This window comes from Rousettus aegyptiacus, unplaced genomic scaffold, assembly GCF_014176215.1.
Source record: "Rousettus aegyptiacus isolate mRouAeg1 unplaced genomic scaffold, mRouAeg1.p scaffold_m13_p_8, whole genome shotgun sequence".
Taxonomy (NCBI): domain Eukaryota; kingdom Metazoa; phylum Chordata; class Mammalia; order Chiroptera; family Pteropodidae; genus Rousettus; species Rousettus aegyptiacus.
Genome location: NW_023416311.1, coordinates 103,078,144 through 103,222,322, shown reverse-complemented (window position 1 = coordinate 103,222,322; position 144,179 = coordinate 103,078,144). Strand labels below are relative to the sequence as shown.

At 42.4% G+C, this 144,179-nt stretch overlaps 3 protein-coding genes across 4 annotated transcripts; all 3 read left to right on the top strand.

Moving 5' to 3' along the window:
• Window positions 1–26,873: 26,873 nt before the first annotated feature.
• LOC118606833 lies at window positions 26,874–34,895 on the top strand. The gene is made up of 3 exons (XM_036226143.1): window positions 26,874–27,372; window positions 33,473–33,761; window positions 34,484–34,895. The coding sequence occupies exons 1-3, from the start codon at window positions 27,111–27,113 to the stop codon at window positions 34,542–34,544; spliced, it is 612 nt and encodes a 203-aa protein (XP_036082036.1). The 5' UTR covers window positions 26,874–27,110; the 3' UTR covers window positions 34,545–34,895.
• Window positions 34,896–64,546: 29,651 nt separating this feature from the next.
• Window positions 64,547–135,401, top strand: BASP1 (brain abundant membrane attached signal protein 1). 2 transcript variants are annotated; one of them, XM_036225636.1, is made up of 2 exons: window positions 64,547–64,825; window positions 133,763–135,401. In XM_036225636.1, the coding sequence occupies exon 2, from the start codon at window positions 133,772–133,774 to the stop codon at window positions 134,471–134,473; it is 702 nt and encodes a 233-aa protein (XP_036081529.1). In that variant the 5' UTR covers window positions 64,547–64,825; window positions 133,763–133,771; the 3' UTR covers window positions 134,474–135,401. The 2 variants fall into 2 exon arrangements, with proteins under 2 accessions (XP_036081529.1, XP_015979777.2); XM_016124291.2 differs by lacking the exon at window positions 64,547–64,825 and adding an exon at window positions 87,306–87,459.
• LOC107499792 (ubiquitin-like) lies at window positions 104,798–108,957 on the top strand. Its single transcript, XM_016124292.2, has 2 exons — window positions 104,798–105,664; window positions 105,713–108,957. Exon 2 carries the CDS (start codon window positions 108,484–108,486, stop codon window positions 108,913–108,915), a length of 432 nt encoding a protein of 143 aa, XP_015979778.2. The 5' UTR covers window positions 104,798–105,664; window positions 105,713–108,483; the 3' UTR covers window positions 108,916–108,957.
• Window positions 135,402–144,179: the final 8,778 nt, after the last annotated feature.

Below are 144,179 nucleotides of genomic sequence, written 5' to 3'. Positions count from 1 at the left end.
CGGAGCCAGTGTGCTTCACTAAAACAAGGAGCCCGATTTAATCATTACTTCCTCTGAGGCCCTCAAATACTTTGGCCTGACTCCTCCTTTTCTTTCTTTCTGCACCTTCCCCTTTCAGATACCGCCCCCCCCCAACACACACACACACACACACACACACACACACACACACACACACACACACACACTGGACCTCCTATTCAGAGGTCTGCTCTCTGGCAGTGGTGTCGGTAGGGGGTGGAGGGGATGGTGGCCCTGAGTCCCTGAGCGCTCAGGCCCCAAGCTTGGCTCACGAAGTTTTCTGCTTCTCCACGAATAACCTGGCCATGCCCTGGTATTCAAAAGATCAAAGCATCTAGGGACACCATGAGACCCAAGAGCAATTCCAACTCTGCCACCACCTGACGGGCCATTCTACGCACAGGTCTTCTGTGAAGTGTGAAGTCACACAAAGAGAATTGTGTTTTCACTCAACTTCCTTTATCAAAAAAGGGAACAAAGTTTATTTATATGCTTATTGGGAAGAAATCTGGTTTGGAAGTTTATAGAGATGGTTGACAGAGAATAAAAATATGCCCGTAAGCCAAAGAGGTTCTATTTTCTCCTAGTGTTTGCTTAGACTATAAAAGAAATAGTAGTATTCATTGTCTAATGTGTAGTGACTAAGCGAGAATAGATGCTTGCATACACACGAATGCTTTTGAACTTCTTGAAAGGAAGTTATTCTTACATTTAAAATAGCAGAAATGTCAGTAGTTAGCAAACATTGACTTTGCAAATATATGATGTGACTGGAAAATCCAACAAAATTTAGAACAAATGCTATGCTAATAAAAGAAAGGAAACAAAAGAGTAAGAGCATTTATTTTGATGTGACTCGATGTTATTTAATGACGGCATTCTCTTTCATTGTACTGTAATATTTATAATGAACCTGTGGCTTGGTGAAATATTTTAGCTAAGTACACATTCGGCTTACAGAGGAGGTACTTACCTTTCAAAACACTGAGGTCGGTAGATTCTTTAAGCATACACATTTGTATCATTCCTCACAGTCCTTTATTTTCGCCTAGCAGATCAAACATTTAGAATCAATTAACAAAGGGTATCCACAAAATCCTTAGGCAATTTTATTCAGCAATAACTTTGGATGTACCCATAAGAGCAAGCAATGAAATGCTGTTAAATCCTCTAAACTCACGTTTCGTATTAGGGTCAAGATCACGAAGTCAATTAGATCCTCAGAAGCAATCGGAGGTATTCATTTAGCCAACTAGGTGGAGGGCTTCCTCAAATCGTTTTATTTACTCTCAGTAAATCCTTATGATTTAGGTAACGTTTAGGACCTGAGGGAAGCTGGAGGTAACAGCTGACAGCGAGAGGCAGTAAGTCTAGAGATTGGGAAAGAGACTTCCTTTTAGCCCACAGTTGAGTCGATCAAAGCAAAGAGCAGGTAAAAGAACTTTTCTCTTATTCCCCACAGGAAAATATCCAGAGGAAGACCAGCAGCTGAAAGACATAGTGAGTTGGATCAATGTGATTAGAGCCTTACCTTTTCCCCACTAGTCTGAGCAGAGTGCAAGACATCGTCTTTGCTTTTTGTTTTCTCTTTTTGTCTGGAGCTTAACATCTTATTGATCCACTCAGCTTGCGCTGACTTTGTGTCGGTCTTGGATGTTGTCTCTCGTTTGCCTGACTTTTTAAAAAGGATTTTGAAGAGGCTTTCTCAGGACTAAGTGGAGAAAGAAGTACCTTAAACCCTTTAAGCACCACAAGCCAGGGAGCTGTGAGCTAGGATGGAGCTAAGGCGCACATAGTCTTCAAACCTGCTGCACTTAAGAATTATAAGAACTTATTAAACATACGGATATGATGTTGAAGTGTTTAGGAGGAAGGATACCGACTTATCATTTATTTTGAAATATGGAAAAAATGAGCTAGGCATATGATGAAGCAAGTATAATAAAATGTTGATGGTAGAATCTGAGTTTGGGGTGTACATTTGTTCATCGTAAAATTCTTTTATTTTTTTCTGCATATTCGGAAATTTTGTAATAAAGTGTTAGGAAAAAGAAATATTTTCAATAAAAAATAGAGATAATGAAACACATAGTGGAATAAATGCTGTTGAAAAATGAATCAGCAAATTGTGAAATTAGATTCAGGGACTGTCTCCAAAAACCCAATCAACTAACCAACCAACAGGAAAGAAGAAATAATTAGAAAATGTAAAATTATGAAATATCTGAGATGGTAGTGTGAGGAATCCTAGAAGAATAGGTAAATAAAAACTGAGGAAATGATAGATTTGAAAAAATAAAGGAGATTAAAAATAGAATCATCAGGCACCTTGACCTTGAATGTCCCTGTCTCCAGAAGTGAGAAATAAATGTCTGAATTTCTGGGTGAGCCCCAGAACTGATATGTTTTTAAGTCTCCTTGTGATTTTAATGTGTGTCAGGGCTGAGAACTGCTGGCTGGGAGACTAACACTTTAAAACCAAACAGCTTTGGGAGTACAGAAACAAAACGAAGCAAGTGCCATGATTTTAACGACAGCCTGGGCTTTCTGTAGGTTCCAAAAAGTTAGATTTAATCTATTGTTAATATCTCAATTGCAATAAGGACAGAAATAATTAATTAGTACACTATTTTCTGACCAAATTCTTGTGCTATTGGAAGTCAGTGGGATTAAATTTCACATACTTATAGCCCAACTAATATTTTTTGGACTCAGGAAAAAACTTTCCTTTTTTTGGTCTTTGTGTTGTTTTTGATGGATTTCATTGAATGCAGTGGAGTGAACGTAACCTTTTTCTGTCATCTGTAAGTAAATGTTTAAAGAAGGCTTACAGTGACATATTTCCATTTCCATTTTTCAGATTAATAAACTCAAAGAAGAGCAAGAAATTTATTTAAGATCAAGAAATTTCTGATGAAATTGAGAGCTGGCATCTTAAGGTTCTTCGTTATGCCAGTAATTTAGTTTAGTTCTATTAAAAACATTTGTAGATACCTTTGTCAAGCACTGGGCTGGCTGTGGAACGTTTAGGTCTCTTCTCTCAAGGAAATTATCGTGGCCCCTTTATGGGGCAGAGAGCCATGGAAAAATAATTACAATCCAATGTGCTAAGTGCATCGCCGGAGATATGCATGGACAGATTCTCTGGAGTTTAGACTCCAGATTCTGGTGGAGTTCTCTCCACACTGATTACCAGTCATTGCATTCAAGGTTATATTTATTACTTCTAGCAGCTGATTTCACATAAGATAGACCTAGATTGCTGCCAGCAGATGAAGCCAACAATCCAGGGCCAATCTCAAATTTAGTTTTATTCCAGGGTGATCAAGCTTTTTGTAAAAAGTCAGATAATAAATAGTTTAAGACTTGCAAGGATACATTCACTTTTTGTCACATATTCTTCTTCTAATTTTTGATTTTTTTTTTAAATGGCCATTGAAAAATGTGAAAACCATTTGTAGATCTTGGGTCATACAGAAGTGAGTTGGCCAACGCTAACTTTATTCTAGAGTGCATCTTAAATCCACTCCACTCTCTGAAAATCTTGAGACTGGCCCTAAACCCATCGGATGAGCGCTCAGGGAGGAACGTCATTCAGAGTCAACCAAAGCTCGAGTGTGGTGCTATTGTTCTCACTGCTGTTCTTTGTGGGAGAATCGGACGTGCCCGTGCCTGCCATGTGGCTCACATCGCTGCACCCCGCGGGCGAATTCGCTTCACCACACGTTGATGCCAGGCTTGCCCACACGCCCTGCTTCTCTAAAGCATGAATGGGAATGTAGTGCTCCATTTCCCAGTAGAAACCGAAACCCGTCCTGTGGCTCATGGTTCTGCCGTGGTACCATCTACTGTTGATTTCTCCTTCTTTCTCGAGATTGACATGACTCAGATGCGTTCAATTCCAGAATGAAGAAGACACCCAGAGCAAAGTCACCGGTCAGCCAACTCTCAGTTGACCTGTAACGTAAGCAAAAACTAAATCTTTGTTCTTACAAGCCCATGGAATTTTTTTCTTTGGTTACAAGTACCTTATCTAAGAAAGCTGTCTGGTGCACAAAGACATTCATGTCCCCGCTGAAGCCATTTCAGTCCAGTCCACCTTTCTGAATTGAGCAGGCATAGATGAGAAGAATGATGTCTATTTTAATGAATGAATAAACTTTAAAATACGTAATTCTGACATTTCTTATTTTGTCGTCAAATTGAGTTCATTTTAGAGAAGGGGTAAAGCTTGTTACAAATTGTTTAGACTTCTAAGCAAGCAAATATAGAAATGCAGAATGAGCAAGGATGCCTACCAAGTTAATATTGTCAGAACAGCTGATTGTCCAGAAAACCCAGGGAATGGTGAACTCAACAAAATAACATGATTTGTATTTACAAATAATGCATGGCTGAAAGCGAAATACCAACACAGCAACTATTTCTAACTAATTTCTAAATTATAAGCATATTCTGAATTACTGGATCAAAGGACATAACCCACCTCTAGTTCCGAGCCCTGTCGAGTTTCAGAGCATTGGTTACTCACAAATTGCTACTATAATTTAGTAGGGATGATATGATCTGTGTCTTTGAATTCCACTGTCAACGCAGAACATGGTCCCTGCCAGTTAATGAATAGACAAGAAGAACTTTTAATGCTGGAAATCCTTTTGCAGATCTCTCTTATGTGGGCTAAACACATTTTTTTTAAAAATAACAATAGCTGGCATTTACTTCACAGTTTACACATTCTAGTTATCAGGCTAACCTTCAGATGGCTTCTTTGTCACCCTTGACCTTGGAACAACTCTCGAAGGAAGGTACTATTTATTATCCCAGGCTGAATAATGAGGTAGCTGAGGCTCAGAGATGTGCTGTAATTTATCCAAGGCCACGCAGCTAATAAATGGTACTCATGCTCTGGCCTGGGGGACACTGCCACCTGTGTCTCATGCTCCTTCTGCTGCTGACAGGCCACTGGACCTTGTAAAAGCCAAATGAGACCGTGTACGTGAGAGCCCTTTGAAAAACGTCTAGTGCTGTGCAGATGCAAGGTTGCAAGGTTAACATTTTCTATGACCCTAAATTGTCTAGGGGACATAACAAACAACCACGTCGGAGGGTTCCAGTGTGGGGGCTCTGTATGTGTGCCTTGTGGGATGTCTCTTTGGTATGACGAAGTGATAAGGACCCTCCATCAGAAGAGACATGGGAGCTGGTGATTAAATCCTGACTGAATTTCAGAAAGAATTTGTCTCTGCCCTCGCCTCTACTCCCACAGAGAATTTGTTAGCACAACAGCTCATATTTTCTAGGGTAAGGATAATATGTGACCTGAAAACCAGCCTCTTGAGATGAGTCGCTTGGACTCCCTACACTTGATTTATTAGATCAAATGTCTAGTGTTTCAAGCTGGTTTTAAAAATGGAAGTGAATCAGGAGGCAGAGGGTTCCTCTGGGATGCCAAACTGGTTTTTGCCCTCTTTTTACAGAAGGGCAAAGTTAGGAGATTTGTATTTAAATCACTTTGGTAGAAACACCATAAAAGGACAGAGGAGCGGTCAGCTGGACACCTCAGGCCATGAGTGTGGGTCGACATGTTTCCTGCTCTAGCATCTTCAAAAGTGGGCCCCGAATCCCTGAGCTGGCCTGGAACATGGCTGTGATCTTCCGCGGAGCTGGGTGTCTGTGACTTTCACAGGCCCTGGACTGTACCAGGGTGTTTAATTGTGAGAAGAACGTCAGAAGTGGGAAGAAGAGTGAGAGAAATGAACGAATGAAGCCGGGAAGGAAACAGGAAGCTTAGAACGATTTAGAAGAATGAGGAATGTGTTGTCCCAACCACCAGGAAGGAAAAAAATCAAAAACCCCAAACCAAAAAAGCAATCAGGGAACTCTAGTGTGAATCTTTTACCTAAGATCCTTGGTCCTTTAATTTTCACCTTCGAGGTATGAAAATAGAATCGTATAAATATAAGGCTGACTGTGCCTTTAGGGAAAATCATTAGACCTCAATCAGAAGAGACTGCGAAAATTTCCATAACCATTAATAATTTGAAACAGATGAACCCATGGGGTTCTTAATTTATCTTAAGAGTAACTGTCACTAAATACATGATACCTCCTCAGTTTGAATTAAACCTTTAAAAATTTTAGGTTCCAGTCTCTTAACTTTTGGGGAGTCCGTATTGTTACTCAATTTAGACATCAAAAAAATTGTAAAATTCTGGAGATTTAGCATGAATTCTAATTCTGATTTAACACAACCTTTAATACATTCCAATTCTTCGATTTTCATCATTAAAAAAGATTAACATTGTTGAGATACTATGTATTATGTGCCTTCTTTGAAAGCAGGGGCATTTTAGTTTGTTGTTTCTTCCTCATCGTTTTTCTAAGGAAAGCCAAGGTGCTTTCGACACTGTGATTTGTTTGAAATGCCCATCATCCACATAGCGGTAGTGGGATGCTGAACCAGCTCTTAACGAGTTTGCCAGGCTTGACAGAAGACACAAACGTCCTATTTTAGTTCATGCAAAATGCAGAACTAGACCCATTGACTGGACTTCATCAGCTTTACTCTGTCAGGCTTTTGGCCTCTGAATCTGTATCCAATGACAAGAGTTGGCTTCTCATATAAAAATTACAGTCGCTGCCATTGTAGAAATTCTTCATGTACTTACTTCTGTCACCCACGCTTTTGAAAACTGGCAGAATCATTCAATAGATGGAGGGAGGTTTGTCCTATCATGGCGGCAGGGAAAGGCTAAGAAAGTGTCAGTTTCATCAATCCAGCAAAAGGGCGAGTCCGCACTCTGAAAAACTCTTAAGAATTAAGAGAAACTGAACCTAGAGGCATATATTTTCATCCATATGTATATCATACTCAAATTTAGGGGGAGATAGTGGTGGGGACAGATCTGTTCTCATCCCTGGTGTTTTGAATTAACAAAATAAAACAAGTCTCCTGCAGCGTTTAGGCCGAGTCTAGAGAACTACATTTTGGGAACGAGGTAGGGGAATCCTGTATCCGATAGGGACTTAGACTAGATGATGCCACTTACCTCGAGATTATATTAATTCCATCCAGGGCCTTCCTTCTGCCCCAGGTCTCTACAGGACCATGTTTTGTATGCAGGAAGTACATTCTGATCTTCCTCACTCCCATCCATGTGCTTCTGTAAACCATAGTAAGTTCTCATAAACGCGGCTAATGAATCTGAGCCAATGTCGAAACCAGTGAGGTAGAATACAGGGTTTCCTCGCCTCCTCCAGGAGAATATTATTGCCTTTCTGAAAACTGCACCTGCCTTGGTGGTTTAGCCCCAAACAAGTAAGTGACTCTAACGAAGCATTTCTTGAGGAGGAGAGGACCCAAGCTAGAGGGACACCCCATATTTCTATTAACCCAGGTCTCCAGCCAGAAGCATCTTGCAGTGGGATGCTTTGTGCAATCTCAGTGGCCCTGGGCAGTGATGTTTGTGGGAAATCAGAGGACTTCAAAAAGCCGCATTTGAGAATGTGAAAACATCTGTTTGCCACCCACAGAAACAGTTCTCTGCCCCACCCGCCCATCGTTTTCTCTGTCTCTGTCTCTGTCTCTGAATGGACCTACACAAGGTTTATCTGTCGATGTGCGTGATGCACGGAAGATGCGGGTTGCAAGGGGCCATCTCAGCCTCTCCTTCTCCCCCATCAGCGGCGAGGACTTCCACTACCAAGACAGCGCTCACGCATGATTGGCAGGGCCAGGTCTTCCCACCTCCCTGTAGACTCTACCTCCTCCCCGACTCCCTCGGATGTGATGAGACTCCAGTCTGAGAGGAAGAAGCGAATGCGAGAGAGGACAAAATCTGGGTTGTGCGTCTCCTTGCATTTCAGCCTCAGGGAAGTGGTGCGGCTAAATGACAAACAAACAAACAAACAAACAAACAAACAAAAACCTTTAAACCTGGGTGTGCTTCTAGGTGGGTAGATGGGCAGGGACAGTGGAGGAGTTGTCTGGCAGTGATGACCTCTATTCTTCCGTCACTTGGAAACCGCATCTGAAACTTGAGCCGGGAGGCGCTTGTCATAATACCTGCTGCGGCTGGGAGTTACTGTTACAACCTAGAGGACCAAAAAAAAAAAAAAAAAAAAGTTGGAAAAAAAATCCCTCGATGTGAATGGCATGTAAATCATGGAGCAGGGGTCCTGAGTATCAAACTACAACTAACTGTGTCCCTTTTCTGAGACAGTCACGGTGCCTGACTCTGAAAGTCATTCAGATGACCCAGAAGACGGTCCAGGACACTGGAGAAAAGGCGGCGCTGTCCCGTGGAACTTTCTGCGCGGACGGGAATGTGCCCATGGGAGTGACCAGTCACGTGGCTACCGAGCACTCGAAATGTGATTAGTGAAAAGGCAGAACTAGAAACGTTAGTGTCGTTTGATTTTAATGAATTTAAATTTAGGTTTGGAAAGTAGCACGTGGCTGGCGGCCACCGCATCGGGCGGCCCAGTTCGAAGGCACCTGCGCATGGCGCAGCGCGCTCTGCTGCTCCAGGAAGGTTCGCTGTTTCCCTTCCGCGTGGGGATGCGCACGGCTCGTCTCTCGATTGGAGAAAAACGGCTGTCAAAGCACTTGCGTCTCCATCACCGTCCTCATCCTGCAGTCACCACCTTGCTCAGTGCGAGGTGGTTCGGGATACGCCTTTTCCCTGTGAATGGCCTCTCCGCGGACGCATGCGCCGAGCCAGTCTCCCGAGTGGCTGCACAGGGCGCTGGTCTCCGGTCCGCCGGTGGGGCTCATTTCTGAGAGCCCAGCTAAGCTCATTTTCCAAACTGAAGATTCTCCAGGTTTCCGCTTCCTCTTGTTGTTCATGGTAGCGCAGTTTTATCAGCCGTTTTACCCTTTCTTTCACCTTCAAGTCTATACATTTAATTGCAGTCCATTGAAGGGCCTCTCCATTTTGTTTTGTTTTGTTTTTAGTTGGATTCCTTCTGCGTCTATGCCATTAATTAATATCCCTACAAATACCACTTTGAAGGATAAACGGAATCATCCTGAAACTCCTTCCTGGTTGGCCTGTCCTGATCAGTGATGCCGTTAGAAATCACCGTTACAGAAAAGAAAGCAGAAGACTCTATACCTCACCTTCTAGACTTGTTGCTTCATTTTATTGCTGGGAAAAACCAAGACATAGGAGTCAAAATGACCTACCCAAGGTCACACAGGTGCACAGGTGTTAGCAGAACCAGAACTACCACCAGGTCTCTGGACCCCAGATCTAGAGCTTTTTCCTCCCATCGCATCGCACCGCCTCCCCAGAGGCGCCACTCTCCAGAAGAATAAGGTTTACATCAAGCATAAGAATAAGGTTTGCATGAAAAGTGCGATTTAATTCCAAGAGGTCAGATTTCTAAAGGCTTCCTCCTATTGTGTGTCGTTCGTTCAGCCAGGTTTGTAACTGCCACCAATTAGGCCAGGCTCATTCACATTGTATATTGTCTATGGCCGCTTGCCTACTACAATAGCAGATTATTTGGCCTCTTGGTCCGCCACAAAGTCTAAAATAGTTACTACCTGTAACCCTTTATGGAAAATGTTTCCAGACTCTTGATATAAATTACAATGTAATAATAAGGTGTTTTTGTTTTTTATTGTCGCTGTTTCAAATCACCACAAACTTAGTGGCTTAAAACAACACAATTTATTGTCTAAAAATGGGTCTCGCTGAGCTAAAATCAAAGTGTCAGTGGACCATGTTATTTCTGGCATCTCTAAAGGAGAGTGTGTTCCATTTCTTTTTCCAGCTTCTGGAGGCCACCAGAATTTCTGGCTTATGGCTCCTTCTTCCACCTTCAAAAATAGCAGCGGGACATCTTTAAATCTCTCTCTCTCTCTCTCTCTCTCTCTCTCTCTCTCTCTGCTCTTCTGTCATATTTTCTCCGACTTTGGTCCACCTGCCTCCCTCTTTCAATTACAAAAATATTTGTGATTACAGTGCATTCAGCCAGGTAATCCAAGATAATCTCATCTCAAAGTCAGTTTATTACCACCTTAATTTGATCTTCTTTATTTTGATTTCTCTTTGCCATGTACTATAACATATTTTCAGGTTCTACTGATTAGAATGTGGACATCTTTCACAAGATCAAAATTCCGCCCATCACACAAAGACCAGTGTGGTACTAGCCTTCCCAGAGAGACCTGGTGTTGTAATGAGTGCTACATTGATAGGAAGAATGTCAGTGCTAGATCTGTCATACATTTATGTCCTCGAACAGGTAAGTATCAGCTTAGAGTCCTCATTACTACAGTAAAGGTAGTAATAGCTAATTCATACAGTTGTTTGGTAAGTGAATAACTTTAGAACCATTCCTCGTATGTGCCTTGGCATGTAATACTACTCAATAAAAGTCACTTCCCCTTCTTTCATAGGCTCTGCGGTTGCTCCTGGGTGATGGGTCTTTTTGTAAAGATGTTTCTTGGAAGTACACAGTCATCTTTTCTCTTGCCAGAAGAAGGAGTTGAAGAAACGAGAATGAGGACTAGTGTGAGTTAGATCCAGAATTTTCTAGCAGGTTATGAATTAAAACCATAAAACCAAAATGAATGCTACTCTTTTCATTTCTTCCAGATTTCCCTGTTCTCTTTGTTATCATTCTTCCTGATAAGCTTCTTTTCATTATTATTTGAAAGTTGTGGTGAGGGCCGGTTTGTCTTTCTCAGCATTCTTTTCTTTAACAAAGGAGTCCGGTCAGCTTTATCATCCTGTTCCCTCCTTATCTTTTCTGTAGAAATTTAAATTCTGTTTTAGCTGAGGACTTTATGCTGTGTCAATGCTTTTAAGAAGGAACAGGAAAGCAAGATAGGACTCGAATCGAACATCCAACTTCTGGCTTTAAGTCAGTGGGATTTGCCGTGTGCGCACAGATAATGCGTCGTGCTAGAAGCACATTTTACCTCAGAGCACCCACAAAATGCTGAGGCAAAATTCGAAGAAGGGCCACCACCTATATGCATCAAGGTTATCAGAAGTGCAAACTAGCACCTCCATTGTTATGAATTGGTGGGGGTGGGGAGGGGTCTGGAGCCTTATGAGGAAGGACAGCCTGCTAAGTTTGACTGAAATGCATTTTTAAAGCTCAGTTCATGAATACATTTTGTTTTACAGAGGCATTTATGAAGTTAGATGATGGGTTTCCACAGTTTGTTGAAGTGTTCTGTATATTAATGCAAAAAAAAAAAAAAAAAGATTTGGGGAGTACAGAGTGACATAAAGTGTCCCAGAATATTGGTGAAAAAGAAACATGCAGTCATATGTAGGAAGCACAGGAAAAAAAAAATCCTTAAAAAAATACAAGAACATTAGCAATAATAACTAATAAAGATGATATTAGCAATGCGCACATTTGATGGGAAATATGCAGACTAGCGTGAGAGACCTAGTTGCTGCTGAATCCCTTAGGGAGTGGTTCTGTCGACATGCAATAACTATTGAGCTCCTACTAAGTGCTTTCAAGGGTCTAAGAGCTGGTGGTACAGGGGCAAAGGAAGGAGTGTCTTCTTATCTACTTTGGATTTTAGTGCAAAGCCCATATATATGTTAGGTGGCGATGATGCGTGCTAAGTAAAGAGATAAAGAAGGGTGAGAGGAAGAGTTCTATTTTATGTAAAATGATAGAAGTCCTGATAAGATGGCATTTGAGGTAAGATCAGAAGGAAGCCAGGAAATGAGCTGTGCAGATATTTGGAGCAAAGTACATTCCAGGCAGAGGGTCAGCAGGTGCGTGAGGCCCCAAGGTACAAACATACTTGAGAATGTTCAAGAACAAGCAAGGGAGAAAGGAGGAGAGTAATGAAGATGAGGTGGGGGTGAGTTGAGATTGCGTAGTGCCTCGTTACCCTCCTCAGGACTCTGAGATGAAGGCAGCGAGTGGTTTGGAACAGAAGTGGTATGGTCTGGCTTGGATTTCAGAAGGATCACTTTTGCTCTGTGTGGAGCCAGACTTTGGGGAGGAAAAGACTGCGTGGCTATGAAAACTCCCTTCCAGATCTGCAAAATGTCAGTGAGAGTAACCGTTTCAAACGTTTTTATGCAAGACTCTATCCAGATAAAAGAAACAAGAGGTTTGGCATGATCTTTAAATGACCCAAGGGGAGGGGGGAGCATTGGGCAAATATAAGCAACATTGCATTCAAGAGGTGAAGTTGAGACATGCTCTCAGTCTAGCTGTGCAATAGCCAAGTCATCACAGCACAGTCAAAGCCAGCTGGGACCACGGAAGATGACTCCATATCCTGTTGATGATCTGCTTGGCACAGTGTGGATGGAAGCCAGTGAGGACGGGAGGGATGGAGGCCCTGTGGCTGCTGCCAACCTTTGTTCAAAGCCAGTGGAAACTTCTGATTCAGCTCGACTCTTCTGCAGCTAGCAAGGGGGAAGGCCTTAAGGGGGAGATGCTGAGGCTGCCATGACAAATGTTATGTGGGCGCCCAATGAGCCACCCAAGCCAGTTCTGAGCACTTCCCAGTTTTTTAAAAACAGGTAGGTCTTCATGCCGATGATGCCGACTAGGTCTTACTTACCATTTACTCTGTGCCAGTAAATGAAACATCATATTCTTGATATTATTTATTTAAGTTTTCACTACAGTGTGGAAGGTGCTATTACTATCATTGATATTTTTTCTTTTTTTTTTTTAGCAGTGGAAACTGAAGTTTAGAGACTCGTAAGAACTTGAATTCAAAGCCAGAGGATCAGAATCCTGTCTGTATGTTGAAACGATCACACACTGTGTCTGATTGTTACTTGTCAACATGTTATGTGAGAAATTGCCTAAGTGGTGGCAAAGTTTATTTTTATTCTTAATTGGCTTCCCTTTAGTAAATATTGGCATACATTTTGCATCATTACGAGGTCTGCTCTTTCCAGGGCAGGAAAAAAATAGCAACAAGGTGTTAGACTGAGAGAAAATGCATATAACCGATTCGCAAGCCCTGCTTTTAGCAAACTTGGTAACATGAAATAACAGACTTAAAAAAGGCACTAGAAAGACATGCTTTTACAATAAATTTTTTCACTACTTTGTCAAAGGACTTGCCAGGATATATATTTTTTTAAATAATGGACTTCATAACACACCTTTACATACCTTATGATGCGCTCACACAAATCTGGTGATCATCTGTCACTGTGCAAACTTATCACAATATTATTGACTCTATTCCCCGTCGCCCGAGACCACCAATCTAAGTGCAGATGATGCAAGGGCCATGTGCAATCTGATGTGGTTTCTATTCGAGCACTGAACATAAATCTCCCGAAATCCAGCCCTGTTGGGTACCGAGAATCTGATGATATGATTGGCTAACTGATATTTATGATGAACTCTGTTTTCACGTTTCCTCTCCTGGTCCACTTCAACATGTCAATCACTTGCTCAGCGTCTTTCCTTAATGGGGCTGGAAGTGTTGAGACATTTTCTAGTGGGTTTTCCCCGTAGATAACTGTGAATTCTTTTTCTTCCCTTCTTTGTAGTTTTTATGTTCTAATTATTGATTTTTTTTTAACAATTCATATGCATTTCCTCATCTATTTTGAAGGATTATTTAAAATAAAACCAGTCCTTCCCTCTCTCCCACCTTGGAGTTAAAAAAGAATAAGAGGAACAACAACAACAAAAAATCACCACTTTCCTGTATTTAGTTTATACTTTGGGCAAACCTTTTTTTTCTTCTTCTTCTTTTTGTTCAGTTGAATTAGCAACAGTGACTTCAGGCATGAGGGGACTATGAGAATGACAGCTCCAAAGAATTTTAAACATCTTAGAAAGCTTCAGCAATTCAAATTAGTTCCCCTATATTTTTTATATTTGGAGTCAATACTTTAATGGTACAACTTAGTAGTTTTTGCTCATTAATTTTAGAAAAAAAACCCCTTCATTTTCATTATTTTTCTTTGGCATCAATAATACTCAGTGCTAAATAACCACGTACTCAGCTTTTAACAAAGACTTACCAATCTTATCAAAGAAAGCCATTTATGCCGATTGATGTAAGTGTGACAGAGCCTTTAGTCCTTCTGGGGAGTTTGTATTTTGGCTACAGAAATCTTTCCTTGGTCTCTAAACTGACAGAATGGTTGTAATTTTTTTTTTTTTTAACTAAAGAAGAAGAAAAATCAAAGCGAGCGAGCATTTCCCTAACAACTAGATCTCTCAGTGGAAGTGACTGTGGCCTCTGCGCCTTGCGTTCATTTTCTCTCCCGTCCTTCAAGGTGGCAAGTTGCTTCCAGATCAGGTTTTTACTGTGCGTTGTATTTCGGTTCCAGCTGCCTAAGCACCACTGATTAAGTTGGCCGAGCATGCGAATAGCAACTCTGCAGCAGAAATAGCCACGCGGTTTAGTAGCTACCGTGAATATGTCATACATCAGAGTTAATATGCCATGAAGGTACCCCCAATAGTTTGCGATCATTTACATATGCTCTTTCCTGAACAGAATTTGCATTATGATTACTCTAGTCATAAACCAAATGGTCCGTTTCAAAGAGATTATACAGAGGAAAAATTATTTCAAGCTTTGTTTGCCGGTGTTTTTACTTATATTAGTTTCCAAATCCCGTGAATAGGAGGAGTTATTTTTTAAAGAAACGGCTTAACCAATCAGTATATACCATGCATTTTGTGCAGAAGCGAGATGTTCCCTGAAAGAAATTTCCAGAAATTTATTCCTATTGAGGAACAAAAGCTTAAGTTATGAGATACTCTCAACAGCAGGTGTGTGCGTGTGTGTGTGTTTACCATAGAAAACAGTATTGTAGTGACGTTCAAATACACAATGGCACTGACTACAGATAGCCTCTCTCCAGAAGTGTTTTGTGACAATTGGGGTAAAATCGAAATGCACATGAGCTACATTGAACCAGCTTCCAGGAAGAGAGCTGCGTATCATTTAGGGGAAAAACAGGCATTTGCCTTGAGAATGTTAAACTAGTCTGAAAATCTAATGTACAGCGGGCCTGCCACACCATCCACCGCGTCCAGGGTTCCTTTCGTATCTTGTTAATAAAGAATTACTAACCTATCTTTCAGTTGTATCCCCAAACCCAGTCTGCAGAATCTAAAGAGAATTTTTTTTAATCATATTTCTCTTTTATAGCAAATCCATTCTAATCTATGTGTCCAAGGGAGGAAGATGAGTCAGCCGCAGCGATAACCGCTTGTTATAACATCAGTATCTGTAAAGGCCATTTGATCTATAAACATTTCAAGGTGAGGAGGGAGAATCACACCTTTCAGCCTTTTCTCATTGCAATGTTAAGATGCTTATCTTATTTGATATAAGTAAATGTATGATACAGTTCTGCCCCAGGAAAGGAGACAGGGCTCAGGGCTGGGTGCTGAGGAGGGAAGGGTGAAGGGAAGGGGCCGTGGCAGGAGGAAAGGAAGAAGCAGCAGCCTCTTCCTCTGGGAAACTCTGCTTTAATGTCTGCAAATTCTGGGAATGTTCTCAAGCTTCTGGGCTGCCCTAGGAAGTAATTTGACCTTTGTGTGGCCGCTCATTTTTGGAGGTGAGATTCCAGCCAAGCGACTCCCCATTTGCAAAGGCTCTGAATATTTCCTTCCTAGTTTTTGTTTCTGTATTCCCTCTGTTGAAAAAGTATCATCTGGGGACCTTCCTAAACAGACTTTTCAGCATTTTTTTAAAGTCTGTAAAATACAAGCAAATTAGAGCTGTGTAATGTCTTTATAACCATTACCATCATTTCCTTTTCTAGCAGCAAACATTTAATATTGTTCCTAATATGCTACGATGTCTTGAATGCTCACTATCTTAAAAATTAATTTGCCTTATAAATGATTTTCAAAAATTGTGTACATTCCAGCATGCTTGAATATATTACCAAATTTATCGGTATTTCCTGTTATTCTGTGTGTGTGTTTTTAAAATAATTTCTAAACAATTCATAGAGTATAGTAAAATCAAGCTTCTTATAGCATTAAAGGCTGAAGTTTTAGATTTATTACCTAAATAAATATCTTTATGTAACTGTAGTTTACAACATCCTTGAGTGTGGATGAACCATGACTCACTTGTATATCCCTAATTCTATTCATTTTTCCAGACTTAGACAGGCACTTAGCAAGTGTTCAATAAGTCATTGCTTAGGGAATTATTATAAGTCCCAAAGAAATTTAAAGGTACATGTTTGTTATAGGTTGAAGGGTTATGTCCCCCCAAAATTCATATGTTGAAATCTTGACTCCTGAAGTGACGGTAGTAGGAGGTGGGGCTTTGGGCCAGCGATCAGCTCATAAATGGGGTTGGTGCCCTTATGAAAGGCCCCAGACGGCTCCCATGGCCCTTCCACAATGGAGGACAAAGTGAGAAGTCAGCAGTCTATGAGCCATGAAGGGGCTTCTTGCTAGACACAAATCTGTGGATGCCCTGATCTTGGACTGCCCAGCTTCCAGAACTGTGAGAAATAAATTTCTGTTGTTTATAAGCCACCTCGTCTAAGGCATTTTGTTATAGTAACTCAAATAGACCAAGCTCTGTTTTAGTATATTCAGATGCTATTTGTCTTGGACTTAGTTTTAGTCTCTTTCTTGACTGCCTGACAATTTTTTCAATGGGATTAAGAAAACATTTGAACAACTTACAATTAATGTTACCAGTCTGTCAAATGTTACAATTATTAACAAATCTATAAGTACAAATACACTTAATTTGCATAGAGCTAGACAGAATGAAATCTATCTTATTTGTATGGTGCACCTTACTTAGAATTGGAATTCAGCCTCTTATTACCACCATCCATCCCAAGACTCTCAGCCTGTGTGGACAGCAGCTGGTTTGGGGATGTCAGGCAGAGATGAATAAGAGCGCATTGATTGGAAACCAGTCCCTCACTTGGCAGTATGTGGCCTCATGGAGATGATACGTATTTCTTTTAGAAGTTTGCTTTCATCAGTTATTGGATTTAAAGGACACTTAGCTCCAGCTCAAATGGTCTTGGAGAGTCTTGGGAAAAAAAATTCACATTCTTTACTCTCAACTTGACCAACAACTGTGTAATTCTAAATTCCCATGAGGCCTTGGGTTTGACTTTCTGGGACTCAGCCCACAGTCTGGAATTAGCTGGTCTCCTTATTTGATAAGTTCCCTGGCTAAAGTTTCAAGGAGACTGGCAATTATTCTCGAGGAAATGCTATCTCTTTATCTTAAGAAAAGCTTTTCGTACCAAATTTGCAGTGTTCTGGTTGATCCAAATATTAGAAGCAGAAGTTTTTGCTGTCAGAAAGTCTGGTCCCTTTATTGGTGGAGAAGAAAAACAACCTATTCAAATCATGAGTGGGATCATAGAGATTTTTCTATTCCCAAATCCCTTCATTTTTTTCAGATGAGGAGACAGAGGCCCAGAGAGGTTAACTGAACTAATACCAAGTACTTGCTCTGCATTTAAGGCAGGAATGGGATCCTTGGTTTGGGGAATGAAACACGATTCCTTAAACATCCTTATAAATTGCGCTTTAAGTCCCCGATTATGTGCAGGGTCTGTGAGCTTGGCTGAGTGTTACTGTTCACAAGTGTATCTTTTTACTTAAGGATTAGAAAGTGTGTGCTGACTTAGCACAGGTGAGCTTTGATCCTGCCCAAGGTCAACGTAGAAAACTGCGGCTTTTACAAAAGAGGAACAGGAAAATCCAGTATGAGATTTCACATACATATTTATTCTTCTGATAAGCTTCACATTTCCTAACGCTGTAGCTTTCACTTGCCCTGTTAATGATTTGATTGAGCGTACTTCTCTATCATGATTTGGGTTTCTCTGAAATGATTTAAGTAATGGTCTCAGTCTCATTCTGCCTTACACAGTCATGTGACTACGATCTGTCTGTATTATCTATTTGCTGTTTAACATATAATTCTTTGTTGGTTCCTTTTTTTCCTGAGTGAGTTTCATACCACCACTCAATATAAGCTACTTAAAGGCGACAGGCTTACTTATGTGTCTTTCACATCATTATTTCTAAATAACATTCCTGAAGGTTTTGAAAATCAAGATTTGTAAGGGGAGCTACTTAGAAGTAATTACAGCAAGGCGTTAAATTATTGCTTCGGCGAAGATGAATTTCCACATGTCAGAACTGTACAGAGAAAGGTATTCCTACGTTCATGCAAGTTCATCTTTCCCAGGGATTTCTATGTACGAATCCAAGCCCTATAAATATTTCGTCATCCCTTTCTTAGATCCTTTTCTCCAAAACCAATTGTTTGAATTATCAGTTGTTTGATCATCTTCAAGTGGGGGCTGTTTTGGAAACTGCTAGCTATTCCCCCGTTCTTCGTAATGGACATGTGTGTTTTAAAAGAAATGACCTTGAATTGGCCAGTGTTTCGAGGATGATGTCCTCTGAAACTTCTGTATATTTGCTTTCAAACGATGGACTGTAACTGGAGTGGGAAACACTGCCCTCGGCTTGGTTCCATCTTATCTATAGGATGATATTGCTTGGCCACTAATCCTACATCAAGAGAACGTTCCTCCTCTGTGGATGTGCCTTTAAGACAGAAAACTCGTAGGCTTTAAGCCACCAGGCAATTCTAAGAGGAGAGTAACCTTTTTGTGTGCTTCTGTTGACACCTCTGTTCTCAAAGTTAATTACACATTTGGTTAATTGGTTTAATTAGTTAATTGGTTTGCTGTGTCTGCCCCTTTGGTGAGAATTACAAGACCCATGACGGTGACGTGCCAATTCCTGCCTGGCCTTTTCTTCACTGGTGGCCTATAACCAAGGCACACACGCTACTTACTTTAAAGAGGATTTTCTTAGGAGGGGTGGTAATTTGCTTCTTGTTCTCTGAAACAAATTTCCTTTTTTTTTTTTCTTTTTAGTACACACGTCAAGCAGAAGACAGTTTACTGTAATTTCCAACAACAACAAAAAAATCTACTTCTCTTCAGCAAGGGAGGAGATGGGAATGGCAGAAGCAGGAGATGTATGGGGAGGCAGTTGTTGGCCAGGAGGCGGTGACTGTCATCTCAGAGGCGTCCTCCTTCCAGGGCGTGTGGTGTGTTCTCTCCCTTCAGCAGAGAAGACCGGGAAACAACAACCACCACCACGATAACAAAAAAGCAGAGCAAAACAAAACAAAACAGGATTCAGTGTGTCCATTCTCAGTGGTAACATTTCCTCAATAACCAATGAAAAGAAACTCTTTCTAGATTGCTAGCAGAATAAAAGGAAACAGAAACATCATTCTTAACCATAGATGGGTCTTAAGAGTTTGAAACTAACCCTCGAATCGTTTCTGGTTCTTTCTGTTTGTAGTTTGCCTAAAATCGTATTTTTCACAGAATGACTGCATGGATGTTGAATATATTGTAAGCATGTCTTGTTTGGCATCAAAGCTGGGATAAGGAAACATCCAGGCTCCTTTTTCCTTGAAGTTGCTGAGTTCGTGGGCTGAGGGCTCTGGTTTCACCACGAATATTCACTCACACGGTTCTGAGATTTCTGGAAAGAACGTGGCTAAAGATTTTAAAGCTGGCCGTAGATCCCTTTAACTAGAAGATGGAGCTCATCCGTTTTGGGAATGATGTTGTTTTGTCCTAAGCATCTCTAATTGTTGGGTTTCTTATTTCAATCTGAGGGTTAACAAGTTTGTAACTTCCTTTGTCAGACTCCTCTGAGGATCTTCTTTCTTTTCCTCATAATTAGAGAGCTTTTTTGGTAATCTTTAATCAACGTTCCTTTGAACAAGCTTAATTGCATCTCATTCCAGCGCTATCGACCGGTGTGGCTAATTGATTCCCCCCTACTCTGCCCCCAACCCATAATATTGTTTTATGTGCTTTAAAGGCAATTATATAGCTCTTTTCATTTTCGTTCTCTCAATTGCCAAATATTCTTTTTAAAAACTATAATTATTTTAAAAATCATAGAAGACAGACATATAATAGCAGTACTATTTGGCCTTTTTTTTTTCCTTCTGAATCAGCCTTTATATTGCCCCCTACAAATCATACTTCAAGTGACATTTTGCTTTGGACTTTGAGGCTTGAAAAACCAAACATGAGACCAACATCCTATAACCAGTGCGGAAGTTCGTGGCAGAGGTTCTCATGCTTTGTGCCATGTGTGGAACTCTTGTTCGTACATCCCAATGTCAGAGGCCACTTCCTCTTTTTTTTTTTTTTTAGGGAGACTTGGGGAAGAAAGGCGGGTGGCAACAGTGTCTCATTGATGACTCATGTTCCTGTGTCTGTGAGCATCTGGTGAATGGCAGAACTCTCCAGAACAGTGTTCTCAGAGTGAGCACAGCCTTCCTTCATGGGGTCTGATTCCTTCTGCTTTTTGTCCCTTTCTGCTGAATTCTGGTGAGGTGTTCAAACAGCATCATTACCGTAGTGAGGAAACAGGAAATGAGATCAGGACTCGAGCAGATAGACCAGATCGGTTTAAAAAATACGAAGAAGAAGAAAAAAGTGGAAAAGAGGGTGGTTAAAGGCAGAGAAAGAAATGAGATGCATTGAAACAAAATTGAGAAAAATGTGAAGCCTATGAAATCACCTTTAAAGAGTCACTCTTGTTCTGGTTATTTCTGCCTTTGCTGAGATGGAAAGGAGATGGTTTAGTGTCCAACTCTAAACTGCTCCAGCTGTGAATTTTTGGGCCCAGACATGTTCTGTGTGAAAGGTGTTTTAATTATCTCTGGCATCTTGGTAAAGGGTATGTTGGTAAGTTCTGTGCAGTAGGGTGGGCTGTGAGACAGGCAGGGGGGCGCCCCAGAGAAGGACGAGGTGGTTCTGCTGGGTGTGTCCCCTCCAGGGAAGCCGGTGGCCTGGTGAGTCAGCAAGGTCCAGCCCTGGGTGCGAGCCCATCAGATGTGGCATGGTCACAGGCGAGGATGAGGTGATGGATGCGTGCCCTGGGGCCACAGGAAAGATGCAGTTATGTGGCTCCATTTCCTGCTGGCTGCATTTTATGTAACAAAACAGCTAGGCCAGCAAGGATCTCATGCAGATTTGCCAACATTCCCATGCTGCATTTTTACCCCATGAAATTAGTAACTTCAGGTGTAGCTACGGTGATTCGTCGTAACCTAACCACCTCTTCTAATGAGAAGGTTTTTGTTTTCTCGCCCTCATCTAATTTTAGCATGAGCTGTTAGTGTCACCTGTAACCTGATAGATATTTGCCTTGGAGGCCAGTAAAGTCTGAGATAAGAAACAGGGCCATTCACACTCCTGGCTTCACCATCTGCGAAATTATCAGGAGAAATAATGAAGGTGATGTTAATCCAAACTGGTGACCACTTCTAGCACTGACAGTTTTTGCAGAGATACCAATACTATTGCTGGAACTATCGTGCCTGTTAGCAAGAGAAATGCTGATAGCCAGCCCTTACACGTGCCTGCTGTGTGCCAAAGCACCACCTGCCACACCCACGTTCGATCGCTTAATTCTCCAAACTATGAGGAATGTTGTGTTGTATTATTCACATTTCACAAAGAAGGAAACTGAGGCCGAGAGGTTGCAATTGACCAAGGTCACACATTATGAAGTATCAGGGCACGAAGCAAAGTTGGAGGTTTAATGGCTGAGGAGGTTGATTGACACCCCACCTTCAGAGAGCTGATAGTCTAATGAGAGAGATGGATCATTAAACACTCAACTGCAGTTAAGTGTGGTGGTTGGTCCCAGAGCAAGGAGACACAGAGGTAACCGACTAGGTATGAAGGTCAGGCAAGACTGCCCGGAAAGAGTGTCACATGACCTGCATCTGACAGGTGGGGAGGAGGAGGTGTCGGCAGAGCACAGGGTAGACCATCGCTGAGAAAGAACATTGCAAGTCCAAGTTGTGGAATACGGTTGAGATGGAAGAACGGGGTGGAGGTGGTTGAGGCAGGAGGCAGCGGCCAAGGTTGGGAAGGTGCCCTTAGTCACATTCGGGGGCAGAATATCTGCACAGAGAAGGGAGGGCACCACGGGGTGTTGGGCAGAGAGGTGAATTGCTCCTTGGCTGCCATGGATTTAGAATGCTGAGAATTAATGGGATTTAAAGTAGAGGCAGAGCACTCTGAGAAGGAAATTTTTAGTAACTGGGAAGAGAGAAAACGATTCCCAGGTCTAGGGCAATGGCCCTGAGGAGGGAGAGATGAAGGATTTGAAAGCTGATAAGAAGTGGAGCTGGTAGATTCGGTGATCGACCGGAAGTCAAGGATTCAGGCCTGGCGGTGCCGTGTGCTGAGGGAAGGAACAGGTCAGACCCTCTCATTTCCTTCCCCCTGCGACCCTCTCATGTCCTGCATTTGAATCTGAAAGGGTGGGCTTTAACCAGGGGAGATGGAAGATGTAAGCTGCCGTGATAAACAGAGGAGCCCTGGAAGACCTGTGCGAAGATAACGTGGGCGCCTTGCCCAGGCCGTCTTTGCATGCGGGCGCCACCCCCGACCTGCACAAATGTTTGAGTGGCCAGAGGTTTGCACTGTGTATCTCTTTTCAGAAAAATTCTTTTGGCTCACAGGAGCTGCCTGGCCTAGAGCTGCCTGGGAAGATACTTGAGATCCCTCCTCCAGCAGGCACACACTGGGAGCGGGCCAGCGAACCGACAGGTGCAGCGATGGGAACACCCAGCCTCCTTACCTCACGGGGAGGCCACTGTGTGTTTTGACTGATGATGCCACATCCGCCTCACCCCGTGGACCAGGCTGAAACGAGGCTTTCCTGGAGACCACATCCCGTCTCCCCATCTTCCTCTTTCTTGTCCTCCTTCTCTTACTCCCTGATATGGACTTGTGTCCCCTCTAAATTCACATGTCAAAGCTCTAATGCCCAGTACATCAGAATGGTACTGTGTTTGGAGACAGGGCTTTTAAAGAGGTGATTAAATTAAAATGAGCCCATTAGAATGGGCCCTATACTATTTGACTTTCATCCCTATGAGAAGAGACGATTCCAGGGGAACTCATGCCCAAAGGGACAACCATGTGAAGAGGTAAGCCAAGAAGAGAGGCCTCGGGAGAAGCCAACCCTGCCAGTACCTTGATCTCCAGACTTCCGGCCTCCAGAATTGTGAGAAAAGAAATTTCTTCTGTTCAAGCTACCTAGTCTGTGTTGTTTTGTTATAGCAGCCTGAGCTGACTAATACTCTCCCTTACATGTTTTCCTGGAGAGAACTTCCTCAGTAAACCACAAGCCTGAGGTTCTGGTCTCAGGCTCTGCTTCTAAGGAATGTGACCCAGGAGTCCAAAGTGATGAGGGAAAAATGTTTGGGTTGTGTTCCAAAAGTGTTAGTTCTTTGTTGGTTATTTTATTAACTTGTTAGTGGGGAATTAAGACCCAGGAAGCAGAAAGGCTGACCTGTGGCTCCCATGGTCCATCCATCCTGGACCTAGTCCAGGCTTTAGAGGAGGGCGGGGGTCCCTGAGTTTCATCTGGAACTAGAGCCTCTTTTTCTCACTTGCTTAGCCTCCTGCTTCCTTTTTAAAGTCCTGGGCTATTTTAAGTCTAACTTAAAATAAGTTCTAATGTACGCGTAAATTAATTTGTTTCTGGTTAACATCAGAAAGAAACAATTTGAACTAATTTCAGTCTATGGAGACATAACCATCATTTAAAATTTTTTGACGCCAAAGCTCTCCACTGGGCTGTACCCAGTGGCCATGTACATAGGAGAAAATGAAGGAACGATGTAGGCTAAAAAATGGTCCAGGGTCAAGTTCTGATTCAACCAGTGTGGGATTTTAGGCCCTTTGCTACACTGAGCTTCAGTTTTTGGTTTTTGTTTTTTCCTCCCAAACTAAACTAAACAAATAAAAAAGTCCCAAACCTCTCTAAGTCCTTTTTTCCGCTAACATTCTGATTATTCTGACAACTAAGCTGGGATAGTTCCGCCAAAGGTTCCAGATTCAGCGGGTCGTCCCAGTCAGAATGGGTTCACCTCCTCGTAGCCACATGTGGTCACAACCCACCCTCCGTTTCGGTTTCCACTCATGAACTTCAACTCCACTTACCTTTCTGTCCTCAATTCCCCTGCCTTGCTCTGCGTGTCAAATAAACCTCTCCAAACAGACTCGGAGTCTGGCTGGGCAGCGTTTATTGAAAACCCATTATGTCCTGTTTACTTACACTGCAATCGGAGCCTGTGCGTTTCTGATACGCATTAATGGGAAAGTTTTGGCCCAAGGGGAGCTGATTGTTTCTGCTCTGTCCTGTCCCATGATATCAAACATCCATCTGTGGAACACATCTGAAACCTTTTGTCCCCTAGTAGCCACAGTGGTTAGCCAAGAGAGAAAGAGAGAGAGAGAGAGAGAGAGAGAGAGAGAGAGAGAGAGAGAGAGAGAGTCTGCTGGGGGTGGAAGGGTGTTGACTTTATTAGCTTGGGACACTTTATGCTGCGTTTTCGAGGAACTGCCTGAATCCCAGAAGTAAGCCTTCTAGAGTGCAGTTTATTTTCTCAGGCCTCTGCTGTCAGTGAGCTGACCTAGAGAACTGTAGGTCCTGAAACATGGCAGGAAAGCAGTCTTTTTGTCTTTGTCTAGCAGAGTAGGTTCTTATACCTCTCTGTAAGCTGTCCAGGGACCTCCATTCAAAGCGGTTTGAAGTGTGACTCACGAAAATGTATCAAAACGTGGGTTAGATGCACTAACTTTTTTTTTCAATGCACAATGACAATAGAGAAAGCAATGCTCATTTTTATAAAAACCAAAGACTTGCTAGAGCTCAGTAACTCCTAAAAAGTAAACTCCTTAGGGGAGCACCCAGGCCTTGTTTAGTTTTGTACTGTCACAGTATTGAACTGCACTTGGTGCATGGTAGGCTATGAATAAAGTGATGAGTAATAAAATGTGGCTCTGAGACTCCAATTCTGGATCGTGTACCAGCCAACAGAGCAATATTAATCCCATATCTCGCAACTGGCAGTAGATTAATTGCGACCTGAAATTACCTACTAACCTAGCACTATGTGAAGGTGGCCACTCTCTCCCCCACGACCCAAGTTCATTTCTTCACAGCATCTTACAAATAGTCTCATATACCCCTACTGTAGGGCATTTCTTGTTCATCTCCCCAACTAGAACGCGGGTCCCAGAGGACACAGACCCTGTGCATTTTATTTGTAACCAATCTTGCTACCTAGACCGTTTCAGGCACATGTAGTTGGACCATAATAAATTGCTGTTGAATGAATGAGTGCACGAATGAATGAACACATGCAGAGGATGTGAAACTATCACCTAATTAAGTAAGAATTGAGAAAGTAATGTGTAATGTGTGTGCTATACTATTGGACCCTATCAAAGAACCAGATTCTGTTATTGAGGAATTTACAAACTTCTTGGAAAGAAGAAACGAATATTGACATCCCCCCACCCTCACCCCTAGCCCCGGCTTTCACTCTCCCGCTGAGTAGACCTGGCCCGCTGACTCCATGGTCAGTAGGAAAATCTGCTTCCTAAAGATGGATTCACACATACACTTCCACATATATCAAGTTCTGGAACAAGTAAATTAATCCATGGACTCAGAGATCAGAACAGTGGTTGCCTTCTTGGATAAGGAAGAGGTAGAATTGACTAGAAAGAGTCACAAGAGGACTTACTGGTGTGTTGAAAAGTGTTTTTGACTTGATTTGGGTGGTGGTTTGCATGAATGTGCGCAATCATCAATCCCCATTGGGCCATAAAGACATACACCTTTCAGGATCTTTAAATTATACCTCAATTTATTAGTGAGTGCACGGCGCTTGAGCTGAGCACGATGAAGCCCGTTTCATCCCCACACACGTGCTCCCCGTTAGAGCTTAATTTGTCCCTGACCAGATCCCACAGCCCCAATGGAGTCCATGCTCTGACATGGAGAGGAGACAAATTTTGGAAACTGCTGAAACATCTTAGGTTGGTTCATGTTGCCAAAGTGAGCAGAAAAAAAAAAATGTGATTTCTTCAAACAAAGTGATGGACTTGCACCTTGCCTGATGTTATTAAGGACCTTAATCTCTGAGAAAACTGTGGCCCAGAGGAAGGAAGCAAGTTTTCCTGAGGCCGTACAATCGCCCGGTAGCACACCTGGGTTGAAAACACCAGCTCCCTATACCTACGCCCAGTTTTCTTTCCATCGTAGTGTGCGGTGTAAGAAAGAGTGTTCCGTTGGATCAACCCAGGTTCCGATGCCTGATCTGTCACGTTATTACCTGTGCGAACTCAGAACAGTTTACTTGCTGTCTCCACGCCTCTGTTTTCGCATCTATTAAAATGAGATGCAGTGACTTACCCGTGGTTGGGACGAAATGAAATAAATGTCTGCCGACGCTGGGAGTCAGCTCCTCCTTCCGATCCTCACGCATTACTAATTCTCCATCCTCCCTCACCAGACTCAGGCCCTTGGTATGTTTATTCACAAGGTTATACTATAATGAATCAGCTATTTAAATAAATATTTTTCTTCATGAGAATTAAGAACCCTAACTGTTTAAGTAGAGTTTTTAAAATTCCCTAAGCCTCTTTTTCTCTGTCCCCAGCAAACTCTTGATCCAATAAGAAAATCAATCTCATAAACATGACAAACTACAGTGTATTGCGAGGAAACCAGATATCCTTTTTTTCATAGAAAATATGCGAAAAGGTAAAAACACTTGAATTTCTCGCAGACTTTCTGTCATCTTTGGCAAATCATTTCGCCTTCCTGTGCTTACTTAAGAACCCCTCAAGATAAAAAACGGCTGTTTCTCTTGCAAAGTTGAGAACTGTAGAAAGGAATTATTATTTTCTGTATCTAAATATTTTTTAGGAAAATCTCGAGGTCCTGTTTCAGGCTGCTGCGCGGTCCCTCGGATGACCTTGAGGATGTCCCAATGCCGAGAGTCCGTTATTCGAAGGGGCCAAAGGGGCCCCCTGCTGCCTGGATGGTGATGCGTTTCTCGTGCCGCTCGGTTCCGTAAGCAGCCTTCTCTTTCGTTATGTGCCGTTCTGTCCCTACTTTCCTCCCCACCGATTCCTACCCGGCAACATCCCCTTAGATGTTAACCAGCCCACCATAAGCATGTATAACCAAAAAAGAAAAAAAAAAAGTCTTAAAAAAAAAAAAGTAATACAGACTTGATGGAAGAAAAACAAGCAGCTCAGAACCGAATGATTCATGTACTCGCTTCCCGCCACCCAAGGCCTAAGCTTGGCCAAGAAGAGTTCTGTCATCAGACAAGGCTGAGGGGAGAAAAGGCACATCCACGAAGAAAGCCACAAGAGAGACATCCTCCCCGGCATCCTCACAGCGTTCCCTCAGCGATGGGCCCGGCCCGCAGCGATTTGGTTTCGTGCACGAAGATGTGGCTCGTCGAGTGCTCAGCACTCCCGCTGCAGGCAGGTAAGTGGCCCCTGCTTTTTATTTCCATATAGAGACAATGAGCTCTAAGAAAGTACACATCGCGCGCAGGAGCACGCAAGGCAAACACACTCGTCAACCCCCGCAGAAGTCAGGCCGAGCCGAGAAACAAACTCCCCACTTCCTCGTTCATACAGGACTGAACTTGAGGAAACTCGAACGTTCCCTCGGAAATTTCAAACACCAGACTTCAGTTCTTTCTGGGCCCATCTCTCAAACTATGTACCCCAGGGCTGAGGGGGCAGGGAGCGGAATGCTGGTGGGTTTAAGCTAGTCATATGCTTATGCTTTAAAAAAAAAAAAAATCACATCCTGTAGATTCTAACTGCAGTTCTCAGATTAGCCTTTAGCACAAACTATTCCTTTGATTACATGGGAATAGAATTCGGCTTGAGGGCACTGTTTCTCCAGGAATGCCCCAGTGATTGTTGGGCTGTGCATGTCACAAACCGAGACTTAGGTTAAAGTTTGTGCTGAGACAAGGTTTAGTAAATATCTAGCCGCAGTACTTTTATATATCTGCTTTATTTCACGCAGCAAGGAACTGGTATATGGCGAGGGGTCAGGTTGCAGAACCGTGCGACATGGCGGGCGAGGGCCTCGGACCTGGAGTTCAAGCTCCCTGTTGGGTATCCTTTGCAGAGGCCACAGATTTTGTTTTTAGCAACCGTGTATTTTAATCTGACCATGTTTCCCCAACCCAAACCTCGGTCATGTTTTCCAGAAGCCCATGCGAATGCCTTAGCTGAGAGCCCAGAAGGGCGGCAGTGCCATAATGAAGCCGTAACCCCCAGCTCACCTCCAGCCGGGCAGGCGGATGTAGGGGGACGGGGACCATTAATTCTAGGTCCCTTCTGATAAAGATATAGTGGAGGATGGTCGTTGATTTGCTTCTGAATTGTATTTTCTAGTTAAAAAAAAAGAAGAGAAGAATTCGATGGAAACATTTTTCAGTTTGGTTTACCAGAAAACTTTGGGACTAACACCTAGCAAAAAAAAAAAAAAAAAAAAAAAGGTACTCTTTGTTTCATTTGCACGTGCTTTGAAACACTTTAATAGAATGCTGAGTGTTCCACAAATTGATCAATAAGTCGATGAATAATGGCAATGTCTGGCTTAGTGGGGTATTGTATTTAAGCGCTACTATCTGTCATCAATAGTCTCATAATAGAGAAATGGAGCCTTAAGTTTAGGAGTGGTATATGTGGAGCAAGGGCAAGCCTACGCGGGATTGAGGACAAACCAGGAAAATCCTGAAAACAAGAATATGCTGCAAAGTCTATATGCCCGTTAACAGCTTCCTCTTCCAGCGTTCCAGGAATTCGGACTCTAAACTCACTGCTCTTAAAACTTGGGATTATACCTCAGAAGGAATAGGAGTCTTCCCAAACATTTGCTTTACAACCAAATGGACTGAAATGTAGTGGCATGGGAGTGGGGGTCTACTTGGGGAACTTCATTTTCTAGCACGACAGAATTATCTTAAATAATGAATAAGGAGCCACTGACTGTAGAGCTCTTATTGAACAACTGCAATACGCTGAGCTCTATATGTTACTAATAAAGCTAAGAAAAATAAAGACGGCACTTGGCCTTACTTCATTCGCCGACTGGGAAATGAAGTCATGAACATGCTTTATAAGTGGCTGGCCAGTTTCCATCAGGTAGAATGCCAAATTTAAAAATAGGAAACCGAGCTTTGAAGTATATATTACAGAGGTTCTTCAATGAATTCCACATTTTACAAAACCGTATGGTCAGTCAAAGCTTGCTATTTGGAGGGGATGCTCGGTTTTGGATTCTTTTTCCCTCCTAAGATGTTTGCAAATCCAAATTACTTACTAGTCCGCTGTTATTCACAACTGGGAACAAAAGGAGCCCTCTTGTGGTCAAAAAGTGCAAACTGCTTTACTCTTGCCAAGTTTCAGGGTTTCGTTTTAACATTTTGAACCCCAGCTCCTGTGTCTACCAACGTTTTACCATTAGAAAAAGCATACACAAATAAAAAGGCAGTGTGTTAACACATAGTCTGAAAGGATAGAATGCCTACAAAGAGACAGGTTAATTATAAGTTGCAGTTCTAAGGAAAGCAGACAAACAATCACGCTGTGTAGGTTTCGTAACCACCCCTCCCTGCCGTGACCGTATTGTGGGTTTTATAATTTAGGTGTTGCATCATCACGTGATGGGCAGCGTGCAACTTGACTTGTCGGCGCTGATTTCTGGATTAAAGAAATGGATGTTTGGCACACCTTTCCTTTGTCACTGGGCTTCCGAGAAACCACTTCTTGAGTTTTCTACAGGAGCTGCTACCTGTAGTGCCTGGCTTTGCCAAACATTTCTTGCTTTCCTAAAGATCTTTTCTTTTGCGTGCACTTAAACAAAGAGAGAACAATTGAGTTGTTGCTGGTGTTGAGCTATCACATTTAATAATAATAGTCAATATTTTGGAGGCACTTAACCATATGCCAAGAACTCTTCTAAGTGCTTTGCGAATCAGCTTCTTAATCTTTCATAATAATCCGTGAGGACGTACTATGATTATTCCTACTCCACAGGAGAGGACGCTAAGGTGAGGAAGGATTAAGTTACTATAGGAGGCAGAGCCTGGATCTGACCCGACACTTGCTCACTGTGCTGCTCCACCCAGCCACGCCTGCCGTCTTCTGACTTCTACACAGCTCCTAAGTCTGTTCACTCCTCTCCACCCCCATTGCCCTCGCTCGGTTCTCCATGTTCCCTTCTAGACCTTTGTCTTGCTCCTCTCCAACTTTTCGTCCACAGTGCAATCAGAAAATGTTTGTAAAATGCAACATATCTATGATTTCTTTAAAAACAATGAAATAATTCTGAATTCGTAGGACTTTTTTTTCAATTAGAAATGGACAGGGAGAACCCGTGCACTGTTCACCCTGTGTCCCACCATGGCTCCAAGTTACCTCACACAGGGCACTATCAAACCCACAAACTGACACCAGTACAATCTATAGAGCTTCATTCAGCTTTCACTAGCTTTACAAACATTCACGTGTGTGTGTGTGTGTGTGTGTGTGTGTGTTTTCTGTAAAGTTCTATACAATTTTATCTCACGTGTGTATTCAAGTAACCACAGCCATGGCCAGGATACAGAATTGTGCCATTACGGCAGGACTTTCTCATGTCACCCCCTTTGTACCCACACCCAACTTCTCCTCTACCAACCCCTGATGTATGGCCATCACTAATCTGTTCTCCATCTCTATACAATTCTGTTTTTTTTTTTTTTTTGAAAATAGTGTATAAATAGAATCATACAATATATAACCTTTTGGAGATTTCCGCTCAGATCACCTTGAGATCTCTCCAGATTGTCGCATGTCTCCAGAGTTCTTTTTCATTGCTGAGTCGTATTCCATGGTGTGGCTATACCACAAGTTTCTTTAACCATTCATCCACTGAAAAACATTTGGGTTATTTCTGGGTTTTCATGGTTATGGCTAAAGCTACTATGAACACTCTTGTATAGGTTTTTGCTAAATTACAAAATGCTATGGAAAGATATAAAAGCAAACCGAATAGCCCTTTTTTTAAAGGAGAATCAATTCAATTTCTTCAGCTGAAAGTCACATTTATTAATCTGATATTAACCCCATTAAGGGCTCCTTATGAGAGCTTGCTCTTGACAGAGTCCTGCTGGGCTCTGAGCTTAAATTCTTACTCTTTATTATATGACAAGATCAGACATCATTTACTGGCGTAATTTAAATCTTCACATATGGACCAATGGCTTGTTGCGTTCATTCTTGCCATCGTCCCCATCCCTGACAATTAGGTCCATGAGAAACGGTTCAACGGTGTGTTATTGTTTGGTCCAAAGAGAAGCAGGCTGAGGGAGGCTTAATGACAATCCGTGGATAAGTGAGAGGTTTTAGTGTGGAAAATGCACACCAGTTTTCATCAGTTTTGTGGAGGGCCAAATTAGTGGACATGGACTTAAATTAAAGAGGAAGCATTTCACATCCAGGACAAGTTCTCATAGGTCACAGTGACCAGCTGTTGCAGGGAGCTGCCAAGGGACAATGGGAGTTGGCATCAAGAGGTTGAAAGAAAAAACAGAAACAAAAGTATGCCATTAGGATGTTCTTTCTACAAATCTCTTCCAGGCCGATAGGTCTGTTTTTCTTTGGATCTCACTCTAGGCAAGGAATGTAAAAGCTAGGGTAAAAAGCCATGCAATTTTCATATTTTTAGCTCAAAGTTGGCATTTTCTCGCTGGTATCTAGAATGTTTATCAAATTTTTCTGTTCCCGGAGCCACTTTCCTTGCTCTCTTTTGTTCCTCTGGCTCCATTGTAAAGCTGGACTTCCTGTTAAAATCTGACCCTGGTGTTTATATCTAACAGACTTCTCCTTCCTTCTGATCTGCCCTGCTGGGACTCATCCTCACGTCTCCACTCCAAGTTGTTTGGCTCCTTCCTCCATTCTCTGAATCCTCTGAGTTACATGTGTTTGTTTCCTTTTTTATGATTTCTATTTCTAGGATTTAGAATCAAGTGATGCTTCGATAGCATCTGTGATCACCTACTGTCATGAATCCAGACACATTCACCCCTCAGAAGCATTTCTAAAGTATATTTTCTATCTATGGAAATGTACACGTTCAGCTCTTTCATAAAAATAAAACTAAAGTCCATTCTAACATTATAGGAGTTATAAGGATGGACTAGCATGGTGCGATGTGGTGTCTACAAGGGTTTGGTGAACCACTGCCCATGGGTCAAAACTGGTCCCCATCTTGTTTTTGTACCTACTGTGGGCCACGAATGGCTTTTACATTTCGCAAATGTTTGAAAAAACACTAACACTGATAGTTGGCGTCTTCGATTCTCTTGCTCCTTGAAGCCATGAAACAACATAGCAGAAGAGGGAGGAAAGCATATCGAGGGGTGCAGGGTGGAAAATTCTGCCTCATTTCTGACACGAAGTGGAAATTCGCATGCGGGAGCATTAAGCCAGGCCCACACGTGTTCGCAGGAGGTGCAGAGGTGCTCACAGCGTTCATGGAATTTAGTAAACCGCTTTCCCAGGACACACATGCACTCTCTCTCCCTCTTCTCTCTCTCTCTCTCTCTCTCTCTCTCTCTCTCTCTCTCTCTCTCTCTCTCTCTCTCGAGATATATATATATATATATATATATATATATATATATATATATATATATATATCATAATGTAGTATTCGTAAACATTCGATTATTTAAATAAGGCTTAGAGAACTGTACAGTGGACTAGGAGCCAAGGCACAAGGAGATGCTGCTATAATCTCTTCTCTCATCCTACACATTAGTGCATCACACAACAATCTGTTTCCAGGACTACAGTTCTTTTGAGTTCAACAAACATTTATTGAACACGCATTGGGTACCAGTTACCATGCTAGGTGCTGAGGGTGCAAAATAGAGTAAAACCAGGTCCCTGGCTTTAGGAGCCTGAAGTTGAGTAAACTCATGGAACATTGAACCCTTTAAAGCCTTGTTTTCTGCTCTCAAGACTCTAGGAATATGACCCAGCAAGTCCAGTCCCAGCCGTATATTCCAAAGGATTGAAAACAGATACTCAAACAAATACTTACACATGAATGTTTACAGCAGTATTATTTACAGTTGCCAAAAGGTGGAAAAACTTTGTCCATCGACAATGAATGGCAAAAAAATATGGCATATACATACAATGGACTATTATTTAACCATAGAAAGGAATAAAGTTCTGGTATAAACTACCATATATGACATGGATGAACCTCCAAAATATTATGCTAAGTGAAAGAAAGAAGACACAAGAGGTCACATACTCCGTGCAAAATCCGGAATAGGTAAATCCATAGAGACGGAAAGCAGATTGGTGGTCGCCAGGGGCTGAGGAGGCGAGAATGGAAGGTGACTGCTTAGTAGGTAAAGGGTTTTCTTTTGGGATGATGAAAGTACTTTGGAGCTAGGTACAGGTCACGGGTGTACAGCATTGCGAACATGCTGAATGCCACTGAATTGCACTCTTTGAAATGTTATGTTCTGCCTTCTCCCTGGCTTTCTTCCCTTGGCTTCTAGGACATCTACTCTCTCCAGTTTCCTTCCTATTCAGCCTTCGTTGCTGGTTTCATCTTTTCTCTCTGACCTGTTTGATTGGAGGCCCTCACAGCTGTACGCTTGAACCTTTTCTCTTCTCTACTTGTGTCATCCTCGTGGTGACCTCACCTGGCGTCATGACCTCAAGGACCATCTGTGAACTGACGGCTCTCACATTTAAACCATCAGCCCGGACTGCTCGCTTCAATTCCAGACTCACATATTCAAGTGCATCTCCATGTGAATGCCTAATGGATGCATCAAACTTAAGGTACGTAAACTGAATTTTTAGATTTCCCTAAAAGCTGCTTTACCCACGGTTCTTTCCATCTCAGCTGATGACAGTGCCGGGCTTCCACATGCTCAGGCTAAAAATCTTAGAGTCATCTCGATCTCCTCCTTCTCTCACTCTGCCACCAAATCTGTCAGGAAAACCTTTATGTCCTACCGGTTTCTGCACACAAAGGTCCTGCATGCTTAGTTGCACACAGCAGCATCCTTTAGAAGCCTGTCTGGGCAGAAGCCATGAATGAAAGCTAACAGCAGGACTGTTAGCTTCTACTTAGGAGGAGAAATTAAAGCAATCATGGGTCCCTCAACTTGCCTAAAGTCAAGTGCAATTTAATGGTTCTAACTATAGCTTCTAAACACGCTAAGTCCGGCTGCTTCTTTTTGGGTTCAAACAAGTCATTCGATACTGTGGTAGATTGTAAAATGGCCACTAATTCTGTCCCTCCTTGCATCCATGCCCTTGCAATGTGACAGTGAAGCTCTTCCCATCAAGAGATGGAGTCTATTTCTCCATCCTTTGAATCTGAGCCGAACTTATGACTTGCTCTGATTGACGGTATACGGCAGAATCTTTCTCTCTCCCCCGCTCCCCTCCCTTTCCCTCTCCCTCTCCCCATTCCTTTCTCTTCCCCTCCCCACCCCCCTTCCTCTCCATCTCATCCTCTTACTCCTCTCCCTCTTTTCTCCCTTTTTCTCTACCAGCCTGGGCTTTCAGACAACCAAGGTGGCCCAGTCAACAATCAATCGACTACTAGACATGTAAATGAGGCCCCCAGGGATGAGCCAGCCTCCAACCGACCTCAGAACCAGGAGCTAATCACAGATATATGAGTGATTATAGCTGAGAACACAGAAGAATCACCAGCAGAGCCCAGCCCAAATCACTGACTGACACAACTGTGAGCTAAATAAAGGACTGGGATTGGATGACGCGATGTTTTGAGATCATTTGCTATGCAGCAAAAACTTAAGTGATACCAGATAACCATTTTAAATTTATTTCTCTTTAATTAGCATGATTAGATTAAATGCAATAATGGGTATGTAAATTATCTCATTTTATAATGTGACCATCAAGTCTTTTACTTTGATAAATATTGTAATTCTCAACCCCACGGATAGGGTCAGTTATGTTTTTTAACTGCTCACTCTTACGAACCACATCTAGTTACAAAAAGGCTTAGATTTTTAAGAGCCCAAAGCAAAGGAATCACAAAGGCAAACTCGAAATTTTCAAATCCTTGAATTGACATTGTGACTGCTGGTTCCTTGGAATCCTTTAATCTATAGACTCCTAATGCAAAAAATAAACAAACGAACAAAAAAATCCTCAAAGTTACAAGGAAAAAGAACTACCTCTTAGCCCATAGGGCTCACCTACTACCTGTCCAAACATATTACCTTAGAAATCGTTAAGTAGTTTAAAAGTAAAGGTTATTCTCTCTCATTTAGCTAAAAAGAAATCATTCTAAACATTTTCAGTGCTCTGTAGGACAATAATAAAAAGGAGTAGTTAAAGATATTTGCTCTTTGTGTCTGGATATGAAGGTTACAGTTGTCAGTCTACCAGGTGGCAGTAATGATGGACATGAGTGAGTGCCTCATTTATTTTGTAAAATTTATAATAAATGACTAAATTGGGAAATCAGAAGTGCATTTTCCAAGTGGCATGGGCAAAAGCCATTATGCATGCCGGAAATTTTTTGGAGAATAAGATTCTTTTAGGAAAAAAAACAAACAAACAGAAAACAAAAAACAGCTGTTTTTAAGCATTTGACGTGCAGAAAAAAGAATTCCACCCTAACCATTGTTTCACAAAGTGCAAGAACTCCCAAAGGGTTCTTTGCATCGTAAATGCTTTTGTACCCATTATGAAATCACAGTATCTGCTTATAAAGTCTGCTTTTAATTTTCATCAAACCTGGAGGCAAAAATGAAAACTATGTCACCCTTTTCGTTTGAACTTTAAAACGATTTATGTTGGCCAGTGTGGAGAATATTTCCACATAGACGGCGTTAATCTCCTCATCGTAAAACAACATGAAATGTACTTTGAAATGCCAACCAAAAAACCAGTTTCACAAGAAACACATGAGATACTCATGCGAACTATTTCATGTTAATGTGGGGACAACAATAATGGAGTGTATGTGTGTGTGTGTATGTGTGTGTGTGTGTGTGTGCGCGCGCACGCACATGCACGTGTGTATGTCACCTTTTTAATAAATAGCCCAAAGCCTTCCATTGAAAAAACATGCTTTCATACTGCCATTTAACTAGCGGACTAAGCAAAATCTTGTAACGAATTAGGAATAGAGTCTATTAAACCATTAAACATAAACAGTTGGATTAGCAAACTAATTTATGAGGTGCTTGCTTTTTTAAATTTTTGTTCTTTAGGTAAACATTCTGCTAATCCTTATTTTGAGTTGTCATTCTTTCGAATGCGTGAGTTATAACTAACGACTTATTACTAAACCTGACACCCAGGGAATTCTATGGCTTTATAAGCACCTTGTGGGAGTAGGATTACTTTAACCAACAGTAATGGAAATCCTGTATATTACAGGAGTGGAAATAAAATGAGAACCATTCTCTGTCTATGTGTGCTTATGTCCTCTTGGCTAATAGCTGCTTGCCAAAAGCCTGTGATTAGGATCTGTAAAGTACTACTTATTCAAAGTAAGGAGCGTCCTTTGTTGCCTTAAATTTTAATTTCATATGGCTTAGAGGAGTTAAAATAAGCAGATGATGGAATGCCGCCAACAGGTTCTGAGTCGCGACCTAAAGATCATGGAGCACACTTCCTCCAGTGTTCGTTTTCCACCAAATTCATCACTTGAAATGCCTCTCTCTTCGGGAGAAAGCCACGTGAGCACGATGTCCAAGGCTTCCTTTGCCATCACCAGTGCGTGCTGCAAATCTGTGTAGGGATCTGCTATGGGCGATGGGATCGCCTATATGAAGGCTCTAAAAAGTGAAAAAGGGGACTTGAGGAGGTAGAGTGTTGAAAAAGTGAATTGCAGAGGGTCCGTGCTGCTGATAGAATTACTCATTTAGGTAGGTTTTTCACGAAGGGTTTCTCTGGCTCCTGGGACCCCTCAGCCACGGAAAGATTTTCTGTTTTAGTGTATAAATGGAGTGCAGCATCCCCGAAATTAACATTCCTGTTTGATCTGTCTGCACTTCTCCATTTTAGTCTATTCTTGGTAGCTAGCCACAGATCGTATAAACATCTATGGAGCCCATTACTGCAAGCTCAAGAACAAAGTCTGCAGTTACATTTCATTTCAGACAATGTTTGTTTATTGCATGCCTATGGCGTGAAAGGCTTTGTCTTGGGTCCTGAACGTAAAGCGTGGGCTTCGCCTTCTGTGTGTGGAGCCCAAGCCCCCCGAGTCGGTGCGTGCTTACACGTCCACACGGAGGCGGGCGCTGCTGGCCTGTGAGTCATGAAATCTGCACATCAAGTTAAAAAGTCCCTACTTGAGGATGCTAGTTACAATCTAGGGACATCTTGGCTGTGAATGTGTTCCAACGTGATATTCCAGACCTGACGACGTGAAAAGTTCACGAGTGTAGGGATGGCTGTGGATTCTCTCTCGGGGTTCAGCCTGCCAAGTTGTTCCAGCTCACGGTGAGATGCTTTCCAAAGCTAAGCTGGGGGACAGTGCTCACCTTGGAACAGATCGAGGCAGCGTTACTACCTACTTTGGTCTTTCGCTTTCATCTAGACATTTCGATCATCATAGTAGACACAAGTTACTTGGAAGATAAAGGATGCTTCTGATTTAACTTTGATTTCTGATCATAGCATTCTTCTTTTGGACTTTGGGTAGGTCACAGATTTCTTAAGGCTCGGTTTATCTGGAGGCAAAGCGTGGATATCCTCCTTTTGTTGACTCATCAGTGTTACACAGCAGGGCAACTACAAGTTCATCACAATCTTGTCTAACTTATGAATGCCGGGCTAAAGACTAGTCCATTCGTAGAACTTGGCAGTGGAGATGGCTCACCGGGAATGGGAGGAGAAGACCCCAGCCCTTCTCCCTCTTTAGGAGGGAAGCAACCTTTGTTTCTCAATTTTAAGCACCCCAAAGTTATTGACCTTGACCACCATCTTCCAGGCTGTGTGTGGGGCTTCTTTAGGCAGGGTGACCAAGCATCCTGATTTGTCCAGAACTGTCCTAATTTTAGTCTTGGAAGTTATACATCCCAGGTCTCCCCACTCCCTAGCTCTGAGAAAGCCAGGATGGTTAAAATCCACTTAGCTGGAAGGGAAATACAGAGCACAACATAGTTCTGTAGTCAAAGAATTTTAGGAACTTTTCCTGAGAAAATATCAGGTAAAGGTTCAATTCCAAGTTCATATGAGTTAGCACAGCTTCTCTCCCTTTCAAATAAATGGCATTATATTTTCTCTAAAACAGCGCTGCCCTGTCAGATCTGATTTCTTGAAATTTCATTTTTTCAGGAGCCACATTGTTTGTGGCTCCTGAGTGATAGAGATTAAATAAGGACGTTTATTAGGGAGTGTTTTTGAGACTGACACCGACAAAAAAGAGAAGATAGAGGGAAGATCGAGGGAAGTTGGGCCGTGGCACAGTCCTGACAAAGACTTCACTAGGGGCTCTGAAGCCAAGGTGGCCCTTCAGAATTGACTTATCCTAGGGCAAGGGGGCTTGGCCTTTATAGCCCCTGAAACCAGTCATCAGATGCATTAGCGAAAGGGGATGTGACCTTAAGTGGAGGAACTCCTTTTGGCGGTGGCTTTCCCCATAGGGGGTGGCACTCTGAGGGTTTGGGGCCTGCAGCACAGTCGGCAGCTGGGGGAGCCTTCGTGCCGGAGGGGACTCTGAGCCGCGCATCACAGGGCCCACTGCGTGACTTGGCCCAACTTTCCAGGAGTCTTGCTTCCTTCTGGGCTGGAGATTATTAGGTTCGCTGTTCTGCACTAACTTCGGTAATGCACCAAAGAACACAGGCTGAACTCAATTCAGAGGTTGCCAAATAGCAGATTCGATTTTGAAATGAACTCTGAACAAGTAATAATAAGTCTTTTAATGTCGGCCTTCTGGATGCTAATTCTGTTTCGAGAGAGACCGGTGGTAAAAAAAACAAACAAAAAAAAAACAAAAAAACAGAAGCCTATATTAAAAAAAAAAGAAAGAAAGAAAAAAAGAAAAGAAAACAGTGGCGCCAGAGGACAGACGTAGTTATTATTAATTGATTGTTTTATGGTTTTGTATATTTCCACACAATCATGTTTTGCACACCAGTTTTTTAAAAAAGTTATGTTGCATGAGACAAATACGAATTCCTGCCCCTGCTTTTGAGGGTGTCCGTGGAGCCCTGCACCACGGGGGCAGCACCGAGGGGTGCTAGGGCCAGGCTGCCTGGGTCAGTTTCCCCAATCCCGCCTCACACGGGCTGTGTGATCACAGGCCCCGAGTTCCTGGGATCCTGATTCGGAAGCTGTTTGGAGAATTTCACTGCAAAATGTACCACCTCTATCCCTTCCCCTGATACCCTTCTGAATTTCATCCTCATCGATTCATCCGCTCCGTGTAGACCTAAGTTTTTAATTGTGCCATCTGGAACTTTCCGTAAAGACTTTCTCTGTATCTCTGATGAGTTGGTTGTCCTCCTGCGGGGCCACCGTTCTTCTTGAATTTCACAGTCTGCAGAGGGCTGCTCCTTCTCCTGCAGTCCACACATCCTTATTCAGGGAGCCTGAGTCACCATGGTCCTCAATCCTTTTCCTGTGCCTCGACATTGCTCCACTTCCGCTGCTTAAAACCCCTCTTTGTTTTGGGTCACGCCGTCCACTTAATCCACCCCACACCCCTGTGGTCACTGTCACCTACTGGCCCTCTGATCTCTCTTTCACGTTCTGGATGACCTTGGCACTTGGTTCACAGCCTCCTCCAGGTCACCATCTAAGGCGTCTAGAGTCAGTTCGACATCCGTGTGGATAACCACGAACATGGAGCCTCTACCGCTTCTTGATTTCGAAACCCTTAGCTGTCACCTCCACTGCATTCGAGCTAACCTCTTTCGCTAGCGCATCCTGTACCCTTTCTATCCCCAAATGGCGTCACCTCTGAAAACTTGAACAGCCATAGCCTACTCTTTGGCTTCGAGTCTCACAAGAAGCAGATGCCACAGAGAGATCTCAGTATATGTAGTTTATGGGGAGCTACTCTCAGCAAGGGAGTGGGAGGGAGCTGAGACAAGGAAGGAGAAGAAAGCTGAGCATCCTTCAGCTCTCTCCCCGGGGGGAAGGCGAAGGACATGGACAGCTACCCACCCACTTCCATCAGTCATTGGCTGAGGGCTGCTTCTCGTGGACATTTACTGCTAGGTCTTTCTGGCCTGAAAAGACACTGAGACAAAAGTAAGTAGGAGTCTGGCCAGAGTAGAGGGCATAGAAATAAGGATGCCTGCAGAGATCTGGGGGGACTTGGTCAGCATCTGCTTCGCCTGCCATTTTTGCTTCCTCAACCCTGCGTTTCCCTACACATGTCTTTCGTCTTTACTGGGGTCCCTAATTCCTTGACTCATTCTTCTTCAGCTAAGTGGTCAGGCTCCTGGGAACCACAATTCCTTCCACATGAAGCCTGGGTCCTGTGGACAATTTGAACCTCCTTCTTGCAAGCCTCTCTACTTCATTGTCTCCTTCTCGTTGTTTTTTCTTTCTTTGTTCTTTTTCTTTTTTTAACCACAATTTGGTATTTCCCAACTAAATTCAGACTATGATAGCTAGAGAGAATTGCCCACCCAGGCAAACTGGTGCCACTACAAATTACTGGAAGTCTGTCTCCCCAGTTCATTACATGTTTCCACTTGTTCTAGGTCAGCTCTCTCTTTAATAACTCTCAGCTGCTTGTCTAAACTTTCCTCCTCTCTTCTCAGGGCAACTTCTCAGCTCTTATCCCGTTTATTCTGTCGGTGACTCAAGCTAATTCCTCAGTAAAACTGCCTGTATTCACTGTCTCCATTTTCTTCTCCCACTGATTCCTCAACCTGCGCCCGTGTGATTTTCGGCTTCATCGTACTGTGAAAACTGTTTTTGCTTAACCCTCGTGTCAACTCAACGGATGTTTCTGCTCGCGTCTTCCTTCTCGGTAACGTTTCTTCTGTCTGCAGCTTTCTCATCTCTCATTTTCTGTGCCATGGAATTATCCTAGTTTTCGTATTGTCTCTCTGGCTATTTCTTCTTTCTCTTCAGTCTCGTCATCGTCTGTCTACTCGGTGAATGTTCAAGTGCTTCGAGATTCTGTTTCGGGCCCTGTTCTTTTCTTTTCCTCTCTCTCTGTTTTTTTTATAGACGATCTTACTCTAGCAATGCCCACTCTTTATGCCTACTGTTTAGACTTCTCCTTTGAGATCCAGGCTTATATGTCCTGCAGTCTAATTGATGTTTACTCTTACTGTCACAAAGACGCATTAAAAGCAATATAGATTAGATAGATAGATAGATAGATAGATAGATAGATAGATAGATAGATAGATAGATAGATGTAAACTCATGATCTTTTCTGCAAACCCAGCCCACTTCGGTGAGCTTTGTTTTAGCAATCCACTCAAATGTGTGTGGACCAGAAATGTAGGAGTAAGCCTCAATACTCTTGTCACCTTAACTTATTGAATTTTATTTTATAAATACCTTTTGAAAGCATCCTCTCTCGGTTTTTACCACTGCTACCTTTCTGAGCTGTAGTCATTTCTTCCCAGGATTTCAGAAACGGCCTATCTGGTCCTCTCCTGACTCCCCTAATCTGGTCTCTGGATTGCAGATAAAATCAACTTTATGAAATATGAATGTAATCATGTGACCTCTGCCCCCAGCCCTTCTTAAAATTCTTCAATGGCTTCCCACTAATTTATGGATTAAGATGAGTCTTCCTGGCAGGTCCTGCGAGGTCCCATCTGGTCTAGTTCTACTTATGTCATCTTTTGCCACATCCACCCCGCTCTTTCTGCTTCAGCCAGACTGACTGTCTTTTCATCCCGGCTTGGGCAGGTGCACATGCTGAACCCTCTTCCTGTCTCTTCTCCAACTGATTCCAACTTGTAGATTGGAGTCACGTCTCTTCATCAAGTGACGTGTCCTCATGACTTGTGTGACCTCAGCGAGGAAGGCTTCAACGATTCTTCACTAGGCCAATTCCTCTGAGTGTAAACTCTTATTGTACCATGTAAATCTCCACAGCATGTGTCAGAGTTGCAATTTTACACTTATTTATATGATTTTTTTGATTGGTGCCTGCCTCCCCACCAGCTCTTCTGCCGCAAGAGAGCAAGAATACTGTCTATTGCCAGGATACTTGGTAGGCACTCAGAAAACAGTTATTGAAAGAACAACAATTAATGAACGACTGATTTCCTATTTCCTAGAGAATACAGTTTCTAGCCGCGGGCGCCCTCGTTTTCCAGCCTGCGCCTGAGCGCGCCCGGAGTCTCTTTTCCGGATGAACCCCTCAGCTGTGCTCTCAATGGCGTGCCTTCCCGACCTCGTTCCAGTAACTCCATCTGCCTCATATTTTAATCTCTCCCTCTCGCCTTATCCCTTTCTTGCACCCATGACTATTTTCAGGTTTCGTTAGAAAAAAATAGCCTCTTCGACCTCGCGTTTTGTCTATCGTCCTTTACAAAGTCCCCGAGTCAATAACCCACCCTGGCCGCCTCCACTTCTCGTGTTTATGTACAGTCATCTCTCATGACTGAAACGAACCTCGAAGGTTGCTCTCGAACTCCAGACCCAAATGACCAACTGGTGACTCAACAGATTTGTCTGCACGTCTCGAGGGCTCTTCTACTTCGACCTGTTTCAGCCTCAGCCCAGCTCCTCCCCCGTTGCTCTAGCACAGGTACGAGGACTACCCTTCACTCGCTTACCAAAGCTAGGCTTCCGGTAGTTATCCTAGTTTTCCTCAACATACTCTTGTCTAATGTGCTTCCTAAACGTTTCTGGGATCTCTGCACTGATCAGTGTTGATGCTCAGCTTTAGTTCTCAGACTATGGTGAGAGGCTCTGAGTGGCCTCCCAGGTCATCCTGGCCTCGCTTTAATCTGGTATTTACACAGCTTCAGTGGTCTTTCTACCGCACAAATCTGATCATGCGTAACCCATTTATTCAGGCCTAACTTCCCCGCCTCCGCCTCCCCCAACAGGCTCCCTATACTATCAAATACATCTGCACAGGATGCAAGTGCCCACATGACTGTCTTCAGCTTCACCTCCAGCTGTTCCTCCCATGATCCCCTCTGCTCCAGGTATTCCCGAGTCCTTGCTAATCTGGTAATGCCAGGATGTCGCACTATTTTATGCAACTGTGCCTTTTCACATACCGCCTCTTCTCCCCAGCCTTTGGAAGACCGGACAATCCCTACTCCTGCCTCAAGGTCCAGTCAATGGCACTCGTCTGGTACAACTTCCCGTGACCTTCCCAAGCAGAGCCGAGCACTCTGCCTGCTGTGGTCCCAGCGTGCTGTGTACACATCTGTTAGAGCGTGCGGTGGCAGAGCTGCGTGTGGACTGCGTGACTCTAGCGTCCCGAGATGGTGCATGGTTAGCACCATCATGCATCCTGGTCCTGCTTTTGAGTGGTTTTTCCATTCTTTCGTCTTCAGGGTCACAGGAAAGGAGAAGAAAGGATAAGAAGGAAGACTGAGAACGCAGCGTGCGGGATATGCCCGCACTAGATTGCTATGTTAACTCCAGAGGAACGAAGGACAGGACGTGGGTACATGCCGAGTCAGGGCGCTTATGCACGCAACGCTGGAGTGTAAGAGGTAAGTGGCAAATTGTGCAAGAGGCGTAACGAGAGGAGCTGCCTCGGGGTGGGCGAGGGGGGTGATGTGTGCGCACAGCACCAGAACAGGAAGAGTTGGAAGAACATAAACGGACCATTTAAAAATGACCACAACACAGTTGGCCACTGCGTTGATGGAATTGACGAGGGATGTTGACAGTGGAGATCGCTCAAAGGAACCTTCCAGGGCTGGTGCACCCTGGGGCTGTGCTTGGAGGGCTCATCTGTTGATACATTTACCCTTCCCCGGCCCACCCCTCTCAAATCGAGAGCTTCCTTTGGCCGGGCGTTGAATCTTTAGATTTTAAACCACCAGTATCTCAGGTCATGCCCGGTGCGTGACGGGCCCTCCCACACTGGCGTTAGCCGGAGGGGTGAAGGAAACGAGAGGTTTATGAACTCTGACAATTGCAGTAATAGTAATCAGCGCTAATACAGTGTTTGCTACGTGCCCGGCACTTTTCTGAGCACTTTCTATGTGGTAACTCATTTTATCCTTGGATCGATCATAAAAATTCTCATTTTACAGATGAGAACATCGAAGCTCAGAGACATCAAGTAACCCGGCCAAGGTCACACGGCTGACAGGTAGTGGTGGCTCCTCTGTACTACCTACTGCGGTGGCAGTTTTCATCCGAAGAGAGGTAGAGGATTTTAAATGCGGCTTCTGTGCAGTCTCATGCCTCGGAGCCCCCAAATCTCAGTGGTTTTGTATTATTTATTTGCTCTTTTGTCTTTCATCCTTGGAATCCCGTATTTGTGAGTAGGCAATCGGCTCTGGGCCTTCCTGCACATCCCCTCTCCAGATAGTCCTGGCAGGTGAGTCAGGGGGCAGAGGCTGAAACTTCTGTTCCAGGAAGCTGTGCTACTCCTGACCCCTGGGCCGCCTACTTAGCCCTGCAGGCCGCTTCCTTTAAATTCAGGAGAAATTTGGGAGGATTTTCCCCAAAGTTTTGTCCACTCATCTTCTTGGCTCTGGTACTGCTTCTGGGGATATGAGGCCGGGAGCTCCCTCCCTCTCTCTGCGTGACGTGTTTCAAGGATTTAAGATGGGGTTTTCCTCGTCATTTGTTTAAGGACAGTTGATGTAATTTATTTTTCTCTAGCTGTGCTTTTCCTCATTTTCTTCCTTGGCTTTTGAAACTTGAGCTTTTGTAAATTTTATAAGTCAAATCCACTTTTTCGTCTGACCCCAGAAGTCAAATAATTTGTATTCCTTCCAGAAATATTCATAATTTAATTTTTCATTTTTACTTAGCTGTATTTCTCTAACCTGTGGAAAGAATGAAACGCAGAGTTATGAGGTCTGTGAGTGTGAAGTTTTCTGGTGAAAGGCAAAAAAAAAAAAAAAAAAAAAAAAAGAAGAAGAAAAATTCACACCTGGCTTGCATCTGATGAGGATTCCACATGCTCCGTTATGTTCTTGGGATCCCCAGTGGACTTTTTAAACTTATATAAGTTAGCATTTTTGTGTGTGTAGTGCATATTAAAAAGTAAGAACTTTGCCTTTTTATTCTCATTCTAAGAGTGAAAACAGGCATTGTGTTTAATATGCACTCTATTAACAACTATAGCCAGATTTCAATTCTTTCCTTGATTCAGATGTTAAAGAATATTTTAGTTAAAAATAAACTAGCCCTACCGCGCCCCTTCTCCTGGATGTTTTCTAATTATGTAGTTGGTTGGCCTAAGGGCCTCCCAGTGCTGGCCTATGCTGTTCCTCTTATAGGATTTGTCTTCTTGAAGGCAGTCAGAGTTCTTAGATTTCCTCTCCCCTGAAAATAGAACAGTGTGTGCTTACAGTAATTTAGCCTACACTCACATGTAAAGGACAAAAAGTCTGTGGATGTCTGTCCTTAATTCTCTCTAAATTACATTTGGTTTGGTTTTTAAATGGCGTCGAAACGCGTGGTAGGGAAACTTCAGTTTCAGAATTGAGATTCGGTTCATTTCCAGGGGTGGCGATAGAACCTCTTTTAAGATTTTATAAAGAATTGAGTAAAAGTAGTTTTTTAGGATTAAGTCAAGTCCTATTTGGAGTTAAGACTATGGATGACTGGGTTTGAAGTGTAGGATAGTCCAGTCAATAATATAAATCACTTGCATTTGTCTGGTCACGTGTCTTAGTTTTTAGTTTGGAAAATATGGTCCCTCTATTTGTTTTCTAGGACTGCCAAAACAAAATACCACAGGCTTAAACAACAGAAATTGATTTTCTCACAGTTCTGAAATCCGGAAATCCAAAATCAAGGTGTCGGAAGATTTGGTTTCTTCTGAAGTCTCGCTCCGTAGCTTATAGACAGCCGCCCCCTCACCGTGTCTTCACGTGGTCTTTCTTCTGTGTGTGCACTTGTCTGTCTTAACTTCCTCTTTTTACAAGAACACCAGTCAGATTGGATTAGAGCCTAACCATACAACCTCATTTTACCTCAAGTACCTCTTCAAAGACTCAATCTCCAAAAGAGTCATATTCTGAAGTGCTTGGAGTATGAACCGGGCGAGGGGGCACAATTCAGCCCCCTCGTCCCTACAGGACTGGTCATCTTCTCGCCCCTCGTAGGTACTTGTGACCTGAACTTCTTTAGAATATTCATTACTACCCTGAAGAATGATGGTGACCTCAAGGGTTTGACCCACTGTTTGATACCACCAAAGAATACAGAATGTTTTAACCTTAGGAAAAAGTACAATAATATAAATATAATAATTTAGTATATTTATTATTACTATATAGTAAACAAAAACCCAGATGGCCTTTAGATAATAAATCATTTAGGCTAGCAGTCACAGAATCTTAGACCACCAATTGTGATAAATGACATCTCAGTACTTGCTAATTAGTTAAAACCTATAAAGTGATGTATTAATCTTTCATCACCTATTATTTAAGCAGCCGCTGTGCTCTGCTAAGAGAAAATGAGCACTCTATCTTATTCAAAGAGTTCCTACTTTAGGATCTCAAAGATTTCAGATACGACGGGTTAAATATTTGAGCAGACCAGATAGCAGCCGGGCTACCCCCACGCCTTTCTTAGATCTAGATCTGACCTACTCAAACTCCCTGTCCACCAGACACTGGGAAGTTCAATGCTGTTGCCAAAACTTCTGTACATTCCTGGTGTCATGCTCCCAGTCTCCTCTGCTTTTGGCGTCCAGCTTCTGCTGACTTTTTGTCCTCCACTCTATGTCTTACAGCTGTTCTTTTACCTTTTCCTTGGTGTCAACCCAAACATGGGACACAAGCTTTGATTATTTCTGCTGGCAATTCGATGACAAGAAGGTAACCTTGCAGGGCTGCAGAGTGATTACCTTAAAATTGAATACTAGAACCACCCTCTTCCCATTCTTTAAATGTTTCTTGGGCATTTCTACCAGCTCTCATTCCATTCCTCCACTCTTTCTGCCAAGTCTCTTCCTTCTCCTTTCCTTCTCTCCTCCCCTGCCTCTCTTCTCTGCTCCCCCCTACCTCACTCACTTCATCCATCTAACTCTCTTTCATTCAATAAGAAGAGCTGTTGAACTATATATCTGTACTTTGCTTCCAATTAGACCCTCAGGGCCTCACCTGCTACCCTAACGTGTATCAAGTATTTTTTTCTATACAAACACAGTTCCAACCCCAAAGTGAGCGGCTAGAGCTAAGTGGGAATGAGTTTTTTTTTAACTTGATACTTATGCAAACAGATTGAATTTTGTTCATATGCCTCTAGACAGTAGAGATTTGTAGGCATGCTGTGAAATTTAGGAAAAGATGTAACTGGCCAGTCTGCAAGTGTTTGGACCTTGTCACAGCTGGAGGTGACACTTTAAGGAGTTCTCGAGAGATGAAAGGGCAGGAAGGAGGGACTCCTCTTCTCCTCCTCCACCCCTCCCCCATTCTACTTGGAAGGAATGGCCTCAGGGATGAAGCGGATACTCTTTGGAGCTGAGCAAAAAAACCTGGAGGTAAAAGGCATATGCAAGGAAGAAAAAGGCTAGTCCTAAATTTCTGATAGCCTGTGGCAGGTTTGAAGGTCAAAGCTTGAATTAAGGCTTTTCTTCTTTTCACCCTTAACAAAGAATTTTTCTACAAAGGCTTCTACAGACCAGAGATCAAAAGCTAGAGACAGTTGGCTTCTTCAGAAGTTTCAATTCCTCCCTCCCGAACTGTAGCACCTCTACTCAGAGAACAGCAAGATGATGGGAAGGAAATTTCTTTTCGTTCTTTGCTTGTTTATCAAGAGGATAGACTTTCTCATAATATGACAAATCTCAGAATCTTTCCTGGGTTCTTTGTTTTAAAGGACAGGATTTTATTTTTTGAAAAAGCAAAATCATGACTCTCAAGAGAATGAGCACATGTCAAAGATATTCTTTAACATAGTAATTAAATGAGGGTACTAATAAGATGTTATAGCTAGTTCAAAGGAAAATTCAAACAACACACACCTATGCAGGCAGTCAGGAAAGATAAAATGAACTTAATAAATACATAACTAGTCAATGTCAACAGGGCAATATTATCAGTTCTATTGCACTGAACAGAATTCATTTGCAATTCTGTGGACAAGAATCACTCTTATTCCTTTTACTTTTCTGCAACTTTAGAGAGTTGTAAAATAGCTCAAAGATAATGAAAAGTGCACGCTCTTATAAAATCATATAATCTGGAAGGGTAGCTGGATAGGATACGCTTTTGGTTTATTTATGTCTATCCATTTAAAGTCTTTCATTGTTTTTCTTCATTTTGGTAAATAGACAGACCATATGGGTTTACCTTGGTGAAATGTAAAGAAGTGGGGTTGTCTGACTTGGCTCCATTTTGGGGTAGTTTGCTTAAAGTTTTCAACCACTAACTGATTGACATAGAATGACACCTTGCCTAAGAGAGGGTCTATCTCAGTCTCTCTTCCATAATCTCCTTCTGTGGAGTTTCTCCCCATGTGTATTTATGGTGCTCTGTCTCTTTTACTTTAATAGGAGATTTTTCCTTAGGATTATAGATATTTCCTCCCTGAGCTGTACCACTCCAGCCAGAGCCTTCTCTGTCTTTACTTTGGCAGGTTTAGAACAAATATATGCTCTAGAAGACTACTACAAATAACCTTTAATTTCGTAATAGTTAGAAAGATGATGATCCATATTCATTTTCAACATTTCCACAACACCGTGAAACTGAAGGTAGAGCCATTACAAAATGAATAGAAAAGGCCTCCAATGATTCCAGAATCTTTTTGCTCTTTCTTTTACAATAGCAACCCCGAATGTCAATCTAAAACATTTGAATTTAACGCTGAGATCCCCAGATTGAGTATGTGTCCTCAGAAGATGTAAAAGATAATTCGACTGGGAACGAGCAAATGTTTTAAAACTATTCTAGTTTTATCAATTTCATTCAAATTCAGTTTTTAATTTTAAATATACTAAGTTGAAGTAGACTCTTTATTGGGGTATGGTTCTCTGGATTTTAACATGGATATAGATTAGTGTAACTATTGCTATAATCAGGACACAGGACAGTTTCATCATCCCAAAACATGACACAAGGCGTTATGTTATACTTCTAAATGTGTTTTCATGTATGTATAATTTTGAAATATGCACTATATGTTAACACAGTAATACGTGTTCATAATTCTCAAAATTTTTTTCCCTAACAGAGGCAAATGAACAAATATGTTTGGAGACAATCTCTATAGATAGTAGTAATTTGGTAATAAGATATAATCTGATTTTTTTAAAGGTGTTAACTGGGCAGCTGAGCTGGCACTAGTGTGCAGAGAACCTGGAGGTTGGTGGACCAAATAGGAAACCATTGGAAATATTCAAGCCACACATGCTGGAGGCCCGGATTAATTAGAGGAGAAAGGCTGGCTGTAAGAGACTGCTCCCAGGCGGAGTGGGGGAGGTGTTGGCAAATGCACGTAGACAAGAAGGAGACAGGTAAACTGAGCCTAGACATTGGGTTTGCTGCATGGGAGGCAGAGCTGATACCATTGATGGAGAACTTGACTGCAGAAGGCAGAGCTGGTTTGTGGGGTTCGGGGATAATGATCCATGTTGGTTCTATTAAATTTAAAAGAAACTGATCGAAGTGACATGAACAATGTGAAACGGTGAAGGTTTGGGGTGCACACTGGGGTCACCCCTGGATGATTGTTATAGCCAGTTGGAGCCAGTTAGAACATACATGGGCCCATTTCCTATCTGTCATGTAGGAGGCCTCATCTCACACTCCAGGATTTTAAAATGCTTCAAAAGGAACCCTTCTTTTTTTTATTATTTATTATTTTTAATGTTTATTTTTTAAATTGAGATATAACCGACATACAACATTGTATTCGTTTTAGGTGTGCAACATAATGACATGATAAATGTATATAGTACGAATTACATTGTATTCGTTTTAGGTGTACAACATAATGACATGATAAATGTATATAGTACGAATTAATCACCATAAGAGTAGTTAACACTCACCACCACACATAATTACAAATTTTCTCCCTGTGATGAGAACTTGTAAGATCTCCCCTCTTAGCAACTTTCAAATTTACAATAGTCTTATTACAATACAGTATGAGTCACCACGCTTTAGATCATATCCCCAGAACTTAACTCATCTTACAACTAGAAGTTCGTATCTCTTGACCACCTTTACTAACAGGGGCCCTTCTTAACCCTCCAGAAAAGTTATAGTTCAGATTTCGGGCAATTAAACCTCAGGGGTATTCTCAGCTGGAAAACAGCTTGGCTGGCGGTGAAGAACCACCCGGAGCCAGCGGCCAGCGGCATCTTTCTGTCTTAACTCCTTCGCTACCGAAAGCGCAACAGGACTGGAGAGCAAAAGGCCGGAGAGGAAGGGTGTGAAGGCTAAGGCGAGGGTCGGGAAGAGCGGGTGTGTTTCTCTGAGCAGATACCCGTGTTCAGTTACAACCTGGGCCCAGATCTGAGGCTGTCGTGGGCAAAATTTAAAAAAAAAAAAAAAAGCCAAAATAAACCCAAGTAAAAGCTAAAGATCATCAGTTGCAGAACTTTAGATAGGTCTTCATTATGACCCGATAGCATTTCAGATAGTTTGCTCTCGTGGCTGTTTTGAGGGGTGGTCTCACAAGTTGCAGGGGAGACTTATCCCCCAAAAAGTATGCAAGAAAATATTAGAAGCAAATTGGAAGCAGATGTGCTCTTTAATCTGAAAGAAAAAAGAAAGACAGTAAACTTTGCTGATATTTAATATGTGATTTCAGAGAGTGGTACATGTGTGTAATTTATAAATAAATTTGGAAATGCCTGTTCAGAAATATTTTACTGACAGGGACACAATTATTGTCTTTTTCTTTAACTTTAAAATAAACGCAAGACCCTTCCGGATTTCCTTTTTTGTCCATGGAGTGGGGGGGGGGGTGCGGGGGCGGGGGTGGTGTGGGGAGGTGAGGCAGTTGGAAAGAAAGAGGAAGAGGCAGATGCCAGTGTCATTCAGGATTTGGTGACTGATGGTTCATGAGTGAATCTTTGATCAAACCTTTGCCCCTCAGTGGAGGACATAGTTCCTTTTCCAGTACTTTGGGGGAGCTAAAGTACTTTTACGGCATTAGAATCTAGTTGTTTATCAGTCTTTTTCCTCTCAGTCTTTTGGAGTTGTATTCCTAACAAGTTAGCAAATGCTAAATAAGTGTTGCTATGGGCACACTACATTAAATGTTTTAATAACTCAAAAATGGAAGAGGTACACATTTTGAACAAGAGAGAGTTCCAAATCGTGGTAGGCACTCTAACTCTTCGCTTCAAGAATGAAATAAGAATGCACCATGATATGCTGTGTGATTAAGGTGGTTAAAACTGACCTTGTGATTCTGCATTACAGGTTGGAAATTGCTGGGGTCAGTCGTTTGTTAATGCTTGCTATTTGAAATTTATATGGTGATTAAGGACACTATTAAATATTCACATTTTTCAAACTGCAAGTAAAAGAGTCCAGATGGATCATAAAAGTTATTTTTTCCCTACGAAATACAAGAGTCAAAATTAACCATAAAAGCTATTTTCAAAGCATTTCCTTTTGGATACCTAAGGAATGCTGACTATTCCACAAACAGTAGTTGCATAAAGAAGATTTTTGGTCCCATGATCTGGCTGAAACTTTGCACGAACAGCTGCTTATCTCATGAATGGAATTTCCTGTTAATATTCTTGCAGGCTAATTGTTCATCAAAAGTATAACAAATGTCAACAAATATCCCAAATGTGTTACATCTTATATTGAAGAGACAGCAGAAATAGTTCAAAAGTTTGACTTGATTGTGCTTAAAAGGCAACAACACAACCTTTAGCTTTTGTCACAAACTACCCTTGACAGGATTAAAGTTTTTTAGAGAAACCAGTTCGGTTAAATACCCTTTCTTTATAATTTACAGCAACATATGGCTTAAGATAAGACAAGCTAAGAGAAGAAACAAAATCGTAACTTCAAACATCGTTATTATAAAGGACCTTTTTTTTTTGGTGAATGGATTTCATATAGTTTTCATCCCAACGACATATGGCAATAAATTTTTTAAGAATAAAAACGCTTCACATGGATTCTTACATTTCTTGGCAGTAACCACAAAGACATGTACTTTTTCCTGTGAGGTGCTTAGGGTGGAGGACCCAGCGGTGGGAGGTCACCTCGCCCGGACACCAGTGTTCAGATTAGAGGCAGAAATTTCATGTCTCTAGAAACTTACTGGAACACAGGACAACAGATTTTTAAAAAGTGTTTCCAGTTTTTTTTTTTTTTTTTTTTTTCCCTTCTGGTAAAATAAGCCTTTTGCACTAAAATGCAAATCGAGAAGCTGTTTTAGGAAGCTTCTCAGGATGGAAATTTTAGCACAGCCTTCTGACCTCCTTCATACTACTAACTGTGCTTGATTTTTTTTTTTTTTTTTTGCCTTCGCCCTAACAAACTCAGAGTGCCTAAGAGCTAGACAAGAACTACGAGTCTTTCCCAGTCTCTTCCAGCTGGTATCAGTCTTTATTCCTCTTCAGACACAGATGAGAACGAAGTTGGGTTTCTAGAAACCAGAGCTCCTTTCTCATCCGTTGGCATTTTCTCTTGGGAGGAGGAGTGTACCTTTGCAGGCATGAGACCCACTTCTGGGTTATAAGGAAGGAAGTCTGATTACTCCCACCTCTGCTAGCTTGTATATTTCTGTACCTTCGAAGCCATTAAGTCTCTCTCCTGGACACTCGTGCTTAACTCCAAGAAGCTCCCCGTCCATGACTATCAGCACCCACACTCCCTTCTCACCCTTGGAAGAAGACTTGGTGAGTGAGTAAATACATAGGGTGTCATTACCCACAGGTTACTGTCTGTAACCAGTGCTCTCTGTTTATACACAGTGTTTTTTATAGTTCTGTATAGCTCAGTTTTTTGAATTAATAACAAATTCTTATAAGAATGCTATATAATAATATCATATATTCATGAATTTGACAAACATTTAGCGATCATCCCTTCCCATACACTCTACTATAAGGGGGTCACATAGGGGTAAGTAAGACTTTTCCTGCTCCAAGGTCCGAACTTGAAATAAGAAGCTGGCATAAGGAAAGTGTTGACAAACTATGCAAGAGCCAAATCTGTTTTTGTCGGTCCCGCTAGCTAAGAATATAAAGAATTATAAAAAAAAAAAAAAAAAGAATATGTGATAGAGATATAGGTGACTTGCAAAGCTTAAAATATTTACTATCTGATCCTTTACAGCGAAAGTTTGCTGACTCTTGACATAAAGGACTAGAATGCAGGCAGAACTCTACATGCTTTATTTTGCATGCAGGTCTTATCAGGAATGCTCAGAAGGCTATAGGAATCCAGAATTGGGGAATGCTACTCTCCACCGATGGAATCCAAAGGACTATAAATGGAAGAGGTGAACCTTAAAGAAAAGGTAGTATTTCAATGAAAGGAAATTGGAGAAAAGACATTTCAGGGGGAGGGACCAGGGAGAGAGCTAGCAAGCCAGTTAGTGCTTGTCAGCCTATAGCTTCACCCTGGACTCCCTTGGGAGCTTTCACACTATCCTGAGGCAAGACCATAAAATTGAAAACAAATGGGAACAATCACACCTAACTATATATCATGTTGGAACATAACCACACGGAAAAAGAAGGACTTCAACTGACTTTTGAACTCAGTACTCTCACTGGACATTCCGAATGGGAAACATAAAGATAAAAAAAAAAATTGCAAAGAAATCTTAAGCTCCTCTCAGTAGTTTTATTGTTCATAGTCACACTGGCATGGTGACTTTGATACTATCTTATTTGTATGATGAGATAAAGCAAATCGGTAAATACGTTCATTTTATTAAGAATCATGATTTCTGGCAAAAGGGAAAAAGGATACAAATTAGAAAATCAAAGAAGCTAAGAAGGTTAAATTTTAATTGGAAATATTGGTATGAGTTTATGATTTATATACATGTTTTGTCTTAGTTCTTGATTTAAAGGTGTGTGTGTGTGTGTGTGTGTGTGTGTGTGTGTGTGTGTCTGTGTTGCTACCTCAGTAGCCATGACTGAGTTTCTAAATACAATTTAATGGAATTTATCCTTTTGGAGAAATGGCTAATTCTAGGCCTGGTTCAGGAAAGTTCAAGGTGAGATGGGTCTCTTACTGTGCCAGAAAGGAAAAAATGGTAAAGGCTAATGAAGTCATGTCAAAAGTTCGTAGGACCAGTTTGACGGCATTCTCATTAGGCAAATTTGGAACATTCTGAGAATAAAAAAATGATAAATGTTATTGAATGTAAAATATGAGATTGATAAAAATTCTTAAGTCCATAGTTAGAGAAAAAAATAGCAAGAAACAGAGAAAGGAAAAAGACCACCTTGCTTGCCCACTGCTGGAAGTGGCTACTACAAAAACTCTTTACTCTGAAATTGGTACTTAATCAAAAAAAATTAGCAGTTACTCAGTTTTTATAATAGGAGCTATAGTCCATCTCAAGTTGATAAGAAAATGCTCCCCCCGCCCCATGAAAGATCGCCAGCTAAGAAATATAATGGACGACAGGATTTTAAAAACCTGGCAACGTATCCAAAAATACAGACACCATGGAGAAGAATTTAGCTGTTTTTTTTTTCTATATAAAGTAAATGAGTATTTACTAAACAACCTAGAAATCCTATTCCTAAGTATTTACCCAAGTGAAATGGAAACATGTTAACACGGAGACTTGGATGAGAAAGTTTTTATGGCTTTATTCACAATCGCCCCAAACTGTAAACCAAAATGTTCCTCAACTTGGGATCAACAAACTAACATACTCTTACGATAGACTTCTATCCAGTGACAGGAAGGAAAGAAACACTGTTATGTCTAAGGACACAGTTGGATTGCAAACACATTTTGCTAAGTGAAAGAAGCCAAACTCAAAAGGCTACACAATGCACGATTTCACGCATGTGACTTTCTGGAAAAGACAAATCTAAAGGGATAGAAAGCATATTTGTTGTTGCCAGGGTTGGGGTTGGGGGAGAAGTTGACAATAACAGGATTTGGAGGAATTTGGGGGGGGGGGGCGGGGGGTGGTAGAACTACTCTATAGCTTAATAGTTGTAGTGGCTGCATGAATGTATGTGTATATTCATCAAGACCCTCAAAACTGTATAGAAAACCTATATGTAAATTATGCCTTAACGTAAAAGTAAATTTAAAAAATGACCATTTTGCAACTTCCAACCAAATAATTCTTTCAGGCAAGGGTTATCAATGGATAGTTAAGCTAATAGATGGAATTTTATTGGTGCCAGAATACTGCCTCACAGATTCCCTGCTAATTGCAAATAGAAAAATGTGTTTTAATGGAGAGATATGACAATCACCCCCCTTAATCAAGAGGTTAAAGTCAGCATTGCTAATAGTATGACAACCTGACATCATATGCTACCTGGTGTGATGTAAAGTACACATCTGCTATAAATTGCACTTGCCCCAAATGCTTGATTTGAGTCTAGTTTCTTTCAACTTCAATTTTAGTTTAGGACTTACAAGGAATAGGCATATAAGTTAAGTGATATAAAGAATTGATGATTAGACCAGTATAGATTGTAGCCTACTCTACAAGACAGCTGGCCTGGTTGCTTTAAAAGTCAGTGTAATTTAATGAATGAATGAGTGAATGAATGAATGAATGAATAGGAACATGATAAACTAAAGAATGTTAACAAGCAAATTTTATGTGTAAAATTTGGATGCTTATGTTTAAAAAGAGTAAAAAAGATTTTTTGAGACAACAAAGGAGATGTAAATATGGGATGGATATTAGAAAATTGCTATTATTTTCTTAAGCATGATAATAGTATTGTGTTTACATAGGACAGTGCCCTTATGTTCAGATACTTCTATGTTTAAGTACTTAAATGTCAAATGTCATGTCTGCAAATTATTTTCCAATAGTTCAGAGTTCAGCTCTATCTACCTATCATCTGTCTGTCTGTCTGTCTATTATCTATCTATCATATCACAAAATATTCACAATTATAATGGGTCCACACATTTTCACATTTCCAAGTATTATTTATTCAACTCTTCTTGATGTTTAAAATTTTTGTAACAAAAAGTAGAGAGAAAATTAATACCAGATCCTACTCAAGACTAAATAAATCAGGATATCTTGGGGACAAGACTAAGCTATAGCATTTTTAAAAGCTCTCCAGATGATTTAAAAAAAAAACAAAACCATAAAACATAAAATGGCCATTTTATTGGGCTTCTGGATATTGTTGGCCAGAAATTCAGAGAGCAAAGAAAAGATGACTTATCTGTCTTCCCCCATGTCTGGGGCTTCAGCTGAGATATCTTGGCATCATTTGGACGCATCTTCACACACGGTGGTTGAGCCTGGCTGTTGGCTCGAATCTTAGCTGGGCAGTCAGCCAGCACACCTCCATGTGGTCTCTCTGTATGGCCTCCAGGTGATTTTAATGTGAAGTCAGCATTTACCCAAACTCGAACGATCATAAGAATTATCTGAAGCATTTATTGAAATCCGAATTCCCTGGCCTTGTTCCTGGGTCTGGGACGGGGACTATTAATATTTCCAGTTAAAAGCCACCCGAGTGAGTCGAATGGAGAAGCAGGTTTGGAAAGCATCTAGGACATCGGCCTTGTTGTTCTTTAACGGCCCCAGATCTGTCCAGACATCAAGTCCCAGATACCACGGATGAGAGGAAATGTCATATTCTACTGCCTTATTTTTTGAAACTTTGTTCCAGTTTCCTGCTTTGATTTCTAGATTGTCTTGCTGCCTCCAGTTTTTCCCTCCTCTTGGCTATGATTATGGTTCTCCCGTGGTTATGTGGTTTTTGTTGTTTTTGTTGAAACGTTTGTCTAATTTGACTAAATTCTTGGAACTTCTTTCACAACACGATTATGTGGGTATAGAAAATGGATGAATTTGAGATAAACTGAGAGAGAAGAAAATGAGGCTAGGTCGTACTGGGTCTTGGATGCCAAGCTGAGAAGTTTGGCCTTAAATCAATACGCAGTAGTAATCCAGAGAGTTTCTTAATCATGAGAACACAAGAATCAGAGCTGATTCGGAGCAGTGAGAACCTTGAGGCCTGGAGGATAGGTCAGGGCTGGGAGAAACATTAAGGGATATTTACCAAGATGGTGAAAATCTCAATGTTAAGGAAATAATGGGACATATTTTAAAATCCCTTGTAGAGCATTATCATATTCTCTGGCATTGCCATTGGCTTATAAATGGAACAAACATTTTATCCTTATGAAAGATGACGCTGCTGACTTATAAGCCACACTTTGGGTTGGTTCTAGGCTAGTCATATATGCATGTGAGGTGGTCAAAAGGGGTCATGCTCTCCTCTTGACCAGAGAACTAAAGCTGAGCTTGCTTTGGATCTGTGGGCCTTCATCGCAGTAGCATGATTTTTCCAGTTAAACTGAGCCCCCACTATGATAATCTAAAGCCATGGAAGACCTTCAATAACCAAATTAGAACCAGAGAAATGGATTATTTTCTGAGGAGGTTCCATTGGTATCTGTTAAGTTATTATTTAGATATAGTGGGGTTTTTTGTGTGTTTGTCTTTACTAAAATTTTGCCTAAATTTAATGAAGGTATAGTTCCTGCTCGTTATTTAGGAATAAGGAATAACATCTAGGCAGGTCGTCATCACAGTATAGCCCACAGATGAATAGCGCCCAGTACCTGTTTTTGCAAGCAAAGTTTTACTGGGACATAGCCATACTCATTATTTCATGTCCCCTACAATGGCAGAGCTGAGTAGCTGCAACAGAGACTGTAAGGCCCACAAACCCTAAAGCATTTACTTACTGTCTTGTCCCATATGGTAAAAGTTTACCGCCTCCTGACCCCCAATCCAGGAGAATGATTTCTCATCAGCTGGTTGTGAGGTCCTGCACATTCAGGATGTTGGAGGGAAGACAATGAGAGGAATGAAAACGTCTTTATCCATTTTCTTTTAAGTCAGGAAAGTGTAGCTGAGAGGAAAAAATTCAAATTTCCTTTTGCGTGTATGTTCTTTGAAGTTTTCTCTCTCTCTTTTTTTTCGAAGGAACTCTTACTAGATTTATATTTGGCAGAACTATATAGTCAGGTCTCACCTATGATTTGTGGTGCAGCAGTTAAACTCACGGGCTCTGGAGCCAGACTTGAACGTGGGACATTCACATCTCAGCAACACCACTTGGTTGTTGTTGAGAGGATCAAATGAATTAACGCATGGGACGACCAGGGCAGTAGCTGACTACAATCAGTAAACATGAGCTCTTATTATATTGATTTGCCATAGAGGCATCTGCAGCCAACATTCTCCGATGAGACCACCAGCATTCTTCTTGCCAGCGATGACTTATGGCCAGACAAGAAACTGTCGTCCATTTCAGGGCTCTCTGAAAATGTTTTCCAACACCATTTTTATTACCCCATTTTTATTACCCCATTTTACCTGGACCAGCAGAATCAGCATTGCCTGAGAACTGAATAGAAATGTAAATTCTTGGGCTCCAACCAAGATTCACTGAATCGGAGACTCTAGGGATGAGGACAAGTCATGATGTGCTGATCGAGATTTAACAAGTGGCTTCCCAGAGTCTGCTGATTCCCATGGTGTAAATTCGCCCGCTGCGACTGATTTCAAGCCCCCAGTGTGATGTTATTGAATGCGGAGTTGAGAAGAGATGCTCACCATCAGCTCCCCCGAGCTGATAGGCAGAAACTGCTGAGCACGTTGCTGGCCCAGAGATCTGGGTTTTAACGAGCTTTCTGGATGATTCTGACTCATGCTGAAATTTGAGAACTATTGCTCCAACTGATCCCCAAAGAGCTTACTCATCTAGAGGTCTGGAGAAGCGTGGCAGCGTGCCTGGGCTCTGGCAATAAAATATCTGGGCGCCAATCTCCTTCTGCCATGTCCTGACCTTAGGCAAATGCCTGGCATACAGTTCAGCATAAACACACATTAGTTGTTATTATTACTCCAGCTGCATTCCTGCTGCAGTCAACTGATACCTTCTCAAACACTTAGAGGAGCCCTGAGGACTTTTACTGCTCCCCAAGGCCCCCGGGTAAGCCAGTGGTGTTCCCAGTGCAGTTTTGCAGGTAGATTAGCAGGACTTAACCAGGGATCTGTTATATCATCTGTTATGCCTCATGGTTATTATGCAAAGTGGAAATTTTTTTTATTACCTTATTTTACGTGACAATCGTAAAAACAGCCAACATCAGCATGGCGATTTGCAGAGCCTTGTTATAACACTAGGGTATAGGCAGGCTGGAGGCTCATTTTTGTCCTTTAGTGACTGAAACTACTCAGACGGGGATCGAATCTTCCTGATGATTTTAATTTCCACTACTGTCCAATAGCTGAGCTCCTATGTATACGGGAGCCTAGGGGGCAGAGAGGCCAGCGCGGTAAACTAGAAGTCTAATGAGCCTTTCTTATTTCTCTTGAACACCATGTTCACACTCGGGGTTCTGACCCCACCCACAGCTCTGCGGGTTCCCCTCCTGCTCTTCCTTCGTCGTTGGTTCCCAACCCAACAGCCACCTCCACTTCTTCTCTGTGAACAGAGCCTTGATTCCATTTAGACTCCTGGAGGAAACGTGCTTAGGGAAGGTGGGTCCTTCAAGCATGAACTCTGATTTTGGCTCTGTCCAACAGAACTTCCTGTGAGGTTGGAAACGGTCTCTATCTGCCCTGTCCGTGATGGAGACCTCTAGCTCCATGTGGCTGTGGAGCACTTGAAAGGTGGCTTGTGTAACTGAGTAACTGCAAAAGGAAGGGGGTAGATGCACAAGAGAAATTCTTGTCATTCTCGTCCCCTGCCACGTACCTACCTGCACTTTCCCTTCTGCCCTGAATGTCGTCGTGTGCGGTGTGAAACTTGGCGCCTTGGGAATGCTCATGGCAATGAGAAGGTGATGTCGATACATAAAGATGATAAGAACTAACACTTATATAGTGCTTATTACTTGCCTGGCCCTGGCTCAGTAGTCTACATATACTAATTCAATGCTCGCAAGAGCCCTGGAAGGGAGGTGTATTGTCAGCTCCAATTTCGCAGAGGAGGAAAGCGAGGCTCAGAGAAGTTAAGGCGTGGCAGAAGTCCCACAACCAAGAAGCAGCCAGGCTGGGCTTTGAACCCAGGAGAACCGATGATGGAGGGTGTGCCCTTCGACCTCGCTTTGCACGGTCTTTCTAGAACCAAGAGAATTGCACAGCCTTGGAACCACCTATCTCCAGACTTCTCGCCATGTGAGATGACTACAGGCCCTTATATTTAAAGCCATTTTAGATTGGGTTTCCTGTACCTTGCAGCCTCAAACATCCTAACGGATGTCGTCTTTTGTGACTGAGTCTCTTTCATCTGGGGCACTAGCCTATGCGAGTCCATTGACTCACTTCATCAAGGGCTGATTCACAGGAGTCATGGATTAGGAAACCATCCCGAGATGAGAGGAAGAACAATCCGTCTAAGGCCTCGGATGAAAAACATAGATGGAGACACCCACGGGGGAGGGGGTAGGGGTGGGGGTGGGGCTTACGCCGAAGCCCAGCTTCTAGCATCTGCCTGTTCTCTCTGATTCTGACAAGTGAAGTTTGTCCAGGGGTATTATGGAAACGAGAAGCTCAAAGACATAAGGAGACCTGAAATATGCCTGTGAAAAAGCCTATGGTGCATATTCCTAAAGCTTCTTCATTGCGTTGTCATCATGGAGTCAGCGTCTGGGTTTCTCCAGTCTCCCGAGCTCTCTTTAGTAACTAAGAAATCAGGCTGACTTGAAGTTGTATTTCACTGATAAGCAGGGTGCTTGTCTTTCCAGGCTTATGAAATTTTGATGATACGCGAATGTTCAAGCCATTCGGTCAGAAGTAAACAGGGACTTAAGGGGATAACGCTGCAAATGCCTTGTCCGTGAGAGCACGCAACGCGTTGAGCCCGGTCGGCGCGGGCTCTGTGTGCAGCTGCTGCAGAAAACCCTCCGCCCTCCCCAAGCCCAGCCTTCTCCCTTCCTGGCTGCGGGGTGGCCCTTTCTCTCGGTCCCCGACCTTCTTCACTGCCCTCCTTCCCTGATGCCGGCATTTATTTTTTTACTACATCTTAAGATTAAGTAGAGCCAGAGCTGCAATGGCAGAAGGAATGGGGTGACCCAAGAGGAGGGCAGAACAAACCCAAGGGGCAGAGAGTGTCTGGGCCCCGCCCTCGGCACACCAGTCCCTTAACCCTTCACTCATTCAGCAAAGGATTGCGGAGCGCTGATGAGAAAGGGACTGGAGATGCAATGCGGCGCAAACTCTTCCTGGGAGGAGAAAGAAACTGCTGAGATCCCGCCAGGGTTTTCCTTCTTTATCTTACCTCAGGGTTTGGTGTATCCAGAAGACCCAACATTATTTTTTTTCTATCAAACCTATGAGATAAATAGGGCGGGTACCATCGTCCCATTTCACAGGGGAGAGCAGAGAGACTGAGGTCAGGTCATGAGATGCAGGGAAGTGGCAGACCCGAGACTCAAACTCGCATCTTCTGATTCATTTATTTCCTCCTAAGACAGCTCGCACGTGGTCTGGCCTGGGTAGGGTCAACCGCCGCAGGTGTCCGCAGAGCTCCCAAGCAGCTCTGCTTTCGCGGTCAGCCCCTCATCGTAGGGAGGGGAGGGGCAGCAGTCTGCGTGACCCTGATGGTTAGTCTTTGAAGTAAAAAAAAAAAAAAAAAAAAAAAAAAACACCTTGAGATCAAAGGAAATATTTTGTTGAACTCAGTTCAGTCATTTGTCCTTGATCTGCTAGAAAACCTTAATTTAATTAGCAATATAAACTCTGTAAAACTTCACTTTCCCAGCTTGATTTAACATATACCATTTCTCTTTTTTCTAAGTGGCTTGGAACAAATAAGGGAAAAAAAATTATGTAAACTATCTCACATAAGACAGGGACTATGTAATAAATACTCCTGTCTCACAAGTGTTTTCTAGTAGTACTGACCCAGATTTGTATAATTTTTGTGCTCCGATGAGTAATAAGTTAGAGTGGGAACTATTTTGGGCTATATTATCTATTTGTATTCCAGAAAGGCAAACTTCCCAGATTCCTTCATGTTTGAAATCACAGCATTTTAGGAAGGAGGATTCTATCATTATGACATTTTCTACAAATCAAGAACTTTATGCATATTTAAAGAATTCAGTCCTGAGAAGAACCTGTGACATAGGTATTTCTCTCTAGTTTACAGAAGAAATCAAATGATGGTCCCATGGTCACACAACTTAGACGCATGGAGCTAAGGTCTGACGCCTGCAGAATCCGAGTCTTGCTCTGGGTTCGTAGGTCACCATGGACTTAGAGCCACCTTTGCACTGCCATAAATCAGTTGGCCCGTGTCCTTGGCTAACATAGGAGCTGAAAAAAATGAGGCCATGAAACTTCCAGTGCTTGCCCATTCCTGATGGAATGCACACAAACCCAGGCGACTAACCCTCTGACGATGGATAGTCTTTTCCCTTGCACCTGTACGGATGGTCAAGAACAGAAAAAGTTGTCCCAGGTGGATGCAGGTTACCTGTGGGGTCCTTGAGCAAACTCTTCCATCACAGGTTGTTTGACTGATGATGAGAGGCCCGCCGGGACATGCAAGCCCCAAGACACTGGGTCTCCTCATTTCTATTTGCGTATGGTGTGTGCGTGCGTATGCGGGTGTGTGTGTGTGTGTGTGTGTGTGTGTGTGTGTGTGTGTGTGAAAGCTACGGAACCACCCTTCTCTCTGGGACTGCATTCATTTTGGAGACATATCTGCTTTGAGCATTTTATTCTAGGGAGGAAGTGGAGACGCCCCAGCCAAGATTTACGCCCTGGTCTACGTCATGCCAAACCTCCAGGTTGCTGTGATGTAGATGTGGCCGGTATTTGCAGGCAAGCCCTATGAGTTCACCAAACCCCGTGATGGGAGGTTTCAAATGTCTCTGGTTAACGAATACCATGACTACATCTTGAGCTAGAATTGGTACCTAATTCTCATATTTTTTTTCCTCTCACTTTTACCTAACAGAAAACAGAGGATCTTGGTGAGTACAATGGCTCTCATTGATGATATAAATTCTTTTTCTCAATAAGGCCATGCTCTTAAAAAAAGAAAGGAAGGAAGGAAGGAAGGAAGGAAGGAAGGAAGGAAGGAAGGAAGAAAGGAAGGAAGGAAGGAAACCACGAGCTATCTTTGAGAATTTCCCAGTACATGGGCCACTTCCTCCTTATTCAGGAATAGTAGACAATTCTTCACCTCCCTAGAACACCCTCCATTCACTGCCCGAAAGCCAGCTCCCGTGGATTCTTTTTCTTCATACAGTCTGGGTCGTAAACTCTCATGACTTGGCTGGAGTTTTCAAAAATCAAATGTCGCTTGTACCACCCCCTTTCCCTGCCCTGGCCCCACCCCGCATCCTCCCGCCCGCCACCAGTGTTTCTGTAGCCGAGAAAATTTAAGCTTCTTACTGGAATTTGCTGCACGTGGTTAAAATCCCCGACAAGTAAAATGTGAGCTTGGCATAAATAATCGGAGTTGTTTCAGGACCACATTCAGAATAGTAAGTTACAACGAGATAAATTCCTTTTAAAGGAGGCTCCTAATTCCTATAACTTAACGATTTCTCTGAAATCGAATTGAAATTCAGAATCCAGGAAGAGTTGGCAAAACAGATCGTGTGTAATTCGTGTTGAGAATGATTTCAGTCTGGGCTCTGCCGGGGGTGGAGAATGTGCTTCCAATTTTTGTGCAACATTTAAATGCATTTTCGTTTCTTTTTGTTCTTTTTTAACATACCGGCCAAAATGAGTTGCTAATTATTGAAGCTGGGTGTGCATGTTTGAAACGTTCCATGGAGGCCAAGAGAAACGATGGCGGCTGTGGCATTGGTCTGTTCTCAGCTTGCAGGAGCCGTTGACTAGAGTTCAACAGAGAAGGAATGACATTTGGTTTTAACTCGTTTTCCAGGGAGGTTTTTTTTTTTTTTTTTTTTTTTTTAAGTGTTTTCCTGGAACTTTAAAAACACACTAACAAAAATGTTTCAACATGATCCCGGCTGGCAGGGGTCAGAGATGGCAGGAAGACAAGACGTTTGTCGAGAAAGCCTCTGACATACAGCTAGTGGCTGGTGGAGATAGTTTCCAAATAGAAATAGGACCGGAAGAGGAGAAAGAAGAAACCAGTGAGTCTGAGATCAGTCGCGCGTCTGCCTCACATTTCACTTTGCACATATTTTACTTGGGGGCCGGGATAGGTGCTTCGGTTTTAGGTTCTGAATCGTGATAATGACTACGCACGCGTCTTGCTTTGTTGGTGGCTCCCTGTCCTTCTTCTTCCGGAGAAGCAGAAGGTACAGCCATGCTTACAGAAAGTTGTTCTCTGTTCCAGATTTTCTAGTGGGAAAAAAAGGAATGTATATTAGGCAGATTATTTACCTTCCCGCCTTCACGCTGGGGTAAGCTGCCTAGCGCAGCTAATTCTCCTCCCGCGAGGACTGGCCGCTTCCAGCCGTCAGCTGGGCGAAAAGCACAGCTCCCTCCTCCTCCACCGCACTTGTGGCCCCAGAGAGTCCCCTTCTGCCTGGGTGGCCACCAGCTGACCACAGGCCCTGGAGTTCTGACCGCTCGGAGGACAGGAAACAACCAGACACGAGCAGGGCTTCTGGAGGCTGGCACGCCCCGCCACCCGCGTTCTGGCCCCTCCGGTAATGTCTCCCCTTCTGGCCTCACGCACCTGCTGCCCTGAGGGTCTTTTCTGTGGACTCCCGGCTCCTCTCACGCTCGGCCTTTCCACTAGACCTCCCGGGCTCCTTGTTGGACGGGAGAGAATCCCTCTGTGTCCTCAGAGTCTTCCCAGGATCTAACCTAGGGAAATCTGGTTCTCTCCAGGTTACCCTGTTTTTTTTTTTTTTTTTAGCTTTCCACATTTCATCAACCGGGTTGGGGATTCAGCGTTAATCTCAATGTTCCGTGATCGCTTGGCATCTAGTACTCTTTTTCCTTTTAGAAACTATCATCTCTCCGTTGAGCCCTTGCTACATTGCGACTCCACTCCCCATCCCTTCCTCCTTGCTGTCCTCCGTAGGATGTCCTGGTGACTGCTCCCTCCTACCTCTTTAACTGAATTGAGTCGTGAGAGTATGTGTGTGAATGAGTTTGTGTGTGAGGGAGGGCGTGTGTATGCACACACAGTGTTGAGACCTGGCTGCAATATTCGATGACTTGGACTCTAATTTCAGTGTGGTACTCACTGGTCTGGATGACTTTGGCCAAGTTGCTGAACGTTTTCAGTGTTGCTAGCTCTCTCTCTCTCTTTTTTTAGCTCTTTTATGAAATGCGGATGACAGAGCCTCCTGGACTGTAGGGCTGCAGCGAGGATGTAATAAAGAGCTCCACATAGAGTGATTGGCAAGTTTCTGGCATGACTCAATAGTTGTCCATTATTATCATGTCTCGCCTGCTCGTTTTCCTTCCCAAATCTCACCATCGTTTGGGGAGACTTCGATGTTCTTTGCAACTTCACAAACTGGTCCCCTCCAGAGACCCCTGTCTTCTTTAGCTCGGGACGTGCGTCTTCACTGCGTGTTTACCCCACTTTCTAATGAAAACGTCCTGGTCTCCATGCCCACCCCCATCCTCCTCGCTTTTTTCTCATCCATCACATCCTCGTCTTTCCGGAGCACTAGCCCAGTATCTGTCAGCCTTGGTCAGATGGTTTTTACTTTCACTGCAGTGTACACAGGCCATAATGAGGGCGTCATTCTTCTTGCACAAATATCACATTTATTCTACGGTTACGTTTTCATTATTCTTCCATTCTAAGGATCGATATGGGGCTAAACCACTCCCTATTGCCCACCACAGGCCGTATCGCCTGTGAAGAACCGCATCATCGACCTCTCATCTGGAGATAGGGTCGTAGGCCAGTAACGGCCTTGATTTTGGGGGGCAAATGGTCTTGGACACTGGCTTGGCAGGGGGGTGAGATGAAAATTTTCATATGACAGTGGGGACACCAGGAGAGCACAGGTGGTCTTTATCATCTGGATTGAGTGTATGAGGAATGGGAGGAACCACCCCACTCCCACCCCGTGAGCTGTGGGACAAGCTAAGCCATGTTGCTGAGTTTCCATGACTTTCTTTGATTTCCTTTGAATTTTTTTTTTGATACTTTTAGAAATTCCAGTATGTCTCAACTCTGCTGAGTCACAGCAAAGATAAGGGAATTTGTCCTTACGTGGGCCAGACCTTTAAGACAGCACTTTCTCTTCAGGGGACAGAATGGCCATGCAGGAGGAACCAGGCTGAAAACTCACTGAGGCCTTCTGGATGACCTTGGGGCACAGAGGCAGCGACCTTGTGACATTCCCGTCACAGGGACGCGTGGATTCAGGAAAGATGGCGAGCAGGCTTAGCTCGGTTTGTGCCTGATCGTTCCCATCCTGCTGAGAAGGGGAGTGACTCTTTCTCAGAAAGAACTGGGCGGAAGGGAGAAAAAAATCTTGTGGACCCTGGGAAATTAGAACATGACAATGTACTAGTGCCACTGGGTTTGAGGTCTTATGAATTCCCAGACTATCAGAGACATTTTCAATCCAAAATATAAAAGAAAGGTAACTCTTGATTGATCATAATTTTGGAACATTTATTCACTCTCCACTTATAGGTGGATAATTAAGAATAAAATGGTGTGATGTTTAAAAGAGACTAAAAAGTTGGGTGGCCCTATATTTCTTGAAGTTTAAAATAATTGTCCTTTTATTTTTTTTTTAATTTTTAACTTAAAATGTCATAAAGAATAAGGAACATTTATGTCGAATACTTTGAGCAACTCAAAGGAGCAAAGTGCTTTAAAAATGACAACCGGACTGTAAAGTTTTTAGGTGCTGAGATGAAATGCTCTGGGGGGAAAAACAAACGCATCTCTAGAAATCGCTAAGAGCTGTGCATGTAAAGATAACAAAAGGAATGTTTCATTTTTAAAACATTGGAATTTTGAGGTTGGGTAGGAAAAAGGGGAAAAGTGAGAAAACAGGAAAAAATCCTTTAAAACCTTGTGCTTAGTCAGTTACGAATTTCTTCATTGCCATTCCCAGAATTCCATCCTACCATTTCTGAATTTGGCCCAAAATGATTAGTTTCCTCGGGATGCGGTAACAAAGTACTCCCAGCTGGGTGGCTTAGAACAACAGAAATGGATTTCCTCACAATCCTGGATGCTGGGCGGCTGGAATCGAGGTCGAGCAGTGCGGGTTTCGTGGGCAGGGTCGGCGGGGGAACCGGTCCACCTTCGCCCCTAACTGTCCATAGTTGCTGACAATTCTTTGTGTTCCTTGCCTGGTAGATGCGTTACCCCAATTTCTGCCTCTGCAGTCACATCGCATTCTCTGTGCATCTTAGTGTCAGATTTTCCTCTTAAAAGGACAACAGTCATATTGGATTAGGGCTCACTCTAATGATCCCATCTTAACGTGGTCCCATGTGCGAAGACTTTTCCAAATAAGGCCATATTCACATGTAGGGGGTAGGGCCTCAACATATTTTGGCGGGGGGTGGGGGAGGGAGCAGGATGGGGGACACCGTTCAATTCACAACACTGATCAAGTCAAAAAAAAAAATCTTCACTTTTCGTGGGAGACTCAGGCACTGACCGCATCCCTGTGGGGGTGAGGTGTCGTGGTGGCCGCTCTACGGGGCAGCCAGGACGCTCAGGGACTGAGACGCAAGGACCAGAATCGTGCTGTTACCACCGTAACGGGGCCTTGGCTTAGCTTCCCTACTCAGCCCTGGCCATGCCCTCTCCTGGCCCCCAACTGTTCTTCAGCTCTCAGTCCGAGAAATTTACTATCAGTTTAACGAATGAAGGCTTTTAAGAAACAGTTATTTTGATGAAAAACTCAAACATTTTTTTTTTTTTAAACGGATCAGAACACGTGTTTCTACTCTCTTACACTCCGCTCCATTTTTCCTCCTCTGCATTTGCTGCAGCCACACGAAGGCCCCCTCTCGACCTTCTGGGGCTGCAGCGACCCCCGGCTCCCTGGAGGTCACACCCTCACCCAGCTGGAGTCAGCTGCCATATCAGATGCATTATGAAGTTCAAGGCCCTCTGCTCCTAGATCTCACTGTAAAGCTTCCGTGAGTCATGTACATTTTCTTGTCTGTGGCTATCAGCAGGGGTGGAGGATGGGGGGGAGGGAGGACATTTCCAGCAGTGTGACATTTGCAAGACAGAATGTTATCTCTGGCCTGACCTTAGTTCACATTCTCAAGTGAACACGTGTGTATTGACTTTAGTATAGGACCAATCCTGGCTGCCAAGAGTCAGCTACTTTTTAGCGTCTGCTGCCAGAAAATGGATTTTTTCCCCCTTTGGCAAAAATGTGAAATTGTAACCTTTCATTTTATGAAAACAATTCATTTTGACAATATTAATGAAATGACCTGAGTTTACCCGTGCTGAGTAAAGGTTTCAAGGCCATTCTTGTGTGCTTTGACTGCAGTGCCCCCTCGTGGACACTTGGATACTGTACAAGGTTTTGGTAGAATTTTCACCGAAATCTAAGAATGCATTTTAACAGACTCTGCTTTCTAAAGTGGATCCAAAATGAAGTTCACTTCAACATATAACCAAATCATGTGTATGTTTAATCCTCCGACTGTTCATATGACATTGTCTACATGTTCCCTCCTTTCTCATTTCAAGAAAGAGGGGAGAGAAGGCAGATTTAATAAAATAGGCACGGAAGCAAGTGACTGTATTGAACTGTGCTTGCTTGGTAACATGCTTATGTGTATCTAGAAAGCTAAAATGCTGAAATTATGACCATGGGGAAGCTTCAAAACAGATTACCCTGATTTAAAATTTTTGAATTAAGATAGGGATATAAATTCATTCAGTGAGAGGCTATTTGGTGCCAGGGGGTTCGTGACAAGTGAGTGTGAGGAAACAGCAGGTCCTTAGATAGAAGCCACATTCTTACCGTTTTGCATAAGGGTGTCTCTCCTGTGACTTTATTTCCAACTTATTCAGCTAAGACCAGGATCTCCAGTTACCCTGTGCGCTCTCTGTTCTGGCCCATATTTGGGGTGATGGTGAAGGTCCCGGCTCACTTCCTTCCTCTATAGCTTCCAGGAGACTGCAGGGTGGCAAAGCTCAGAGACTCTAGTACAGATTGGCTTGGACGGGCACAGATTTGGGGAGTTCTCAAGTAATGCTAAGTTCTTTAAAGTAATTGTGAAGCTATTGCAGAGATGCCCAGATTTTTAGATCTTGCGAACAAGGCAAAAAGAAAAGTTTTTAATGGAGGATTAAAAAATTGCTAATAAAAAATTTTCCACGTAATGGCATTAAAATAACGTCATCAATAATTAAACGACTGCCATTCCCTATCGATATCAGTTCATAAAAGAAAGAACAATTTAGTACAAAAGATAATTTTGGAATAACACTTCTTACCAGGAAAAATATGTTTTATATATGTTTTGTGTGTATATATGTGTATATAGACAAACACACACACACGCATACACACAATTTTCCTTTCTAATCTTTCATTTCACCACGGAACAGGGAAAAGTTTGTCTTGAACTGGCACCTGTCTGTGACCGGCTTTTGGGAACGGTGTGAGAACTTCGCCCTGAATTTTAAATGTCCTGTGTGATGTAAAGAGCGCCTTTGTTATTTTTTCCACGTTAAGACTCAGCCCCCTCCCACTGCTGCGTGAGGATGGGTGAATTGTATGAGTGGTCCTCCAGGGTTTCCGGACTTGTTGCCTGCTGGCCTCTTGCTTGCTGTGGAATGCATGTGGGAATCCCAGACCGCAGAGACTTTTGAGGACACACAGGACCTAGAGGGGCTGCCCCGGCGAATCCTCCCTGTTTGGTGCAGGCCCATGCGTCAGTCATCCCTGATGGGGCGGACGGATTTCCAGGCCTCCAGGGACACCGCAGTCCAAGGCGCGGGAAAGCTCGCTCTCAAAAAGGAGACTCACAGAAATTTAGAGCCGGAATGGGCCTAAAATCACTTAGTTGACTTTCCCCATGTTACAAAGTCACTAATTCACCTGAAAGAGGCACAGGACAAGCAGAGACGCTCTAAAAGTGTCTCTGGAGTGTCTGACATTACTGCACATGCTCCGCTTAGCCCCGCGCTGCTGTCTGGAACCGGGTCGCGCCTCTCGGATGGCGGGGATGAGGGGAGGGCTGGGCTGGGGACTCCGGACACGCATCTCACACCTACCCCCAACCCCTGAGAGGCACCCTTAACCTGCTAGCGCCCCTGTGAGTTGAAGAAAAGCCAAAAGCAGAGGCCTTTCTTAAGAGTCGTTACCTGCTGGGCCAGGATAAACGTTCTCTTATCCATGCTCAAAATTTTTATCCTTTATTTAAAGGCCACATTTATTTGTTTGATTTTTTTCATATTTATTTTCCTTTTCACTAGAGTTTTCCCAAATGGGCCACGGTATCCTAATGTCTAATTAACACTGACCATTTACCCAGTTTTTGGTTCTCCTATTCTGTGCCTTTCGAGAGTCTGTATATTACATACCTTTGTTCGGATTTGTATTTGCTGTGTATCCTTTACTTTGCCTTGCTTTGTCTTCTTAACTTTTGAATTAGTTGTGTATTTCGACTGTTTAACTCTGTCTTTGATGATATCTCGGAAGTGAGCTGAATGGCAGCCGTCCAAAAGCGACCACATCCTAATCCCCAGAACGTGCGAATATTAATTTATATGTATATTTACCTTAATATATTACTTTAAATACATATATAAATATATATATATATATTTCACTTCACAGATATATTGTTATTTTGAGATAGGGAGCTCATCCTGGGTTATTCTAATGGGCTCTAAATCCAGTGACAAGTGTCCTTATGAAAGATGTCCATGCGGAGACACACAGAGAAGGTGCTGTGCAGATGAAGTGATGAGGCCACGGGCCGAGAAATGCTGACTGTACCAGAAGCTGAAAGAGGCAAGGACGGATTGTCACCTAAGCCTCCAGGGAGTGCAGCCCCGCGAACACCTTGGTTTTGAACTTCTGGTTTCCAGAGTGGGAAAGAGAGTAATTTTTTGTCGTTTAAGCCACCAAATTTGTGGTCATTCGTTGAGGTAGCCGCAGGAAACGAATATAGGCTTTAATATCCTAAGACTACGCGTAACGCTTTTCCTATACAGCGCTTCATTCAGCTGTATACAGTCTTTACGGCCGCATTTAACTCTATTTCCCAGCTGTCGATATTTTATCAGCACCTTTTAGGTCGCCGATCTCAGTCGTTTCGTGTATTCTAATCATGGCCTCTCATTTGTCCATTTCCAGGCTGTTCTAGAATTGAAGGCTTCTGTTTCTCTACTAATCAGCCGAAGATAAATTGTCTTTTTTTCTACTGTGTAGATTTTGCAGCAAAAGCCTGGAAAACTTGTAGAATCGAACAGTCTGACATCTTCGAGGGGAATTCGTGTCATGGGAAGGCGCTTTAGAGCAATGACACAAATCATGCTTCATAGCATTAAGCGTGTGGTTTGGAGCTAGGCTCCCTGGGTTGGGACCCAATCTTATCAATGAATTGTGGGCAAGTTATGTATCTTCCCTGAGCCTCGATCTCCTCATCTGTAAAATGGGTCTATTGACTGTACCAACTCACAGGGTCGTTTGGTGAAGATTAAGGCGGTCACGCGTGTAAAGTTCTTAGAACAGCACAGGGAGCATGTCCAACTCCACAGAAGTGCCAACTATTGTTCGCGTGTTTACACCTTAAACCTCTGGTCAGTGTGAAAGCACCTTAAAAATATCGAGGGGTTACATAGCGAGGTTATTCATAACTTAATAATCGTGGGGTTCCAAGCAGAATTATATACACTTACTTACATAGGAGCGAACGAGGAACGACATACCCACAAAGCTAGTATTAATCATTCTGGTATCGAGAGCTGTATTCGGCAGGGAGCGCAGTGACAAATGCCCTCTTCTATTAAACCAGCCACCTCTGTCTCTTCTCTTGGTCCTTTGCAGTATTTCTCAAATTTATTCCATCATTTCAATTCAAGGGCTAATAGAGAACTCTCATCGAGCTCATTATCACTTCGTGCCTGCGCCGTGGTACATCTTCGTGGGACCCTACTTCATACGTCTGACAAGTCTTTTCCGTCCAGGAGAATTTGGGGGCATGGCATTCAGCAGTCCCCAGACCTCCTGACATTCCCGTCACCTACAGCAGTGGCCTCAAAGCTCTTTTGACCCTGCACGCAACCGATTTTATGTTAGGTGTACAACACGGTAATTAGACATTCATATAACTTACACAGTGATCACCCCAGTAAGTCTAGTAACTACTTGACACAGTCTACGGTTATTACACTGTTATTGACTATAGTCCATATGACATGCTTGTGTCTTACCTTCCCAACTAGATTGCTTTCTCCTTGATGATGAGCCTGTCCTTTATTATTCCTTAATTAAAAAAAAAAGAAGAAGAAGAAACTAATATGTGCACACAATTGAAAACATTATCGGTACGAAAAGGCTTATAATAAAAAAAACTCTACTACTCGCTCTTCCTCATCTTTCTGTTCACCTTCCCTTTCAATTTTTAGTTGGTTCTCCTGATAATTTCCTCCAAATTTTACCGCTCATTCTTTACTCCTTGAATCGTCACTTGCAGAAGTCAACTACTGAGCTCCTGCTAAGGGTTATAGGAATAGGGTGTTCTGACGGCTCTTCCTCCCAACTTCTCCTCTTGCCTTCCATCCTCGCATTTTCTTAGTATATCACAATTTGTTGCTCCGTTATTAGTCAGTATTTGCATTATTATGACTACTATTTAAAAGTGGTTTAACACTGAGCCAGCTGGAGTAGATGAGCTCATTTCTTTTCACGAACTTTTGCTTTTCCCGAAGTTGCCACATTTTCTCACTTGTTTTACGGGCTCCGAAGCTATCAGCACATTTTATTTCTAAATGTTCTCACGACACTGCACAGCGTTCGTCAGTATTATTTTCCACGTTCTCAGACGCACCATATAATCTTCGGGTTCGGGTTCTGCTGGGAGACCTTCGCCCACAGACTCCCTTCACTTGCCCTAACCAGGACCAGCTGTTGTCTGAATTGGTGGCACTGTGATCTTGTGACTTCCCTTTGGCGTTCTTCTGTGTCGGACATCCTGATTTTTGGTTCCCGTGTCCTGCTCCTCCTTGGTTTGAACTCTCATTCTGATGACTTTAAACTCTGAAAATGTCGATTCTAACTTCACTTTTGGTGCAGAGGTTAACTGGGTATAAAATCTTGGATTAAGAACATATTTCCTTGAGAACTTTTAAAAGTTTTATCCTCTTTCGGCATTTCTGCGCCTGTTTCTCATTCCATTTGTATGTTTCCTCTCTGAAAGATTCTCGCATCTTCTCTTTATCTCTGGTTATTTTGAAATGTTGGGATCTTTTCATTCATTGTGCTAGGCACTCGGTGTACCTTTTCAATTTGGAGATTTGGGGTCCTCAGTTCTGGGGAAAATGTTCTGGAATCTCTGATAGTTTCTTCCCTTCTGTTCTCTTTCTGGAATTCTAGAGATCTTGGACCTCTTGTTTTGGACCTCTGCCTTTCCTTTTCTCTCCTATTTTCTATCTTTTTGATATTTTTGTTTTACTTTCCAAGATTTATTCCATATTGTACTCTAACCCTCTACTGAAATTTTCATCTTGGTTATCCTACTTTTAATTCTCAAGGAATCTCTCTTGCTCTTGATGCTTGTTTCATATCTATCTTCCTGTTCTTATTTTATGAATAACTCTCTCTAATAGCTCTGAGGGTGCACACACACACACACACACACACACACACACACCCATTTCTTGCACCGTCTCTATTTCTTCTGGAGTCCCGCCTAACAGTCTCTTTATAGTTGTGTTGCAAGTTTTCTTAAATACCCAATAATCCTCCATTGTCCTTTTATAATTGGGACTTAGATGCTTGAAAGCAATTTGCAAGCTCTCTCTGTGTGAGCAGAGCAGTGGACAAATGGGCTTGACAATAAGAGCCACACTAAAATTTGGCTTGGGGGCCAACCGACCAGTTCACTAGGGACCTGTTTCTCCAGAGAAGCCCCCAGTCTTGTGAGGGGGGGGAAATTCCTCGCTGTGACTTTTTGGCATCAGGTTCCTGGGTAGTCTACTAGCATTCGGCTGACCTTCAGCTAACTCCCTGATATTTGAGTCTGTGCCTCCCCGTCTCTGTGCTCATCAGTAGCAGTTAGACTGGCGCCTCCCAGAGTGGGCTTCTGGAGGGCTCGTTTTCAGCCAACGGTGGGGGGCAGGGAGCAGAGAGGTGGTTGCCTCTGTTGAATGACTGGGTGAGAATCTGGGGGTGCATTTATTCTACACAGACACTTTCTTTTTAAAAAATATTTTAGATTAGTTTCAGGTATACAGTACAATGGTTAGACATTTATATAATTTATGAAGCGATGCCCTGATTGGTCTGGCACTTCACACAGACATTACAACAGTACTGGCTGTACATCCTGTGCTGTATCCCACATCCGCATGACTAGTTTGTGACCGCTAATTTGTACTTCTTCGTCCCTTCGCCTTTTTCACCAGACCCCCAACCCCCCTGCCCTCTGGCGGTCGCCACTTTGTTCTCTCTGTCTGTGAGTCTGTTTTCATTTCCTTCGTTTGTTTCTTTTCAGAAACTTTTGGCCTGTCCCCCGGTCCCTGCACTGCCCTCCTGCCTCTAAGTCCTGGATCTTCGAAGGTTCTGCAGGGCAAACTAGCTTTCACACCCTCCTGGGAAAGAATTACAGTTTAGAAGCACTTTCCTCTTTATTAAAGGGGCCGATCAAAGAAGTATCGTTGTGAATTGTCTGACGGGGCATAAAACCTGACGCTCGATCCAGGTTGAAAGAATCAGCAGGAACTAAGGTCAGAATCTGCATCACTCAGGAAGTTGGCTGGTAGCGGGCAAAAATTCAAAACTGTACTGAGGACACTAAATTGTCACCAGTTTCAAAGGAAGTTTACGTTCTTTGGGACATTACAATGCATTCTTGCTGAAACAGTAATTCGAATTTGGCACCAGACAGACTTTGCTTTGTTGCTGTACCCGAGGAGCGAACACTTCCTTTTCCCCGACGCCAAGAATTCATTATCGTAAGTTAGCGAATTAGAATTACTTAATGGAATGGAATACAAAAATTAGAATATTTTCGGTTAAGCAATTTGTTTTTATTGATTGTACTTGGCAGTCAAAGAACTGTGCATCTTCTGAATAAAGGAGGCTGCAGAAGCAGACTAGCGGCGCCAGGAGATTAACCCTAATTATTCAGTAAATATTCTTTAGTACGTGATGGCACGTGATCATCCACATTTCCCATTGCTTTCCATGTAGAAGACGCCTTAGCCTCTATCAGACTCTAAATCTCATTTTAAAACTCTCGCTGATGCCAACGCCTTGCAATGCAAATCAGGAAAAGCCTAATTTTTGTTACGAATACATATGGCAGGTAACATGAATGAATGAATAATGATCGATTACATTAATAACCGCACATTTTCCATTGTTTGATATATACCATCCACGCGGCGGAGTATTTTCGGTATTAGTTCACTTATTTTCACTACCACCATATAAGATATCATGTCAAAGAACTTAGACTGGGTAAATTAGGCTGCAATAAAAAACAGCTCCCAGATCTCAGAGGCTAATGGCAACACAGGTTTATGTCTCATGCACATGACATGTCCATCATGGGACTGCATAACTGGAGACCTAGAAGTTAGACCTCGTGAGTCTCAGGTGAAGGGATACGGAGATGGCAAAGCATGAGCTGGTTCTCAAAACTTCTGCTCAGAAGTGACACATATCACTTTTCTCTTTGATTCGGTGGCCAAAAGAAGTCACACAGTCACTCCCGACTTCGCCGAGTCAAGGAAATTTTATTCTATTTCATGGAGGGGCATCTTAGATCATGTGGTCAGCTTGTTACCAGTGGGTGGGGAAGTACCCTTCCCCAGGGGGGGCAACAGACATTTTGAGTAATACGGTCTACCACAGGCAAAACAAAAACAGTGACACACACACACACACACACACACACACACACACGCGCGCACACACCACAGTGTGCAGAAATGTTAGAATCAAACTCTGTACGCCATTTTTTTTTAATCTATAGTTATTATTGCAGGGGTTACATAGTTGAAAAAAGAAATATACAACATTAAGATACTATGAGGAGTAAGACCAAGAGATTGCCTTACAAAAGGGCTAATCTACTGTTACTTATGCAAATGAAATCCAGGTTGTAAAAGGTAGGTTTCTGGCAGCCCAGGTGGTCTCAAAGAAGAGCCTGCTTCACTTTGGGGATTCTCTAGTATTTTATTTTCATTGTGTGACTCTGAAATTTTCCAAGTGTGAGAAATAGCTGAGATGCACTAAATGTGATTGTTTTAAGGGGAGAGAATTTTGAAAAGGAAATACTTTTACATCATCAGAAGCATATCTTAAACTCATGAGTACTTAGCCAATCTTTACATTTTATTTCCTTTCTTGTGGTTGCATGGTCTTGCATGTCACAAGACAAGTGAGTGTATACACACTCCAAGGCTGTAATCTGTCTTCAAGTTTACTAGAATCTTCATTAAAAAGTCACCACTTTCCTGGGTTTAACATTTTTTCACTATAGAAATGAGCCAACCAAGTGACACTGTTTTCTTGAACGAGCCTGCCACCTAGTGGTTATTTGGAAAATGAGCGCTTTGCTGTACTTTTTCCTTTAATAAATATTTTTGAGTGCCTAATGTGTACCAAGCACTGTTCTAGGCACTGAGCTTACAACAGTGCGTAAAATGGGCAAGAATCCCTGCAGCTTACGTCTTATAGCATAAGGACCTGTGCACATAAGTTAAAATTTGGAAAGGTGGTCCATCGTCATGACCTGTTAGCCTAATATCCTACCTATATGTGTTCTCTTCTTCTCAAACACTATATGCTTATGTGAGTGAAATATCCCCGCTCCCATAAAGGTCAGCTCTTCACCTTCTTCCGTCCTCTGGATCCAGACTCCTCTTGCCTGATCAAGAACTCCAGTACTTTGCATCTATGATGACGCCCTCTTTCTCCTACATTCTCACAGGCTTCCTCTCCCTTGCATGTCCCCTTCTACACAGGTAACGGATGTTTTCAATTATACAGTCTACCACAGACAAAACAGAACCAGTGATGGCTTTCGTTAAAAAAAAAAAAAAAGAAAATATTTCCTAAATCCTAAATTCTTTCTAGCTAATGCTGTGTTTCTCTGCTTCTCATCACAATATAACTTCTCAAAAGTTTTGTTTTTATCCCCCGTGTCTGCAAGAACCCCATCGGCCTTGTCTATTGTTGAATCACCAGTACTCAGAAATAGTTTCTGGTATGTAGCAGGTGTTCAATAAATATGTTTAGTTTGTATATGAATTCATACTGCAATAATGGCAATGCCTGCTCTGCCCTGGTCTGTAGGTAATTTGGTATTTGGAAAATAGAGGTGGGAAGGTCATGAAATTGAGAATCGTGCTTAGCATTTGGGAAGATTCTGTAACCTTATGGATTCCCAATTCGTAAAAGGAGGATTGGACTACACTGGCGATGATGACATTTACATGCCATGTATGGTATCTTGGAGTGAGGTCTCATTGGTAGCGGCATCTTGGGTATAATATCACAAAGAATTGTCTGGCTATGAAAATGCTGTGACTGAATAATATACGTTCCCTTGGGTGCAGGGGCCGTGCTGGCCATGCATTCCTGGGACATACGGTTTTCTCCTGCTCTGAATGTGAACAGCAATTTAAAAAGGAAGACTATCAAAACGTTTCCACTGCATTTTAGATTTGAACTAGACTTAACTTCTGTACAGTCCTCAACATTTAATGATACAGTGATAGTTAAATTCAGACTCAAAATTATAATCTAAGATAAATAGAAATGGGTTTGCATCTACTTATTTACCCAGAGTTCATCTGATATCTTGTGTCATGAAGGAAAAGTATTTTATTGTAGAACATTCTAACATGTTCCTTTCATGAAAATGTTCTGCGCTAGGGCTGGTATTTATTATGCTCGATATTTCATTTCCCTCTGAAATGTGTGATTTTGCCTTCTTTCCTGGTGGGCTGATTCCACTTGCTCTCTTTCCCTCTATTTTGCTTCTCCATGAGGAGGTAACTCCAGACTAGACTGACAAAATTTTCAAGCTAGATTTCAATTACCGAGAGAATAAGTGTGAAATGAATGAGATCAAAATAAAAGAAACCTCAGAAGACAGCGTAAGCCCCTTTCAATGGAAATCGGGATCAGATGAAAATTTTCATCACCTTCTGTGCCAGACAGTCAGTCGTAAATGTCTTGAGTGGATGAAGAAACATCTGAGTGAATTTGAAGATTTAAAAGAACGTATAGAGTGTATCTTAGCGGAAAAAACCCAAAGGTAGTGATGGGTAATTTTCGCAAGAGGAAATCGTTAGTGGTCTAGGTCAGGGGTTGGCAAACTGCCGCTCTTGTGCCAGCGCTGACCTGCCATGTGTTTTCGGAAATAAAGGTCCGTTGGAAGGCAGCACGTCTATTCGTTTTCATGTTGCCTACGGCTGCTTTCTGAGACGCTGGCAAAGTCTGCCGGAGGCTGACAGAAATCTCATGGCTTACGAAACCCTTCTAAATGATAAGCTCCTCCATTAGAGTGTATGTTTTTGAAGGCATGGACTCTATGCTTAACCTTAGTTTTGAATTTCTCTTTAAAGAAGTATCACTACCTTCGAAATAATCAGTAAAAAACGACTTTAAGAGAGTGTAAAGACCGATTTATGCCGTTAACGGTATTTTTAAACATGTCTGTCAGTAGTTACACGGGTCTATGAGGGCAGCCCTGTTTTTCTCAGCCCTCGGAGGAAGGCTCGCGTCCCCTGCTTCTCCTCCCCAGCCGGTTCTTCAGCGTGCCCCACCCTGGAAGGGCGCTCTGCTCAGCTGACATCAGGCCCGACACCTTTCCTCCCAGAGCGCGTTCCCAGGAGCCACGTAAGGCACCTGTGAGCCCATCCAGCGGGTTGATAGGGAGCAGCCGCCCTTGGAAATCTTCCTGGCTCAGGTGGCCTCTTCCACCCCGGGTGCTTCCGGCCTCTGGGGCTTCTAGTCGGCAATGAGCAGACCCCCTGAGCGGATGTTAAGCAGCTGCCAAGAAGATGTGGGGTGGCCATTGCCAGACTCCCACGGCACCCTGGTAGGCAGAAATGGGGGACCTCCTTCACCAAAACACAACTTAAGTTTCAAAGAAGAAAAACTTAACATACAAATATTTCTTATTATATTCCTGTCAATACATACCTGAGAAGTCCACGTCTTTTTGCACTGCAGTATTTGTTTAAAGTGCACACCAGAATGTCTGGTGTTTAGTGAGAGAAGCTAAGGGAGAGGAGGGAACTGCCTGATGGCCGTCCTGAAGTCTCCTGGGCGTCTGGAGTCTCTAGGATGAAAACTTCTGCTTGAGACTCCAAGCAGGTGGGGTGGACATGTATTTTTAAACAGATCTCGTTGCTTTTGCTTGCCTAAATCCAAGGAGGCTTCTTGCTTCTTTCCTTCACTCTCCATCTGTGGAGAATCTTCGTATGTGCTCCAACCTGTCTGGACCACATTATTTTTACCTTTTTATAAAAATGCATTAGCAGAATTATAATACGATGGTTTCTGCAGTTTGCAGGTTCATATACCAAATGAGAAAAACTCTCTATCTCCAGTAAAAATCATGATTGAGAATTGTCCTTTATAGAATTCAGTACACTTTATATAAAGAGACATAGCAACACATTCCTCTTAAAGTTGATTACGAAGAAGATTTGTCCCTCTCGACATATTAGAAATATTTGCTCTTTATTAGAGAAATTAGTAAAAGTGTCCATAGCATTTAATTTTTTTTTTCTCTTGGCTGCCAGGAAGCTTAGAACTAAACTCCTTGTACAAATATCGTGACATGCTTCAGGTTGCCCCTTACAGTTGTCTGTGTCCTGCCATGCTCCCCGATTCAGTACTTAACTCTTATATTACCTCTTCCTTAATGAGCCTACTGGCGGTGCTTTAAAATCAGGTTCTTTAGGATACAGTTTCTGAGTGTGTTTGATGAACTGGCTAAGGGCTTTAAAATATATTTTCTTATATAATCCTTCAAACAACCTAGTGAAGTTGAAAGTTCTCCATTTTCGAGATGAAAAAGACTAAGGCTAAAAGGTGGGAGGAATTGCATTTAAACCCAAAAAGCTAGAAAGTAGAGGCAAAGTTAGGATATGAAACCAACTGCTACCTGAAAGTCAAGCTTGTCAACTCAACCACCGAGATGCACTGTCTCCCTTCATCTTATTCTGCTGGAGAAATCAAAGAGAACCGCTCTGTGAGAATGGAATTAATTTTCTCGGACAAAACCTAAACGGCGGATCAATATTGTAAAAAAACAAAGTCTAATCTTGTCGGTAATTAAATACACGCAACTCAAAAACCATTTTGTATCTGTGGAAGGTTGTGAAATGTGCCGCTGTCTAAGCTCGGGGGACACGGGTTCTCTTAAATTCTTTTGGTTAGGCAGAAATTTTAAACCTCATTGCCGGGCAAAAGCCATACCAATCAGCACTGTGATGATTGATGGATCCCATTGCTAGGAACTTAAACTGAGGAAATATTTTACAAGATGAAAACTGTGTGTTTAAAGCTGTCACAGCAGCATTATTAGAAGTAAAAAAAAAAAAAAAAATGGATCGGGTGATAATTGGCCTTCGCCAGAAGATAAAATGCGCAAGTGGTTTTGATTTGGCTGCAAGGCTGTGTGCCGGAAGTTCATTCAGATGAACTGAGAAAGACACGAAAGCCAATGTGATACGGAAAACGGAACTTGATGCTGGCTATGGGTCCACCGATGCCAACAGGAAGTTCATGTACGGATCACGTCGTGGGGTCTAGCTATAAGCTAAAATCTTCTTGCTCCTGCAATCATCGCAGAAGCCGAGGGTGTGGGGAGGTCCTCTGCATTTAGAAGTGGAGTGCTGTGGGGCATCCTGGAGACCTGGGCCGGAAGCCAAAAGGGGTGCCGGGGCCGGGGCCACAGTCTTCATCCAAACCGAGCCACTGATTTAAAGATGAGGAAGCGGGAAGATGCAAGAAGCAGAGGTGCGGAGCTCAGACAGAGCGCACGGAAGGCTGATGAGAAGGCTGTCAGTCTCCAGGCGGTGCTCGCGCAGCCCAAACAGGTCTCCTGAGCGACGCACACAATCATGTATTCTTCCCAAGGTCATGAACGGTCACCACAAAGACATTCTTCCAACGTGGAACTTTATCACGTGGCGGTAGAAAGCTGAGCAGCCCTCCACCCCACCTCTGAAATGACGCCAGTTCTCAGCGAGAGCGGCTGGTGGCGGTTGGGTCTAAAATCCTGCAGACGGTTTCCCATGGATTTCTTTAGAACATAATGGGCAAGACCACACATACTGTTCAGCGGCTTGCGGTAGGCACCTAAGAGGTTGTTTTTGACACCTTTCCTTCTGTTTGATTTTGAGCAAATGACAATGAAAATGCCTTTTTTGGTCATTGTTCCAAGTCTACCAGGAACACAGATTCTTTAAGATGAGAACTGTGAATTTCTCGTTGTGTCAGATACCCTGGCTCATCACTGTGACAGGCGATCTCATTTTCACAGACGGCATTCTGTTCCCATTACAACTACTGACACAATGGCTTATTTTGTTTGTTTGTTGTTTTTTGTTTTTAGAGATCCTCGACTGTTTATGCCAACTTTTTCCTCAATACATTTTAAAGTCTAGCTCTCCCATGTCTTACTAATTTTTTTTTTTTTTTTTTTGATTTGGAGAGAAATCATTCTTTCTGATGTTGGGGTCAGTTTATCTGAGTAGGAGATCCCTGGGCTTGCGACGCAACTGGGTTATGGCATCTGTTGGCAAGTCTTACATAGTTCCTCCAAAGAGCAGAATTAGGTAGATGTCGGAATTCGGACAGCATTTGCACTTGGAGAAGTAGGGAAAATGACATGCCTTAACTTGTAGCAAAAATGTGCATTCTCTGCATTCTGGCTGACGACTTGCTGGTGCACTTACCAATCTATTTTGGGCACCATTTCTTGCATTCAAGTAAAAATATTAAAACTACCAGTAGGGGCTGATATAGAGTAGGAGCATGTGGTGACAAGGAATGGTGTGAGACTTAAGGCTTGCGCTAATAGTGGAACTTCTACAGTCTTATTTATTCAGAAGTAGAACCACGTGAATAATTGTTCTACAGCATTCTTTATGCCATTGTAAGTAAACTGTTCTTTGAAGGATTTAATGGGTGATTATGGAGGAAGGGCAGCCAAAGAATTAAGGAATGTTTTCCCAAGCAGAGATCCCTCTGCTTTAATCCCCCGCCCCACCCCGTGTCTGTAGAAACAGGTAATCACTGCCTAGAAAAAACCCTTGCTTGTTTAGTGGGGCAAACACCCTTCAATCATTGGTTTTGTGTGTTATCCTGATAGAAAATGTTGGTGAACAGAAAAAGTACTTTGAGAATGAAAGTCGAGGTGGGGAAAATTCCGGGGCTGTGACAGGAAGAAGGGAGTTGGCAATGAGCACACTATTCATGTAGAATATAAGATTTTTTATTTATTTTTTAATCCACCTTTTATCTTGAGCAAAAAGTTCTTGGCCCGGTGTCAAGGCCTGGCCGCTCCTTCCGTTTCAAGCGCGAGGCTTCCCAGTCCACACGTGTCTGTTCAGATTTCCCAGCTCTTCATTTACAGTATGTAAGAGGAAACTGACATAGGGAAGCGAACTTCAGCTGTTCTCCAATTACTCAGCGGGCAGTGACAGAGTGGAGCTCAAAATCCCCCGCGTTGTTCTTCAGCATCGCTCTTGAGGTGACCTCCTCGACGGGTGCTACAGTCAAGGAAGGGGTCAGGGAAGGGCTCGGGGTGCACTGCTGGCCCCTGCTCAAAGGAGAGGCTCTGCTAAAGCTTTGAACCTCCAAACTTCTGCCTGCTAAAGACACCCCGAACCCCAGCGAGGGGCAGTTCCCTTGGAACATGTGCTCTTACCAAAAATCGGGTCATGTCCAGCTTTGTGCTCTTATAAATCAAGGTTTCTCAACCTCATCGTTATTGACACTTTAACTGAATAATCGCCGGTTGTGGGGCTGTTCTGTGCGCATTGTAAGACGGTTTAGCAGCAACTCTGAACTTCGCTCACTAGATGCCAGTAGCAATATTCTCCCTCGGACTCCCCCCAAATGCTTCCAAAGTAGCCATTGTCTTCTGGGGAGCAAGAGAGCCCCTGTTGGAGAGCTGCTGATTGAAATAGAGGAAGTCCTTCCACTTGGCTGTGTGTAGGGAGAGTTTGTAAGGATGGGGGTGGGGGTGGGGGGAGGGAGTGTAGGGAGGGAGAAAGATGGAGTAAGTACTATACAGATTTCAATATTTTCCTTTGGTTAAAAAATCATAAATGGTCTTAAGGGCAGGGGGAAGCTATACTTTCTTATATAATATTGGCCGTCTGGGCTTGAATTTGCAATTTATAGATGAGATCTTACGAAGAAATTACAGCAATTAGGTCCCCCAGCCAATACTTGCCAGCAGAGCTGAATTTATCAAATTTTCTATGTGGATCTTTGAGGGTTTGGGTTAATTTAGTGTCCTTGCATAGGAGTTAGTAAAACAGATGTCACGTAAAGGTGGCTGGGTTAACACAGGTGACAGGGCCATATCGTGCTTTAGCTTCATTTATGTTGGGCTATATCTTTTATTTGGGATTTTAATCCTCTTTTAACTATTTAGGAGGAAAGGAGGGGAAACTGTGGAATACGCCAGGCCTTGGTGGTGGATGTGGGAGGTACAGAGAGGGGAGCGAGGTTTGGGGGTGAGATTTGGAGACCTATATAAATACTGCAGACCCTTCGATTGACACAACAGATATGATTGGAAAAGGTGCACACACACTGAAGTTTTGCACGCTGACTAGTAATTTAGGTGAAGATGAGTTCATTTTATAGCGAGCAATTCTATGACAAATATGTTAGCAAAAATCAGTAGTCACCGAATATTTTATCCTTTTGATAAATATTTTCATAATGCAGGCTATGACTGACTCACTGACACAAATTATGCAAGCAATTGAAAATGACAATGGCATTCATTTTACAACCCAGGAAGTCCTGCTTTGTTTATTAAAAACATATTTCATTTGGAGGATAAAACAGTTTTTATTTTCATGAGTATAATGCTGAAGGGTAATTAAATTTGTCATACATTACACCTTTAACATATGCTCCCAAGTCCATTTGTCTCTAATCTGAACAGTGAGTGACGCCCACGACGGTTAATGTCAACGATTTTTTAAACTCCACAGCTTCAAATGTTCATTCATTAATTCCCTAAGTGTGTGTTTCAAAATGTTCATTCTAGAGCACACACCTTAACAACTTAAGATGTTAGATGAATGACTAAAAACATCACCAAATGGTGCTTTACATACTAATGTATTGAGATGTACCATTTCGGCTACCATTTGGTATGTGTCTATAAATTCTAGAAAAGCTTCCATTCTTCAGGTTAATAGCACGATCAGCTAGTTACATCATTATTTAATTAAAGAATGTCTCAAAAAAAATCTTTTTGGAGAACAACTAAATCTCATGGAAGACAAAATCGAGGAGATCCGCAGTCTTATTGGTATTAGTGTTTGCCTCCTGTTTCCATGGTAACCATGATCTGTATTCCAATCACACCTTCGAAAGCCTTGTTTTCTCCACCAGGAATATTTAGCCAGAAGCACTGAAGGTACTGAACATTAATTTTTATGATGTCTTTTTTTAAATTGGAAAAAGAGAAAAACAGAACATACCATCCAGAGCTTTATCATGCAAACACGACAGGGTCGCATATTTATAATTTTAAGACGATTTACATGCCTGGAAGATCATAGGACTAAAAACTGAATACTAAATAAAATAACTGCTTTGAAGCCCTAACAAATAGACTCAATTGCAAACGTTTATCTAATTCGATAGGGTAAAAACTTAGAGACTTGCTCACAATGGTTTAAAATTTTATAGCCCAGTCATTTAAGACCTGGAGTGATTTTTGCCTCCCAGGGGACATTTGGCAACATCTGGAGACATTTTTGTTTGTTGCAACTGGTGGAGTGTGTGTGTGTGTGTGTGTATGAGTGTGTTACTGGTAACAAGTGGGTAGAGGCCAGCAATGATGCCAAACATCCCGCAGTGCACAGGACGGCCCCTACTACCAACAAAATTATCAGCCCCAAACAGGAGGTTGAGAAACCTTGTGTCTGGCCTCATAGATGGTAGGCTGGAATTAGGGGCACATATTGAACATAATAAATTATGAAAAAAATATTTATGTTCAAATAAATGAAATGCTTTGGAGGCAATTTGCTTCTCTGCTCTTGTGCCACATTTACTTGTTATGTCATTTAAATGACTAAAAGAGAAAAGAAAAAAAATGAAAAAAACAAACTTCCTTCTTACAGCCCTCTGGTTAAAATGTGAGCACTTCCAGCTTGCATGCGTTCATCTGACTTGGTGTGGCGGCCCGTCAACTGTAAATTTCCGTTCAGTTGGGTACACGAGTGTTTCCACTGCAAAATCTCTGACATAGCACTGGGTTGACACTACCACCCCGCTTAATTTAAATGCAGTTAAGTTTGGATACCGCCCCCCGCCCCTTTCACGCTCCCCGTTTAATTGAAAATAGACTTACCTTTCTCCAGTTAAATGTGGATGCACTTGCCTTTGGCGACTTCCTCCCTGTATATGATTACATTTTGTCACCCAGAATTTGGAAGACAATTCTGCCCCTGAGTCGAATAGACGCCCAGGTCAGGAATGCAGATCCACCCAGGAGGAAAACCTGCAACCCAGTCCTTTTCTCTTTGCTGGGATGTAGGCGAGCGTGAAAGCCATCAAGACACACAGCCAGAGGGCGCCAACATGCCGCAAATGAAAGTTCCAAAGGTTCAGACGGGCTTCGTGGGAAGGTAAAACTGGCTTTTGTCTAATGAAAGAGTTACCGTTGTAAGCGATGTCATGTTGTGTTATCTTTTGCATTTGCTTCTTGTCGACAGATAAGCAAGGTGAGCAGATCTCCCGCCCCCGGTGGTTATTTTGTGTCCCGGTGTTAAACAAAGTGGCAGCCCCTGGGACTCCGTGACACACCGTAGTTGGCTCCGGCTTTGGCTTGTGCGCTTCTGTGGGTCGCCTCGGCTGACCCAGTCTTCCCGAGAACTGGTGGCTTCCATTAAAACACAGACATAAAAAAGTTAAAAAAAAGGAAGAAAGGAAACACACGCAAAACCCCCGACAGCTCCTTTCCTCGGGCTCTCGTCTTCCCTCCTTCCTCTCCCAAGTCCCGAGCATCCTCGCAGGGCGACGCCGCCCGCCTCGCCAGCTGGACCTTAGCGGTGGCGCCTGTTGGAAGTCGCCGCCTGCCCAGCGCGCCTCGTCCGCGGGGCGCCTCCCAGACGTGCCTGCTGTTGGAGGTCACTATCGACCCCGCGGACGTCTGTCCTGATGGGCTGAGGGGGAGTCACCGGGTCAGCCCCAGCCTCACTGCCAGAGGGGCTATAGGAATCTCAGCCGACGTCAAAAGCGTTCGGGATTGGGGTGCTGAGAAGGGTAGCAGGTGGCAGGGGGCGTCATTCATCACCTCGAATCAGCCCCTTAAGTCTGAGCGAGAGCTCGAGCACTTCTTATCCAACCGCTCCAAAGGGGAAAGAAGGGGGGCGGGGGGAGAGACCCACGGACAGCCCCCGGCAGGGCGGGGGGACTCCAAAACCGAGTGGGGGGGAGGGGAGGGGGAGCGAGCGGGAAGCCCGTGTGGGGGCAGAGGAAGAAAGCAGGAGGGGCCCCGGGGTGGAGGGGGGTGAGGGGAGGCGGGCGGCGCACCGGGGAGGGGGAGGGGAGGCGGGCGGGCGCGGCCCCGGGATGGGGAGGGGGCGGGCAGGGCGGGGGGAGGGGAGGCGGCGGGCGGGGCCCGGGAGGAGGGAGGCTGGGCGGGCGCTCGCGGCGGGGGAGGGCGCTGGGCAGGAAGGGGAGGGGGAGCGCGAGCGCCAGAAAGCGGCGGCGGCGGCGGCGGCGGCGGCAGTAGCGGCAGCGGCGACGGCGGCGGCGGCAGCGCTCCAGCTCGCTCCTCGCCCCGGGCTCCGCCGTCGAGCCGGAGAGAGCCTCGGCCAGCGGCCAGACCCCCGGCCGGACGACGCCAGCGACCCGGGCCCCTCGGCGGCACCGCGTTCACCCAGGGGCGGCGCAGGCACCCAGAGCGGGTAAGAAGGCGCGGACCCGCGGCGCCGGCAGCCCGGGGGGCCTCGGCTCACCCGCCGAACAGCGCCCCGCTCCCCAGGCCCTTGCTTCTCTCTGCGCCGCAGCCAGGCGGGGGTGGGCGGGTGGCGGCGCAGGGCCCGATTAGACGGCGCAGGGCGTGGGGGTCCCTCCACGAGGGCTCCGTCGCACTTCGGGGATCTGGGGTGATGGGGGGCCCCCGAGGTGGGTGGCTTCAGCTACTCGCAGGGTGGGAAGGATCGAGGCGGGGGGGGCAGGCTGATAAACCGAGTTTTTTTTGTGGGGGTGGTTGAGCAAATTGCCGAAGGAGAAACGCTTGAAGCGCACTGAGTCCCGAAGAGACAGTTTCGTGGGGCCGAAGGGAGTGCCATCTGTCATCCGGACCCTCCACTGCCGGCCGGAAGGCGCTGGGTGCGAGGGCGCAGCGGCCAAAGATGGAGGGTGAGGGTGGGGTGGGGCGGGAGGAAGGGGAGAGGGAACATGGGGAATCTGGTCTGATCAGAGGAAGGAGGTGGCCTTTTGGTTTAGCAAATGTGTTTCCTTGGCTCGTGGGACTCATGGCTCGGGGTGGCCAAGGAATGCGAGGTTCACACGACAACGTGCCTCCAGAAGCACATCTGAGCTGATCCAAAGCCTCAGCCTCGGACGTGGCCGAATTGCCTTCCCACTAACCTGTGGGCCACCTCTGAGCATTTTATTTTTTTTGGAGACTTCGGTTCAGAGGATGCACTGGGAGCCTCCAACCGCGGCCCCCGCCAGGAGGGTGTGAGCTTGAACGTGACAGCGCGCGGCCCCTGATGGCCCAGCCCTTCTGCGAGCGAAGATTTGGTTGGGGGTTAGCAGGTTTTGCCTAAAGCACTAACTCCGAAACCCGACGCTCGGTTCCAGTCCCCCACCCCACCGCCCCAACCCCGAAATGTAAATTTCAGAGTCCCTGGATCCTATCGTCCACACAATGCGCGGCTACAAACCGCATTCTTTTCATGAATATTCATCGAACGCCTGGCTGGGCTCCTTATCTGCTTTCCCGGAGGTATTTCCGCCTTGAAACGAACCCCGTGGACAGCTTTTGCTTGTGTAATTTTCACCCCGCCGAAATTAGCACGGCGCACACGGGTACCTCTTTTAGTACCTTGAGCAGGATTGACACACCTCGGTTTCCTGCGAGGCCAGTAGCACATGTATGGCGGGTTAAAATCAAACAGTAGCTTCGAGGTGGTCTTCTTACTGTAGGGGTGTGGACCAACACCCCCCCTCTCCTCCCCCCGTGGGATTACAGCCAAGGCTAACAGATCCCCAGTACTGCGGGCAAAATGAATGAATCGGGACTGTAATTACCTATTCCTTTGTCTTGGCCTCGCGCATGCGCCGCAGAGCAGGGTGTGGAGGGCCCGGGCGGCCGGGTCTGATCTCTCTCCATCACCCACCCACCCACTCACTCCTTTCCAAGGCCGAGGAACAAAGGCGTTTGCCCTAAATGTTGCATGAAACCCTTGGGCGCAAATGACAGTTCCCTCCAGCCCGCCCCCACCCCCCAAACCACCCTCCGCCGGGTGTATGTTTCTTATTTATCAAGCTGTCTCTCATCTTTTGCTTTCTTAGTGATTTCAATTGACAAAAAATAATAATAATAAGATTAGCTTTTACAATGAGAGCAAATTGTAAATTAAATATTACTGAACTGAACAGTTATTTGCCTTTCTACTACTGTCCATTGTTCTTTTCCCTCTAACACATCGTACTGCAGTGATGGTAACTCTTCATTTTCATCTATTAATTGTTAAACAGATTTTAGCTGTTGATCATTTGATTAAGGGACATAGGTCTCAAAACGGACAGGGAGTATTGCCTCTAGTGTCACCACTTGGGAAAAAATTGAGACATCTTGGCGTTTATAGGAACAAGATGGCCTACAAAACCCAGAGCAAAGAAAATGGTTACGTTGTCAGGATCCTAACTCATTTTTCTCTTGATTCCTACCTCATTGTTTCATTAGGAGTCCCAGCAAATCCCATGGAAATGGAAATCCACTCATGGGGGAGGAAGAAGGCAGTCTGGGGTTCCTGGGGTGAATACAGTTAAGTTCATGACACTTCCCTTTTGTGTGTGTGTGGGGGTGTGTGTATATACATATATATATATATATATATGTATATACACACACACACACACATACACACACATTTATCTTGGATGACTGATTTCCTTTCCAATAATGTGTTACCCAGGTTATGGCTTTTAGATTTCTTTTTGGGCTACTTTGTTTTACCATCCAAAAAGGAGACACTATGTATGCAAAATAGGAGCTAAATAGAATATTTTTATAATAGTACATACATTTAAAATAATTTTATGCTTAAGTATTCTCAGTACACCCCAGTAGGACGACACGTGGCAGGAACATGGAAATCATCTCTTTTGTTCCTTTTAATAAAAATGTGAACTTTTTACATCAGGTCATTTGACTAAGGGGCATTGATGGGGTAGCTGCCTGTCACCCTCCCTTATTCCTTAGCATTGAGTGATTTATTATGGTTTAGGGGGCTATATGTAGTTTTTTCCTGTTTTATTTTCCTGTAGGTTGTGTTTTTGATGGAGAGCTGAGTTGGAATATAGACCAAATTCAATAACAAATATATACCAATTTTACCCCAAATTCAATGAGTCTCAGGTTTTTGAGCAAGATAATTTTTAAATGGAATTAAAAAAAAAAAAAAGATGCTACCTTATTTTTTTTTAGCTAGTTTTTTTTTTTGCCAAGCTTTAGCAGGTGGAGAAAGGAAGCTAACTGGGCCTTTTGAAAAAAATGCACCAGTAGTGACTATGTGGACAGTGGCATTTTTGTCCTTAGCTGGTGCTCATGCTTTCACTGTGGCAAGTGCAAGAGAATGCTGTCCCCTCCACCCACCCCCTGGCCCCCCCCCCCCCCCCCCCCCAGATCACTCTCATCAAAAACATCCAATAGAAGAGCTCAGGTCAAAGGGTTTTGGTGCCCCATCCTCAGAGGCATCTTTAGTCTTTATAATCTTCCTGGATTTACCAGAACAAACCATGTTATAATGTAGAGTGTGATTTCTTGTTTCCTTGTGTGTGCTTAAAATTCATATTAAGAACAATTTTAAATCATTTTCAGTCCATGCTCAGGATAAGTGGAATATGAAAAACTTAAACATTTGGAGATTTGATCTCTGTGAAATAGATGTCTTTGTTTTTCATTCTAGTTTTACAAAATTTATATAACCCAAAACCATTTTTAAGGCAATTAGGATGCCGTGTGTGTATATGTGTGCATATGTATACACAGGCTATAAAATAAAACCTTATTAATGATATGAAAGTAAACAGGTTTTTATAGAATATTTATAGTGGTTCATACTGGTCTTTGAAAAATAATAAATTTTAAATCTGTACGTAAAAGAGAGAGAGACTAGCTAGTCTACTAAGAAAGCTCATTTTCAGTTTCTCTCAGTATACCCCTAAAACAAATGGTTTGCATTGAACATCTTAAGATGTTCATTTAAAGGCTTAAAAACTCACATTAAGCACGACTGAACTTTAAAAGTTGTAATAACAATGCTTTCTAAATAAAGGATTTATAAAATTGTTTTGTCTTATTTTTGTGATATCTTAAATTCTTGCTTTAAAAAATATCCAAAAAAAAAAAAAAAAAAGCCTGTCAACCATTATTTGTCAAAAGCTATTGCCTCTGGTATCTGATTGTGTACAAAGAAATGTTTTGGTTTGCTTAGGCTTTTGTTTTATATGTAGTTTTTAACCTCATTTTATACCTTTTTAATCAAAAGATTAACATCTTGATGATTGTCTTAGCTGTTAAACTAAAAACCAGGTAACAGCTGAGGAAAAACTGCGTATGTAAACAAGTTGAAGTTCTTGGGAAAATTGTGTGGAATCTTCATTTTATCAAGTTCTCTCAACTCATTGAATCCTTTCCATTTATTCTTAAGATTTAGCAGTAACCCGATGCAACTTTTACTCTTTGGTTTAATTATGGTGAATACATATCAGGAAATAACTTTGAGGTTGGAATGGTCAGAATTTTTTTTAAAGGGTACACTTGGTGTGTTTTGGGGAGATTTTTTGGGGGGGTTTTCCTGGGGTGTAGTGGAGAGAACTGGACTTGGAAAGTCTTCAGGCCTTGGCTCGGCTGCTTTGCACACATGATTTCAAACCTCTCTGGATTTTACTTTCTTCAGTTGTAAAACTGGGATAATTATTCCTGTTTTCAGACCATAATTAGGATCACACGTGTAAAAAGTGCATAAATACTATGGCTGGCTATTAGGGCCTTCTGGACCTCTCCGTCTGTATTTCAACGCATTTGCTGTGATTGACATCAGTAACTAATTTCTGTATATTGAGCTGTGTTTTTGTTCCATGCTGATAAATCAAGACCTGAGGGCTGTGAGTGTATGCAGTCAGAAATAAGCTATTTCATTCTCAAAGATGCTCAAATATCCTAATTCCTAACTTCTCTCCTTGTAGATATACCTATTTGGAATTCTGAGACACTGTATGGGAATTTGCCCAAAAGCAGGTTGAGCAAAGTCAGCATGGCCACCCTCATGGCAATCGCCATGGTTGCTTATGTAATGCAAGAGATGGCATTTAAGTTCTTTGAGAAAATACTGGGCTAGTCTTAGAATCACGGAAGTTCCCAGCCTGTCAAAGGAAGGTTTTTGTTAAATGCCATTTCCTCCACAGCTATTAAGACAGACATCTAGGTAAGTGTCACGTGAGAAAAATTGTCCAGTGAACCTTATCAAGAGTAATAGCCATACAGAGCCAGCTTCTTACCAGCAGAGAGTTAAACTCTAATTTTGAGAAGACAAAAGGCTAAGAAGCATTGTGATTAAACAGCATTCTGTTTTCCCCCCTGGAAGTCTGAAATGGGGTGCCCGGAGAATCTCAGAGTGTTTTTCCTTCTGCACCCTAAGGATTTAAATAACTTTAAAAACATCAAGCTTTCCAAAGGCAGAGTTTTTGAAGAAACAACAGGAAAAGAGATTTCTTGACTAGCAAAGGCCATCAGTGAGAGGAGGTTGCCACTGAGCAGGCTTCAAAGTCTGGGAATAAATTCCTGAAAGCTTTAGAGATTGAGAAACAGAAACCATCTGCAAGCACAAGATGGGCCTAGGGCATAAGGAAACATTTCAAGATAATATAGGAAAATGGCCTTCAGTGGTGAAGGCATAGCAATTTATACATTACTCCCCTCTTATCACTTAAACATTTTATGAACTTGATTTTGAACTGATTTGTTGTTGCAGTTGTTCATTTTGGATGAGGGAGGAAGGGCTGGGCTTTGCTGGTTTGTTTTTGGGGGTTTCTCTCTAAATGCGTATTTCAGCCACTGTTTGTACATTGTGCAGGGGGTGTGATAACTTAGCATGGTTCAGAGGGCTAGGGTGTGGTGGGGTTGGTGTCTGGAGCCGGATTCACTGGGTTAAGGATCTTGTCTCTGCCATTTTCTGGCAGCGTGGATTTTGGCAAATTGCTTAGCTTCTCTGTGCCTCAATCCCCATCTGTAAAATGGGAGTTACAATCTAGAGTTACAATAAGGAGTAAGTGAAATCCTCCAACACTGAGCACAATGCCTCACACGTATTCTGTGCATTTTTATTCAGCACATTCACCGGAAGGTAGTGGGGGGATCCGCTTTCATCCTCTACGTCTGTGGCTGTTCATGTGCTTGTTTCAGAGAGATCAGATTGCCAAGTGAGCCATGGTGGTGCCTTGAAGAGAGTTTGGTAGGACATTGAAGTCTGTGGTTTAGAAAAATGGTCCAAGTGTAGCTATGGTATTTTGAGTGTGTTGCCAGGACACTTGTCCTGGTTTCAAAAGTCTAAAGTGGGTAGGTTGATAGAACCCCACCCTCCATACTGAATTGGTAGTAAAATGGAAAAAAAAGAAAAGAAAAGAAAAGAAAAGCGAAAGTCCTTAGAACTTGAAAGACCTTCAGAGAAAGGCCCATTGTATGACCTTGAGGACATACTTGGCTTTCTAGTGTCCTGAATCAAACGTATCATTAGCATTCAAAAGGAGTGTCTTAGTCATCAGTACCAAGATTGATCTAAACCAACTTGATACTTAAAATTCCAAGTTGGCATATGGTATACCCTTTCTCTCATATCCCACCAACTGCATTCCAGGAATAAAACTGTAACTTGTATTATGCAGGGATGTAAAGATGTTGTCACCTGTTGCGAAATCTTTGGAAGTAATTACCAACACGGAGACCTTACCCTCTGTGACCTCTTAAAGACAAAAAGGAAGTTTTTTGGAATTTCAGATATTTGAGATTGGTTCATACTCCAATCATTTCTAGCCTTTCTGGCATTTAACTTGGATTTGCTTTTGACCTTCTAGACACCAGGTTCTGCTACTGAGGAAAGGTAAAGTCATTCTCATTTTGGTTAAATCGTTTTTTAACGGTTTTCTAAAACATGTTTTGGATCTTACCGATTCAGGAGGGAAACTAACTTATCTGTCAGGTATTCATTGTAGGAAAGGAGTTTTGGATACAGTAGTTGTATCTTTTAAAAATTTTTCTCCATCATAGGGTTTTTTTTTTTGTTTTTTGTTTTTTTAATCTGGAGAGGTAAGAGTTAGGGTTGTGTGATTAGAAATAACCAAGTCCTAAATTTGTCTACTGTTCATTGCATATCATATGCTCTAATTAAACTTTATCCCCTCAAACAAATTGTAAGATGCATTTTACCTGTGAACAGATGAAAAAACTGAGGGTTAAATAATGTACATAAGGTTCTAGAGCTAATAGAAATTGAAATTGATAGAATTCAAATTCACATCTGGTGGCCCTATTCTCCACAATGCTACACTAAACATCTCATAAGCTTTGGCCATTCTGTCTTATGCAGTATGGATAAAATAGATAACCTTCTAACATGTTAACATTTTTATACTCATTTAGAGAGAGTTGTACTCAGCTCTTCAAAGAAAAAGTGACCCAATGATTAGAAGTGCTTTTTGGTGTAGTGAACATGGGCCGATACCTTTAAGTCGTACCTTTTCCAGCATGATGATGATGGCAGCTCTTAATTGGGACTGTGGATGAATATGGCCGATTTGGTTGGTCTCCTTCATTTTCGTCATTACACTTCACAGGTGGAGGTAATCAGCTAAATACTTTACCTGTACCTCTACTTCGGAAATACTAATCAAGACACTAGTCAACCCTCTTCCAGCTATGGAGTTAGGGTTGTGTGATTAGAAATAAACCAAGTGCTAAATTTGTTAACTTGCTTTCGTCCTGCCCTCATGCAGGTTTCATTTAAAGAAACTCAGTGGCTGCGTTAAACACTGTCCTGACTACAACTGGAGTCCTTTGTAAGGCCTTGTGTCATCATAGTACACGCTTTGAACGCTCAGGACTAAAACGCGTTAATTTGGGAACTCACAAGGATCTTAGAAAAGCCAGTGGCTTATTCAGGGTCCCATGAGCTGGTTAGAGGCTGAGTGGAAACCCAGGTTATTTCCCAGGAAAGCATCGCTCCACGGCCCCTCCCTTCAGTCTGATTGAGTCGGACCCTTACGGTTTGCAGCTTACAAAACTCCTACCTTTTTTTTTTTTTCCTTTTGAAAGTCCACATCTGATTCTACATATCCCTCTCCCTGTTGCCCTTGGTCCCCTCTTCTTCCTTTTGATCCACCACTTGGGCCCCTCGTCACCTGCTACCGTTTTATCTTGGTGCCGTCTTTTCCTCTCATCTCTGCTTCTTACATTATAGGCACAGGGTTACTACCGTCATGTGCCAGAGAAGTTATGGTCTGAGTTATAAAATACCTTCGCTCATGAAACTGAAATTTTCGCGTCATATCGTTGTTCTCTTCCTAACATGAACAATGGTGAGAGTTTGGGGGGCTGTGGATGGAGGGTACGCACTTGAAAAGAAAGCCCGTTGGGTTTTAGACTAATCTGGGGCTGTCGAGCGCGTGGCGCAGCCAGGCATTGTGCCCTAGGGAAGCTCGGGACACTCTTGGAAACCCCGCAGGCAGGGTCGTGGAGCGATGATGGATGGATGGATGGATGGACACAAGCTTTCGTGCCAGTGACTAGTGTTACCTGGCTGTTGGTTTGAGAGCTGTATAAAACATGAGGCTTCATCTTTTTTCTTTAGAATGATCATTTATAGTATTTGGGCTGATTTAGGGGATTTGCAAGAGCTCTAAGTTTCTGAAGTAGTCATTAAAACGTGGAATTAGGTACAAGTTGTTAAAACACTTTGCAGAGCTTAATATTCAGATGTTGGAAACTGATTTTACCAGTTTTAATTGTTCACATTTGTATTGGGCGAAACTTAGTTTTAGATAAGACACAATTTTAATTTCATATTTAAAATGATCTATTTAGACATTTAAATAAGTGGAGAAGAAGCTTTGGTAAATTTATGTTTTTTTGTAGGGAAACCTGAAATAAATAAGTTACTTCACAGTTTTTACAATACTTCTAATTATTAGAGTTTTGCAGGTTTAGAAAAAGGACATATTCTTAAAATAAGCCCAAATTACAACTTTTTTTTTTTTAAGTTTCTGAAGAAATAGATGTAGAGAATAGTTTTTGTTTTGTTTTGTTTCGTTTTCTGGTTGAGCATTCTAAATTACAAGGTTTCTGGATCGCTCAGCAAAATGATTTTGTAAAGACCCACATCATTTACCTGTTGACAGCCATTCAAAACAGCATGGCCACCTAGGCTGGTATAATAGCCAAGTTAAATAGTAACAAGATCTACCTGGGGAAACAGTACATCGGAAGGGGAAACAGCAACCGTTTAGTAACTGTGAGACTATCCCCATTTCTTCAGGATTTATGGAGGGAAGTTCTCAGAATTGTTGGGTCTTTGCAGAGTACTGTCTCAAGCCCCCCTGAGCTTGTCTTGGAAAGGTAAGGGCTGTAGGAATAAGCGTCTCTGACCTTTACAAATGTTCCCCAGCTGTTTCAATATAGAAGATAAACAGCTCCTGCATTTATTTGCCTTAGGCATATTTAAGATGATTGGAAAAAAGAAAATCTAGAGATATCAGTGATTTACTAAATACACTGTTACGGTAAAACAAGGTGTTCTGGAATTTTCTCTGAATGGCTCCCTTTCTGAAGGAAAAAAAGAAAAAAAACCTCAGTTAACAGTTAGTGGCAACAAGTAGTAGTCCCTGAGTCTTGTGATCACGCAGCCTTGGTCACCACCCTGCTGACAGGTGTATTGTGTCACGAGCATTTCCTCAGTAGCCCTGGTGATCTTTTATTGAGACCTCAAGCTTTGAATTCCTAGGGCTCGCCCAACTGGACTTTACAAACGTGGTTCTAGAACTTTCAGTGTGTGGTTTTCAGACAAATAGCAACAAATGTTTGTCCCGATGTTCCCCAGAAGGCCTGTAAGACAAGACTGATAATGGTTTCCCACGGAGGTGTTTCTTCGTGTGACTCACGTCTGGATGTTATTCTTCTCCTGCGTCTCAGGCCAACGGTTGACTGATGAAAAGTCCCACTGAAGGTTTCATTGGTGGGACAGACAAAAACATTAATAGTTCACTCTGGTCCTTCTCCCCTTTGTGTTCAGACTGGTTTTATTTCTGCCGCCCTGAGAGCTTACCTCAGATTTCGGCTGTACTGAAGATTCCTGGGTGGGTGGTCATCCCGGGAGACCTCAGCAGGCCACCATACAGACAAAAGTAACTACACAATGGAATGATAACACATGGTTTCACTAAGGTAAGAGTCCTAGTGTTAAATGCATTACACTCTCAATGGGAAAGGTGTTCTATTAATGTTTCCGAGATATTATGTTTAATTTGCGACTAACTCCAAATACAGAGAATGTAACAAAAAAAGTGAAATTAACAACAAAAAAAAACCAATTTAAATGTCAGCAGTCTTCACATCTCTCCCCGTCACCCAAACAGCCAGTGTTTATATTAGCCCTTCCTGCTTAAAAAAATATCACTTGTTGGACTTTAAACTTTAATCCTGTCATTGGTTACACATTTTTTGATGGTATCTTTGCTTCCAGCAACAAATCTTACAATGTTAAGGGGAGAAGAAATGGCGGTTGGCGGGAGGAGTCGGCAAACGGGGACAAGTGTACCCATGCTACCTACCTCTTCACTTGGCTTCTTTAGAAAAAGACACCAGATTTGCAGGTCTCATTCTTGTATTGATCTCACTGGGTTGACACACGGCCAGAGGAGGACCAAGAGGCCTTCATCGTCTTGGTAGTGAGATAGTCAAGAATCTCAGATGCAGGGCACAGAAGTCCAGAATGGTGTCACACTGTAAAAAATGTTACCGCTGCTTCTAAGTGGAGTGGAAAAACAAAACAAAACAAAAGCAAAAAACAAAAAAACAAGCCAGTTTTGAGGTGAACCTGATTTCTTTTGGAAGAGAGTGTGAACTGGGGAAGAGAGATCTAAAACCCAAAACAAAACCCGAACTCTTAGGGTGTTTAGATAGTTGTTAACATTAGTAGCACGCAGGGTGGCCAACCTGCAGGCCCTTGATTGTTTGCATATTTTACCTGATAGAGAATATACGTCACTGCGAGAACAGGTGTTTTTAAGCATGAATATACACTGTGGTTAGTGAGGTTTAATCGCAGGGGATGCATTTCTATTTAAATCTGACTCTGGTAACACGTTTAACTACCTTCCTACCTAATTAAATGGTCCAGCCTAGAGAGGGAGAGGTGTTTGTGAGCAACAGTATTTCTTATTAAACACTTAGGTTTCCAAAAAAAAAAATCTTCGGAAAAGGAGGAAGTGGCTGTGCTTGGTGGGAATTCTGCATGGTGACCTCGCAGCCATGTTTCTGGATGGAGCGAGGGGGCGCCATTCCCTGCTGTCTCCGGAAGTGTTCGTATTCACCTGGTGCAGGCAGGGTTTCTGGTGAGTAGAATACAGGAAGCAAAACTACATTGTTCTAGATCAATGGTCCGTTGCCTCTCGTGGCTGAGCCCCACTGCTCCCTCCTAGCGTTTGCAGGCGCGCAGAGGATCACAGGGCAGAGAAGAGGACCGAAGGGGCAGGAGAGGGTGGAGGTGCAGATGCGGCAGTAACAGGGGAGGTAGGAGGCACTGAGGCTTTGTTCCTGTCCGTCTGTTTATGCTGCCATAAGAAAAATACCACAGCCCGGGTGGCTTAAACGACAGAAATCACTCTTCTCAGAATTATAGAGGCTAGAGGTCCAAAATCAAGGGGTTGACAGGTTTGACTTCTTCTGGGGTCTCTCCTTGGCTTGCAGGTGGCTGCCTTCTTGCTTTGCTTCTGTGAGCTTCCATCCCTGGTGTCTCTTTCAGGGTGTCCTAATCTCTCTCTCTCTCTTTTTTTTTTTTTAAAAGGACACCTGTGCTATTGAATTAAGGCACACCCTAATGGCCTCCTTTTTTAACTTAATCATCTCTTTTAAGGCCCTATCTCCAAATGCAGTCACAAATTGAGGTACTGGAGTTTACTGCTTCAACCGATGAATTTTGAGGGTACAACTCAGCTCATAACAGTTCATGTTTCATACCAAGAAAGGTGGTTTATATAAAGTGAAGACCAATTCGAAGCTTCTGTGCAAAATGCTGCTTCACTTGTTCCTGCCCTCAAGAAGAGGGGTGTGGGGAAACTGAGCAACACTGGAGTCCCTGGTTTAACCCTCAGGGATCCAGGCGGGACAAGCGTAAGTGTCCTCATCTGACACATTAATGCAGAGAAGTTAATTTCTCCGGGATTCCCATTGCTAGAAAATGCAGAGCCTGGCATGGGATTTACAGCCACGTTTCTGTGGTTCTGTTGCCCTGGGCTTGGCAAAGGGTTGCGTAGGTGCCATTCCCTCAGTTGGACTCCTGATAGACATGGGTACATGGAAGAAGCCTCGGGATCCTTCTCAACACAGTGCTTTAGGCAGTCACCACCAATCAATAGGCATTAACACACAGCGAACGCTATTTTTCATTCTCATACTATATTGGACAGTACCGTGCCTTTCTCCTCCGCCTGAAAGCTTTTCCATTAGCTTGTTTATATACTCAAATATTACAAGAGAATGAATGAAAGAAGAGAGAACGATTTACTTAGTGTGTCTGGTGTAAAGAATTAGCTTGTCTTGAGTAAATTAAAAGAGTCCTTCTGAGAAAGCTCACTTTAAAATCTCTTGCCGATGGTGGCAAGAATAAAGAGCCCTTCTCATTCTAGATGGAGGAACTGACCAGATGTGGAGGCCAGTTTAAAGCCCTGGTCCAGCATCCATGCTTACTGGTAGGGATTCACCATACAGAATGTTACTATGGGGGCAAGTTTTACTGGATGGAGACTCGAAGATATCAGAAGACAGAAGCTTTATTAACAAAAGCACACGTGGGAAGAATGGCTGGAATTTTGCTAGATTTCTCGGCAGTGAGACACTGAGCAGTGGGAAGTAAGAAGTGTCAGGAATCATATGATGTCTCTGACTGCAAAAGTCAAGGTTAATGAATTTTTGGGTCTTTCCGAACAATAAAACACGTAGTCATACTTAAGGGATTCTTTGAGGGGGCATTCTCAACAAATGGGGATGTGGGTATGTTCACGTCTAACACTTCCGAAAGGCTCTTTTTTTAAAAAAGCACCTTACAGGTTTTGAGGGGACCCTCTCGAGCGATGCTGTCATTGCTTTCCGTTTCACTTTTCAGGTCATGTCACATGTTGACTATGGCAATAAAAATATTATGCCATCAATCCACAGTCTAATTGAATATAACAATTCAATTTTCCTGGACCAGATAAACCACTGGCCCTAAAGTAATTGAAAGTTGGTACTGTTTGATATCTTTCATAAAAAACTAACCGGTAAATTATTTTCTGCATGAAACACGTGATGTAAGTTGCTGTAGAAAATATTTTATTTTAGCTCTTTAATTTATGAGCATCTATTTTCAAGCCAATGCCCATAATCCTCTTTTAGTGCTCACTTTCCTGGTCAATAATACCTTCTTCCATTTATTCTAGAAAGCTGGGCTTTTCCTGGTTAAAAAAAAAAAAAGTCCTATGAACCCTACCTTGTAATTATCTCACACACATGTCCATTTCCCTTATTGAGGAGGAAGCAAATTTTCTCTGCCTTTCAAGGTTCCTCTGCCTGAAAATTGAAGTTCAATAGCATGCATGTCTCCTGTACTGTGTGACATGGGAGAGACCCCAGGAGCACTGAGAAACTTGCCAGAATGAGGGAAGCCATCACCTCAAATGCCACCTTAGCTAAAGACAGAAGGTGTTGGGCGTGGCAAGTTAGTTATGGGAGATGAGCAGGAAAAGCACAGTAAACAGATAAGATTATTATGTGGATTTAAGTCCCTGCCTTATCCATTGATAAGTTTTCTGGGGATTTAGACAGCTTCCTGATACTTTCCTACTATACCTTTACAGATAGATACTTCCCTTACAAACGTGAATATCCTTTTATAAAGGATAACTTGGTTTTCAGAGCTTCTCCCATATCTGCTGTTTCTTAAAATTAACCAGCCTAAGATAAAATCAATATCCCAAAGAGGCATATTTTGGGGAGGCAGACTCGGCTCCCATTCACTCACTGCTCTTAAGTCCTGAGCCTCGTCAAAGCAGATCTCCTGCCCTTGGTTACTGCCTTAAGTCTCAGCATGGTGTTCTGGTGCCTCAGACTTTACATCAGGACTTTCTGTTACGCTTAGACTGAAATATCAAGACCTTCGCCGGTCCGCAAGTTCCTGCGTGTCCACCTTCTGTTTTCCTCTTCAGCCTCCTTTCATCCTGCTTTTCTGTTCTCTCAGGGCTCCAGGCTCTTTCCTATTGTTCCTTCTGCCCGGAATATTCTTTTTCCTTCTGCCCAAGTCCTCCTCAGCTTACATGCCGTTTCCTCAGGCACGCCTTTCCTGACTTTCCCCACACTTGGGGTAGCACTTCCCATTCTTCGTCCCTGTATTTAAGAAACCCGATGAGATTATTTCATGTCTCTAGATGAAAGGACCCAGAAGTCAGGGATGGGTCGGTTTTGTTGACCCACAGTTCTGAAACATACCAAGCACACAGTGTCAAAGAGTGTCAAAGGTTACCTCCAGAACATTATATTCACGGAGAGCGCATGTCTTTTGAAAGTCACCTTTGGCAGCTGAGATGACTTCCATTTATGGACCGGCAATTTCACCTCATCAGTTGTGCTTACTATGAAGATGAATATCTGATGAACTGCAATTAGTGTAATGATTCTGTTTCTATGTAGTAACCTTAGTAATTGTACTAAATCCCTGAGACATTATGAGTAATTAGTACTAATGGCTGGTGTATCTAAGCTTCCTCCCAAGGTTAGAGTCTCAAAGGAAGAATGGAGTTGTATATTATTGGTGGGAAAGAAACAGTGAGTATCACACCATAGAATCTTTTGGGACGTAAGCCAAGAGGTCTGAAACCTGGGCTGATTTTCTTTCCATTCTTCATCCCTTCTTCCAAGGCATGGGACATCATGGGTCCACCCCCAATCACTCACTGTCGAGCAGCTTAACCAAGCCTTTGTGATGTTGGGAGTGTTCGGGTCCCCCAATGAGCATGTGGATTTAAATCTTTGTTTACACGTTGATTGGTTATAAACCTAATGAAGTAAATAGAAATGTAGCCCACGCTCTGTGCTGTGACTGCTTAACTGGAGTTCCTCCAGGCTGGGATCTTGCTCCACGAATCTTTGCGTGTCTGTTTCTAGCATGGAACTTGTGGTCCAGGAGAGGGCTTAAGGCGCGAGGGCACGTTCATGGCTCTTGACATAGCGCTGTACAAATCAGGCAGCACACGTCAGAACGTTTACCTCTGCGCTTTACTCCCTGAGCCCCCATGTGTGCTCCTCGATGCTCAGGATACAGTTTTCACTGTCTCACCCCTGAGTGTCATTGGCCTTAGTCTGAACTAAGATTATCAGAGAGACACATTTTCATGGTAACCGTGAGGTCTCCCACAGGTCAGCGTCTAGTGTTCTAAAGCCAATTCTTACTGATGGAATTCTCGTTAAATTTTAAAGGATAGTTTTTGATAGGGATATGAAACTTATTTCTCAAGTAACATGTAATTAAGGAATGATACAGGGTTCCAGTAAGCAAGTCTAATCTGGCAATACAGTTTACTCATTCTCAAACATTTCTAGGTATTGATATTTTATTTGCAAAATTTTATTTTAGGAGGCTTTTTTTTTTTTTTTTTTTTTTTTACACGTTAAGAGTGTGGTTATAGTCGAGGCGATTGTGGAGTCTTTGTCGTCAACATCTGTGAGCAGAGCTGGGGTGTAAGACATTTTCCTACCGCCTGCATGATTTATACCATAAACACTGGCTACTTTTAGTATTGAATCAATACTCTGTCTCAAAATGGTCTCATTTTAAATAAATTCAGTTTATGGATTAGCCGGCGTTATTGTCCACAGCTGTGACTCCTTCAGCTCCCTCTCCGTCCCATGATGTCCCCTTCCTCCAACATGCAGGATGGCTCTTCCATGTGGATCTGAAGGTGCTGGTTATCAGGACAAGGGGGCTACGGGTCATCTACTCCACAGGGTCAAGTCAGTTTGATTTAAATTGAGTGGTAAACTAGAAAGGGCAGTGATAGCTCTTTGCAATTAATTTTTTTTATCTTACATACTATTTAGTGTCCCTAACTCACCATACCAAACTTTTATGTTCTGTTTTGAAGCTTTGACCCAGGTCATAGTTGGCATACTTGCCGTGGGTAATTAGCTGGAATGACATGGTGTTGATGGTTGAGCAGCAGTTTGTGACTCAAATGAGTAACTGGATGATTGATACACGTTTTGATGTGTTTTTCCAAGCCGCTTACTGGAGGATATTTTCTTTCATTTTTTTTTTTTTTTTTTTTAACCTTCTGATATGACTTGCTAGGGGGAAGGTTTCATTTTGGTTTCAAAACTGGGGAATATAAACAGAAAAGTTGCCGAGGCTGCAATAAGGAAGCCCAAGGCGTGATTGGTATAGATGTTTAGATTCTGACGTCTCTGACCTCCAGGAAGGATTCTCCGTGGGCCACAGTCTTTCACAATTGTAGGTACATACTTCACCTTCCTTCAGTAGTGTGAAGATGGTTCTGTTTGCTCTATAAATTTGTTATTGAGTTCGACAGACACGATGTACACTTACTCATTTGATGTTGTAAGTAAAACATTGTTTTACATAATTAAAAAGGGTATAAGTATTGCTTTTGTGATGAAATAATTATTTAAAGATCAGTGGCTTTTGTAAATGTATTTCTCAGACTAAGCCTTTTATTTATTTTTTTATTAAAAATTATTTGGGTGGCATTGATTGACAAAATCAAATAAGTTGCAAGTGTATCATTTTAATGGTTAAGTTGTATGTATAAATGTATTGTGTGTTCACCACTCAAACTCAGATTTCCTTCTGTCTCCACATATAAGACCAAGTCTTTTAAAAGCAGTTCAAATGAGCAAACCACATGGGGCTTTTCTACTCTGTTAAATGCAATGTGGGGAAATACAAAACTACATCAAAATATTGCACAATTAATGTTTGTTTATTGAATGATCTGGAAGATGCAAAGGCCTATTTCTTTCCTTTTAAGGAGCGTACGGTTAGTGAAGGCAAACAAGTACACAGAAATTTCAGTGAGACGAGTGTTAGTCCAGAGAGAACACGGGACAGACGTACTAACCAGCAGATAGCCATGAAATTAACTACTTGGGTCGGTCATTACAACTGTCCTTTATTCTGCTGTCCGATCCACCTCTTTCACTCGACTAAGCCATGTGAGATAGTCCAAGTTCACTGACATTATTTAAAGAGTTCTATTGTAAATATCACTTTTTTGAGACGACAGAATCCAGGGTTGATTTCACTTAAGGTCTTAATCACTAGATAGAAAAGATATTCATATGTCTTAAATTTCCATCGAAACCAAAGTTCTTTGGGATTTTAAATGGAAAGGAAAGCTACTTCTTAGACCACAGAGAGAACATAACATCCTTTATGTCTTGAGCAGCATCCTTACAGTAACTGAAGGACTGCGTAGGGGCCCGTCCGCAGCAGGGCTGCCTTCCTGCCAGCCAGCCCAACTGCCTTCAGACAGGCTACCCAGTTTGAGAAACGGAAGAATTGCTGCTGCTCTTGTCTTTTAAGATGTCAGGAAGAGCACACAGAGGTTTGCAGCGTCCTTTAAATCTAGCAAAGTTAGTTCTTGAACCCAAGGAACGAATGGCACATGTCTTTTGTTCCAGAGAGGTCTGTAGGAACACAAGTTGAGGGTGCGTGGAAGTGACCCTGAAACTGCTCATGACGTGATGAAAGAGAGTGTCTCTATACAAGGAAAACATTTTATTTTGATAAAGCCTACTTTGGAAGATGTTTGTGAATCGAGTGAGTACGTAGTGCTAAAGCTGATGGAGTAGTTTTCTATTGATATTTTGTCAAAGGAACTATATTTCCCTGCATATCTAGTCCTTTCTGCCCTTAAGTGGTGATTTCTCTTGCCTCTTGAATTGCAAATAGTTTACAGAGGTAGCTGAGATGCTTAAACTTGTTTTGTTTGTTTGTTTTTTAAATCGAAGTCTTTCAACAAACTTGAGGCAAGGTTGGCCACCAATCCCTTATCATTCCTCTAGCTTTTGCCTTCCAGTCTGATTGCAACTACCTGTTGTCTGTCATGGCTGATGGACAACTGATTACTTTTCAGCCCCACAGGGAAATGGCTTGTACATAGAAGAAGCCTGTCTGCTTGGCGGTTGTTTCTCCCAGACCCCGGGGTAATTGCTCAATGTGAATCAATGTATTCATCTTTGAGGTTATTCTACCTTGGAGATGAAAAGCAAAAAGGATTTATTTCATTCATTGTTCATAAAAAACAAATATTTTAATAATAGGAATTAGAGATTTCTATCAAGTCTTCATAAACCCTAATATCTAAAAGCTGAGTAGTTCAAGTACGGCGAGTAATGCACACTTTTAATTCCATCCATGTCTTAAGAAAGGCAGTCCTGACAGGCAGTCTTGTTGTAAATGAATCGCAATTCGGTGTTATCAGAAGAGCTGTTTGTGCTACTGTGTAATTCCCCTGAAATTTTCAAAAGCTGGAATTTTTCCGTGTATCTCGAAAGCTCGTTAAGGGAACCTTCCAGCCCAGGCTGCAGTAAACAATCGAGAATTCTTCCTGGAGGTGTTGTAAGGGAGGCTGCCTGACAGAGACACAAAGAGCCTCCTGGAGCTCATCTGAAATGCTGTTCTGAATTCAGATACAGGCTAGAGCTCGGTTCTTAGTATGAGTGATGTATGGTTTTCATTTTGAGGAAGGAAAACTGCCTCCGTCTGTGGCTGAACTTGCAGGCATCACAGATATGGACCGCAGGAAATGTGGGATGTAGGTGAGGATTCAGGGTCCCAGCCCCGCAGGAGGAGCATCTAAAGTACTTGTAGTGTCACCAAACTAGTAGGAAGCATAATGTGTGCGCTGAGGCCATTTAATTATATAAACGCTTATCTGAGGGATTATTGTCTTTTCCCAGTTCTCCGTCGCATTCTCTTCTAGATGGATCTAAGCAGTTTGGCACTTCCGCTGACACTGTACTTGGTTTGTGATGTGAAGTATTTTCATGAATTCTGTCAATTCTGTCGTCTAATCGTCTTTCCATGTCTGCTCTATTTCAGTTGCTCTCTTTTTGTCAGAATAGCCCTGGACTCCCCTTTCCCTCAGTCGTTCCAGTGCGGTTCTTCTCATCACCTCAGCCTGCTAACACAGGAAAAGTGGTCACTATTTTCAGCTGACTCAGTTTATGTGTCTGGCTACCCTGAGTTTTTATTGAAACCGAAATAAAACTTCAAAGAAACTGAAGAAGCTTGAGGCTCCCTTCTCTGCCTTTCAACTAACACCTACTGATGTTTATCTTGGAAGTAATTCGATGTTTATTTGTTGAAACATGTAGTTAAGTGTTTGTAGAGACTAATGTCAAGCTCTGGAACAGTGTGCAGACACCTTTAAAAGTCTGCGATGGGCATGTGATACTCTGGTCGTGGGTTTCTATGGAATCTATGGAAGCCAGGAGTAAAAGCACCCCCAAAAGTCCCAACCGAATGTCCTAAGTATAGCTACAGCCATTTTGCATCTGAACTTGACCTTCCTCCTCTTCTTTATTTCCCGCCATCTCACCAACTCCACTCAGTCATCCTCTCTTCTGTCACCATGAACCGTTCGTCGTTTCTGATAAATGTCTGAAGTGTGGCATAAACGATAGACCTATTTAAACATGACTCATTTTGAATTGTATTTAAATATTGATATGACAATGACTTTTCAAAGAGTACTTGGAAATTTTTTGAGCGTAAGCTATTAATCATCTGCTTTCTATTCACGTTTGGTTTTCTTCAGTAAATTTTGCAGTTTCTTTTCGTTTAGGGGAGGACGGCCCAGGTATCAGATAAAATGCCTAGAAAAGGAGGATCGATTTTCTACTTGCTCCTTTTCGCTAGGTGGGAAGCCAGTTTATCTGGCTCCCTCCAGTGCAATGGGTAAATGAGTTGGAGAGTAAGGCTACACCGCTCCTTCTCCTTACCTGAATACTCAATCCAACTTGACTGAATATTACACACTTCCTTTAGCTCTTTCCGAAAGAAGGTATGGCATGTATGAAAAGTGCCCTCCCTCACCTTGGTGTTTTTGGCAAACCATTTTTGAAGTCCCAAATTCGGAGTCCAAATAAAACACAGGTAGGTCAGTATTAACACAGTTACCCCTACCACCTCCTCATTCTCAGGGAATATGTTCCAGGACCTCCAGCAGGCTGTTTGAAACCTCAGAACCATATTTAGACTACGTGTTATCCTCTCTGTACATCCCTTGCCACTTAAAGGAAGGGCTTTGTGTCTTCCTCGGCATATCCGAATTGCCAGCATCGCTACTCTTGTGCTTTGGGGCCATTATTGAGTAAGAGAAGGGTGACTTGCACACAAGCACTGAGGGGTACAGCGAAAGCTGACCTGATAACCTAGATGGCTATTAAGTGACTAACTGGCGGGGAAATTCATGTCCCCAGCAGGACTGAGCTGGACAGTGTGAGATTTCATTGTTTCTCAGAATAGAGCATGATTTAAAGCTTATGACTTATTTCTGGGATTTTTCATTTAATATTTTTGGGCCTTGGGTAACTGAAACCGTGAATAAGTGGGAGCTACTGTGCACGTAACAGAAGCCTGTACATTTGGTGAGAGCCGTTGACCCCACACTTAATCCTGCATCTAGGACCCCAGTGTCCTGAAGCGTGGGTTGAGATAGCCCAGGCCGCTCATCTTCATGACGGCTTCAGTTACGTTCCTCCCAGGGCCTCGCGAAGTAGGGTTGACCCCCGTTCTTACCCAGTTAGGAATTCGGAAATGTGTGGCACATAGTTGCGTCTGATAATGGCCTCTTATGGTTGAAAACAGAAAGCTTCAATTGGTGAAGAAGAACTTCTAGTCTAGAGGGGCCCCAAATCTGTCAGTTTGTACTTACTCAGAATCCTCTTTACTGGTGACCACCTTGGAGTGGGGATCAGGCTCATGAAAATGTCACTCAGTGGCGTGGTGGTGTTGGCTTTCTCTGTGTCGATCTGTATCCCTGTAGTTGGAACTGTTGAGAGAGAGAGAGATGTATTTTCAAAGACTACATAAAAAGGCTCGATTGCTGTGATTTTGATTCTAAGTTGATAACGTAAGACCATTTTTACAGGGAAGGCGAAATTATGCAAAGATTTGTTCTTAAAATAGCATTTCCCAATATTTTGTAATCTCTTTTAATTATAAATTGCAAAAAAAGAAAAAAAAAGTAAGCCCCCAGAAACCTTTTAGCTTAGCGAACACAGGCTTTCCTCCATATGTTCAGTATGCCTCAGCTTTACAAAGATTTACATGGTCTGATGCAGCAACCTTTCTGACTGTTGTCGGACAGGGTGCGCCTATCTTCCAGCTGCTTCCCGGCAAAGATCAGCCTCCGCTGGTCCGGGGGGGATGCCCTCTTTGTCTTGGATCTTGGCCTTGCCATTCTCGATGGTGTCGCTGGGGTCCTCTTCCAGAGCGATGGCATTGCCAGGTGTTGGTCGCAGCAGTGTGCTGACAGCAGTTAGTGGACTCCTGATCCTCCGTGTCAGAGGGGGCATGCAGATCTTCGTGAAGACCTTGACCGAGAAGACCATCGCCCTGGAGGTGGAGCCCAGCGACACCATCGGGAACGTCAAGGCCAAGATCCAAGACAAAGAAGGCATCTCCCCTGATGAACAGAGGCCGATCTTCGCCAGGAAGCAGCTGGAAGATGGGCGCACCTTGTCCAACTACAACAGGCAGAAAGAGTCTACTCTGTGCCTGGTCCTTCGCTTGAGGGGAGGTGTCTACATTCCTCCTTTTAAGCTTTCAACAAATTTAATTGCACTTTTCTTTCAATAAAGCTGTTGTATTCCACCACCCTGCCCCCCCCCCCACACACACACACAAAATACAGCAACCTGATGAGGCAGGTGCTGCCGTTATCCCATTGCATGGAGGAGGAAGCTTTGGCACAGAGGAATGTGTGATGGCCGGGAACCAGTGTCGACTCATCCTTCTGGGTCCACGTTCCACACTCTCGCCGGAAGTATCCCCAGTCAATAAGAAAGCTTAATTTATTGCTTCCAATTTGGGTAACTTTTCTTTGACTTTAAATAAGTGCCATCCATTAGCTGCATTTGTTGGAGATGAATGAGATTCTGAAGTTTCATAGGATCTCTTCCAGAATGGGAGCAGAGCTGGTCTGCACAGTGGTCACCATTTCTGTGAGCCTCTGGGGGGACACTGGTGTCCCAGACACCCCTTTTTCCGGACTATGCTGGGTGGGTGTCAGGCCTGTTGGTCAGTTCACCAAACCAAAACAAAGGCTCTTGACCCACTGATCACCGTAGAGCAAATGGACTTGGGAACAAGGCTGCAAAACTCCTACATGGCAACAGCATGCAAACTTGAGGTTTTCTGAGACTCAAACTTAAGTTTTTAAAAAAAGTAACTCAGGAGACTGTTGGCTGAGAAACTGGACTGTGGTTTCCCCTCAAAATTTCAGGCACGCCGCCTTTTTTAGGGTGAGCAGTTACCTCAAAGAGAATACCTCACTCATTCACTCGTACTCTGTGTGCTTTCTTGAGTGACAGCTAGAGGAGTGAAGTCACAGTAACTCCTTGTCCTAGGCCTGGTTGACATGTATGTTGGCTTGGGTAAGTTTCTCCAGCCTTCTTAGCTTTGGTCACTTTGGTGTCTAATTTGACATGGATGGCGGCCCCTCGTGTCATGGTGAGGATTAGCCAGGCGCGGAGGAATCCCTCAGGAAGTGGGGGCTGTTACTGTCCCTCCCCTCCCTGCCCTCATCTAGATCCTCATTTCATTACAGCATTTATGACATGTCGTAATTATCTGGTTTGTGAATTTGTCTTATTTTTTCATGCACTGTTTTATCATGCGATCTTATTGTTGGTGAACTGATCTGTGTGTGACTCTGTTTCCCCTGCCAGCCCCAGGTCTGAGTCGTGTGTGGCTGGGTTTCCAGCACCCCGCATCTCATACGTCCTCAGTGCATAGTAAACAAAGCACTAGAGCCCTTGCCAGAATGTTCTTCAGGCACAATTTCTTCAGTGCGGTGTGTGCTGCGTACTGTGTGGAAGCTGGTAAAGTCAGTTCTTTGTGAATGTGTCCTTACGCTGTAAACTATAAAAGTGGATTGAAGATTTCTAATTAACAGTTTAGGTTCTCAAATAATGCGAGACAACTTTCTATTTGGTGAGAATCTATATTAAGTATTTCCAATGTATGCCTTCTAAATACATTATGCCTTCTCAAGGTCTGGAAGACAGAATAACTAGGTGAAAAATTGGTCCCACATTATGTGTTTTATTTTTTCCCTCCTAAATAAGTAATTTAATTCATGTCAGTGTAATCGTATTTATGCTAATGAGTAATCTGCTTTAACTTCAGGCTGGATTTTGTGATTTTATATCATGTCAGTTTTTGTTTGATTTGCTGTATAGATAGATACAGGTGAAAATTATACGAATCTCAAATGCGAATAAAAAACGTGAGTGTTGTCTAGTGTCGGGGAGACACGATCCAGCTTACGAGCATGTCGTCCATCAATGTCTGGAGACCCACACTCCTGTTAGTGATTCCTGCCGAGTTGGGGTCTGACATTGACCCCTGGCAGTGATCTCTTTCAACATCCGTCTTAGGAATGAGGGAACTCATGGCAGAGGGACTGTGAGCTATCCATCCACAAGCACACTGAGTGCTCGGGTATATACTGTCAGATCTTAAAGTGTTATTTTAACTTAAATGGGACTTGATAGATGGGTAGGCATTGAGTATATATTTCTGTTTATGTGCATTGAAGAGCCTATAATTATAGTTTTTAAAAAGTAGTTAAACGTCAGTGTTGGAATAAGACATTTTTCCCTGTAGTGGCTCTCAAATAAAGTATATTAAATTGTTTTTAAATTGGACATTTAAAAATATTAATGTTATTTTAAAATTAATATTTGATTTCTTAAAAAATTGTTTTGCTTTCTCTCATTTTGAAAATGAAGTTTATTTTGTCATTATTAATACTGTTTTGTCTCTGGAGCTACATGTTTTATTAATACTATTTGATTAGACATTTTATAAATGTTACATCTAAATGCCAAATATATATTTGTATATAAACATATACAAATTTACCGATACCACTTTGCCTCCATTATTAATTCATTTTCGTAAACATTCTCACCTAGGCAATTTAATATATGAGATTCTGACATTAACGATACATAAATTTTATAATTTTATAGGCCTTTATAAATTACCAGCTCTGTAAAGAGAGTTATATAAAGTTTTTTCCCTTTAGGCAGGGAATTCCCTGGGCCTTTTACTGCTTTACTGTTTGTCTCACTTAAAACACACACACACACACACACACACACACACACACAGAAAACTTGCTGGGAGTGGGAGAAGACAAAATTAGAGAAAGGAAGAAGAGCGGGAAGAAGAGGAAAGGCGAGACAGGAGAAGACAGTGAGATCCGAGTGAATAAAAACATTGCTCGGGTAACTCACGTGTTACATAGACACACAAGATTCCGAACCGTGTGTGATCCTTGAGCTGCTGTGGTTACTGTCATGGAGTCAAAATGTAAAACTGGGGAGAGTCGTGAATTACCGGTAAGTGGAATAATATCAATGAAACGTCAAGAGGACTTTAGAAAAGGAGAGAGAGACAGATGTTCTCTAGAATTTTTCTAGAACTTTCTGTGAACAGCAGAGGAGGCTTTACGGAAGAGCTCCATCATACTCAAAGGCATTTGGAGGAGGTCTCTCCGCCAGAAGTATTATTAGCCGCGACTTGTCCCAACTTTGAAGATGGACCTGGCCTCTTCAAAGGGCAGACTAGATGATCTTGATAAGAGCAGAACACTCTCTGTAAAAGACCTTTGTCTTGACACTCAGGTGTCAGGGTCAAGGCAACCAGGAAAGGTAGGCTGGGAATTGAGCCCACGTGATGGCCGCGGGGAGCCAGTGGGACTGATGTCTCATCAGGGCAGGAATGCTGATGGAGCGGTACCACAGTCCCCAGCTCCCCAGCTCTCCAAGGCACATCTTTGCGAGTTGGGAGGGAGAGGAAGAAACTCATGTGCTGTGGGTCCCGGTTATTATTTCCAGTTATTGCTGTTTAATTCTAATGTCGTTAAATACAGCTCATGATTAGAGAGGTGACGCTCTGCTTTGGGTCTCTTTGCATTTCTGACTAGAGGCGGGCTCATGAGGATATTTGTAACTTGGCAAAAACTGAAGGAGGGGCTTCATTCCCTAACTTGTTTTCCAGTTTGCTTTACAGACCCTTCTGCAAAGGGTCTTTTTCAAAACTGCATTCTCCTCCCCCTGAGTCCCTGAGGGTTTGAACTCTGGCTGTGACCAAATTGCCTTTGGCTTCAATCAGTCATTTTGAATCACCTTATAAATTTGTAAAGGTCATTTGGAATGTCCGAAAGTGGGGTTCATCTTTTAAAAGTCATTTGAGTTTCTGAATGTTGGATTCTTACTTGGATTAAAGTTGTGAACCCACAAAATAGTGGCCATTGAATCTGAGAGGCCTTTTGTTGGGGGCCCACAGCATGAGAAAGTACCCTCCCTAAGGGGTGTGGCTCCCGACTTCATACATACACCCATGTTATTGTGATGCTTTTATCTTGTTTGGAGGAAAAAAACCCCATAAATGTTACTGCGTGTTCACTCAGCTATGGAAGAAATCGGCAGAAGATCAGATGCCCAACGGATTTGCATGGACATAAACTCTCACACTTTTAAGATGGATCTGAAGTCGTAACTTAACACAAATGCTGCTTCCTCACAGGGTGCCAGAGGTGGGGAATCAGCTTCGGTGTGGCTTACGTGAAGTTCCTGGGCCAGCACTTAGTCTGCCTGTGATGGGATAACCCCTCAGTTAAATTTAAGAAACCGAATCTTACAGTATAAGACAGCGGCTAGAATATGAAGTACATGAATATGGCATTTCCGATTGTCCCAGTTTTAACTTAAAAGAATTAGTGGGCTTCATGTTGTGAGAATCGGGGGGATAAATGTATCTCAGAGGATTTGGAAAATATATAGCATTTTGTGGTCTCTTTAGCGGTGCCCCATTTTTTCCTGGAAAAATGCAAAGAGATCTTGTGACTCTCTTTGCATTTGGGCCACCCCGAGTTGTCTTAAGGATAAACTGGTCAATAGTGCCGGGGTCATGAGACTTCTCAGTCTTGTTCCCAGTTGCTTGTGATGATTTCAGCTCAAACACTCAAAATTCCAGATCTGGAATTGTGAACAGATGATTTCATGCTCGTCAATATATTTTAGATGGTCGCCTGTAGTCATAATGTCAGAATTCTCACTTCAGCAATAAAACTAACAGTCTCTCTGGCACACACTTAAATTTAGCTGCTGTCTGTAAACCGTCGTGATGAAAGGACCAAGTTCACATCCAATGTCTGTGACCTGAAGAAAGTGACCAATAAGTTTAAGTATCAGAGCAGCCTCTGTTTTGACCTACATCTCCTGTTTTGATGTGAAAATAATGATGCCATTCCTTAAAATGAAAGGGATTTTTCATCATATGCTGTTGCTGAATGCATCGAATCAAGATTTTTGTAATCAAAAATTATTTTCTTACCTTGGCACATACGTGGCGTTAATTCTATAGTTGACTCTGCTGCGTGAGTTTAAGTGGGAGCTCACTTCGGCAGAACCATTAAAACAATGCCTGTTTCGGCGGCTCCTATTGGCATTACTCTGGGGTATATTGGGATTCAGTAATGATTGCCATAAGGATGGTTCCATGTCTGTTCTACAGTTGAAGATTCTCTTTGCAGAAACTTGAGGATTAATAAAAGCAAGTTCGGCCGCTGACCAGGTCCAGATGCCGAGGTGTTCTTTCAAACTCCGAAGAACGAGGCGACGTGTTCCACTGTAGGACGTAACTGGCTTCCAGCCCTCAGTGTAGTGTGGCGTCCTGAGCCAAGCATGCTTATGGCGCCCACCTTAGACAAGAGGGCATGGATGACTTTTTTTTTTTGTAGTTCTATTTTTTTTTTTTTAACTAAGTTTGTTCAGGTAACATTGGTTAATACAATTATATAATTTTCAGGTGTATGTTATCATTTGACATCTGTATATTCTGTTATGTGTTTATCCCCCAAAGTCCAGTTTTCTTCAGCTACCATATATTTGATCCCCTTTACCCACTTCAACTTTCCCTTATCCCCCTATATTTGACCCCCTGTACCCCATCTACTTTCCCCACCCCCTACTCTCAAGTAATCACTAGTCTATAGTCCATGTCCCTGAGTCTCTGTTTGTCCAGTTCACTCGTTGCTTTTGAGTTTATATCCCACATATAAGTGATATCGTGTGATTTTCAGCTTTTTCTGTCTGGCTTATTTTTCTTAGCATGATTATCTTGAGGTCCATCCATGTTGTGGCAAATGGCAGTATTTCATCTCTTCTTATGGCTGAGTAGTATTCTATCGTATATATGTACCACAGCTTCTTTAGCCAATCGTCTATTGTAGGACACTTCGGTTGCTTCCACATCCTGGCCACTTTGAATAATGCTGCTATGAACATCAGTGTGCAAATACCTTTTTGGATATGGGTTTTCAAGTCTTTGGGGTAAATACCCAGTAAAGGGATTGCTGGATCATATGGTAGACCAATTCTTAGTTTTTTGAGGAACCTCCATAGAATTTTCCATAGCGGCTGCACTAATTTGCAGTCCCACCATGGATGACTCTTAACATCATACATGCCACCTCGCAGTTGTGTGTTTTTATAGCGTTTCAAGTGCTTTTACGTGTTTTTGCACTTGCGTGAGGGCTCCTGCCTTACCTTTTTCTCTTCACATACCACCGTTCCATGGACTCTAGCGCCTCTTAGTTGTAGAGGCTTACTCCACATCACATTAAACATCCCAAATTAAAGATAACTTGCATGACTGTGTATCCGTCTGTGTCATAGAAGCTCGTTGGCGTGAGTGTTAGTGCAGACACTTGTCTTAGCCCGTTAGGGCTGCTCTGACAGAATAACCAGACCGGGTGGCTTAAACCACGAATGTTAACTGCAGTCAGCTTTGGGGGCCGGGAAGTCTAGGATCCAGGCACCAGCAGATTTGGTGTTTTGGGAGGCTTCTCTATCTTGTTAGTAGAAGGTTGAGTTCTTGCCGTAATTTTATGGAGCAGAAGGGCAAGGAGCTCTCCGGGGCCTGTTTGATTAGAGAGTGAATCCTATGCATCAAGGCTCTGCCCTAGTGACCTGATACCCCAAGAAGGCGCCACCTCCTAACACTAGTCATTAGGTTTCAACGTGAATTTGGGGGAAGGGCCACAAACATTCCCTCCATGGAACGCTTAACACTTAATTAAATCTAGAGGTCTTCTTTTTGTATTTTGGAGACACTGTTTTATTTCGTGAAAATCTCAAACTTTCGAACTTCCCAGGGCCCTTGCGAGCTCAGACCTGTGCCCACGGGGCCCGTCTCAGGAACTATCCCTGTTGCCGGCTTTTCACTGCTTCACCTCTTGACCTCTTGATGGGTGTGTCAGATCTGGGTAGCGAGCAGTGAATGTCAGTCTTTCCAAAGCCTTGTTTTTTTACCCAGAAAAAAATTTGGTCAAAGATGAGAAGCCACCTGCTCTTCTCGTGTGCAAACTGCAGTAGCAAATCTGTCGTTATCTCCCAGCCTTGGAATGTTGGGGCGAGGCGGTTCCCTCCTGAGTGGTGGGGCCATCAAAAGTCGATTACATGGGGTGTGATTATATCTGACTCAGAATTCGAAAAGCCAGATTGAGTGATTTACTTCCACGAGACTTTTTCATCCTAGTCCATCAGTGCTGAGGCAGTTTCGTTCACATCGTACATTTTTCTAACCTTCCTTAAAATCACTTGCACACGACCTCTTTCTCTTTTTAGACTTCAGTTTAGACTCTGTCACGTTTTCTGTTGAATGGCCGTTTTTTCATACAGTGACGTTTCTGTATCTTTGCTTACTGTGCCCTCCCTCCTTCATTAATTTTTCTTCTGCCCACAACTTCCTAGAAGTCTTTGTTCTTGACCATCCTTGAGGCTTCTCATTCGATGCGTATTTAGGGTTCCCTTGTGTTTTTAATCACTGAGACTCACTCTCGCTAGAACTGTTTTGTCCACTTATTCCTAAAACATACCTCTTTTAATTTGATTATGTTCTACTTAACTGTACAGAGTCCCTTTGTTCTTTATGAAACTTTGCAGTTTGTCGAAAGTGTATTTTTTGATTAAATTGTCTATTCTCATGTGAGATGAAATCAACTTAATTCCTTGTTACAGTTTATTTTTATGGCATCAGTAATATTTTATGTGGAAGATTGTTGAGTGGACTCAGTATTTTCAAGTGGTATCATCCCCTGAACACTAGCAATTGAGAAACGTGTGTGTTTGAGAGATGGTGATGGAGTCGTAAGAATGCTTTAATGCCAAATGTGTTGAGTTATTTTTACTGAATCTTTGGCGCTCGAGTGGTTTTGAGAAATTTACTCTCTGTTAGAACTGGATTTTGCTGCAAAGCTAGAACAACACATCCAAAATAACAATGGCTTAAATGAGAGAAGTTTTAATTCTCTTTTCCATAAAGTTCTGGAAATGGATTCTAGGGCCGATGTGGCAGTTTCGAAGTGGTGTTATCAAGACACCCAACTCCTGTCTGCAGGTCTTTCATTGTCACTGTTGATTTCAGTCCTCATGGGTCGAAATGGCTGCTGGGGCTCCGGGGCTCCAAGCTGTCTTCCTTCAGTATGTACAACACTTTAGATCATGTTCGTTTGCCGGGACTTAGCAGTGGAGTTATGAACAGATTTTAAATAGAAGGACGTAAGCAACTGGATATGAGAGTGGTGGTGCCAGTGCAGGCTGGTCCACAAAGGATCCCACGTATCTGCCTAGGCGATGCGGCAGATGGTGGTTCCAGTCTCTTGGATGGGAACATAGGAAAAAGAATAGGTTTAGGTAAGTGGAAAAGGTAGCAGCGAGCTACCTTTCCCTTGGGAGAATCTTGAGTTTGAAGTACCCAAGGGACAGACGTCCTTGTTGGGTCAGTGGTATGCCACTGTGTGTGTGAGTCTGAAGCTTAGGACACAACAGTCAATAAGCTGTAGATGCCAGAAAAAGGGATCTTCAGCCTCCCAAGAGGCTCTTGAAACTGTGCAAGTGAGTGGATCTCTCAGGAAAAGCAAGACGACTGAATCGGTCAGGGCCCAAGGCTGATGCCCCCCCCCCCCGCCCCCGCCCCGAGCCATTGAAGAAACTCACGGACAGAAGATTGAGTTTAGGTTGGGGCTTGAAGAGGAGAAAGACAGGCCTGGGGAAGGTCAAAAAGAAGCAACAGCTGTGTTTTCTTTAGCTTCTCCTTCACCTCTGGACTCTTGTTGATATTATGGAAGTGTCACAAAGATGAGCATTTTACCTGCAGTGAAGGCTGGGCGTGGTGTAACCCAAAGGGCATGTCAAAGGATCACATCCTCTGCCTAAGAGGAGCGTTCAAGTCTTCATCATCTTATTCAATTGTTATAAAGCCTCTCTCACACAAAGTCACTATCGTCTCCATTTTATGCTTATAAAAAATAAAAATAAAAAAGGCTCACAGAAGTTTAGGCAGCTCACTCTCTGCCATGCAACAGAATGGGCTGAAATCCTGGCTTGGAACCCAGGTGCGTTTTTTGGTTCCAGCCTGGATTTTGTGTCAGGACATCATGTCTCCTGAGAGGTTCAGTGACGGGTCCAGAAGTTTTGACTATGACCTCAATCTCTTTGCTCTCAGGAAATCGATACATAGCATAAGCAATGAGAGTTAAAAAAAAAAAAAAAAAAAAAAAGACTGTCTGGTTCCCAGCCTTTACTGATAATATTATTGTAAACCAAAAAGGGCCTAATTATGGTTTGTAACATCTTTAAGATTCGAATGAGATTCTCATCTGATAGTAGGTAGGCTGAGTCACTGGTTAAGCCTGTTCAACTAAAATCTTAGACAGGGGTCAGCAAGCATTTTCCTGAAGGGCCGGGCAGTAAATCCGTCTGTCACAGCCTCTCAACTCTGCTTTGGCATATGAAAGCAGCTGCACTATGTAAATGACTGGGCCTGGCTGTGTCCCAGTTAAACTTTGTTTTCAAAACAATAAAGCAGGTGGCCCAGTGTGCCCACCTCTGCTCCAGAAGAAATTAAATTCTAGAATTTCTGCTTTTAATCCTGAAAGGAAAATTGTCCAACAAAATTGTGAAAATAGTCCATTTTTCTTTTTCATTTCCAGAATTCAAAACATCTAGGTAATTTTGTTGTTAACATTGGCTGTAGCATAATCTTTTATATAAGCGTAAGGACACTTTCAGGAGAAAAGATGCAAAGTATGAATATTAGAGTTCCCGTTTCATTTTCTATTTTTCTTTCTCCTGTGTAGTCTGGACAGAATTCCAAGTTGCTGAGGTTCTTTTAAATGTCTCAAAATAGTTCATATCTGAGGCTTTATGAAACAGAAAAATCCGTCACCGTTAGTGACTTTATCTGATGGTTTCTGATGCTATTATGTAGATGTATGTAGCAAGCTTAGAAAAGCACTGGCAGTGGACTTTGCATGTCGATAGTTTTCTGTTATGTTCAAATTGCAAATCTGCTTTTGTACCATTAGGTGAGTTTTTGGTAATATGAACTGGACTGGATTTTTTAAGGGGAATATCTTTTTCTCATGAAAGAACAAACAGGAGAACTTTAGTACCACGTGTGAGCATAATTAATGTGTAAAAAATCATAAGCAGGTTCTACAGTCTTTTTAGCAGTTAGTTCTGATTTAATTTTGAAAATTTTTTGTACAACATAGGGAATATTGTCAGTAATATTGTAATAACTATGTGTGGGGCCAGGTGGATCCTAGACTTATCAGGGAGATCATATTGTAAGTTATATAAATGTCTAACCGCTATACTGTATATTGAAACAAATATAAAATAATATGAATGTCGACTGTAATTGAAAACATTATTAATGACGTTGAGCACTGCTAGTAACGTCACTCAGATGTACCTTTTGTAAGTTGCCTGTATGTAGCCTTCGCCCAATTTATGACTAGGTTTTTTTGTCTTTTTAGTTTTTGTAGGAACTCTTTAAGTATTCTGAATATAAATAATTTTTATATGGTTTGTTAAAAAAAAAAAGGAAGGAACTTTTTACTAAAATAATTGTGATTCCTCCTCTGGATTCATTTAGAAGCAGCCCTTCCCTCCTAGGGAGGCCGTGGGCATTGCAGTGATAAAGGACACACCTTTAGCAAATGGACCTCTCACTGCTGTTGAGTACGGAGTATCTGTTTGACCTTTAGCTCTCCTCATCACTTACAGGAAATAGAATGTTTCTGCTCCACCGAAAAGTCTTTCGAAGTTAAAGTGATGTGGCGAGGGGTGGGGAGTGAGAAGACTTGACTGGATTTTGGGGAATTCTCTGACTCTAGAGTCATCACCTATGACAATCAACTTTTACTAATTCCAAGAAAAAAGACAATCTTGCCTGACTGAGAGGAAGGTTCGGATTTTAGGATAGTGGGCTTTCAAAGCTCCGTTACAAACGGACTACATCTGTGAATAAGGAAAGTGAGGTAAGTTGATAAAACATCCAATTTGCCGTGGATCTTCAGTTGTAATGAAGAACTCAAGGATAGTTTGGAGTAACTACATCTCTCAGATTTTAATTGGATACGAATTTCAGATCCCATGTTTGAGTCATCATAAAATGTGAATCAAGTGATCTAGAATAAGGAATTTTTACTATACACCAGGCTTGGTACTGCTCCCAGAGACAGTTTAGGCTTAAATGAGTAAGAAGCCCACTATAAAAATGGGAAGAATAAATCTCTAATCACCATCTCTGTTGGATGTCCTTATTTCATTCTGAGATTAATCTTTATCTTAATAAATGTTTCCCCTTTTATAGATTATTTTGGGTAATTTCAATTTACTCTCTTTTTAGCCTTCCAGCTGACTGAAGGCGTAGCTTTGATTTTTCATTATATGTTACATGATAATTTATTCTAACCAGCAACACATCTATCGATTTGTTTATTTGAACCCTTTGTTGCAAACAGGTAACCGGTTTGGGATGTGCAAATTTTTCTGTGTTGGTATTTATCGTTTTAGTGTTTTAGACACATGAAATTTTTGAGCCGAAACAGCTCAGTCCTCTTGTTTTCTAGAAAAACCTTGTCGGTCCGGTGGTGTGAGGGACAGGTTGGTCACAAGAGCTAGAAGATGCTGTTCTAACAAAGGTTCATTCTTTGGTTCAATTTAATCTGTTTTAGGTCTCATGGTAATGATGTAGTAAAATAATTTACCCGCTTAATACTATAAAAAGTTCACTAGGATTTTCCCCATTAAAACAGACTCATGAGTCATAGCTTAGTATTATCTTCCAGCTTTGATTCTATACTCTCCTTACCTCAGAGAGTCATATGGTACCTGTACGAGTCTGGGGCTGCCGTGTGTTGTGAAAGCTCTTGCCCCACACTGATGCCGAGTGTCAGTCAGGAAATGTAATTCGTAACCCATCGCCCTCGAGGGTGTAACAGGGCAGGAAGTTGTGAGAGTGTTAGGCCAGGGGCAGGAACGAGTAGTGGAACCTTCGGAATCTCTATTGGGGCCGAATTTTGCCAGCTTGTATAAGTCAGATAACTTTTGCCACGCTAAACACATCTTCTCGATCACTTCCACCTTCTATTTTAAGTGGGCGGTATGCTCGCTTGCCTTTCACTTTCTTGTCAAGAGTATGCATCTCCTGAACCATATCTGTCACAACTTCAGGATTGCTTAAGACTCACGCTGTCACCGGTGCTTTCCATTTAGCAATGTCCTATAGGTCAGAGCGCGTTTACAGACAGTGAGCTGCAGATACCCACATGTCGGGGGTATGGTTTGAGTGCCTAGGATAGGAGCCTTCATCGACCAAGCAGAAGGAGTTTGTGCGCGATCAAGCGAATCTTGAAGTGTCTGTTATTGACAACTGAGGTCTCACTTGTCTGGTATCAGCATGACTTTCTACCCTTGCCATTCAGCACCCCGCTTTTAGCAGATCCCCCCCACTCAGTCCTCATCTCATGCGGTACCTAAAACATTTGAGGGACATCCAAGGAGACTCTAGGAGACCTCGTTGGGAAAGATTTTTGGCCCCTACCTATGTATTTTCTGCGCTAACTCTTGCAAAATAAATTGGCTCTCCATTGACATGTACTTGTTTAAAGTGTTTAAGCCACACTGTCAGAATCCAGCCCACAGACTAGCATTTGCTGTTTACTTTTGACCTTTTTAAGAGGTATAGTTTTACTATATTCCTGACTATGGAGGTTTATGGACAACTCACAGTCAGCCTTGTTTTCCACTGGGTGCCCTGAGTCTAGCACGGTGCCTGGACATTTGTGGCATTTCTGAAATAAACGCATAAGTGGTTTTGAGTCCTCATTACAACCTAGTTAAAAACATACATTATTATTGTGCATTTGTGTAAAGAGTGAACATTATTGACCTAAGGAATACAGTTATAGTCATTTATATAAAAATGAAATAACCAATTGTGGAGGAGTTAAGTATGGCTTGTTTAATAGAAGCAGTTAGTAGTGGCTACGGTGAGTCTCAAGTCTGGGGTTAACAGGTGTTTAAATATTCTAGTTCACAGAGGCACATACAGTGGAAGGTGTTAGTTCCTTTTCTAAGGAGAGTGGTTCAGGTGAGTTATTGTGCCTGAGCATCCTGAGAGGGATGCTGTCGAGGCACTAAATAGGTGCCCTGTTTCTAGCTCCACATGTTAGGATGGTATTTAGCACTTGGTCAGCAGGCTGAGGACCAAGGTGATATTGGCGTGGCTTGGAATGCAATGCCACATTCTCTTGTGGCTCCCTTATTCTGAGAAAAAGTGATCATGGATTCGGGACATTGATTTTTCTCGAATTGCTTTTTCTAAGCGTATAGGAAAAAAGAGAGAAATGACTGACTTTTCACTTGAATTTTATGTTAAGAATGAGGAAGGATATCTGGTCATTTTTTACTTCGTGTTCGACTATATTATTTAATAGCTGCAGACGAAAACTGAAATATTATCCATTTTAAAACTATTATTCAACTCCAAACAAGTGAAATGAGCAAGATGAATATTGTACACGGCCCTTTGCCACAAACTTGCAATTTCCTTAAAGCAAGTAAGATGGAAATATAGTTTGGAAAAGACTCTCTTCCAAGGGAGCTCTAAAGGCACGTTCTCCCTTTTGAGTTTGCCTGTAATGTTTTTGTGTATATGCTGGGCTCAATTAGCCATTGGGTGTTCCTGATTGGTATCTATCTTTTCCCAGCGAGAGGCCTCCATTCTTACCATTGTGAGAATTTGCCCATGTAGTAACATTTACTTCTTAAAATCTACAGACCATATCATGGATATTACATTCTTTCACCTAGGATTTAAACATTTAAGAAAAGCGATTATTATAATTGAATCAAGTTTCCATTTGTTCACCTATTTTGAATACAATAATTTGTTCCACCTCTGTTTTTACTTAATCCTGAAATTCAAACTTTCTATTATATATTAACAGGACTGAGAAATGGTTTAGGTAAAGGAAAGTCAGTGAAAATTTACTGAGTACTTAACTGTGTGTCACGAGCTGAATTATACATAGCCTTTCCTGCTGAGATTCCATTTAATGCTATTAACAACCGTTTCCCCCTCTTTTCCCTTTAATAGGTGAGGTTGAATTTGATGAGGCTAACTTCCCATAGCTGACCGTGGTCCGATGACCCCATTGCCCATACGCTTTGTCCCACAGGGTATATTGGATCAGGGCTCAAAACTCATTGGCAAGCTATCAAAGTTCCATTTGAACTAAAAGAGAAAAACCTGTTTTCTGAAATATGAACTCTATGAAATGGATGCTTCTGAAAACAGTACTGTCTCATAAGGAGTGCTGTAAACCTTGAACTGCATACAGTTGAAGCCTCACATTATGTAAAATGGGAGTTTACAGAGACGGATAGTCACTGTACTGTGCTTCCCCAACCAGTGGCAGAAGCTGGAGCAACAAGGGACCACCTGAGACCTGGTGTAGGCATGGGGGCTTTTCTGCAGCTGAGAAAACTGCTTTTTGGTCCAGAGACTTGTTCTTCTGTGCACGCTGCTTATGCGGTGTCCTGGGTGGTGGAGGGGGGGTGGCTGGGGGCAGTTGGCTTCTGGGGAATGTCTGGAGGAGTAGAATAAGCCCTGATAAATGTAACATGTTTGTGATTCTAGTAGCAAAGAGAACTCAAAGACAGAATGGCTCAGTAGTCCGTGAGGTTTCTTTGGGGTTAACAGCTCTTGTTCTGGCACTTTCCCTCTGGTTCCTCCCAGCTAGGTGTTCTTCCATGCTTGTATTCAGCTTTGTAACCACCAGTAATCGCATTGGTTTTTGGGATTCTCACATTTTTGTTTTTACAGATAATACAAAAGCATGAACTGATTCAACATCGCTGTAAACTCCATGTGTCTATTTCTCAGCAGCCTCGGCTTTATCTGGTCTCCTTGTTAAAAAAAATAAATGCTCAGGGCCCACTCTAGCCTCGCTAATTAATCTCTGGAAATAGACCCCTGATCTGCGTTATTAAGCTCCTCATTCTACTTGCTTCCATCAGAATTCACTCTTATTCATTCATTAAAAAGATATATATTCAGTTTCTACCATGTGGAGTGTGGAGGTGAAAGACAGTTTTTCTTCTCTCAGAGTTCTAAGGTTAAGAAGGGATAACCTGAAATCTCACAGCGTTCTGAGACGCAAACCTTCATTGTTTCCTCAGTGCCGAATGCCCCAATAAGCAGCCAGGATGCTCAGATTTGAAGAAGGCAAAAGCGTGGAGGGGGAGTGTAAGTGTGGACAGCGTGGGGTGGGGTGTTTGGTTGAGAAATTTTGAGATCTATTTAGATTTGTCAGGAGCAGCTGAATTACAGGTGACAGTAAATGTTACATCGTGTTATTTAAAACTCAACGTGCAGTAGTCTCTTGATACAGCAACACATACTATTCAAATACATTCTTTCTTAATTCAGAACGTTTACTAAGTCCCTATTTGTGCTAAGCGTCCCACTAAGAAAAACGCATTTTTTTTTGTTTAAAAATCAAGGCTGTGTATAAATAATTTTAGCATGATTTTCCTTGAAAATGGTTACAATATGAAATAGCTTTAGGGCTGGAAATATTACTTGTTATTGGTGCAAAAAAATACATTAAAATGTTAATATGTGATGATATTAGGTGGTCATAAAAGAAGTGGAAAGTAGCCCTTTCTGATCGGAGATAGAAATTACTGGAAATAAAATCGCAGTCATTCCCGGTATAGGAAGGCTTGCCCCCTACTCCTTAGCCGCCAGTTTGTCTTTGTCGGGTGGGCTGCATCACACAAATCTGTTATGGCTCCAAGCCCATAATGGTCTGTCTAGCCCACTAATAAGCAGCAATGATATCTCAATTGCTATTGGCTTTATCCCTGCGCTTTATTTTAATTCTGTCTTGAGAGTTCTAAGTTAGTTTCGGTGATAAGACATATTAGTTTCTTGGGTCTGTGGAAGAGAGGAATGGTTCAGAAGTGATCTCAGCAGTTTGCATTTCCGAGTTGGTTGCGGTTCGCTTACTAGCCTTATTGACTAAAAGAGCAGGTGATTCATACACAGTCCTATGTTAAAATGCCACAGCCGGGGTTTTTGAAAGGACTGCAGTTAAGTGCAAATAAATAATGATGTGGACGCACAGCAGACTCTAAAAGCATATTAGACTATTGACGAGAATGAATAATACATGTTTTCTGATAGCGTGGGCTACATGTGACAGGATATTTTAAACGGAGGGAACCCCCTCCTCCCGCCCTGCATAAAGTCTGCATTCAGCCAACCTTTATAGTCAGACGTGCTTAACTATTACCTGCCGTATTAGAGCAGCAGCATCACTGCAGTTTTATGGTTAAAACTTGTAGCATCGATCAGGAGGTACCATTTTGAAAAGTTCGTTTCTACGACACGGACATACTAACTTCAAAGAAAAATGTCTTGTCAATGATTGCATTGATTTCTGCATTCTGGCCTCTGTGCGATGGGTCCTGGTGCCATAGAATCTGCCATCACAGGTGGTCACTGCGACTGGCCATGTCTCACTTAATGGAATGGAAATTTCAGTTATCATTTAGCATAGTTATTTCTACTGTTAGGTGAAAGCTGAGTTTATGTAACTTACAGGTTTCTAATTTGAAAGTTACATGTTTCAGTGTGTAGCGACTGCGATATTTATCAAGTACCCATTGTACACGAACTAAAATAAAACAGAATCTTTGTCCCGGGATCATCAGATATATGTTAACTAAATCTGAAGAAAGACTCTTGGTCAATGTTCAAATGAGGGTAGATCTGTTTTACTGCTACAATTTTCAACACCGTACAACAGAATATAAGAGGGTTAAGCAATAATGATACAGACAAACCACCAAAGATGAATGGCTTATCTAAAGATCAGATTACATAATGAGGAAAAAACAAGTTGAGCAAAGAAGTTTTTAAGAATTGGGCCCTTTTTCTGTTTACATTGAAAATTTGTGTCTAGATCCCAACTGGTCATCCCTTATCTCTAAACTCTTTTATAATGCAATGAGCCTGGTTGCTTGACTTTTGCAAGGTCAGATTTTTTTCACAATGAGGCCTCTTCAGGTTTAGGGGCCACTATGTTCATTCTCTAACATTTCGGTTTATGAAATGTCTGTCCTTTACCTCCCAGCACTTGAGAAATCCTGAGTGTCGTAATATGAAAGAAATTGAGGAGATAAATGACTAGACAAAGACTCGAAGTACTGAAAGATAGAGGACTATTTCAGAGACACTGGATCTAACATTTACTAGGGCGAGATCTTACTGAGTCTTTGGTCTGGAGTAGTTCAGATTTGACCACGTTCTCTTGAAAGACAGGGATGCCGCATCTGGGAACAACCAGTGAATTCGGAAATTACTTCTCTCCTTTCTCCCCCTCCCCACACCTGTATAGCAAGTGTCCCTTCTTACCAAGCTTAATTTTGACATACTTCGAATCTTCCAGACCATTGCCCCATCATTTATTTTCCCTCTTCTTTTTACTTTAGTTTCTCTCTTTATTTTTGTCTCATCCCTACTTCTCATATATATCAGTTCTTCCAAATTCTTATACACAATTAAATGAAACGCAGTCTTGACAAAATTGCAAGTTCGTGCCTGGACTTTTGCCTTCCCTTTGCCTACACTCTTACGCCGACCCTTGTGGATCTCTTTCCGGGATGGCGCCCTTCCACAGAGAAGGCAGGTGCCCTCCTTCCCCCGCCTGAGTCACTCCAGGTCGGTGGTCAGCAACACGTCACCAGATGGAATGGCACAATTTCTGTTCTTTCTTAACGTTTTGACAGCAGCGTATAACTTCTTCAAGCTGCTTGCTAAAATTCTCTCTCCTTTTGATTTCTGAGACTTACCCCCTACCACCCCCTTTCTAACTCTTTAAAGAGCTGGTTTTCTGCTTTCTGCTGCCTAACTCTACTCTCAGTTAGGTCGCCTTCATAGACTGATGTTTTATCATCTCCCGCTGCAGGTCGGTAAGCCCTCAACTTGTCTCCTAAAGTAGGGTAGGATTTTCTTAGAATCTCGACTGGACACACTTCATGTTTGTTTGCGTTGACATAAACACTTTCCACTTCCCCATCTTCTTCTGTAGACAGCTTCGCCGCCTTTCAAGGCACTTTATCGTAACAGTTAAAGGATCTCACTTAAGGTGAGCCAGGGTGCCTTGGTTCACCCCACATCTCCAGACGACTAGTTGTGTAATCTTGGATTAAGTTATTTACCTCCAACATACCTTTGTTTCCTCATGGAAAAGTGAAGATAGTAATAATTCCTTCCTTGTAGGCTTGATGAGACAGGTAATGGGTGAAAAATTTAAAGGCTAAATAGTAAGACAGTCCTAGGCAGAGGAAGTACTATGTATATAAGTACTTTAGGTATTTCTACCATTAAAACCCCACCTTCTCTATGAAACGTACTCTCGATCTCTGAAATCCAATGACAGGCCCTCTTTTCTGTGAAAGCTCTATTGTTTTTCACTCTCTTATGACATTTAACACTCTTATTTTAATTTTCTCTGTGTATGTCTTATCCCTCTAGCTAGACTAGACTAGGGTTTTTACTTACTTATGCCTTCTGTCATGGCTTACACTTAGTACCCACTTCAAAAAAGTTTTTTCCCCCCACTATAATCAAGTCTACTTTTCCAGAATAATTTCTGAACATCTAAAGTTCTTGAGGCCACTTTGTGTGTTGGAATTTCGATGAGAGATCCGCAGAGATACTTTGAGGAAACTTCTGAGGGCTAAGTCATCTTAATGAAACCTCTTTGGGGAAATTGTGTTTTTAGAAATTTGAGGGTGTGTGTACTTTTTTCCAAATATTTCTTACACGTTTTACAGTACATTTTTACAATACTGAATGTTTTTATCGTGACAAGGGAATAAATTGTCTTAAAATTTTTAAATATAATTTTACTATTTAATAGGTATGCCTTAGAAAACTAGACATGGTTGATATTCTTACTGTAGTTTTCTCTCCCTTAAGGACATTCTCATCCCTTAAATGTTGGTGATGTTACAGTTGCTTAATAGAAGCTTTGACTGAATCAGACACTGAGAACAATAAGTCTAACAATGGAAATTATCAGGCACTGATAAAACCTGACAGCGAATCACCAGTGACTTGAGTACATCCTGGCAGGAATATCAAAAATACACCACAGGTTCCATGGATTTTACTTCATTTTCCTCTTTTAGAATAAAGGTTTTGACCATTTAAAAGAAAAGAGCCAGTCATTTGTTGTAAATAGTAATTGTTGGACATAACCAAATGTTTTAATTTTCCCCCCTCTATTCTCATTGAAAATATATATATATTTGAATTTGTTGTGTTTCCTTATGAAAAGAATCTAAGTTTTTCCCTTAAGGTCAAAAAGTTTTTTCCCTTTTTTGTATCTCAACATGTTTGGCCAATAACTTGGATTCTTTTAGCCTGAGTAATTATACACTCAGCTTGTCTGGTGATGAGTTTGTCTGAAGATCCAACTCACAAGTCAGTCCTAACTTTATATGTTGCCTTAAGAAAATCAGTAATGGATTGCGTTGTGTACAAATCCACTGAACTTTTGCAGCCTTGAATTCGCAGAGTGACAATTGCTTGTTCGAGGGTATAGTTAATATGCTGCAGCCACACATTTAACTGTCAGTGATTCATTCTCTGTCTCCTTGTGAGGCAGATATATTTTCTTCTGATTATAAGATGGAAACAAAACCCAAAGAATACCATTTCTTGTCATGATCACATCACGAAGCAGCAATCGAACCAGAAATAGCTCCAGTCTCTGATGCACACTGTTGAATATTCATGTTGGGTTTTGCTATGGACTTGGAGTCATCTTCCTCACTGTCATTTGTTTGATATCATCCTTAAGAAGTATGTTCTCTTGGTCTTGTTGAAATGGTTCATTAATCTGGTTGTACAGCTAAGTCATTTTCTTGTTTTATATACTAGTTAATGTATGCCAATGATTTCCATGGTTGCAGCTTCTTATTGTTCATGGAAAGAGTAACAAAAATGTAAAACTATGCTAATGAGAAATGGAATGGGGCCGTGTCATGGAGCATGTAGTACTTGTAGGAAGAATACAGTGCACATAATCCCTCATGGTTTTAGGCTAGTGAATGCCTGGAAACTGTCATTATGCCAGGTTGCATTTTCGGAAGAGGGACAGTGCTATGACCTGGGCTTGCATTTTTCATCCAAAGACTTGGGCAATCGACATAACCAACAAACTGTCTGAAACGAAGATTCAGCAATTAAAAGCGATGATCATCTGCACATCGAAACATCTAAAGTTCAGTGTGTGGGCTGAGATAACATTTAATTGCTTGCTACCAAGGTGCAGAAGGGTTCTTGAAAGCTATTTGTGACCCAGGTCTGGAGAGGGCCTCTTCTCAGGTGCTTGACGATGTGCTATTTCTTAGACCTGCCTCGAGGGACTGAAATCTTAGAGCGGCTGACGAGAGTGCTATAGGTGTTGCTCCTACTCAAACGCCTTCTGAGCCGACATTTCCTCTTTGACCCCTCACCTACACCCAGCTAGACAAGTTCGTCTTTCCTTTCAGGGAATAAAGAAAGGAAGCAGTAAATCACAGCTCCCGGAAGCCTCACATCTTCGTCTCTAGCTAGCTTAGCCATCTTTCCAGGCACTTGCCTAATGGCTAAAATATTGGCTAAAATAGACACTAGTTGGGTATGTAGGGCTGTGCCTTCCTATGTCTTAAAACACTGGCAATTTTCTCAGCTGAAGTGGAAGACTGTGGGGCTGAGTCATGGCTACTGAGGACCAACTCAGCTTATCGCCCCAGCCACCACCGCAGTGGCATCTGCCAGATCAGGCTCCCTTCTTAGCACCAGAGAACAGGGGGACAACTCCGATGGGCTTCCTCATTCACAGTACAATTGCTTTAGCTTTGCAGAATGGGGTCAGGGTTGAACTCCTAAACTGCTGGATACTTTCGTTCGTTGACGCCTCTGAAGGTGTCCTGCTAGAGAAGCTTACCAGATAGAATGTTTGGCTTCACTTTCCATATGTTAAAAATGTAGAAAGAGATTTTACCCAGTGGCGAGGTAGATAGATTTTTCAGAAGGAGCAGTGTAGGGAGGGCGGAGGGAGGCCTTATTCAAAACGAGAATTTTCTCTCTCCCTCTCTTTTGGTCTCACTCTCTTTTATGTCAGGGTAATATGTCTTCACCTTACTGTGTTTAAATTCACCATGATCTTATGCTGATGTTCCCAAAGGGAAGCTGTTGGCATTTAAAACCTATTACTGGCCCGGGGCTCTTTATCAACTTTTAAACTCCATATAAAATCTGTTAAAGTGCTGCATTTCAATAGCTCTGTAAAAGTGGTGGTATGTCCTAGCTTGGTGTTGGTTATGCACAGCAAGTTCAGTGCATGCCGTCTGAGTTTTCTTTCCAGGCCACTCAATGGCTAGTGAATTGTTCAAAATGTGGAGGGATGGATACATGGGTAGTCGGCTCTTCTGTTGTAACTGGGCTTTAGGTTTATGTGACTTCCGGGGTGGATTACTGGTTGCTTGTTTTGTTTTTTTGTTTTTTTTTGTTTTGTTTTGTTTTGCTTTGATTTTGGTAGCTGCTGTTTTTTAACTTCGAAATTCCAATTTCCAACTTCCGATACCAACTGATTTCTTTCAAAGTTAGAAGTAATAGAAATGAGAGAAATAATTAAAACATACGCCTGTCCTGCTCTCTCATTTTGTAAGGATCATGATATAAAACTCCACTGGTTAAAGGGAGCAATGAAAAGTGTAGGGACATAGAGTACCTGAAGTTCTGAAAATCTTCATTATCTCATCAACATCTTGAGTTTCGGAGTCACCCTGGATCTGTACCAACCCTGTGACCCGGGGCGGTGACATTCCTGAGATGAGTACTGAGCCTTTTGCTTGCAGTCATACTGCTCCATGAACTTAGCTAGTTAAAATTTGCTTATGGGTAAAAGGAGAGTGATCGATGGTATACTTATGACCTTACGGTAGAGATTAAATAATTTAGAAATGTGTGTAAGTAATGGATTCCGCCTGGTACCCAGCAAACAGTTAATAGAACTTAAATTGTAATTTTAACTTTACCTCTGGGTATAGGCAAGGTTCACCTATATTGTCTCGAGAAATAACTAACTGCCTTGGTTTTCCAGGGTTCTAGTGGATCCTTTAACCCTCTCTTTGATACTTCACTCTAACTAACACAGACAACTAGCAAAAAGGTAGGAGTGTGTATTAACTCTGTTTGAAAAACAAATAAAAATGGAGATACTGTCTTAACAGAAAACTTGATCCTGTACATTCATTTCCTTGCCAGAAACGAATCTATTCTTAAAACAAAGAGTAGAAACTGTGTTTCAGAAAACCAATTTTAGTAACGTAGATTTTAGGTTTGTAAACCAACATGACTTCATTCCTTTGGGGATAGCTATATAGAATTTCATACTGTGCCTGTTAAAAAGCGCACAGCTATGTTATGTTTGCAACGCACACTCCATTTGCACGTTGTCTTCTATTCTGTGATTTCCAAGTTGGCTTTTGGGTTTCTATTACAGAATTGGGAGGCAATCCTAAAGGCAGAGCTGTCAGGTTTTCTGTTTCTCAGCTGTCTTGACATAAGAACAGAAGTTATTTTGATATATACCGTGTATTTTGGTTTATTACCTTTGTGATTGCTTATAGGAGAAGAGTATATTTAATTGTATTTTTACCATTTGTGATTGCTCCCATTTCTTAGGGAGAAATAACCAAAGATTAAGTCAAATAGAGCCTGCTGGATGTCTGAAATGGGTTATGACCAAAAGGCACTCTTTAAAAAAAAAAAAAGATACGTAAGAGAAATTCTTTCTTTGATAACAGAATAAAGGTCTTTCTTGAGAATAGGAGCTAATATTTTTGTCATCTTTCAGTTTATTGCTTTTTCTCCCTCCTCCATCTATTAAAGTCAGGAAATTAGCATATAGAGTGGGGAGAAAGTTTTGATTTCAGTCAAAATTCTTCAGATCAGTGTTCTCCTACCCAACACTCAACTTTTAAATAGAACAAATGTGGCTTATTTCACTGTCATGAATTATGATGTCAAGAAATGTAATGAATAAACACCAAATTTTCTGTTCTAAATAGATGATATTAAAATGAAAAGACAGCTGGTCAAGGAGTACTTTATTTTTTTAAAGTAGTTTTTTGTTTTTCTGTTACAGTCGACATACAATATTGTATTAGTTTCAGGTATACAAAATAGTGATTAGACATTTATATAACTTACAAAGTGATCACCCTGATAAGTCTAGTAGCCATGTGATGCCACACACAGCTATTATAACATTATCGACTATCAGGATTGATATTTTTAGTGATTTAAGATAATTATGTATTAGTATTCTGACAAAAAAATAAACATAAAAAGAGAAAACAGTTGATATATAATTTGATGGCATTTAAGAACCATTGGCTTTTAAGTATACTCAAGAAAAGATACCTATTTTTAAAAAATTTACTGAAGTGGCACTGAAAAAAGGTGAATGAAATTTTCAGGATTATTTAAAATATGTCAAAGAATACTTTATACTTTCGTCAAGAATAGGCCCTCATCTGGAACCTAATCAAATGGTCTCACCTGTACTTCATAACCTTTGCTTAGGCCCAAGGCAAGGCTCTCTCTCTCTCTCTATTGGACTTTGTTTATTTGTCAGGACTAAAGAGGATATTGGAATGTTATTTTTTCCATGTTTCATCAAGCAAAAGCAACTGATTTTAAAGAGCAACATTTCGGTGGGTTCCCAGTATTATACGATGCCATAAAAATGCAGTGCCTGTTTAAGCCCTGGCAACAGTTTTGCACTGAATTTATGATTTTTCTGGATTAATATTTTGGTCCCAGAGGAGAAAAATTTAGGATTCAAATACAAAGGCAGGTTCTCATGCCCAATCAAAATGTCAGCCTCCAGGAAGCTGGAGACTTTGAGTGAAAAAGGCTGTTAATGACCACTGATGTTGTATATCTAGTTTGAATTCTATTCAGGAAATTGATAATAAAGGAGACTTTTATACTGCTCTGGAACTATTTCTTTTAAGCTCAAAACACCTTTAAAAGCAGTGAATGCAAGTCTGGCACAAGTAACAAACTAGATGTAACTGGGAACACTATGCTTTTCATTTCTTGGGAGATGATTTTCGTTTAACTGGCCCTGCTTCATGACGGGATGGGATAGTCCTGCTCGACTTCGGTGTTTGAGGATGTGTGCCTGCATGAACATATATATATGAATAATGGACTTCGAAAGGACTTTATAGTTTGAGATTATTTTCTTGAAATTCACGATCTGTGCTGAAGTATTTTACTAGCTATCCCATATATCAAAAATGGCTGTGACTGCCTTTTTTGTACACATGTTCAATATTTGGTGTTTGAGGTGGACACGGGAAGACAGATCAGAAACACATTGCTCCTCTGCTCTTTACAATGGTCTTTAATCACTGATTCTTTGATCTCAGCTTATTTCCTCAACTTGCTGTGATTAGACACGCTATAACTGAGCTCTTTTTTTTAGGGTTCGCTGTTGCATTTATAATTATGGCAAAATGCATGTAGAAAATTTACCATGTAGTCATCTGAAGGTGTGCAGTCCAGGAGTGTTCCGAACTCTGTACTTGGTAAAGTGGAGCCTCTTTTAGTTTTCGTACTTGACAAGCTTCTTCGTTCCTTCCGGCTGCTGTAACAAATCACCATTTACAGAGTGGCTTACAAACAATGGACATTTATTTCTCATAGTTCTGAAGCCCAGGGTCAAGGTGCGGGCAGATTCGGTGTCTGCAGGAGACTTGCTTTCCCCATAGTAGATGGCTGTCTTCTTGCTGTGAGGTCTCTTCTGTAAGGGCCCTTCTTGGGGTTCCATGAGGACCCCACCTCCATAGCCCCATTACCTCCCAAGTACTATCATATTGGGAGTTAGGCTTTTCGCCTCTGAATTTCGGGGGACACAGACCTTCCCTCTAGAGCCACACGTAACTCCTTTTCGTGTTGTTTTGTGTCGTTACAGAACTCCACGATGGGAGGCAAACTGAGCAAGAAGAAGAAGGGGTACAATGTGAATGATGAGAAGGCCAAGGACAAAGACAAGAAGGCCGAAGGGGCAGGGACGGAAGAGGAGGGAACCCCGAAGGAGAATGAGACCCAGGCGTCTGCGGAGACCACCGAGGTGAAGGAAGGCAAGGAGGAGAAGGCGGAGAAGGATGCCCAGGACGCCGCCAACAAGCCCGAAGACAAGGAAGGCGAGAAAGGCACAGACGCAGCCAAGGCCGACGCCCCGAAGGCAGAGCCGGAGCAGATGGAGGGCACGGCCGAGGGCAAGGCCGAGCCCCCGAAGGATGCGAAGGATGCGGAGCAGGAGCAGGCCGCCGCCTCGGGCCCGGCCGCAGGCGACGCGCCCAAGGCCTCCGAGGCCGAGGCCCCTGCGGAACCGGCCGCGGCCTCCAAGGTGGATGACAAGGGCAAGGAGAGCGGGGAACCCACAAAGACTGAGGCCCCCGCAGCTCCTGCGGCGCAGGAAACGAAAAGTGACGGGGCCCCGGCTTCAGACTCAAAACCCAGCAGCACTGAGGCTGCCCCATCGTCCAAGGAGACCCCAGCAGCCACGGAAGCACCCAGTTCCACGCCCAAGGCCCAGGCCCCCGCAGCCCCAGCAGACGACGTTAAACCTGCCGAGGCCTCGGCAGCCAATTCCGATCAAACCGTAGCAGTGAAAGAGTAACAAGGACAGCCTATGGAAACGAAGAGTAAGAGTACAGCTTAAAAACAACCTGTTTCTCTCTCTCTCTCTTTGTCTCTCTCTCTCTCTCTCTCTGTCTCTCTCTCCTGTACTAACTTGTTTCAAATTGGAAGTAATGATATGTATTGCCCAAGGAAAACAAACAAACAAAAAAGGATGTCCCATCGAGGGAGGGAGGGGGTGGGGAGAATCCAAATAGTATTTTTGTGGGGAAATATCTAATATACCTTCGGTCAACTCTACCAATCAGTCCTGGATTTTAAAGATCAATGTCTGAAAGTACAGTACATCTTTTGTACCTGAACTGCTGTTAACATGCACTCCGCCAACTAAGAACCGACATCTTGTCTTCTGCCGGGGGAGCTGGGAGTGAGTGATGGGTCCGACTCTGCCCACAGGGCCTGTTCCAAGGCGATCAGATCTTTATGAAAGCAGTATTTTCTGTGTTTTTTCTTTTTCATTTGCAGCCTTTCTTATTTTAATATTTTTTTAATGTTGTGGATGAATGCCAACTTTCAGACAGCCCACTTAGCCTGTCCACGTGTATCCGATGCCAATAGTCCATTCTTCCACCCCAGGTATTTTTGGGAGTAACAAACATTCTCTCATCCGACTTAGCCTCCCTAGATTTCTCATGACGAGTTAATGCATGTCTGTGGTTGGGTGCACCTGTAGTTCTGTTTATTGGTCAGTGGAAATGAAAAAAAAAAAAAAAAAGTCTGCGTTCACTGCAGTTACAGTTTCTCTTCCATTCTGTGTCACAGACACCAACACACCACTCATTGGAAAATGGAAAAATAAAGTAAATAATAAAAAAAAAAAAAACAAAAAAATGTACAATGGATGCATTGAAATTATATGTAATTGTATAAATGGTGCAACAGTAATAAAGTTAAACAATTAAAAAGAAGCGATTGTGACTTGGTTTTCTTTTGCCCTCATTTCTTCTTCCGCGAGGATCTCAGCAGAGGGCTGAGATCATCTGTGTTATATCCAGCATTTTCCCACCTTCACTTGGATAGAAGTGGAAGGCAGTATCCTCAAATTTTTGTGGACATTGTCTATTTAGAGAATTAGTCAGTGTCGATCTTAAAAAGCTAAACCGAAAACTTACTATGCCTATGGATATGCACCCTATGGAAACGTGGGTTAATAAATATACTTAAAATGAACAAATATTTTGAATAAAACATGTTAAAAGACAATGGGTAGGTTTGATCTTGAAGGTTGCGAAGAATTACAAGATCTTACAGAAACACGTGAGTTGTGAAACCACTGGTGATCATTTCGTTGTATCCCTTTATCATATTGGGGACAGAGCAGGCCATGAGACAGCAGCAGTGTGAAAGTTAAGCATGGAGCTGGCCTTCATGGTGACCAGATTCCCGTCCAGGTTTTGCCCCTCTTGTATGGCTTTGAAGTCACCTTTAACCTCCAGGCTTCCCTGCTTTCTCTGCATGAGGGCAAAGACTATGATCTCTAAGGAAAGACCCCTTATTCAACTTATGAAATATTTAGCAGTCTGTATATATACCCGGGGACCATTTTGCATTATGATGAATAGGTATGTACAGACGTGATACCACCTCCATCCTTTGATTTCCTCCCCAAACCCTCAGTTTAGGTTTCATATGTCCTGTAGATGGGAGAGGGGTTGGAGAATGTGTAAGGAGTGACTTTGATGGAGCAGCCAGGCACGAGGATCCATTCTTTAAGAAAAGGAGGAATTGTCACTTGGATCGTGATGGTAATTTGGGTCTTTTTCAATTGGATATTAGGAACCAAATCTCAAATATAAAACACTTAAAACTGAACTTAACAGTAGCCACTGTATAAATTGCTCATGCTTGAATCAGTTAAGTATCAGGTTTTGTGGGAGAATAAAATTAGGTGATAATTACCCGAAATGATAAATTCATTTATTATTTATACTATAACACTGGAAGTGTTGATACTGTTAATATAGGCAATTTTCTATAGAATTTGTGAAGGGCTAGTAAACATACCGAAATTTATTCCCAAAGGGACCTTAGCAGTACAGTAGATGAGGACGAACCTGATTTTATTCTTACAGGTTATATTACACATGGTTGAATAAAAAAGGGGAAGAAAAAATCCTCTCCATTTACCTTCCGAGTGGCCTGTAGCCTGCACCATTTGTATAGTCCACCACTAAGGTGATGCCAGTGATAATGTTGGGGAAGATAAATGGGGGAAATTGAATATTAGGCACATATACCCATTGGGTTCAATTCATATCTGCGATCACTTTTTTGGGGCACTTTTGGTTCTTGTTTCCATAGTGAGATAAGTTGGAACTCGTAATGCTTGGAAGGACAGCAAACAAGATGCGTAAACACGGTAACCACCAAGCAACTGTTTTAGGTATGAAAAACAGCAGAGGACTGTCCAGATTATTCCTGATGAGTCCTAGCGTATGTGAAATAGCTTGGGGGTGGGTTGGTGGTGGTGGTGGGGAGCAGAGTCAGTGAACCGTGGAGACATTTGTATGTTACTAATATTAAATACATGTCCTTCTTGCAGATAAATGTGCTTAGCGGAAGTAATATGTTACATACTCACTACCTTCACCCCCTACTTTTAATTTAAAAAAACGCACTAGGTGTTTTGGTGACCAGAACAATCAAATCAGCCTCCTGGATTAGCATTTATTGCTGTAAATCACTGTTTAGAGAGAAATGAAGTTGAGACATTTTTCTCAGTTCATTTACACTATGAGTTGTTAAGTAAGGGTACAGGAGAATTAAAATCGTGTTCAAACAATTAAAGAATACAGAAATGTGGTCACCAAAATATTTAAATCAGAATTTTAACCTAACCATGGCTCATGACATTCAGTTTTACCATACCTATGAAAAACTTAAGATGTAGTTTGGAATTGTATATTCGGCAGAAAATATCTCATGCGTGGGAACGATTGGCCCAGTCAGGAAGGGAAGAGTGTTGGGCATCCGAGTTAATTTTGGATTGACCTAAATTGTTCCTACCTCATGAGCAATCTAAAACAAAGGCAGGACGGTGCACAGGCTGTACTTAACAGGCAAGTCAGCACTACCCGGGACCTCGCCACATACTGGGCTCATCGGCTCACACGTGTGCTACGTCTCTGAAGAGTGAAGGGGTTCCAGGGTCTGCCACCTGTTTGGTGCTCCTGAGCAGACTGCAAGGAGGAAACCAACAGGAGTGGAAACGAACTCACTCAAGGTTTCCAGCTTCGTCCCCCGACCTTGAACATCTTGTCTTAGTAGCTGACATCATGGGAGTGGACCCAAATCCTCAAGAGCTTGGCTGTGCTAAGCATCTCCAGGACGGCCCTACCTGGTCTCAACTCTAAGAGAAGACCATCTTCAGCCTCTCGTTGGCCACTGAGGCAGAGGTAACACGACCATGATCCAGTCATGCCATTTATCATTTTTGGAGAGTCCTCTTTCTTTCAGTGGGGTCAAAATGTAGGTTTAGTGTGCAGTAGGGAGTTGGTTGTCAACTCTGGTGCTGCCAAGATCTAGACATTCTTCAGCTGCCTGAGCTGGGTAAATTATTGGATGCCAGCAGCAACACGGTTTTCATAAAGCATCCTAAAACCTTAAGTTTCACTAAGTAAAACACGGTACATTGAAACACAGCATCTTCACTGACACACATCCGGTATAGTCATCTTTTTCTGTTCCTTTCTAGTTATAGGGTTCTTTCAGTGGTTTCATTTATGGGGGAAAGTCTGTAAGACTTATAAAATATACTATTTTGGGATTATCCAACATTTTGTCTCATGATTGATGAAGTTTCTATCCTTTTGATTTCTATTTGCTTTTCTAGAGTAACGGTGCAGTTATTTTGAGCTTTATTTTTAACTAGTTTGACAATATTGAAAATTGATACTTGGAAGGTAATCTTTAAAATATGCCAAATAGGAGTACCATAATAGTTGTGGGATTGATCAGATGAAGTTTTACATTCATCCTTAGAAGAGGAGGCAAAATTTGCTTGTTTATAACTGGCACTATTTTAGGTCAGCCAAGTAGTTAATGTTTTAAATAGCTCAGGGAATTCTAGTTTGGCAAGGGTGTCAATTTTTTCCCCCTCTCTGTAGTGTAGCATCACCTTAGTGGTGGACTAGAAATATGGTGCAGGCTACAGGCCACTCAGGAGGTAAATGGAGAGGATTTTTTCTTCCCCTTTTTTATTCAACCATGTGTAATATAACCCATAAGAATAAAATCAGGTTCATCCTATCTTATCACGAGTTTATTTGCTCCATGTCTTTTTAATGATAGAAATTTTATTAGCATATGAAATCTCAAAATCCAGGACCTATTGGTTTAGTACATTTCTCCAAGTTTTCTCAGTCTTCATTTTAAGAGCAATTTTCATTCTGAAGTCGTATACTTCCATTCATATACATATTTTAAGTAAATTCCTAGCGAATATCTTTTTTGAAAAAAACCTGTGATCTTTAAAAAGAATACTCATAGTGCAACTGTTCATATCGAAATAGAAAAATCAAATAAAAATATCATCTTTGTCTCATGCACCCTTGACCTTCACATTTTTCTCAGGTCCTAATATCACATTTGTTTCTTTTTTTATTTTCTTTGAGGATAGTTTTATGTTTCTCCCAAGTTTCCCTCTGAATCCAGAAAAATTCACCTTGAATATCACTCATTTATTTCGCTTTAACTCAGGGCACCGTGTTAAATGGTCAAATGACAAAATGAGGGAGCAAATGCACAAATTTCGAATCATTTAGAGAGCATTCGTATTTGCTTCCCTCACATATGCTTTTGCATATATAATCCAGGATTGAAGAGAGTAAAAGCATCTCAATAAAAATATTGTTTGGGGGAATTCTCATCTTAAATATGATTGTCCATGTATTTCTCTTAATTCTGAAGTGGAGTTTCACATAATGAAAACCAAACATTGTTAGGCTACAGGCTTCTGTGAAGTTGTGGGTAGAGAAATGTATATGAAAGCTTAAAAAGAAATTTATTTTTTAAACTTAAATATTCCGATAGATTTTTTAAATAATTATTTGAAAGACAGAGTTCCAATCACTACCAGGAAAGCCTTGTTATGGGCAACCAGCCTTTTGGCTTTTTAAGCTATAAATTTGTGTAAGTAAAAATGTTTGAATAGGCCTCAAAGACTTGCCTTACAATTAAATAAATTATTCCTTAATGGTGATTGAATTGTGTTTAAGAGCCATGCAACCGGAAAGTCACACCCATGATATTGTCACTCAGCAGAGGAAAAAGGTACTTTTTTTTTTAACCTTGAAGAAAATATATTCAGTTGTAAAACACTTTTGATAACAAAAAGAAAAAAGAAAAAAAAACCCCTCCACCTTCTAAAAGGACAGCAACTCTCGTCATGGAAGGGAGAGACCACATCTCAGCAGTTACTGAGATCTGCCATGAAAAGAAGGGGGCGACATGCTTGATTACAAGAGCCTTTTACGCAGGTCTGGGAAATTTAATGTGACAGGTGAACCCCATTTAAAGAACTGAAGAGAAGGTCTGAGAGCAGCTAGTGAGCAATTTCCATCCTCTCTGCCTCAGCACAGACATCTAAGAATAGAGCTGCCTCTCAGCCGGAACCACCCACTTCAGCCACGGAGTCTGACTAGTATGCAAATTCCCCAGAGGGGCTTTTTTTTTTTTTTTTTTTTGCTGAGTATAATAGGGACTGTATTTCTCTTGCTACTTATTCAGCTGCTTTCTCTTGCAGGAGCCGAAATTGCCTTGACATTCAGAGCAAATTCTACCTTTTCAAAATAAAACGAGCCTGCTTGCGCGTGCACACACACACGCACGCACACACACACACACACACACAAATTAGTAAAACCATAAAACCCAGTATCACATAATTAGAAGACAAATTAATTCGAGTACATCAGAAAAGAGTTGCTTACATTTCTGATGCTAGTGGGAACTTTATTATAACTTTCGTCTTTTATTTCTTCTCTTCCTTATTCTGTTTCCTCTACATTTTGTCTTTCCCATCGAGTCTCCAGCTTCTACTTCTTTTTTTGGTCAGCTAATTCAAATCTGAAGTGATAATGTCCTTTCCTTCCCTCCGTTCATCCCTTCCTCTCTTCCCAATCCTTCTTTCCTTCTTTCCACTATGTTCACACCGAGGCAGATGCTCATATTGGGCCAGACTTATAAAAATGATATACGACCTTCATGTGTAGTCTTTAAATACACTTCAAGTGTACTGTTCTTTCTGACTTCGCATAACTCTTACTATTCATTTGCTCAGGAAGAACAAGTAAAATCTACTTGAAACTTCCCTGTATTTTCCTTCTCTCCCTCCCCGCCCCGCTCTCCACTATCAATAGGAATAACAAGGGAATGGCAGGGCTACCCATTATTTCGATGAGTCAGAAACTAGAGGAAGCTTTGTCTCTTGAACCTCCCATGGTCACAACCCAACGTTTCTTCCCCTGTATTCATTATCATCCCCCACTTTCTGGGGGCTGAGAGAAAGAATCAGGACTGAGAGGGAAGATTATGGCTTTGTACTTGGGTATATTCAATTTGAGGCATTTCGGAGATATAGAAGTTGATAGGCTGAGTAGCCACATGGATCTCGAATGATAGAGCTGGAGCTAGAAATGGAATCAACATTCCTTAGAAGGTACTTGACGCCATGAGCCTGATGAACATCTCCTGCGGAGGGGACCCAGGAGAGAATGGAGTGAGCCTTGTGCTTAGCACCGAACCTCTTATTCGATGATTAAGTAAAGACTGAGAAGTCATTACTGTGATGTCCACTGTGAACATGTGGGCATTTCCACAAGTTTTCTGCAGGCGCAATTTTAGGCAGTGTAATCAGTGACTGGGAGAGCGAGGAGAGCTGGGAGGGTGTTGTGCGACAGAAAAAAAGATACAGAACGTTTCAGGAAAAGAAGCTGGAAAAAAGTGACAAAAGTTGCTAAGACATCAAATAAAGTGATTTTTAAAATGCTACCTCAGGGCACTGACCACCTTAACAGATTGCAGGGGTAGAGGCTGAAACCAGAAGGTAGTAAACTGAGGAAGGAGTTGGAGGTGAGGAGATTGAGCCACGTTTTCTAGAAACTCTTTAGAAAGTGTAGGTGCAAATGGGAAAAGTGTGATAGGGCTGAGAGTCAAGAAAGGAAGGGACTTTTTTTTTGTTTTTTGTTTTTTTTAGATAGGAAAGACCCAGTTTTTACACCCATCTAAAGGAATCGATTGAGGAGGATTAGTTATATACCAATGAGATAAAAGAGAGAACTTGCTATTTGAGATTCTTGACAGGCAGGTATGATGCAAAGTACAGGTAGAAGGATGTCGCTGCGGTTCTAGAGTCCATATGGCAGCGGTGGGAGGAGAGCTCGGCTGAGTCCGGGGCGAGGGAGCAGAACGCGGCGCAATGTTAAGTGTTGACGCGACGTCTCGGGGTAACTGGGGGTGGGGGCGGGGTCCGTCAAACGGATGGCATAACAGCATGCTTTCCTCCCCTCCCAGCTCCCACAGGCAAGGCGCCTTGGCCAATGAGCCCCCTTATCCTGGGGACCAGGCTCTGGTCCTGCTCATCTGAGTAGCAGCCTCAGATCCCTGCCGGATCTGCCCATCACATCCTGCCATGGGAAACCCCTCACCCTCTTGTTGCTCCAAGGCCTGTTTCCCACAGCCTCTGCTGGTCACTCTATTACACTCCCATGTGGCCCTGCGTGGTGCAGTGTCACCCTCCCCGTGACACTGCCGGTGACCAATACGCCGCCGTCGATCTCGTCTCTCCAGTGCTGTGCGTCATGTGTGTGGCCATCCCCATAACTCCTGGGTGCGAATCTCTCCCTTAGCAGCGGGGTGAAGGGGCGGGGATCTAGACCCCCTCAGTGATCCGCCTCTGATGCGACAACATCCCGTGTTTCAGGGCCCTTTGCTGTGGGATCGTTGGGATGGGAGCTGTTGAAGACACATTTACACTGTGAACATGTGGCCAGGTAATCAGTGACCAGGAGAGGGATTTTGGAAAGTGGACATCTTCCAATCCCATTGAAGGAACAACTGTCTCCTTTGCGTCTGATCGCTGTACTGTACCACTGAAACTAATATATTATTGTTTGCCACCTATGAATGAAAAAAAATCATTCACTTGTACAATGTAAATACGAGCAACTAATTATCTATTCTATTTCAATAAAGCCGTAAAAAATATTAAGTCTTGGATATAAGGCCAAAAGTGTTTTTAAGAAAGGTACCATGTGCCATATTTTGACATCTCCAAGTCCTTACAAAAAGCCGCATCATTGGGTAAGAAGAAAAGATTTTTTATTTCTCTTGAAATAAAAGATGGTATATGGTGGGTTTCACTAGCTGAGTTTGAAGTGTATTTCTGAATCTAACCGCTGATAGTCCTGGGTGAGTGAATCACCCTCATTCTGGGCTGTAAAATGCACCTACCCCAGGGCGTTCTTGTGAGGATGAGTGGGGTTACTAGTGCCAGGCCCTTGGTAAGTGCTGCTCACATTTTTACTATTTATTTTTTACTATATGGGAATCTCAACCTCATATGAATGTTTGACAGCATCCCTATGTTTTTATAATCTTATTTCCTAATATCCTGACTTTCAGTGGATTTATGGCTAATGTTTTAATTTAAATCTGCCCGAAAGCCTTATTTGTTCTTCAGTGAATTGCCGTTTTATTTGCAAGTAATTTTTCCTTTTGTTGGAATTACTGCAAGGGGGAAGCAACAAGTACTGAGCATAAACGTGCTTGGTGCCTGCTCAGTAAGCAGCTGGCTACATGAATATGGTGTTATGCGTACTTTCTAATTTGATAATCTAGATTTTCCACACTAATGCCTAACTTATTTCTGCATTCGTTTTCAGGATGGTCAGGTTTTTTCAAAAGTCTGTCTTCCAGAATAAGAGAGATATTACTAAATTATTGCCTTGAGGAATTATGCTTTGGTCATCATAATTTATATTCACTGCTTTCACTGGGAAAAAAATTATAGTTTAAAACAAAAGTCTATTTTTTCGTGTGTTGGGAATGTGGCTGGAGTTTCCTGCCTTGTTTACCCAGTTAATCAGACCTCTGAAAGGGCAACATTCGAGAGAAGTACTAATATGGTTTGGGAGGGGCTATTATTTATAGATAATGTGCTCAGATAAGGGTGTGTTTCATATGCCGTATTTATTAAAGATAATAGAGAAATTGGACTGAGACGTTATGGGTTCAGATGAGGATGTGGTTTGTGTGCCGTATTTATTAGAGATAGATGGAGAAATTGGACTGAGACATTACAGGTACAGATAAGGGTGTGGTTGATATGCCATATTTATTAGAGATAAAGTGAGAAATTGGACAGAGGCATTGCAGATTCAGATACGAACTTTAGATTATTTTGAGTCGATATATGGCCAAACAGGTGACAATCAGTGGAGAGCATGTCTGTGCGTTTGCGTGTGAATTTAGTGCCTGTAGAAGGTGGCAAATAAACATACTGTAGGACAATAACGATGAATCATCAGTGATCCTATGAAAGGGTCGACAGGTAGCGAAGTATGAAAAAGTGACAATCAGTGCCCTCTCTCTGCTCTTCTGAGAGGGCAGAGTATAAGAAACATCCTTCATTAGTAACTATTTGGAGTTAAAGTTATAAACAGTTAAGAACCGAAGCACTTCGGTAG

Bases quoted from the DNA above. Each gene is read 5' to 3' on its own strand.
- BASP1 (XM_036225636.1), top strand. From the start codon at position 133,772: ATGGGAGGCAAACTGAGCAAGAAGAAGAAGGGGTACAATGTGAATGAT.
- LOC118606833 (XM_036226143.1), top strand. From the start codon at position 27,111: ATGGAAGAAAAACAAGCAGCTCAGAACCGAATGATTCATGTACTCGCT. The intron at 27,373-33,472 runs GTAAGTGGCCCC...CTTGGCTTCTAG, and splicing joins AGCACTCCCGCTGCAGGCAG to GACATCTACTCTCTCCAGTT. The intron at 33,762-34,483 runs GTACGTAAACTG...TTTCTCTACCAG, and splicing joins ATGGATGCATCAAACTTAAG to CCTGGGCTTTCAGACAACCA.
- LOC107499792 (XM_016124292.2), top strand. From the start codon at position 108,484: ATGCCCTCTTTGTCTTGGATCTTGGCCTTGCCATTCTCGATGGTGTCG.